We start from the raw sequence: 110,255 nt of genomic DNA, 5'->3' as shown, positions 1-110,255 counted from the left end.
ATTACCCTATTTCAATGCTTAAAAAAATTTAACGTAAAATATTATAAGAAAACTTTAAACAGAACTTCTTTTAGATATTTCTTTACTTGCAAACTTGGAAAAGTTAAATACAAAAAAAATAAAAATATTTGAAAACAATTTGTAAAGCATTTCTTTTAGATATTTTAATTTCTTAAAAACAGAGTAGAATTTAAAAAAAAGACAAAATTGTTTAAACAACTTTTTTATTATAGCTTTTCTTATTTCAATGCTTGAAAGAAATGGATTTCATAGAAGTTACAAAATCTGTAAGTAAACATTTTTAATGGATATTGCTTTATTTTAAATTAAATTAATTTTTTCATAGTCTTAGCAATACTTCATTAAAATTAGGTGTTATGTTAGGCAGTAAAATTTAGAAGTCGAGAAAATTCTTGTTCTGAATATTTTTTTCCATGTGTGTATTTTCTAGTAAAGAATAAATAAAATATACTGACTTTACGATTTTCGTTGAAATGGAAACAAAAAAAACTCTTATAATTATTGAGAATGGTTATTAGGGAAACAAACATCTTTATTGTTGAATTTGAATGGAAAAGTTTGTTATGAATAATTCAAATTATTATTCAATGTTATTCAAAAAAGAAAAAAACTTTGTCTATAGCATTTATTTTTTTTACTGACATTTTGCTGGAATAATTTCGTAAAAATAACCGAAATATTAAATATATAATAATTAATCATAAATATATAAATATGCAATTATAAATTTCAAAAATTTTAATTTCGTTTTATTCACCCGATTCTTTTTCACCCTTTCATGGAACCCTGAGATTTTGTGGGACACCTTAAGGGAAAGTCTGGTCTAACAAAACTCTCTAACAATAACCTAAATATTTTTAAGGATGAAGGGAATATAAATTATTTCCATTTAAGTGTAACATATTTTAAGTCTTTCTAAATCAATATGTTAATTACTCATGAAATTTTATAATATTTTGTGCAATAGTTGTAAATGTGTGCTTCGGAAAATCCTTTTATGCCTCTGCATTATAGCTGACATTTAATAGTGATGTCTCCAACTGCTTTATAAAAACCAGTTTGGCTTAATAATCAGGAACATATTTTTTACGATAAATGTGAAAAACATGATTCTGTATCTAAAGAAGCATATTTAAAAGCGTTTTCATTTTATTTATTGTATTTTAGCTCAGTTTTTAAATCCAAAATTACATATTTATCACCTTTATTAAAAAAAAAATCACTGTTAGGATTATTAATTTCAAACTGCGTAGTTGGCTTTCGCAATTTCTTCTGAAAAAATATATACACTTTTATCGGACTATTTTCATACTGCGTTATTTATCAAAAATTCAGTCAATTGCCATCGTTTTTTTTCTTCTTTGCAGCTTATTAGGTTTTGTATAATTAAAGGTACTTAAATATTTCCAACAAATTACGTCTAAGAAATTGGTCTTATTAGATTGGGAAAATGTCCAATGTCTTAAGTGAAGGAAATGATAAATTTTTCCATTTTCAAAAACATCTCTTAAATTTTTAATTTTCCCCAAAATTTGTAATTTTTCCATTAAATTTTTCCTTAATTTTTTGAAAAAGATACAGAAATAAATTAAGAAAAATATAAACAAATATCAATAAGATCGAAACCCGATAAATCAAATTTCCCTCTTCTTATAATTCAGCCTATTTAAATTTTTTTCCTTTTTTTAAATAAAGACTGCCGTTTAAAATTACGGAATCAACTGGGCATCAAAAGACTGAAATAAATTTAAACATCATTTAACCTGCTCTTCAAATATTAGAATTGCCCTCACGTTTACAGACATAAAGTAAAGCCCCGTTTCCTGTTTCGGTTCGCAATGTGGACAAAATGAGGTAAAATATTATCCCTGGTATGAGAGCATCTAAGTAAAATAAACTCCTACTCTGGGTTTTCCAGCTGTCAGAGAAATATCTTATACGCATGTGTATTTGGTGAATTTATCTCACTGAAACATTGCGTGAGTAAAATTTAAAGGGAGAGTTTGTGCAATATATAGTAATTCTTTAAGGCCACTTCCCTTGTTCAATAAAATATTACCGAGGAAAATAAATTCTTTAAATAAAAATATATTTCCCCTTCAGATGTATTGTTTCAATAGGCTTCCTTTATTTCCTTTCTTGACAATATTCATTAAAATATGTTTCATGATTGTGAAACACGTTATTAAACAGTTCATCGGAAATATTTCTACTCCTAATTACTGTTAATGAGTTGATCTAATTAAGTTTTTTTATTTTATTTATAAATCTTTACTTTGGATCTGTATTGGTCATAAAAATGTATATTAAATATTAGTTTAAGTTTGATGCATAGTGTCGGTAAGTTGAATTATAATACAGAACGATCAGTCCACTATAATACGATACGATCAGATATATCCACTATAATACGATACGATACAGTATAATACGATCAGTCCACTGCGGGACGAAAGAGAGGTTGAAGAATTAGAAACAGAATAGTACTGTGCATTCAGCTTGGTTACGATTAAAGTTTACATGTTGTACAAGGTAATTTTAAAAAGTGACCAAGCTGCAGGTAGTATAAAATAATTCTGTAGGTCATTTCTCCTTCACAATGAAGTATTACTAAGGTAAAGAAATCGTTCAAATAAATTTATATTTCCACTCATCAGTATTATTTCAACCCACTTCATTTATTTCTCTATCTAGTAGTATTTTCGCAAAACACTTAATTAGATAATGCAACAGAAATATAATTTTATTGCTTGTGATATTAAATATATTTTTCTAGTCAGGGTATACGATTTATAAATCTAGGCTTTTAATATCAAGTAGTTCGAAAATAACTGTAGAAACGTTCAGACATAGTATCAATTACTTGACCTTTAGTACTATGTTAATTCTATAACTTCAATAAAATAAAAAAAAATTTCTATGATTCCGTATCAGTTTAACAAAAGTAAAAACTCGATGATATGGTTCAGTTAAAATTGCAGTGAACTTCAACTTTATTATAGTTCAAAAAGCTCCAGTGCAGATGCATTGTTCTTTTTCTTAATTTGCTTTTAGATAAAATACTTATACTGTACCTTATACTTTTCCTCAGCAAATTGCACTAAACAATTTATTTTCATTCGTATTATTGCTGCACTGAAGAGCGAATACACCGTGGAACTAATTTTTCATTGCATTTATACAAGCTTAATTCGGATGGGGAGATTTTCGAATCTGTTCCGATAGCTACCATTTTTTAAATGATATTTTTAGTTCATTTTCTGCCAAATGTACAACTTTATAAACATTATATGTAATTAGGGGTCGCGTAAATGTGGAGACAAACTTCTGGGAGATTTAAAGAACATTATCAGGATAAAAATTGCATAGAAACTCATGCCCGGAAATGTCATCGTACGCGTCTAGGAATGCTTCTCTATTATGACCTGTTTCAGAAGCTCAAGAAGAAGCAGTTCATAATAGGGACGCACCCTTAACGGTGGTTGATGACATTTCTGGGCATGGGTGAATATGCAGTTTTAATTCTAATGATGTACCCTAAATCCCCCAGAAGTTGGTTTTTAAGTTGGAGGCAAAATAATAAATAAATAAAAAACTGATAAAAACATGAATTTTATTTAAAAATTTCAAAAACAAACTATTTAAAATAACATTTCTTGCTCTCAGAATTTCAAATTTCTCTCTTCTTCGCGCCGAAATCACTCCTTCGAATTTTTGTTTATCCTCAACAAAGCAGAAGAGTTCTTTTCATGAAACCATGCCTAAAATAAAACATAGAACATAAAAATTAAAACGGGGAATGAAGACTTTTCTTTCAGGAAAAACACTAAAGTATAGAAAGACATATTGGCAAATTGTAACACATTAAATAGTTTAATTCAGCTGTGGGCATCTGAAATCTTAAGCATTTACTGAGGGTACTAAGTGCTTTGAAATTTGCCCCATGTGTTCTCCTGAGCAGGTTTCATCATATAATATTTTTGCATACTTGGTGCGAGCAGTAGCATGCAGGTAATAGCCACCCATTGCTGGTTTTGGATTTTTTAGGATGCATAAAGTTATGTGCCTGATTTAGCCCTGCTTGTCTTTGCAAATGAGCAACAACAACTCAGTTAAAATGTGTGAAAGTTATAAGAATAAGATACTACTTCTAAAGTTTTCAAAACAAAATTTCTAAAATTTTAACAAACAATTCCGAGAGTTTAAAAAATGCTCCAAAAAACTGAACAATAAAGCCTTAATGAAGCAAAGAAGTCCAGGCATGCAAAAAATGATATATCATCATAATGCTCGTCTTATTTATTAAATATGATGTAGTAAAAAAATAGTATACATGGGATAAATGGGATAAAAAAAATAGTATACAATTCAATGAGCAGGTAATCCAATATTAGCGATAGAAGAAACTTTGGTGCATGATACGAAGCGTATGCAGTAAAGGATTACATATTTATCAAATGAACCAATATACTATAACAATTTTCTTTTATTAATTTCTTTTATTTTCGAATAATAAGCGCCTTTATTATTTATAAGACTGGCACAATATGACCACCATTCTAATGCTGCTTGGCGAATTTTAGTACTATTTTTGGAGATTGCTAAAACACGCTTTTAACTATTACATTCTGCCTAGCATATTATGAGTTATAGATCACTAAAGATTCACGTTTTTAAATCTTGTACTCAGTTATGTGATTTTTAAATACCAAACCTAACTAAAATTCTATAGTTTCCAAAAAAAGTTTAAAAAGAAACTTTTATATTCAGATTATACATGTGATCGAAAGAAATTCATAAAAAAATAAAATTATTTTTAAACTTACAACCACTGTTGAAACATGACCAGTTGTTGATTTCAACTAACTTTCGCTTTTATTTTTGTCTGTTTCTTGATTAAGATTTTTCAAAAAAGAATTCCTGTAAAAAAATTTGCAATGATAAGGATTTTGCGAAAAATGTTTTAAATAAAATAAGTTAAAATGATAGAGTAGAGTAATAACAAGACAGTTTCACCAGCCGTACAAGTATTGCAAACATTGACTTTCGAAAATTAGAATTGCGCAACCTGTTAATAACGTTTGCAGCTTTATTTCATGTTCTTAATTTAGTTGACAGTTGATAGCATTTAGAGTTTAATTAGTTAATGTGAAATAGTTAATCAGTGTATAGTAGAACTGATACGTTCACTCTTATCAAACAAAATTCGTGAGCTATAAAAGAAGAAAAAAAAACTTAATACATTCAAATTTTATACACATGCGTTATTAATTGAATTTTTAAATTGAAGCTCGGTAAGAGAGTTCGTTAATATAAGATTTCGGTAATTTCAGATAAACGAAATTTACGTATTCTAAATATTATCGTCCATAGTTAGAAATTTTAGAGGATATTTAAAAAATAATTTCATTCAAATGTGTTGCTAAATTTAATCTGGTGCTATTTTTTGCATTTTTTAAACATAATCGCACAATACTATGGTCAAACTTGAACTGAAATTCAAAACATTATCATAGTTCAAACTTGCACCGTACATTAAAGCTGTCAATAAAACCCTTCTAAGCTGAATTAATTTTCTTGAGAGTGTAATAATTTTAAGAAAAAAAATTCGTACAACAATAACAATATGACTTAATCAAATGATAGCGATTAAAACATTCAAAATGCGTAAGAAACGTAATTAGGATTCGTTAAATGGCTTTTTCAGTTTCAATGGATTTTTTGAAGTTGTTTTATTAATTTTGTATGAATAATAGCAATTTATGGAATATAAAACCTAAATTAGCCCTTTTATTGTCCTAGCATTAACAACGTTTAACAGTATCCAGCAACATCCTTACATTTTCAGTTTAATACCAACGACACCAACTGCATCGCGTAATGAGCAATCCTCTACTGAGGCAGCAACAACATGCCCGCCTGGGGAATGACCTATGTCATACAGCCATCTGAAGGGCAGACTTGTTGGCCACTCTTTCAGGGGCACCTTATTAGGTGGGCCAAGGCTGCTCCCACAGTAAGGACAGATAGTACAGAGAATGAAAGAACATCCATGCCTTACCCGCGATTCGAACCCAGAACCTTTCTGAAGCAAGGCCGGTTCCCTGCCCCTATACAGGCCGGCCGGCTATGTGGAATATTAACACGTGGCGTTTTATAGCACTTGAGTCATTCGATGTTCAATGTGGCTTCGTCAGACGTTTACTAGATGGATCTGTGTATCCATGCATTGTGTAGTGTATGGTAAAGTCATCCTTCAGAAGTAAACCTATAATAGCATTTTACACAGATAGATGGTGTTCGGTTGTGTTTAAAAATGATGAAAGTGAGGTCATGTAAGTAACGCCAGAAATTGTTTGGGGCCCGATCAAAACAGTCTACCATCCAATCGCATTCGTAAATTGTATTATGCGTTATGCGTCGTTTAAATATTAAATTAATGGCTGACTAACTAATTGAACACTACACGTCTTCCCCCAAAACATAGAGTAACATGAAACGGTTTACTCCATAGTTAAATTTTCCCGTAAGCGATTATAAGATTTATTATGATGATAAAATTATATTAAAACTTATAAACTTATTTTTATGAACGAAAGTATGAGTAACGTTAAAAATATGTGCATGCTTGTTATTATATTAATAAATACTTACGAAAAACATTTAAATGTGGTGTTACTGCTTTGTTGCTTATCTCAATCTGGGCCTTTTTAATTCACCTCTGTCATCCTTCATTTTCAGATGTTTTGACATAACATTCCATTCTTTGGGGTTTTCTGTACGGCTTAAGTAGAGAAAAATGTTGCATATTTTGGATTTCAAATGATGATAAAATGATGCTCCGAAGTTCTCCGGCTTTCTTCGAGTGATAATCGATATCGTCACCGCTCTATCACTGGTATTACAACTTCTATACCCTATGAAAATATATAAAAAATAATTCATTTCGTTTAAATCTTAATTCATTTTTACCATGTCATTTTAATGATTAGGTCGATTTAACTTTACTAAGTGAGTTTTAAGGAGTTTTTTTCTTATTCGAATTTCTGTTTTTATTGTTTACATTTGCTTTCATTTTCTTACGATTAAGAGTTTACTAAAATATTTATAAGTCTAATAATAAAATATTTACAGATATCGATTATCTTTAATATGTTTCTCAATATTTTAATTTATATTCAATGAAGTTTGCTTGAGAGATCAGACATAGAAAATTAGTATATTTTATTAACGGACATTGGGATACAAAAGGCAGAAAAAAATTGCTTAACGATTTTTTAAGAAAATATTTAATTTTCGTGTCGTAAGATTGAAAAATTAGCCCTCTCGCTTATATGCACCAATCTGCAAGGAACTACGCAGCTTATTTAGGTGGATCTAGTTGGTGCGATACAATTCCAGTTGTTTAATCGTATTAAGAGGAAGCAATTAATAAACGGTTATTCTCACAGTTAACAGTTGAATACCTTCTTATTTATGGTTATTTGACTATTTTGTTAGTATATGGTAAAAGAACAACTAAATAAAATGTTATTTAAATAATTTTTCAAAGAAACTTCTAACATTGTAACAATATTTTAAGTTTAATATCTTTCACCGATTTTTTTCTGTTCAGATATCTCAAAATACGCTACTATACATAACGTTTAGTTTGCTTAATCTCTTGCAATGGCGAAACAATCATCATAGCATAAGAAAAATATTTTTTTTTTTAAAAATGCTTTATCACTGAGAAAAAATCTATGTTTAAATCTACCAGAATATAGCAAAATTTACCAGTGTTTCTGGTTGTATGGAGAAACCAAAAACCTCGGTAATATTTACCGAAGAGCTTTTGTAATAATTTTGGTTTGATTAATTATATATTATGGTTTTATGACAAAGGATAAAGTTTTGTTAATATTGCAGGTTTTTTTTAATTTTATCATTATCTTAGATCATAACACAAAAAACATTTATTCGGTTAAATTTAAATTTCAGTTTTGTATTTTTTTATTAAATGCGTGGTAATAGGAACTGTAATTTAGAAAAACAGAATTTCCGGTGAACCATTACCACATGAACAGAAAACTTACCTAATGAATAGTTTAAGTACCGTATATTTTGGTGCAGATTACCAAAATTATGCTTATTTATTATTATTTTTTACACTATTATACAGTACGTTAATTTCGACGTGTAAAATTTCTTCACATAGTTTTGGCTTATTTAGTTAGTATTTACTTTAAAGAATTCAATTTTCTTAATATTGACAAAGCATTCAGCTTAAAACAATGTATAAGATGTAATTTTAATACTAAATCTGGAATGTTATCATCTCAGACAGAAGTCTTTCGAAAGTCTCGTGAAATGTAATTAAATTTAATACCTCTTCATTTAAAACATGAGCTTTGCACAAAACAGTTTCGAAAGATGAAGGTTTTCCATCCATTAGACTTTCATAGAGACATTCGGATGCAGATTTTGGAGTTAAATGGACGTATTCTATGAATAAAAAAAATACTTATAATTATTATAAAGTTGCAACCAATGGCAATTCTTTTAAACAACAAGCAGCATTTTGAAATAACATGCATGCTGTTCTCTTATAATCAGAATCACTATTCAAATAGAATAAAAAAATTTAAAATGCATGCATACATGTTAAAATAGAATCGACAAGAGCTTTTCAATGCATAGTTATAACCTAAATATGCATTAAGGCAAATATATATTTAACTATAAGCTTATGTTTGTTGAAGCAAATTTGAATTCAAATCAGTTTACAGGACTTATTAATATTTTCAAGATTCTAGATATCAATTTTGAGTTCAGGTTATCATATAACGTTATGATTTATTTGAGATTAAAATATCTTTTCTTTAAATAACAATGTCATATTACATGTTGGATTCGCATACCAAAATCCAGGGAGATATTACTCACTGTAACTTAATAAAAAATGCTCTGTAAATATTAGTTTAAAATTTAAAGAAATTCTTCAGAAGTTATAGTTGGAATACATTTAAAATATACTTTATTAATATTCCTGCAAGACCGAATTGACAATGCCAACTTGTAGCGTATTTGCATATTCAGATGACAATACCAATTAGATCCATTTTTGCCAGATCTAAATCTTGTAAATGATATAAAAAATCATATTGAAGTTATCTCATAGTTAATAATTACAGTTATTTTCCGAGACTCGTAATACTTTTTCTTGGTTTTTACATAATGTTTTACAAGTGCTAAATGATGTGTGATGTAGATGCTAATAACATATGCTATAGTTGCAAATAAGTACCGGTATTAACTGCTAAATTACTTTTCTCAAATAAAACGTAGAACTAAACATTTTTACGAACAATTTTTGTTTATGTTTTAATTCATTGTCAAAATTTATACATTAGAGTTCACAAATTATTTAAGAGAGGAATTACCAAGGGTATTATTTAATCAATCAAATAGTTTGTACAGAAAGCAAAGTAAGAAGTATAAAAACCGGTTTAATTATCTACTGTAACTAACATGTGTTTTAAATCATTGTTTTCTAATTTTCTCCTCTAATAAACTGGTTGTGAAGCTTTCATTTTTGTCTTACTAAGTTGTGATTTGCTAAATTCTGATAATGTTTCAACTTTTCGTCCTCTTTAATAATTATTCAAAAAAACTTTAAAATTGCTTAATGCGAAGGTAGTTTTAATAATTCTAATGCTACCCTCGAGTCTGTTATTCAAATGAAGCATGCATTACATCATTATAATAAAAAAAGTTAAATTTTAAATGCAAATAGATCTAATCAATATCATTGAACGAAAGGGAAAAAATACATTCATTGGAAGTTTTAAATTTCCTGTTTTTAGATGAAACTCTACCATAATACTTTTTTTACTTTTTAGATTGCAATTAAAATAATTGAATTCAAATGATAGAATTCAAATTCTTTAGCAATGAAAGGAGAAAAAAGGAAGAAAAGTCTAAGAGAATTTTAATGCAAGAAAAATATCAAAGGGACAAGTAAAGGGATGAAACAAACCAAAACGGGAAAATAACTGAAACATTATATAATGATGGTTTCCGAAAAAATGTACGATATATATATTTTAACAACCAACATTGAATAGGCGTATTCAGACGTCTTTCTTTATCTTATTAATCATGGTAATGGAAGAGAAACGGATTGTTTCACTGTTGCACAGTATAATGTATTTAAAGTTTCAGAAAAAAAATTGGCATCATGCCTGTTAAATGGAATTATTCATTAGGGTGTCTTTAAAGGTTTTCTTTTACAAAATATAAACAAGCAAAGTAAGTTCAGATTTTATGTATATTGAATTACACTGCGAAGAGTTTTCAAATTTATAGGAAAAAGTAGTTTGCTTCTGGTTTTATAATGAATGTTAGCTTCCTCTGCAGATTCAGTCACTTTTTATTTGTATCAAAAGATTTTGTATTTATAAGAACAATAAATTAGGCATACATTATTTGTAACTGCTTCGGGTAATTATCTTCATATTTCTATAATGAAAAAAAAACCTCATTAAAATTTTATATATATATATATATATATATATATATATATATATATATATATATATATATATATATATATATATATATATATATATATATATATATATAAATATATATATATATATATATATATATATATATATATATATATATATATATATATATAAAAGTTTTTATATATATTTCTATATATATATAAATAACAGGAAAAAAAACATTAAAGGTGACTTGAACCGTCACCTTTCGGAAAATTTTTGAACTAAAACCAGGGACTATGGGCATAGCGGAAAAAAAGTAATATGCCTTGCAGATAAATTTGCTACAAAGATTATTATTTTAGTTTTTGTCTTGCTTTACCTCTTTTACAGGAATAAATTTTTAAAAAAATGCCAGACTTATTTAAGGTAACCTTTTTATCGATTCCCTAATATTGCTTGCTTCTTTATCATTTGTTTACCTGTTGTTACTTCTCTGGTATGATATACATAAGGATTACCGTCTTCAAAAGCAGGTTTGGGTGGCTTTGGATTCCTGAAAAGTCAGAATTACTTCACATTAATGACTCAGAGACGCATACATACGATAAATGAAAAAAAAAATTATTGTAATTTCTGACCTCCTGCTTAGCAGCAGAACAAAGTTGCTAATACGCTAATTTTACAATAGGATAAAATTAACTTGTATGAATATTTCAAACAAAATCAAAAATATTTTATGTAAATAATAACAAAAACAAATTAGAATTTAAAAATGGTTAGTACGTAAAACTAACGGAGCTAATTTGCTAATACAATTTAAATGACGTCAATTTCAACAGAAAGTAGCAAAACTCTTTTTATTATATCAGGATTTTCCCAAGCGATGGATTTAACTGGGCCATTCAATATTCAACATAGAATATCAATGAACAATATGGAGGATAACTAGCTGTTGGTATTGATAATAGGAAAAGTGAAACTAAAACTGTAGCATTTGCTTACGCAGTAGTGTCTGCTTTCGAAAGAATTTATCTCGGGGAAATCCATGTTCATTCAAAACAATCTTCATCACATAATAAGTGTCAAACATTAGAAATTCAGTTAAACATCATTCAACCGAATACCCAACAGAGAATAGTAATGAGCAATTTGGTGAATAACTGCTAGCTGTTGGTATCATTGATCATCAGAATATACATATATTTGTTTCATATTTTTTTACCTAATGTATTTTTAAAATTATTTTGTACGATTTAAGCTATAAGCACTGTTTTTTATTCTTCTCTTCTTCGCGAAATTTTGTTAACTTTTAAAGTAGTATATCTATCTCTAAGACATTTTTAACTTTTGCCACACGCCGGTAAGTTTGTTTTCTACTTTCTTTTATTTCACACTCATTTTCAAATGCATTTTTACCGATATAGAAGCATTATAAAGAGTAGTTTTCATCTTAGGATAATTATTTTTTATTCAGAAATATCGCATTTATTATAAAGGATGTGTCCTGATGAAGACCTTTACATTTTCCCATTAAAAGTTTTAATATTTTATTTTATTGTTCGTCTTTGTGTTTATATAATAGAACATATATATATATATATATATTCCAAAACTACAGGAAAAGGCGTCATATCAGTGTAATGACTATGCGTCAAACATTAAAAACTAAATTAACTATTTTATATCACTCATCTATAGAGCAACAAACACTGTTCAGATATTGATAAAAGAGAAATATGACCATTTCGCAAGCTTTATAAAAATAGACATTATTGCAGATTCATAATAAGACCGCAATCCTTTGTTGTCTTAATATTTTGCTAATGATGAATTAGAAATTATAAAATAATATATCATAATTAAATTCACTATGAAAAAGTATTGTAACTTTTGGCATTTTGCGTGTTATATTATAACTAATATTACTTTTAAAATTGTTTATTCACTTTCTACTACTAGTTAACACTCTCCCTATATCTTGTTCAGATTTTCAATCGTTAATAAGATACCTTTAATTCACATCCACTCAAATTCAAATTTTTGTGAACTTGTGGTGGATGACACTTGATGTTAATACAGCTTTTTTCAACTATAAATTCATCAATTAAATAGCGATGAGCTAGAAACGAAATTGAATTTTTTGCTTGATTAAGCGTTTTAGTCATTGTTTTAAATTTAACAATAAGCTATTCAGTTTTTTACATATTTTAAAAATAACAGTGATAATTTCTAACTTATAGCTCTATTTGAACAACAAATTAGTTTATTGTGCACATTTAAATATTTAATTATTTTAAATTCGCTGTGTCAGATAAATTACGTGAATGTTATGTTTAATACTGTTTTTTTCCAAATATTATTCCATTAATTAAATTTATAATTTAATTAATATTAAATTAATGAGGAAAAACTGTAATTACTTAATACAATGTAACTAAAATTAAAAATTTATTTGATAATCTAAGTAGGAATTGACTTTAATTTTCTTTTTTATATTACTTGTTTTAAATGTAATATTAGTGTATTTAAATGTAATATTTAGTAGCTGAAACTTTTAGTTTTTATTTATCACTATCGGGTACTAGTTATTTTGTAATTTTAGCTGTATTGTCCGTGATTATTTTTTACCACTATATATGCTGATCATTAGTTATTTTTTACCTCTAGTTGGTCACTGGTAATATTTTTTATCACTAATTAAATCCGGGTAGACTATACTTGAGGGTGCCCCCGCCAAGTTGTGATCGCGATTGATCGCCAAGCTGGGCGATGTTGAAAACCAATCGTGATTCTGATTGGTTTAGATTTTAATCGTGATTCTGATTAGTTTAGAATTTAGCGTTGTTTTTAAATGAATTTTTAAATGTAATTTCAGAGATCCGTTAGTTCTACTTTCGATACCGGCTGGTAAGGTTATTTTTGCTTCTGGTACTAAAAATGAATGCTTTCAATAAGATAAATCTTAAGCTTCTGTACGATTTTAATAACAATGAAAAAAAAAACAGTGATTGACTGGTGTATGAATGAAGGCTTAATTAGTAATAGATATAAATGTTCTGTTTGTGGGTTACCACGGCGTTCCGGGCAAACAAGTATGGCGCCAAACATAAGTCACTAATTTCGCCAAGGGGCACCCTCAAGTATATTTTTCCCATGAATCCATTATCGGTTATTTCGTACTGCCATTAATACAGTCTACTAGTTATTTTATACCTACAATTTAAGTTGGTTATTAATTATTTTTGTATTGCTAATAAAGTCGACATTGATAATTATTTTTATCTATATTCATATTGCTAGTTGCTCGATAAGGGTATTTTTTCACTTCTAGTAGCCTGTTATTTTTTTAAGTTAATGATTTGTTGATCACTGGTTATTTGTTTGCTATTTTTATGGTGACTATTAGTTTTTAAATGACCAATAGTTGCCAATTAAATCTAAAACAAAACTTGGTACTCAAAACATTTTTCAATAATTTTAAATTTAATATTTATTAAAAATATTTTTTGCCATCCTTTATGAAAGTTAAAACTGCCAAACAATACGTAAAATCTATTTGAAGCTTATTTTAAAAGAGATTGCAAATCACGAAGTTTATGAAAAAGTAATAATGTAAGCCAGTCAATTAAATTGGTTCGGGGAAATACTTTTTTCAAGATTAATGACGCAGAAAAGATGAAGCCTTATCGATATTCTTTCAAAGGCTGAAGAAAAATATATGTAATTGCCATCTGATTTTTTTTTCTCCGAGGAATTGGAAAATTGCCATTATTTTTGTATTTTATTTTTAATTTAAACTCCTAGATTTATCTTCTTTATACTTCGAATGAAGTGAATAAAGAAATTTAAATAATTACATTTTCTCTTTTTGTTGCTGTGAGATATACCATTGCCATATTTAATTTGTTAAAAACTTGAAATTTCAGCTTATGTAAGGCTAAATAATAGCTTATAAAACTATGCGAGGTACATTAAATTTAATTAAAAGATATCAATTTTGCCGAAAATCGGAATAACGAAACAAAATTTTAGACAATTTTCCATTAAACGAAAGAAGAATATCATTATATTTCCCAAATTTTAGTCATGCATTGTATTCTTTTATGTTTATCTCTATGTTAATACGTATTTTAATGATAGAAAATAATATAATAGGACATAAAAAATCATTTATAATGCATGTTTAGTTTCTAGCACACATTTTTAAATATTAATTAAGAAATTTAATGTGCTTCATTTAGTATTCAAAAAATCCAACTTGATGATAAATATAAACGAACGTGTATTCAAAAATAATTAAAAACTATGTGCTTCTGAGGGCAATTTTATAATATATTTTAAAAGATATAAGCCACTGATTTTTTTTTTCATTTTTATTACATTTTTAAAAAATATTGTTTATGTTATTTACTTAGTGCTGATTCATAGTGCTGATTTCGGAATACTAATATTAATGGAATATTTAACAATACCAGTAAGTTATGGATAAAAAAATATTTGACTCACTTCTCAATCATTTCCTGCCCAGTACTTTGCACTAAAATAAGAAAAGCATGTATTTTCTTCATCTAAACTTCCAAACAAATAAAATCAAGTTTTGATAAATGTAAAAACATTACACAATGCTAACTAAGGGAGGACCATACAAAACGCTAATAGATTTCAAGGAAGATGGTGTTAACATCCGTAATATCATGATAAGAAAAATAATTTTTCTTGAAATAAAAAGTTCTTTCTTTTGCATTATGTTTACAAAAAAAGTGAAAAATATTGAGAATTGTGGGTAAAAAGTAAATGAGATAATTGAGTAATTTTATATAACGGTGAAAAGTTCTTGTAAAAAATCATTTTTGTCCACGATTTGAGATGGGAGGTTCAAATTAATCTAAAAATTATGACATAAATTATAAATAATATTGTAGAGATAATTTCATCGAAATGATTCCTAAAATTATTTAAATCATTTTCAATACATTACTCTACGATCTAGGGAAGAAATTATCTGTTTTCTTGAAAGATACGTTTTTTTTTCAGTATATTAAATAATATTTGTCAAAAATTATTATGTCTAATAATTAATAAGAAATGCATTAAATCTTTAGAATTTATTATCTCCAATGATATTTTAAAATTATTATAAATTTATAATATAATTTTAAAAAAAACCTGCGTTTTGCTATAATTTTAATACTGAAATGTATGTACTCATACCTTCTCTCGAAACATTCCTGGTTTTATTTCTAAACACGGCTACTACAGCAGCTATGGCGAGAAGTGCTAAGGTTCCTAAAGCAGCCAACGACACCAAAAGAACTGCACTTATGATGCTTTTATTTTCGTCTTCTGTAAGAAAATTATAACAATGAATTAATCGGAATTTTTAACAATGTATATCATACGCATGAAAATAATTTCTTTCTATTATTTTGATTTTGAATTTTTTAGAATTACAATTATATTTTGAAAAAAAGTATTAATTTCGGATTATTCAATGGGAGAGATATAAGTTCCTTTAACCACAAAAAAAAATTTATATTTAAAAAAGATAAGTAAGTATATAAAAATAACATGTAATACTAAATAAATAATATTAACGAAAACAGTTTTAATGTAAGAAACTGTTTTAAAACGACATTAGTTCCTCACCGCCTCTCCATAGCGCGAAGAAACACATTTTACCCTGCGCCTCTCGGCTTCTGTGGTATCTCTTTTTCTATTTTCATCATTTTTCTGTGTTGGTTTTTCCAGTTTTGTTTCACCTCTTTTTTTTTGCATTTTTCGTAGGCAATTTTACTTTTTTTTTTATTTCAAACCACCTTTGTTTCTTTTGATTCACGTCTGGCTAGTCTTGAAAATGGGTGCCTATTTTTAAGCGCTTGAAACATGTCGACTGTTATTTTCTTTTTCTATTTATATATTTTTAAATCGAATGAAGTTTTCAATCAGGTAATGCCAAATTTATTTTATTTTCATGCTATGCGAAATAAGGTTTCATAAATGCATATCCTTTTCATTATTCATTTATTATATTGTTGTTCGAAAATACATTGTTTTGACCATTCTAATTTCACAAATATTTTTATTAAATAACTTCATATTAGTAAAGGAACTATTAAATAAAAATTTTACAGTTAATTTAATATCAGTTTAATTAATTTCTTTTTTTTTGAAAATTATAAATGGTTTAAAAAAAGTCCTCAGTCTCGGAACTCACGTGACCTTTCCACAGAACAAACATGGATTCCGCTGAGCACCACTGCCGGCATAAAGTATGGGACAAACATTTTCAACTGCTAAAAATAAGTTTAAGATTTACCGTTATAAAATTTAAAAAAATAAATCAATCTAAACTTTCATTTTAATCAACATCATATTTTTTTAACATTCCACGAACTATGTGTTAAACACCTATTTACTCTAGGGATCGTAGAATAACCCGGATTTTTTTTTCTTGCAGCAACCTACAAAATACGTGATCTCGGAAAATAAATTTTCTTATGCTCTGTTTGTATTTTTTCTACCACATTCTCGATTTTCTTATCCTTTTTGCGGCTTACATCTGAGCTTCGCTCTACTTTGCATATGCAAATGTGGCTAACATATACTTCTAAATCTCCCTTGCTGTAGTGGCTGTTTTTGTTTACACTCGTTAAAAACTACACTGTCGTATTTTTATTTATTTTTGGGGGAAAAACTGTCAATTTAGAAATGCTCATTTTCTTAAAGATAGAAGAGTGTTAAAAAAAATTATGAAGTGAAAAAATAGTCATGTTATACCTACTAACTGATCTGGAAAACGGCATATTTGCCGACATTCCTTTTGCTTAAATCCTTTAATGGTATATAAACTTAAAAAAAAATTGCTTATTTCAAATAGGAAATGAAGCAAGGAAAGAATTTAGTTTAAAAAAATATAAATCTTGAAAACATTCTATTTGCTGAAATTTCTTTAGCTTAATGATGAAAATTTATTTTTAAAAAAAGACACGTATGTGTAATAGGTTGCGAAATAGGGAAAAATAGAGCTTTAAAATAGATTAAAAAAAATACAAATCACATGAAAAATTTAACAGATTTGAGATAAAGGATGAAAGATCGATTTTATATACAGTTTTAACAAACCAATCTAGATCATACGTGCCATATATATTTCATTTTAGCATTTATAAAGTTACTTGATGAATGTTAATGTTGTCTAAATGTGATTCGAAAAATATTGATGTATCAAAAATTAAGTATCATTTGCCGAAAATAAGGAATCTCTAAAAAAAATTTTATTTCTAATCAGTAATCATCTAAAAGCAATTTCTTAGAAATGAAGTATTATAAAATGTAATTAATTCATGACTCATTATGGTATAATAAAATGAAATGATATTAAAACTTAATAGATATTCCTAAGAGATCTGTATACTAAGTTATATACTTCACAACAAATGTAAAAGTACATTTGTTGCCAAAACTGATCCGTTCTCATTGATGTAACGCAATTTGATGTTAGATGTAATGCAAGAAGTTAAGATGTAACGTACTATGCTTTTCTGGATTCTTTCCCTGCTATTAATTAAGTTACATTTTAATATTAGGATTTTATGGTGCTCTTTCCTTAACAGCACTCCTCTAAAACTACAACTTTAATATGATAAGGCATCACATAGATTATTTTCAAAACAGAAAAAAAAATTAAATAATTCAAGGGATTAGTTAGTATTTTTCATTTTGACGCATTTTCATTTTTTCTAAAGAAAAACTTTTTAAATAACTCAAGGGAATAGTTAGTATTCTTAACTATGAGGCAATTTTTATTTTTTCAAAAGAAAACTTTTTTAAATTATCCGAGGGATTTTTTCATTTTGATCCATTTTATGATACATTTTAAACCAGTTTTCAGAAAAATAGATTTTCAAAACTGATGTCGTCCTATTTAGTTTATATATGCGCTATACTAAATAAAGTGATTACAATTTATAATTTCTCACAACAGGCTCTACATATTCATAAAACAAACATTTGTATCAAACTCTTCTCTACCAACTCTACCAATCATTTTTTTATTGATATTATCGAAATTTAAAAAAAATGTGGGAATCGTAAAAGATAAAATATAAAACTAATATTTTTCGTTTAGATAAAAATGCTGTTTAGTGAAATTAAGGCAGAATAAAAACCATTTTATCTTGTTTTCAGGTGCTTCAATTTTAGATACTACAATGTAAAAAATACCAGATCATATTATGGTAAAAAAATACCGGCGCTCTGGGCGTCGGTAATTTTTGCCGTAAAATCCATTTTTATTGCCAAAATACATTTTTCGAAACAAAAAATCTGATATACCTTGAATTTTACAGTAATAATTACCGTAAAATCACTCTAATATTACTGAATTTAAAAATTATGGTTGGATTATGGTTATTTTAAGGTGAAAATGAATTTCACTCTATAACGAATTTTACGGATAAAGTACCTAGAATGCCGGTAATTTATACCGGAATTTGATCCGGAATTATTCACACATGATAAAAGGAGCATTTCGAAATGCAACCGATTCAGAGATTTGTAATTATTATTATTGCTATTATTATTATTATTATTATTACTATTATCTGTACTTATTACGCTTCGAAAGAAACATTTGTATTTATCTGTTTCTTTCTCTTGCAGAAAACTGTTTCGACGTGATAACTTATAACAAATAATATTGACGCTATTAATTGTAAAAGCTTTATAAAATAAAAAATACAAATTACATTTCTTATGAAAAGCTATAAAGATTTAATTATTCTACTCTAGACAATTCAAATAAATGTGCATTTATTTCTTCTCCAAAGAATTGCGTCGTTACGATAAGTTTTAAAAAGTAACATTGAATCAGCTAGATGTAAGACAATGATTACGCTGTGAATTGTAAAATTTTGATCGCCGTTATCATTTGTAAAATTTATAAAAAAAAAAAAATTAAAAAATAAAAAATATATTAAAAAAAACAGATTTTATTACTTTTTGAAAAACTTTTAGAATATAATATTTTTCGTTCCAGATTTATAAAAGATTTAAAATTTAAATAAATGTATATTTACCTGTTTGTTTCTCTGCAGAGAATAGCGTAGACGCTGTCAGAGCCACTGATGAGCTGCGGCCTTTTGAGTTAGATGAATACACCACAATAATGAATGTTGTTCCCGGGGGAAGACCTCTCACTATGAAGCTGGGATAATCATTTGATGTGACGTTAGCAAGTAATTGCTCTCTCTTCATACTGTAGATTTCTAGATGAAAGGTCTGCTTCATTCCTCCGTCATCCCCCACTTCACACGATAAAGATAATGAGTTAAAGGACTGGTTTGTTATAGTACAGTTCTGTAGGGACTCTGGTGGACCTAATGAGAAAATTCATTTATTGTATAAAATTAAACGAAAAATATTAAAATGTTTTAAAATAGCAAGCTTTATAGTATTTAAGACATATACTCAATGAGTCGCGATGGCTCAGGGGACAGAGCGTTCACCTTCCATTGAAGTGAACAGGGTATAATCAAATTCAAAAATTTTATTATACCTAAGAGCATAGCATACAAACCATTAATAACATTTACTCTCAAGTCTTGTAATTTTTTCTACGTGTGTGGTTATAAAAAATATAATTTCGAAAACTAGAATTTACCCTAAGCAGTTGAAATATGAACGGAGAAATCATGAATTAAATTGTTTAAATACCGTATATTTTATATTTTGATTTTGGTTCTTGATTTGAATTATGGTTTTCGGTACCAGAAATACCATTACCATACAGTAGGATAGTTTTACTAGAACGTTTTTCTATGAATAAAGTAACGATAAATTCCTCACATTAAATATTTTTTTAAATGGTCTTTCTAATAGTTAACAGCCTTTCTTTGGTTAGTGCATTCATAACTGCTAATGAATTATGTTTATAAATTTGGAGTTCCACCAATAGAAAATCGATCAATCGTCTAGGGCAGGGGTTCCCAACCCTATGCCCGTGGGCACCATGGAGCCCGTCGATCGGTCTAGGTGCGCCCGTTGCTTCTGCCCTACGATAAAATATTTCAGTTTTCCATTTCCCCATTAAATGCTATGCAAATACATGCATAAGTACGCTAGCTCAGTAAAGGTAAATTACTTGATAGATTTCTAGATTTAATTGAAGAAATAAAAATTATCTTGCAGCCAAAAATCAAATCTTTTTAGATCTAAGAGATCCTCTTTGGCTAACAGATTTGTCTTTCATAACGGACATAACGGAAAAATTAAATAATTAAAGCTTGGAGGGAATGGACAAACATATAGCAAGAATGATAGGGGCTGTAAACTCGTTCAGAGCTAAGCTAGTTTTGTGGATATCGCATTTGAAAATGAAGTCTCTAGTGCATTTTCCATGCATGATCAATTTGAAAAGCGCTTTCAACAGTTTAATATCATCGAGATATTTGATCACATATTTTGTAAATCTTTTTACCAACCATAGTAGCAACACACATTTCAGAATTTCTCCAAGTAAGACGAGAAATGGAGATAGAAATTTAGGATCTTCAGAATGACATTATCCTCAAAACTATTATATCAGATGAGAAATTCTGGAATATAGTTGTCAGAAATGAATTTCATTCTTAAAAAGAGCAGCATATAAAATAAAGTAGTTTTTTGGTTCCACATACTTGTGTGAATCACTGCCTTCGACAATAAATATCATAAAATCAAAGTATAGATCCCGACTTGCAGATGAACACCTTGACGATTGCTTGCGAGCAGGAATTTCACCGTATTCTCCCAATTATGAAGAGCTGGCCAATGAAGCAATGCCAAAAGTCACATTGACTGTATTTTATATATTTTATAAATAATTTTTATACTTCGTATGGTTTGAAAAAGCAATTTAGTAATCATTTATTCTACACAAGAATATAAATACTAATTATATTCCTAAGTTAAATTAATTTTTAAAATTAAATTTTTTGTGCATTGTATGTAGTTTGCATTATTACCTATGTCTATCAACTATAAATTTATCTTAAAAAATAAATGGTGCCCGCCATTCGACCGCTATTCTGGTATTTGCTCTTAGATACAAAAAGGTTGGGAACCCCTGGTCCAGTGTTTTATAACCGAAAAAATTTGGGTACCGCTGGCCTAGAGTAGTAGCTGGTCTGGATAGTTGAATGGTTGTATGGATGTGTATGGATGGTTGGCTGAATGTAAACAATAACAAGCTTCCTAAAACCGGAAGAAATTTAGAAAACGTCCGATGTATCCTTCCGCTTTGGTTATGCTTGCAAGGTTGCATGTGAACAGGCTTTATATTCTAGGGAGCTTTGTTAATGAGATTTATGTTTAAATGTATGCGTAATTTTACCTTTCATAAGAGTATCCTGTAATTTATAAATTCTATCTGGCTGTGAGCCTAAACCAAATTGAAAAAAAATAGCATCACAACATTAACATATAAGATTTGCCTTTTATTAGAGTTGTTCCTTATCTGGCTATAATTATGTTGAATATCACCGCAAGTTATTTTTTGGGTTGCATCGAGGGCGTAATATGCTTCAGGAGTCTTCCAAATTTATATGTTGTTGGTTTCACTGAAATTTAAATTGAAAGAACGCGTTATATTGTAAACACTACGAGAATAATAATATTTGGTGGCTCTCTTCAAGCTTAGGTATTAAAATCAATCCGAAGTAGTAACTCGGAAGTCTTACGACGAATTTTAACCTATGCCGTTGGCTTCGAAATTGTGGAGCCATCATATCCGTGACTCAATAAGTCTACAGTCGGCTGTTGCGGGCATGATTGATCTATCATTGAATTATTCTAAAATAGATTTATTATATTTTCGTTTCAGGTTTGCACGTTTATATTCATGCTAAAAAAAAACATAGATTTTCGAATTACTTGAAGAGTACTTAAGTTTAAAATTTACATCTAAACTTAAATAACGTAAAGTACACAAATTAGGAAATTTATGAATCGTTATTTAAGTTTTATATCCGTCGTTGAACAGCCGACCCAATTTTTGAGTTTACGACCACATATGTTCAGCTCCGTTGCCTTGTGATTTTGAACCCAATCCAGACGACAAGGAAACTCCTGGATCAGTACCCCCAGGGGTTTTGATTTGTTATGGGAACATGGTGGATTTTGCAACTCGACATATTTAACGTGCATCAGTCACCATTTACTACACGGGGAGTCTTCGGCCAGCTAGGATCGAACCCATGAACTCTTGGACATGAGCCCAGTGCCCTACCAACCAGTCTATCCCGGCCTTTGGTATTTAAATTTAAATTACAATTCTTTAAATTAGTTTAACAAGTATAAGTTATATATTACGAAAAGTATTTAAACTATGATTTGTATTATATTTACCTGTAGGCACTATGTTAAAAACACAAGGTTCTCTCATATTTCCAACTGTGTTTTTGGCATAACAGTAAAGAGCACCGTAGTCCAATTTCGATTTTGGAACAAATTTGACAACACTTTTCAATTCTGAAGCACTCCTTTGAAAACTCCTTATTTCCTTAGTTTCTGAAAACGTATTGTTAAATATCCACCAAAACAAGACGTCTTGAGGATCAGATTCCACTGAGCAAGTCACATTTATTTGCTCGTTTTTCGCTACTCCATAATTCCGACGTTGACGATCGCTGCATGCAGGAGCATCTGAAAATTATTGAGAAATTTATTTTTACATAGTATTTAATTATATACAGGGATCGATATACAGATATCATGGCTCTAGGCACAAAGCCACTTATGGGCCACCTAGGTAGAATCGACAAGTGTCAGTTAACATACATGGTTTTTAATCACAATAATACAATAATTTTTTAGACAGCAATAAATTATAGAAAATTTTAAGCTTTAATTAGAAGTAAATTGTATAGAAATTTAAAATTTAATGTCACTAAACTGTGAAAAAATACTGGAATTTAATTGATAGAGTGAGAATTGTTGTTGAAAATTAAGAAAATTAATTAGGAAACATGATATCTGGACTAAGTACCTAGTAAAGTATAGATAGCATTTTACAAATGTTTTTGAAAGATTTATTATGAACTTCAAAAAGCACTATCTCTCAAGTTCACTTGAGCTAATAATAATTTTATCAAAACGGTTTATTAAGAAAAGTAAAAAGAAAAATTTGAGGGCCTTTACAAGTTAAAGGCTAAACTAGATGAAAAAGATAAATGTTTATTTGCAATTTGGCCTGGGGTATCTCACAAGCAGGGGGTCCAGGGCACATGCCCCGAATATCCTCCCGAAAATCAGTTCATGCTCCATATGAATTTTTATCAGAAAATCTCTTCTATTTTAAAACTGATTCTTGACTAAAATAGTTATGTACTAGGAATAAGGAATTGTTGAGTTACACAAGCCTAAAACTGAACTGAATAGTTCGTTAAAGAGTCGGTTTATTTTTCTCAAATGTGATTAAAACAATGTGAAAAATTCTCAAACTGTTATTGGTATTGTGGAGTTCTCAAAGGGTAGGAAGCAGGTCTAAACAAACATTAAACTATGACAGTTTAAATTTAATTTACTGTAAATCTTTAGGAGTAATATTATTATTCTGTCAAGTTACAATAATTAGCTTAAAGTAAAATTTCTCAATAAATATCTTAAATAATTATTTATTTTAAAAGAAAGAACCAATTTTGGACATCGACAAGTAAAAATGCTGATTAAATTAATTACAAATAAGTTAAAATCTGTAAAAATAGAGAGGGAAAAGTTAATTACATGCGTTTATTTAAACACATATAACCGAGTTTATCGTCACCAAAGATTCAGAAAATATCAATTTGCTCACTATAATTTCTCTGGTTCACAGATATTTCAATGGATTGTTATTTATTTCAAATGTAGTAGCTCATTTAGTGAGGAGATAGATTCTTTTAACATCAGATATATATATTCCAAATTACTCGCTGGTATATGAAATTGGTATTGGGATACATCATTTTAAGGTTATAAAAAGATATGGAAAAAATGATCATAAAGGAAAAAAGAATCTTCCAAGTATCAGCAATACTCAATTTATATTTCGCTATGAAGAAAAATTGAATCCGAGGCATATTTCTATTCTAATTGAATCACACTAAATAATCAAATATACAATTAATAATATTGCATTATTTTTTCCGCAACTGAAAACACTTATGTTTTTTTAAATTGTTTGTGTCATTCACTCCCTGAACAAATTGTATAAGAAAATTTTAATTTCCAGTTTTATGAAAATCTAAGGAGAAAGCGGATTAGCATAATGCAATTGAGCGCATAAAATTAATGATACCATGCTGACATATTCAATAACAGGCAATTAATATCTCTGTCGGTCAAACGCAAAATTCCAAGATAATTTATCTTAATAATCAGCTAAAGGTTTGATAAGCCTTTATAATTAAAATCTACTCACACTGAATTCTGAGCATAACTTCTTCACTTCGACCACGGCCTTGTGCATTTATAGCTTGACACTGATAGGTCCCTCTATGTCTCCGACTTACATTATGAAGTAGCAGTGAATGGTTACGTATATTAACGCCTTTAAGCGAATCATGAAGGAGGAGTCTTCCTTGAAATAGCCATTTAACTTCGGTAACTGGAGGATTTGCTTGGATGTTGCATTCGAAGTATACGTCACTTCCTTCTCGAATGTGCTCATACTGGACACTGGCTCCAAACACAAGTGACAGGTGGGGTGGATCTAGGAAAAGGAATTAAAGAAAGAATAGGTGAATGGAATTAAATAAAAAGTAATTATTAACACGCGATGGAAATTAAGAAATAAATTAAATAAAGGAAAGGATTTTACCATTTAAAGACTTTAATGAAATAAATTTTCCAAGGGATAACTTTATGAAGAAATGAAATCGTGACAGTTGTGAATTTCAGTCCCCTTTTAGCAATTTCTTATAAATTTAAAAAAATGTTAATTAAAAGCAATATTTATTTTTTTGTAATTTCTTAACTTAAAAAAATAATTATTTATTACGAGTGTCTATATTTGAAACATAGGAATTAAGCGAATAACAATATGAGAAAGATCTAATTTGAATTACGCGTTATCTTGTTTCATGTAAGCATAAATAACCTGGTATTTAAAAGCACTACTTATAGCCAAAATATTCTGCATAATTGTAATTTCCTCATAAAAATTAGTCGTAAGAAATATTTGAAAATTTAAAACTAGTTCCTCATGTTAGAAAACCTAAATAATTCATTAAATAAATAATCCCAAGACTGTTTGATTAGAAACATGTCGACTGTCATTTACTATTTATACTTTTTTGAACTGAAGGATGTTTTAAATCAAGTACTAAATAGTTAATGTTAAAAATGCTAACAATTATCAGTAGTTAATATTAAAACGATTAGCAAATGTTAGTAGTTATTATTTAAAAAAATAAACAGATTGCAATACTTGACAATATTAACAACTGTCCGATATGAATTTTAATAATGTGAGTAACTGAAAATAGTTAATGTTAACAATGTTAATAACAGCCAGTAATGAATGTTGACAACTAGTAAAGCATTCCCGCAAAAGCCCGTTGTGAGTCATGGAGTTAAAAAATTCGTGACCTACAGTGTGATAGTGGCACAGTGGTTAGCATTGCACCCAAGCCACCTATACGGTTTGGGCAATCTGGTACTCATCCATCTGAAACTGGATGGGCTTTAGGTCATTCCTGGGGAAAATTTTGACAACAATCAGTAGTTATTGTAATTATTGCTAAAAATATAATTAGTTAAAAATAACGATTCTAGCGAATATCGAAAGTTGTTATATTAAATATTTGGAATATTTCGTATTGAAACTCAATCAAGAAAAAAGGGAATGAAAACTGCTCCTCATTCTAAAAAGAGATTTAAAAATCTGTCAAAATAACATGTTTTTATGTTCCTTTTTTACCGGATATATCACAACTCGGAAAACATATAAAATTGCTGTGCTGAAATTTGAAAGAAATGCAAACATGAAATAAAATATAGATTTTTTTGGCTTTCGCACAGATTTCTATCGACGATTCCATTAAAAAAATCCCCGTTTTATTTCCAAAAAGTTTTCTTCTTCTGGATTCAAATTGTGATTTGGCTTGTATTACTCTAGAAATAAAACAAGAAATCCAAAAAAAAAAATATTTTGTAGGAAAATGTATTTTTTTCCTTTAAGACTTTCCATCATACACAAATTTATAATATTTAAAAACAGCTTTGTGGATTTTTTTAATAATACATTCATTTTTGAAGTTAATAATTTACAGTTTAACTATCCAAGATTTAAAATTCTCACAACGCAATTATTATTTTAATTTTTGACTTAAATTTATTTGTTTATTTTTAGTGCATATTTTGATTAATGATTCTCTTATTTCTAATCAATACCATTGCATCATGTTAAGTTTCGATAGTGAAAGTTCATATGCTCAAGATCGTATACTATTCATAATTCAAGTTCATAATTTATTTCCAATAAAATTCTAATTCTAATAAAATGCATATTTGTTTTACGAACTTATATCAAGAAATTAGAACTAATGATAATGATGCTATAAAATAATAAATGATATATTTATATAACATTTAGATCAGAGATTATATGGGGAAAAAATTCTACTAAAATTACCGTACTGTATGTCAATGGAATTCTTAGTAAAGAGAAACATAATTTTGGTAATCAAATTAATATATATGGTTTTTATAAACCATTTCTTTGGTAATTTTTTATTCATATGGTAACTGTTTACCGGAAATTCTAATTCTCAAAATTATTGTCCTTATTATCAAGCATTTAGTAGAAAATACAAATCTAAAATTGAAATTTAACCGAATAAAGGATTTTTATGCCATGCTCTATGAAATCATGATGAAATTGCCAAATTTCACAACATTTACTAAATTTTATCATGCATTATAACACTATATTTCATGGCAAATTTAACCGATATCATTAATATAATACTTTGGTAAAAATACCGAGCATTTTTATGTTCCCATGAAGCCAAAATCACTGTAAATTTAATTATATTATAGTAGTTTGGGATCATATTTTTTCCTCAGTGTAGTTTTCATAAAATTAAATAAATAAAAATAATAATAATAGTAAAGTTTATCATATTTTGGTAGTTTCGAAAAAAATTTTTCTCAGTGTAGTTTTCAAAAAATTATTGGAATTATCATAAATTTTTAGTTTTTCAAGAAAAAATAAAAAAACAAATTTTATACCTAATTTTTTTCGATTATTTTTTTAAACAAATTAAATGCACATTTATTTTTACGTTTTTCTAAAAATATAAGTATTATTTATTATGTTATAATAACATAAAATTTTCTCCTATGTTTTTTTATTTTCTTATAAAAATTTTCTCTTAAAAATTTTAAAAATTTCACATCATTTTTACACCATTCTATAAATGAAAAAAAAAACATTTTATAAAAAAACAATGATTGATTTTCCTTTAGGAAATATTCACTTACATAGTACATTGAGCGTCCAACTGTCTTGTAAGGCACTTTCTGGAAGTTTTGGATTTTGAGCTTCGCAAGTTAACTTTTTATTGTTGTCATCTCCACTGGGTACAAAACTCAGGGTACTCACTGAAATGCTACCAAATATATTTTGTATCGCTAAATGATCAACTCTTTCTAATCCCTTCCTCCAAGATATTCTTGCGGGTGGCCTGGAACCTTCACTTTGGCAACTCACCTCCACTCGTTCACCAGCCTTCAGTGTGGTGGGCACCGTGGTGATCTGTACACTCACAGGTTTCACTCGTTTAGGAAAAAGAATAAATTTTTGACTATGGTCAACATTTTCGACATGCAATCTCACGACATATGAAAATAATATTTATATAATGCACTCATAGGGTTTCAAGCATAAATTATAAATATAAATGAAATAACTTTTCCTAAAAAAGCATCTTTTGCTTCATGGCTGAAATGGAAGAAAGGCCATTATGTTCGAACATCACGCTCCTCGTCAAGAAAACTACACCAGACACCAAAATTTTTTCTACACTTAACACATCAGCTCTTCTTGATGCCTTTGAGACTTTTCACTTTCATATCAGTGTTTGTTCTTTTAATTAGTAGGGATTTAATTGGGTTGGGGTTAAGTAGGTAGTTTAATTAGTCTTTTAATTAGTAGTAATTCTAACATTTTTGTTAATTAGCAAAACTAATTTTTTTTATTGAAATGTTAACTAAGGTGTCCACTTACATATTCGGTTAATAATTTTTATTTGTTTAAACAAAATTACTTTGTTACAATATAATATTCTAATACCAAAAAAAGTACTTACGCTGCGTGAAAATATATTTTGTGATATAACTCTTTCAAAAGTACATAAAAATGGTTGCCAACAGGGATGTACTTGTAGATTTATTAAATACACCTTGTGCGCCACCTAGGAACCAAATCTAGAACCCGACACTCGAAATTTTTGCTCTGTTACAATCGTACCCTGTTACAATTGACCCCACTCTCCCCTACAGTGCTGACCAACCTCTCAATCGCTCCTGGAGCGGATTATGCCTTGAACTACATCCTCCGGCTACTGTGATTCTCCCTACCCTTATTAATTTATTTTATGTCTTATCATGGAAATAGTTCTCTGACTTTTTCTGGAATTTTTTTATTCCATCATTCACGTGTTTGCATTTTGACGAGGAGTATCTTGTTTGACAGCTTAAAACATATTACTCAATCTTCCATTTTTATCTAAAAAGCAAAATAAGATTTCTCTATTTCCAAACAAATAAAATCCTTCGACATTATTTTTTTGTTTTGATTAGGATCGTGACGTGTGTTACTACTTATCAATCTAGATGCAAATTTAGATCATTTATCCTGAGTGACTGAAAACGTTCTATTATTTTGTTAAAAATCATATTTTCTTTATCTACTTTTTCACAACCGTGGTAAAAAAAATTATTTTATGTCTTACAAAAAAAGTTTACTTTTTTTTCTTATTTTCATATTTTAAAAAGTCTTGTTTAATATTTATTAACTTGAGAATAGTTATATATCTGATTGTATGAATGAAAATTTATTTTTGTCTTTTTGAAAATGAGGCGATGATTTAAAGGACGATTTTTCCGTGTAAAATTACCCAACTTAAATAAATTTGATCGAAACTTGCGAACGAAATAAGATGGAATTTGTTTAATTAAGGACGATACAAATATTTTTCAAAAATTTCAAGCAGATTCGAAATTAAAAATATTAATTTGATAATTTTAATTATTTAGTTTCATATTTCCAAGCAAGCTAAGGGGGGGGGGTAAGGGTAAACTTTCCCACTTTTAAGAGGTATTTGATTTGCAAATAAAATAAATAGATAGATAGATAAAATTAAAAAAAAAAACAATAAAAAGCGTAAAATTTATTGAATTAAAGTTAGAAGTAATATCAAATACACAAGTAATAAAATTTGATATTTTTATTAAAAAAATATTATAAGTATGTATCACAAAAATGAACAAAATGATTACCGTAAAATATTTCAACTACTATTTTATAAATACTAAAAGTGGTTAAACTAAGTTCCAGTATGATGCAAAAAAATACATTTCAACTTTGACGTCAACTTACGCAGATTATTCTTGGAAAAAAAAAAGAAAATTCTTGAATATTTTATTGACCATGTATAATACCAAATATTAACTATTTTTTGTTCTATTTTGAAAAATAGAAGCAGTTTTATTGTCTGCTAAAATTCGGAACTCTTTTGGAAACTAAGAAAATTATCATTATTTCTTTTAGATAGTTGAAAAGAATAGTTATTCTGTAGTTCATTTCTGCGTTTCTATTTTCTTTCTTCACTGTCATACATTTGTGCTCAAAAGAAAGATCAAACATTTTGAAAAGAAAAAGAAAATAAACACCTAGATATATCTCACAAAAATATATTGACTTCTGGAGCTGACGTTTCTGTCCACAGACCTTTGACAAATGAATAAGGATACATTTTGGTTTTCAAACAAACCAAAAATGAGGTTGTGGTTTTCTCAGTTACAAAGTATCAGATTATTCTAAGATATAAAAAAAAACTAGAATAATCAATTGACCATGTAAAATAAAAAGGATTAAATCCTCAGTAAACGTTTAGCCTCCTAAAGATTATTATTATATATTTCTTTTTAGTTTTCGAAGTAAGATGTTCGTCCCATTTCCAAAGAAATATAAATCTTTTTAGCAAAAAAATAACAGACTTTTTAAAGAAGTAACAAAGGTTGAAAGTTCATATAGGTTTGCACAGATTCAATTTAATTTTTAATATAATAATCTAAATGCAAATATATATTTCAATTAATATTATTTTATTTGTTTATTCATGTCGCTTAACTAAACTTTTACTTTGAATTTATTTTGTGAAGTATTTTGTAAAAAGTATTTTTGTTTTGTAAGGCTTAAATCTTTTGCATAAAAACAGCGAAGCTACATTGTGAAAAATTTCTAATCAAATTGCGGTAGAAAGTACCGGCTTTTATATAGTCATGTTTTAAAGAATGAAATATCAAAAACTAATAAATAAAAAAAAGATCAATTCAGAGAAAAATCATAAAATAGATTTAAAAAAAATGTTGAACAACAATTAAAACTTCAATCATATTGTGGATAGTTAAATACGAGTTTAGAAACGCACTTGCTCCCTTTTTGGACACTTTAAAAATACCAAATGCCGGTACAACCTTCCTCGGATTTTAGGTCCCTAAAAAACGTCTATTTGTGGTACTATATTTTGCGATTTATGTTTAGAGTGAAATACCTAAATACGGCTCAATTGTACAAAATTTTATGTATTAGACTGATTATTGGTGATATATAAGGCGAATTTTAAAGTCAAACAGTTAAAGTCAATAACCTAACATAAATAAAATTATTTTTCACTACAATTGCTCATTACTGAGCCCTGACGTCTCAGGGAAGAGAGGCGTTGCCTGCAAAAGAAGTAGTCCTGGTTCGAATCCCAGCGATGGCTGGTCGAAACAAATACTGCATCTGACTCGCACCGTCCACTGCACTGACATAAAATATCCTATAGATGGATCATGGGCAAGAGTTTCCTTGCGTCAGTTTAACCGTTGGAGATTTTGGTGGTTTTCCTCTCCATGCAAGTGCGGGCTAGTTCTATCAGAAAGTCCTTTACGAAGGCAAGTCTCCCAAATGCTTGATTCTGGAGTTCCCTTATTTTCCGGATTGGGTTCAAAATTACTAGGCTACTGAGTTGAACATTAGTAGTCGTAAACTCAAAAATTAGGTCGGCTGTTTAACCCCTATACGATCGGTTAATTTTTAAGAAAACGGTCATAAAAGTGCCTATTTTTTTGGGCCTTTGTGTTTGCATTACGTATTTGATTAGTGCTAACATATGGTTTAAAGTAAACTAACTATCTACAATTACCTTAAAAATATCCTGGTACTGCCATCTGGTGTGTAAAATGTTAAATAAAATGTTTCCCGGGCAAATGAAATGAATTAGTTTTACTCTAATTGGCGCGTTATTACTGAGCACTCCAGCACGTCAATATCACGGGAGCGAGAAATAAAAGGCGAAACCTCACCCTGTCATTTTCACGGGAGCGAGAAGGAAGTGATTAACGACGGTTATAAAATTATATAAAATTGCTCATTACTTCTAACAAAATGTATGTCTTTGTTGACATTGATACTTACAATTTAAGTCGAGTGTGACAGACGTATAGAGTGGACCCGTAACGTTATTATTTGATGCTTGGCATGTTAGAACAGTTAATAAATCTTCTCTTCTAAGGCGATTAAAGCTTATTTCATTTTGAATAATACCTGATCCTTCTACAGTTAAGGAACCAGCAATAATTCGTGAACCTTTGCGCCATGTCAACACAGGCGTTGGATGACCTGAAATGGTAAAAAAAAAAAAAAAAAAAAAACTTTTGACAAAAATTTTTTGTGAAAAAAATGGAGATTTAGCAGCTGTAAAGCTGTCAAATATTCTAAGCATACATTTCGAACACGAATTATAAGTATACGCTTCGAACACAAATTCTTTATAATGAAAACTTTTTAAATGTCGTGTAATTTTATTAAGTGAATCTTCTATTACAGTCAAACTCATTTTTCGACATAGTGGATTTAGAATATACACTGCTTATAGAAGCAGATTTTTAAGGTTTATGGAAACAGATTTCTATGTTACATTGAAACAAAATTAAATTTCGCGGTTTAAGCAGCTTTCTTGATATACTTTTTGAATTGATTTTTATGAGATACTATAGTGGAATTCATCTTCAATCTATGAAAATAAACAAGATCTTTAATTACAGAAGGGTATATAGTTTTAATAGAGTTATAGTTGACAAGTTATAGTAGACAAAAACCAACAATTAATATTCGAAAATTAATCTTAAAGCATTAAAGGAGACATAAACGCTTTTGAAGTTTAATGAACTACTAGCAAGGAAGGTAACTTGCGCAACAAAGCCAGTTTGGTAACTTGATGAAAAAAGGAAATGTTTTTAATAATCGCTTTTCAATTTTATTTCACAGGCAATCAAACCAGTTTTGATAATTGTAGTCTCGTTTTAATGTAATTTTTCATTGGAGATCAATAGCTTTTCCTTTTTTTAAGGAAAATTTTAATTTGTGTATATATTGTGTCAAGAATTTTAAAAATATATTAGGGGAAGTTATTATAGAACACATTATGTACTGCAAAGTTGCTCAGTAAAATACATACCTCCTTTTGCTACACAAATCAAGGTCAAACTAAACCCTTCGGTAAAAGGACCAATTAATCCTGAATAAGTACTATTATCTTTTCCTTTTATGAAAATCTTCTTGACTGGCACTGAAAAAAAAAAGGATAGCGTTTGAAATATAATTTTAAATTGTAATTTGGAATCAGAATAAAATTACAACTATGTATGAACGAATAGTCTATTATATTGTAGTTTGTTTTATGTAAAAAATAAAAAACAAAATTCGAGGAAAATCTGATGGGTAAATATAAGTTTTTTTGTCCTTTTATCTTTTATCAGACAACATAAAATCGTTCAGCTTGGAAAACAATTATTTGCTACTGCTATGGTGAATCTTCTAAACGTTGGCGAGATATTCTAATTTAAAAGAATGGTGCTTAAGGAAACAATAATGAATTATATAATTCACAAATATAAAATACGAGTTTCCATTACTAAGCAAACAAATTAAACATTTCAGCATTTCACTACTTTGAATAAATATGCATAATCTCTCTAATCGGTGCAAAATTATTTCCTTAAAAATGTGGTTTTATTGATACTTAAATGAAAACAATAAGTACAGAAAATATTTGTTTTAATATTGTAAAAATACATAAATTAAAAAAACTATCGGCATAAAAAACTTATTATTTATGTATTAAATGAAAATAAATTACTATAAATGGGACATTTCAAAAATGCTTGAATTTTTGAGAAGTAGTTATTTAACAAATTCTTGGAGCTTTAAAATCTTAGTAATCCTAGAGAAAAACAGCAAGGAATATATAATAATTTCATGAAAAAAATTGATTTCAGAACATTTTTTTCGTACAAATAATTTAAAACCATTATTTAGTATACAGTTTATGTTAAAGCAATTATACTTCTGCTATGTACCTATTTAACAGCGCCATCTAGTGCAGTCAAGAACTAAGTGACGTTATTTAGACATATTTCCAATAAGAGATTACAATTCTCTTGAGGCATGCATCTGTGGCATGGAAAAATTGTAAATATTTTAGAAAAAAGTAATTTTTTTTCCGCCATAACCGTTACAGAAATAGCTTTATTCGAATTTTAATTTATATTCCTGCTTTTACTTTACTTTCTAAATTTCTACGGACACGGTAAAAAATTCTAGAAACTTTCAAGGTAAATGTATAACTGTAAAACGTATAGTCTCTAAAGATCTATTCGGTTTTTTTCAATAAATTACGCGAGGAAAATATTCTTAATTTAAACGTATATAGAGGATTATGATAGCTATCGTCATATTCACTGTGGCATAAGGAGGTTTTTAATGCAAATATAAATGCAGATTGCTGATTTTAAAGCCGTCCATGTTGTGCTAAGGTACATGACAAGGGTAAGTTTTAGCTTTTTGTAAGGGTACATAGTTTCAAATCCTCTATTTGGCAGTGGGGGCACTTACTCGTTCTATTGTTTTGACCAAAACGTTGCAGTAAAAGGATTTGCTACGATAGTTTTTAATACCTTAACAGTATACTTCGAATATTTTTCATTTGAAGGGTATTTTTAGCATGGCATTTCAAACATAAAATTTCTGTTTTCAAAGTACATTTTTATAAATTATATTCAGGTTTACCGATCTGCTATGACCATTTTTAAACTTAAAACTTAACGGTAATTGTTAAATTTTGCCACAAAAAGTACTACAAAAAGTGCTAGTACTATCACATTTTACCGTATTTCTAAACATAAAATTTCAATAATGTGTTTTACAGCGTATTATTTCTGATCGCATTATTTTTCCTCAATCTGTTTAGTGTACTTTTTTTCTACCATAAAACTTTATGGTAAATTTTGAATTTTGAGTGAAAAATAAAGGTACTTTGTTTGTCGGTGATTTTAATCATACATTTTCAGGAATATATTTCACTCACCTATAACATTCAGATTTACCAATCTGCTGAGAGTGCGACCTCTTTTGAAATCCACTCTGCATCTGTACTCCCCCGCATCATCTTCTTCGATAGGGTTGAGCCTTAAATGAGCCAGACTTCTCCTTGAAACGTTAAAATAAGCTCTTGAACCCAGAACTTTGCTGGAAAAATGTTTTGCTGTGTCCGCCGTTGGGGTACTTCGGGCATCGAGCGTGTATATTGGATTGGGTAGATCTAACCTATACCATAAAACTAAGGAGATTGTGTCGTCATTTGAGGGAGGGCTCAGGTTGCATGGTAGAGACACTGCAGCTCCTACAATGGCGTGAAGCTCTGGATACTCTAAGGGGAAATACAATTAAAACATAACTTTAGAAAACAATCAAATTTTTAAAAAGTCGTGGTTTTAAAATTCGATTTCATTGCAACTATTTGACCGACTTTGCCCAAATTTTGTAGTTTGATCATTTAAAATTACATTTTTGAAAATCAGGTGTAAAACTGTATACCTTACGATTCAAAATGTTTCGATTATTCTTAAATAAAACAAACCGAACTCAATATTATATACTAAAGGAAATAGCTTCGTATAAACAAAAATTTTTCAACTAGCTTAAAAAGTTCAGTAGATATGACGAAATTAGCGAAAAATAAAATTTGCACTAAGAGGGTGTAAACTTTCAACCGCTGTCCTTACCAAACTATTGGGACAATATTTCCCAGATTATAGTCTAGGTCGAAAACCTGAAATTGTCGAGAAAAAAAAGTATATGTTAATTCCGAGAAAGAACGTTTTTGCATCTGATTTCGTACCTTTACATATCGTCTGCACTAACTAATTAGCACAATTGAGGTCACCTCCTCGAACCATTAAGATCGAGTCCTAAAACGTAAAAGACCGAACATTAAATCAAAAGTTATTCAAGGTGGAAAAATTTTATTTTTTATTTTATTTATTTATTTGTTTACTTTTTTTGCGCTTTACCCACTATAAAAACTGTGGTGCATCCGAATATGTAGATGTTTATCTATCCAAATATTGTTTGTGAATAACGCAAAAAATTGCGTGACGCAATACTTTATCCAGGTTAACACCTAATCGAGAGTTCTTTTACGATTTGGTGAAATTCAAACCTAAACGCTTAAAATTGAATTACAACATAGTCTCGGACTCTCACGCAAGCGAGAATTATTTTCTCTTCTTAAAAAATTAATGTCGGTGTACTTCAAATATCGTCTGTTGATTGCTTACATTCGAATATAATTTGACGGGAATTTGTGGTTGTTTTCAATGCTGCGATACATTTACCGGAACGATAGCTAGCCGTTGAAATTTATTTTTATTTTTATATGAGTAAAAATTTATAAAGCAAATTTCTCATTAAGAAACTTTAACTCAAAAAGAACTTTACTGACTTATATGTGTAGCTTAGCTTTTTATAATTAAACATTTTAGTGCTATTGAATAACAAAAATGATGACAGCTACTTTACCGGTAGTAGTGTAAAAGAATTACCTTTCACTACGCCAGGAACTGTTCCTTGTCGTACATGACTTTGGTACAAAGTTGCTGCCTGAATTTTTGGTGTTAATAAACACTAAAACTTTTTATTCAGTGGCAACCAGCGGTTTCTTCAAGCGTCGCTATGAAATTTTATCCTAAGCTACTCGGTGAGCTCTATTATTTATGACCTGGCTAATCTTACGTATTAGAACTAGTACTTTCATTTCATGTGTACTTCCACGTTTATTATTAGTTATTGTGGGAAATTAAATTTTCAAATTATTCTATCAATAACTTTTTTTCATCTTAATTTACTAATTTAACAACCAATTTAGCGAGTTTGCAAATTTGTCTTGTCACCTATGTCAATAGTAAACTAGATTTATTTATTTGTTATTTGAACATATGTAAAATGTAAGCTAGATTTTATTTATTTGTTATTTAAGTATAAGTAAGTTGTAAGTTAGAATTTGTATCATCGGTTGCTATGGTGATATTATAGAACAAATTTTTTTGGGTTAAATGCAAGTGTTATGTTTCTTGTCAGAATAATTTTACTTTAGTAGAGATCTACAGAATATTGCACTTTCTGATAAAGTCTCTTAATATTTGTGGTGAACAAGGACGTGATTTTAAGACGAATTTATAATATAATGAATGGAACTCAAAAACATGGGTGGATAGTTTGAAGCTCTTTTACAGGATTAAGTAACCAAATTTTTAACTGAAATAAAATCTAGCTTACAACTTACATACATTCATATAATAAATAAATAAATCTGGCTTACTTTTAACAACATAATCAGTAAACTACGGTGAAACAGCCCAAGGATTTTGTTAGGACCAATGAATTAAATTCCGTCCTTTCTCATAAAACTCAAACGACAAAATAGCACAATAGAATTTACGGAAGGATTAATATATATTATAAAAAAAAATTTTGTATCCGATTTTGATTTTATTTCTATAGTAAAAATTAATTAGATCAAGCAACTTTTAAAAATGGATCTATTTTTTCAATGCTTTTATGAACTCCTATGGATTATTAAGCAAGGGTATATTGGTTATATTAATTTTAAATGTTTACACCCCAAACAAAACAGAAACTTCCATGAAAGGATATTCATTTTAAATGTTTACATCTCAAACAGAACAGAAACTTCCGTGCTACATGAATCATGAACTTTGTAATGTCCCGAAATTGAAGTTGCGTGACTACTCAAAATAAGATTTATGTCAAACATGATGTTCAAACTTTCAGAACAAAGATGGGAAATTTGTTAGTTGCTTTAATAAAGCATTTGTGGTAAGCTGTTATCAGAAAACAATCAATAATCAGTAAATTAAACTTATCATCAAGATAAACAACTGACTCAAAATATTGTTTATTCAATAAACTTGTTTGGGAATGATTATTTATGCCTCTTTTAAAAATTTAAATTTACATTATTCTAATTTTTTCACAAATTATCACAAATTATTTTATAAATTATAAATTTTTAAATTCTCAACTTAAAAATAACAATTTGAACCAGATTTTCTTAAACTAGGGGCCCCGATCCCTATTGGGATCGCGGTAACTGCAGCAGTGGTTGCGAAAAATCCTAGTTTTTTTTTTTATGTTTCTTTCGTTAATTATAATAATTTTGCTTTTATATCTTTTCGAAATGTACCTGAAAATAGATTTAAAAAAATCACAACACAGAACTAAAAAATGAAAATGTTTTGACACATTTTTGTTATTGTATTATATTTTTTAAATTTGTTACTTTTCAAACTATTACATTGTCTTAGAATTAAAAATTCCTACCAATTTTATCATTCAAAAAATCTCTGATAACTAGCTTAAATTTTAAATTCATGCTGTTGCATTTAACCATTTAATTTTATTTTATCTAAGAAGTCACGCAAAGTTAAAAAGCTAAATAATTGAACAATTGCCTGTTCTCCAAATAAATGATTTTTTCGTTGCAAAATAATTAATTTATTAATTGAACATTTTACTCAATTTTCATTTTAAAGAAAGAAGTTTAAATAATATAGATTGCAAAATTAAAAATTGTTAATTTCTAAATAAATTTATAGTAATTTACTTTCAATGAATCTAAAACATCTTTTAATTCACATTTCGGACGTAGATTTAAACCTGCATAGCTCACAGATTTTACTTATAATGAAATAATAAACTACAGTAAATGCATAAAGTTAATATTAATAAATGTAACGTACGGATGGTTTAGAGTCAAAGCTTTTAGGGTGTGATAATTCTATTGTGAATGTTAAATTTTATGATAAGCGAAAAAGAAATTAAATATGTTAATGCATTATAAAAATTTATAATTAGTGGCAATAAAATCATTCCTAATAAAATAAAAGCACCAGATTTCTCTTTAAAAATTCCATGAAATTGGTTTAACTTCAAAATTTAGCGAATGTATTTCCAAACTCATCAATGATCTAGAAAAATGCTTAAATGGGTAATTGTATTTTAGCAAACTACTAATGATTTGACCGAGTAATATTTAAACTTATAGTTCAGTAATGTTCAAGTGATATTTTAAGTTATTGTTATGATGACTTAAAATACCAGTAAATATATATTTCAAATTTATTTATTACATATTCATGAAATGTACAAACAATAAAATATTTTTAATGTAATTCTTAATGCAATCATTCAGACTATGTTAACGTACTACTTTAAGTAAAAAAAAATGGATTTGTAATTCTTTTCTCAGTTACTTATCAGTGAACTGTGCAAATTGAACTTTTAAAAATTTATATTTTTATTTTTTATTGGTGCTAAACTAATTGGTGCTATTGGAGCTAAACCAATAAATAGGCAATGTAATTTTGCTGAAAATCCAGTGATTGTTTTAAACATCAACTAAAAGGGTGATTATAATAACCATTTTCAGGAAATAAATTAGTAATTGGCTGTATGTTTTTTTTTAACATTCCAATACATGTAGAATTAAAGATGTATTAATTACTTAGCTAATACTTTTATTAAAATGACAACTTTAAAGTAAATACTTTGCTAAATTTTCAGCCAAAGCCATTTTGAAACTCCGAAATATGAGACAGCGATTAAATGTTTTCACTTTCAGTCAGAAGAAGCATAAGTAGGCATTTCCCTACAGTTAATTTCCCTTTTAATTATTCATCTTGTAATTTATTCTAGCGTAAAATCTGAATATAGTTGTCTTCTTAAATATATAGCATTGTCAAAAATTTATTAAGCGACGGAATTCTTTCATTTATTTAGATTACACACTCTTTGAATAGAAAGTTTGAATAGAATTTCCACGATGCATTGAAGTAATTAATATTATGCAAATGAATTTTAGAAGTAGAGTGCAAACTACAGATATTAAGAATATAAATTATTTCTGAACATATTTTTATTCAAAATATTCATTTTTTTTCTACTTCATGAAAAATGTATGTCTATTTAGTGACACAAAAATAAGCATTTACTTAAATACTCTATTATTTTGCATGATATAAAATCTTCATTAATAACTTTATTTTGACGCTCGATTATTTGCAAGCGAATATACATCTTTGTTTAAGAAGAATTACATTAGAATTTACAATACTTTAAAATTTAAGAGAAAATATATTGTGATATTGATTTTTGTTGTTATACATAGCAAAAATTGTGATTTTTCATTGTATACAATACCTTGCAAATTAATCAATTTGAGAAAATATTTAGATGAACGGAAGAGACAATTTTGGTAAAATTAACGTACTTTATGGTAATAGCTTTTCTGGTTACAAGAACAACAGCATAATTCTGGTTTCTAAAACTGAAATATACGGTATTTAAACCATTCATTTAGTAAATATTCCTCTCATACGTCAACATTTAATAAAATTTTTCGTTTGCTAAATAATAGTTTTTATTACCACGTGTACGTTACCAATATACAAAATTAAAAAGTAAATTTAACTAAATATATGGTTTCTATGTCATGCTCTATAGTATCGTAATAAAATTACTTAATTTTATCATATTTATCAAACTTTATCACGTATTTTAAAACTATATTCTATTGTTAATTTTACGAAAACAATTAGCGAAGTGCTTCTTTGAAAATTACCGAGTGATACATACAAGATAAATTTTACCAAATTCAAGAAGTTTTGACCATAAACCTTTTCTCATTGTATTATATTTTCATAATTGCTTTTATCTTGTACTGTAGTTTACACGTTTTGTGTAGATACTTCTATTTTTGATTGTGCGTTCATCATTCTGAGGTATTTTAAATTGCTACTGTGTATTTTGTCGATGCAATATCCTTTTGTAATTGCAAACATTTTATTGTACTTTTTGTTGTATTTTTGTACTGCTTATATAGTAGTGTTTGTAAAATATATTGTTGTAAATATGTTATATTGCTCATATTAAAATGATTGGGGTTAAATAAATGACATCATGAAGTATATTTACAATAATCAGAAATACTTTTTTTCCGTATGTAGAATATAGACTAAGTAAATTCAAACATAAAAATACATAATTAAAATTATATACATAAATAATAGCAATGAGTTTGCAGAAAAATACATTAGACAAGTACAAGATTATCCAATCAGTTTGATGTATTGTCCCTATCCTTAATTTACCAAATTGTTTCATTAAACTGCTAACGATCGTTTGCAAAATAGGAAATAAATTGAATTTACCCTATAACTGTCGATCTGCTGTTTTGTTTCTTGGTTATAAATGAAAAAAGTGAACTGGGCAGTGGAAGTTTGGGTCAACTGATATGATTTGCTGATATTTACAGCTATGAAAAGAAGTCTCAACGTAGTGCTGGTATTTAAAATACAATTAATGCTGTTAGAATACAGAGATATCGTTTAGATGTTAAATTTTTAAATTTATTATGTATGTTCATTTATACAAATATTTAATGCTAATTAGTTGTGTATTATTGGTTTTTAAAAGAATTAATTTCTAAATTATATTAGATTCAAACATATTGCAAAGACACATTATGCTCGATAAGTTGTAAATATATATCTGGAAATTTTACTTACCAGTAGTGTCTTCTAAACTATTAATGGGCTTAATTTTAATGCCTGGAATACCTGAAAAAATCATATTATATTTCTCTTAGTTGGTTAGGGATATTTAAAGGTGAATAACTATAAAATAGCTGATACATATATAGTAATACATAAAGGTGAAATGAAATGGGAACAAAACAAGGCATTTCTACAACTTATGAATAAGAAGTTCTCAATAAAATCCAAATCAATGTTTGATTCTTAAATGATTGAAATATGGAAAATCTTACCTCATGAAAGTGAGAGTCAATAATGAATTTGTTATTTAAACGCAAATTCAAGTGTACCGACTATTTCATCCCAAATATGGAATCAAAATGATCGAACAAATATGAATTTTTATCCACACACAGAAAAAACTGTAGAGTAATACCAATTCGAATTTTGTATTGATATAAAAACACATAAAATTGTGTGAATGATTACTTTAATTTGAATTTAAACTGAATCGAGCATTCTTACAAAATTCAAACAGATTTAGTTGAATCTTAACACAAATAATTCATAAAGTTTAAATCAATATGTTGCTCGTTGGCGAAGAAGGTTGTGATTTTCGGAACTCCCTAAATTTGATAAATAATTAATATATATTTTTAACTATTTAAATGAATTCTTACGTTAAATTATGGTAGGGTATGTTTGAAGTGGCTAAGAAATGCTTTTGTTTCCATAATAAAAGTGTAAAGGTGAAAATTATACAATTTCAATATGGTTGCCACGGTATTGATTTGTTTACATATAGTGCATATACATATAGTGGTCTGCTTATACATAGTACTCTTAAATAGGAATTCTTCTTGTTGGATTAAATTGGCATAGCCTACTAAATACCAAGTAAAATTTAAATTTTCTTTACTAATTGATAGAAAACATTGATTGCGGTTTATTATTTATCAAGCAATTTCAATATTTTTGTCTGAGCAGCTCAGGGGATGCAGCTTTCGCCTTCCGATGACGTGAACCGGGTAAGAATCCAAGCCATGGATGGGCGATACGAATTCCGAATCCGGTTTGCATCGACCACAGTTCTGACGGGAAATATCCTCAGAGGTAGACGGATCATGGGATAGGGTTCCGTCCCCTTACCATCAGACGAACCGTGGGAGGTTCTCGTAGTTTTCCCCTCCATGTAAGGCAAATGCGGGTTAGTTCCATCAAAAAGTCCTCCACGAGAGCGAATTTCTCCTAATACTTGATCCAGCAGTTCCCTTGTCTTCTGGATTGGGTTCAAAATTACAAATCTGCGGAATTAAATCTTAGTAGTCGTAAATCCAAAACTGGATCAGGGAAAAGAGTGCTCCAATCGCAATGAGTTGACCCAGGTTCAAACTCCAGCGATGGCTGGTCAAAACTAATGCGGCACCCGCTCGCACCGATAACAATGCTGACGTAAAATATCCTCAGTGGTAGACGGAACACGGGTTGGAATCCCCTAGCCGTTAAGCTACCTGTGGGAGGCTTTCGTGGTTTTCCTTTCCTTTTAAAGAAAATGCAGATTAGTTCCATCAAAAAGTTGCTCACGAAGACAAATTTCTCCCAATACTTGATCCTGGAGTTCCCTTGTCTTCTTCTGGATTGGTACCAAAATTTCTAGGCTGCAGAATTGAACATTAGTTGTCACAAACTAAATGATTAGGTCGGCTGTTCAATGACGGTTATAAAATAAAATAAAATCTTTTTGTAGGAATTGATTTGGAAAATTACTCATACAAACTGTATAAAATGCATGTATGTTTTCAATTGTAAAATAAGCATACTTACGTTCTCATAAGTTCCTTATATTCTCATAATATTCTCATATTTCAGTTCTCATAGTGTACGCTAAAACATAATGTTACTATCATAATGTATGCTAATGTATGCCCTACAGTGATCTATTTATTCTCAAAACTCTAAGATATAATAATGAGTTAGATACATAATTAATTGGGGGGGGGGGGAAAAGCATAGGCTTATACCACTTCCAACTCAAGTAAATAAAATTTAACACTTTCTGTAAATATCTTGAACGCAAATTATCATTTCGAAAACAAAGTATTTTAATAAGAATAAACCGTACTGAAACAGAATAACAATCTTTCTCGAACTTAGCAAACGAAAAAGTAAAAAAAAAGGGCTTCATTTATTTTTTTCCCCTTCTTTTCAAACAGCTGTGCTTTGACGCAGTACCTTCCGAAGTACTCATTTCACCGCTTCACGAAATTCCGTGCTTTTATAAAAAGAAAATATAACAAAAGAAAGAGTGACTGCCAAAAGTACTTTTATTAACTCTAGCTGAGAAAATTCTCGAACTTGTTTTAAACAAAGAGTTCCTTGGAGGTTCTTTTTTGTACCATGATATTAAAATTTTTGAAGTGAGATTTACAGGTGCTGAATACGCTAAAAGAAGGACTTGAAGCAAATACCCAAAATATAAGTGTGTACTGAAACTTTGTATTTGGAAGAAAAAGTAGCTAAATCGTTAATATATTCTTTAAAAAATCTTGGTTAAGCGCTAAGTTCCGAATTACGTTTAGCTTTTAAATATTATTAATTCTTAATATTTATATTTTAATTCCATGTGGCATCCAATTAATTTTAATAAACTAATTTTAATAATATCTTTAAGTATTCTGAGTTCAAATGTAAATACGCTTGAAAACTGTTAAATGAAGGTAGAATTTGAGGATAAAATGCATTTTATCTAAATTGCTGAATAAATTATGTTAACATGTGTTCAGAAGTTTTGCATAATAATGACAAGGGAACTTATACACAATCGAGAAAAAAGTATTTTTTTGATTTTATTTTATATTCGTCGTTGAGATTAAAAAGAGAACAATCTTTGCTTTTTGGTCAGAATTCAGCACCAAAAATGTCTATTGCCTAGAAACTTCGAGACATTTTTCTATTATCTACTAAAAAAACAGACTTCTCCGAGCATTGGCAATAGGTTATTTCGCTCTTTTTTATTGTCTTAAATCGGTTGCTTAGCAACTGAGTAGAATTAGGTATTACTCTCTTGAATTGTCTATGGTTATCTGAAATTACTCATTTGTGGTGGTGAAATAACCTGGCTGTTTTCTGGGCCTTCCACCAAATATATATGGCTTCCTATCTTACCCAATTTATGATCCAATCTTTCCGAAATTTTGTCTACAATCTTAATTTGAGAGTCAGGAATGTAAATATGCAAACAAAAATATGTTTATATAGAGAAAGTGCGCTTTCGGTCTGATTTTGTAATTTAATTAATAGTTAGCACTAATTAATTAGCATAGTTGAATTTACTAGTAGGAACCATTAAGATTTACACTTAGTATGTGAAAATCCGATCATTAGATTGAAAGTTATTCAGGGTGATATCGTTTTTCATTTTGCGAATCTGTGCACCTTTTTCCTTAGCTGCTACATTTTCAGGCTAATGACGCAAGGTTTCCAGGTTTGAGCTCTGCTGACTCCAACGAACAATTATTTTACCCTCCATATTCATTAGTAACCACGGACAACGAGCACCAACTCTCTCCCTTGTCGATAGATGGCAGCACTATTTCTTAAAGATTGTATTGATTTGACAAACAAATTGTATGAGTTTTTAACAACATCAAGGCAAGAATCGAAGTAAGTACTACGAGCATAACGTCAATTTACGATCAGTGTCCGCGTAGTTTAAAAGGAAATGAATTACAAGCAGATATATATTTTTATAGTCATGATAGTTTACGGGCATAAATTTATTTTTATGGTAAATAATTGGAGCACGTTTTGTCTGTCACTGACTGTAGTCTAGAGGCAAATGTATTAGAATGCAATATTAAGGACTATAGTTCATCTTTTACCATGATCAAACTATATAACTGAATTTTCCAACAAGAAATGAAATATCAAATAATATATTTGTCATAATTTAAATTTTTACTGAATAAGACATCTTCCAAACAATTTGAAAGTGACAGCTTGCACGACGTTTAGCTTATGACTTTAAAAAACGAAAGAAAAGCCTATAGACATATTACTAGAATTCAACGATCGAAAGCCATTAAGTGATCATTTCAAAGAGAGAGAAGCAATTTCTATATTCAGAATCCAAATCAACTTTGGCAAATCCACTTTACTGTTATTATCTCGAAATTGCAGAATACATCATGGAAAGTTGCATGGATGAAAACTAAATCTCTTTTGAAAAGACTGTCTGAATGAAATTCGGTCATTTTATATTCAAATCACATCCTCGCTCAGAAATTTAATTCGATTTCGATTTAGCAATTTCAAGATGAAAAATGATATGCCAAGGAGAGATTTCGTTCAAATAAATCAATCTGATAAATAGAGAGGAATTTTTCTTTAAAAAAAAATAAAGCAACTATAATCCAATACTGAATTATCATTAAGCTGGTTTGAATTATGTCTAATCTGTGTGACACAAGGTTCGATAAAAGGAATTAGTTAATAAATTTAATCACGTATTCTATGAAGCTGTTAATTTTCATTTTTATCTGATCATTTAAAGTTTGAATTTGAAAGGTTACATAATTAAAAAGAAGATTACCGCAAAGAATGTAATTTTCTGTTTAATGAATTGAAGGTCAAAAATGTTGTTTGTATTATCTCAAGAGTCAAAATGCTTGTCAATTCCATACAGTTCTTTATAAAGTGATTTTATTCAAAATAATTAAAGCAATTAAATACCAAAACCGAATTTTCATTTAGCTGGATTGCGGTTTCCAATCACTGCGACAGAAATTTTGATGTCCTTTACTGATTTAACCCACGTTGCAAATTTGTATTATTGCATTGCATGAAACCCAAAGAAAAGATCTCTTTTCAAAACGTTAAAGGTCAAAATAATTATAAGTACTTTAAATAAAGTGGTTCAAAAAAAGTTTTTCATACAGGCAAAAGCAGTTACTTAGGTTTTATAGGCAAAACTCATTAAAACTAGATGCAAGTCTCGCTATATTTTCGTAGCTACTAAATTAATGCGATTTGAGCTTTAAGTTTGTGACTGTGAACTACGTAATTTTTTTTCCAAAATTTTTTTTATCTCAGGCTTCATGTAATTCAATAATTAAACTAATCCTAAAAGAATGTACCTACTTGGGTAATAAATATTTTATTTTTTCGAATAAAAAATGAAACACAAAAAAACATAAACTATTTAAATTCAGTTAAGCAAATTGTTCAGCTACACATTGATTTAAATCTTAATGGAAATCTCACATTATCGATGGATCAAATAAATTAAGAGTTTTAGATTAGAATTTAAATTATACTACCATTCTAAGTTTAAAAAAAAATATTAACTAGTAATATTAACTAAAAAAATATTAAAAAGTTTCTTAATTACTATTAATGATAAGGAGAACCTATTTTAACGTAACTAATTTTCACAGCGTATGTTTTACAAAATATATAACAATCTGACCAGAATGTATGTTGTTCAGGGAATCGGCCTCGATCCAGGAAGATCACTGGTTCGAATCCCGCTTCGGGCATGATGGTATTTTATCTCTCTCTCCTATCTGTCGCTCTTGCGTTGTTTCAGCGACAATGATCCACCAACCTGGTTCCCACGAAAAAGTTATTATTGGTGAAGTTAATTGCTGTTAGGGTATAACTAGTTTTTTTTTTAATGACAAAATATATATATTTTTAAAATTTTGACGAAATTTGTGTCCTTAAAAAAGTGACGAAAGTTATTTCGTAATAGTTTAGCTCCGAGCACACATCAGGCAATGGTTACGTCAAAAACGAAAAATTTGGGTATCCATTTTTTACAATGTAGTATGCAGGTATTCAACTGGTGAGGATATGTTTATAAAATCACTTCAATTAAATTTTCAATTCTAAATTTGATTGAAAAAATGAGCAAAAAAACAACTCACAAATGTTTTATTTTAGAAAAAAAATGATAAAAGAACGATAATAGATTAAGGAATTTGAAAGCATCCGTTACATTATCCATATTTTATACTCAAAATTTATATACACACATTTTTTTTATCCCTTTCCAATACAGGGATACTTCTGATTTCAGACGCTAGTTTTTAGCATAAAGAAAAAGAAACCTGGTTTGTTTCTCTTGCATTTAGGTAATTCCATGTACTCTCTCGCAATCTAAATCCGATGGAATAAGCTAGAAAAAAAGTAAAGCCAGTATTATATACTAAACGAAGGAAGAAAAAAAAGGATAAAGAAGTCACCGGTACGATCTGTATCAGTTATGCAGCTTCAAAAACTCCCTTTTATTTATTTTATTTCCAATACCTGCAGCAGTTTGGAGAGAAAACTTGAACTTTGGACTCAGAAGAAGTACTCCACAAGAGAATATCGGAAGAAAGAAGATAATAGCGGAACAAAAAGTGACTCGAGTATCGATCGAATAGAGAAATAAATTGTAAAGTTCGAATATAAAAGACCGTAAGATTCAGAGTTTGAGACATCTCATTGTTAAAATCTGTTATTTATACTCAATGCAATCTGAAGAGGAGAATATTTCAGAAGGCTATCTTCTGTTTGGGAAATATTGACGCCTAGTTTCAAGAAAATACATTTTAAAGGAGATTATTTTTAATGATTTTAGTACAAATCAGAGAGGCAGCGTGTGTTTTATATAGATTTACAAGCATATAACTTTTTTTGCTGCTAAGAAAAATGAATGTGTTATGAAGTCTAAGAATATAAAAAAGTATCTGGCTAATTAAAGCATGAATAAAAAAAAACATATAACGAGATAAATTAAAAATAAAAGCACGAGATTTTGATGGAATATCAGAGAGTTGTTGATTTTTAAAAAGATTGTTTTTGATTTTGAGGTTTATACTAATCCGTTACGGGTACTTTAATTTGTTCATTTATGTGTGGATTTTAAATAAATGTGTTTTATTTTTTTTTGTAAATGAGAACTGTTTCTCAATATATCTTGATTCGTTACAGTGTTTATTAAAATAGCAAAAAATTTGATTTGGTTTGAGAATACTAATTGCTTTTTAAATTGCTTTTTAAATTCCTTTTTTAAAAGTAAAGAAAACTCTTAAAATCCAGGAGCAGCTCATATTCTCCTTTATTTCATTAACTAAGGGGTAACCCAAAAATTATCAATAATTTGAAAAACAATTTTTTTTTTAAAAAAATCTAAAGGAGATTAAAATTTTTAGTCTTTCTGCTTGATATTTAGGAAACGAAAAAATCATTTTCTGCTCTAATTGAAAAATAAATTATTTACGAAGTTCTCTAACAGTTAGCTCTCTTGAATGAAAACTGAGAACTCTCATGTGTCACACCATTACAACTGTAATTTTACATTTGCCTTAGCGTCATCAGATTTAGTCCTTGCTGCAAATAGAGCTCATTTTGAAATTAAATAAGCTATATTTGTTATTGTATACATTTAAGAATATTTCTTATTAATCAGCGCCATCTATTTGAGAATTTTATAACAAATTGCAAAATTTCGCGAGTTCTCCTTTCTCAAAACCATCAATTGGTTTCCTAAACAGAGCGCACTAAGTTCTATCATGCTATCATAGTCCATATGTCGGTTATTTTTGGGACTCTCGTTCTTTAATTTTTATAGTCTCAAAAGCATTTTATGGCCACCCAGGTGAAAAAACAATACATTAGTATTTTACAATATATAATATCCAATGAAAAAAAATTAAATGAAAAAAAGCATCCCCTTCTCTTACTTCCATTTTTTTTTTGACAAATTAATGATATAATTTCAAATAAAGCGAAGAATAGATATTAACAGTTAAAAAAAGTTATTAACAGTTAAAAAAAAGTTATTAACAGTTTAAAAAAAGTCATTAAGAGTTTAAAAAAAGTTATTAACAGTATGACGGAATAGAATTTGATTTTTTTTTAAATATTCAAAAATATGTCGGCTAGAAATTCAGTAATTAACCCTCAAATCCATTAAATTAGTAATAATTTTGTAGTAAATAATTTTGTTTGATTTTTTTTTCAATAGAAAGCGAGAATAATCAATCATTGAGGTTGAAGCTTTAGGTTTAACTTTTAATTTTTTCTATCTAGGATTTACCGTCCTAAGAGGGCATGAAACAGTACAGAGAACATGAAACAAAGTAAGAAAAAATGCAGTATGGTATACGCACTTTTAAGATCAATGTATATTTCATCTTTTTTAATCACTAAAGTCAATTAAAGATAAATATTTACGATCTAAATTTACTATCTTTCTATCCCCATTTTCTTTATTTTCAGCGTTCCTTAAAAACAGCTTTTGCTGATGAAATATACAATTTTGGAAAAAAAAACTGTATATCCTTATTAAGCTACTTTTAAATTGTTTATAAACATATGACACATCGGAAGAAGCGAGGTTAATGAAAGCTGCTAAAACTATTCATACTTTTTATATGAAAAAAGTAGAAACGAAATGACAGCAACTCATTAGAAACAACGAAAACAATTTTAATTAGAAAAAACACGCTATTTCCTTACAATATTGCTGTCTTATTTTATCGATTGTTTAAACTAATATTTAAGTAGTTCACCAAGATTGATTTTCTCTATTTATTTAGATTTAATAATGCTCCTAATGCTGAATTTGAAACCAAATTTTAGCATAGATTTTAATTATATTATCAATGCATATTTTGAATATACTGAACCATACTCTTTCCGTAACTAAAACCTAATAAACTAAATTAACTAAGCAAATTTAATAAACATGATTTAAAACATATAATAAATAGCAAAGGAAGAAAATAAAAATAAGTAGCCAAAGCATCTTGCATTTTTCTCTCTCTTTGTACAAAAGAGTTATTGAAGTGATATGACATAGTTATCAGATTTTTTTTAGTGATTACACAAACTAGCCATTAAATCATTCACTAAAATATTGATTCTCTCTGTTAATGTACATTTGTGGTTCCGATGGAGTTTAAAACCAATATGAGCGTAGCTTTTTTTAAAAAAGTATTAGTGATTATTTATGTTTGTTAAGGCTTTTTAACTAAAACCTTAAACACCAGAAATTCTATCAACACTAAACTATTTTAACGTTGTTTAAAAACTCATGTCAAATAACAAATAAAAGAAATAAAGATAAATATCCAAAACAAGTCACATTTTTTTCTTCTAATGCATGGAAAAAAAAACAATGATATGGCAGATTTCCAGATTCATTGTGACATATTAAAAAAAAACGAAGGCAATTTCACATGAAAAAAGGCATGTCATTTCCCGCAATATTGCTGTCAGATTTCAGCGATCGCTCAAACTAACCATTAAATCTTTCACTAAGATCGATTCTCTCAGTTTATGTATATTTAATAAAGCTAATAAAAGAGAGTACGTACAGAGATAAGAGAGAATCTATCAGCAGACCCAGTCTTTCTGCATGCCACTTTGGCTATTTCTTTCTTCTTTGTCGTCCCATGTAAGGGTCGATACGGATAGAACAATAGACGAATATTGTCTCAATTTTTTTGTGTCCTCATCATTATAATAGACAGGAGCAAAGATATATCTTTGATGTCAATAATGAATGAGAATTCTTTTTTATTCAGAGAAGATTATATTCAGATTCTATTAAAAAGGAAATTCACTATGGATGATGTGCAACAGATACAGTTATATAGTTTTATAAATTCATTTTGAAAAAAAAGATAAAAAATGATTGATTACTAATAAAAAGGAAACTATGCTTCATATCGATTTTGATAAATAAAACAGTTCTGATGGGCGATAACTTTATTGAAAAGTTTTAATTTAAGCATACAGGAAGTTCCCTACAGTTTTCTCTACGTAATTAACCATTTTTACAATTTTATTTTCAATCTGGCTAAAAAAAGTAAAAAAAAATAAGTTCTTTCAGAAGCTTGAGAATTTACAAAAACCGGATATAAATTCTTAGGAAGATTTATAAAGATATAAATATCTATTGAAATAATTGCCGCTTGGATGTGAAAAGAATTATTGTAACACTTTTTGCTGAAACATTTTATTAAAAGTTTTCTTATCAAAGTTTAAGGAAACCACCCAGAACAAAAATATTTAGTTTTTTTATTATTTGCATTGGAGAACAAATATTTCGTTCCAATTAGACAAATATTTGATTAGCCTAATTCGGATATGGGGACTTTAAATGTGAAATTAGTTTTGCATCTAATGCTGCAGATTTCTTTCAAATGGCATTTTCATTTTAAGTCATATTTTAGATCGAAATGTGCAAGTTTGTAAACTTTACATATATAACTAGGAGCAGCGTAAATGTCGCTACAAATTTCTAGGGGATTATTAGGATTAAAATTGCATAAGAATCCAAGCTTATAAATGTCGTCGTACGTGGCTAGGTGCGCTTTCCTATTATGACCTGTTCAAAAGCACACGAAGAATCAGCTCATTTTCTATGTACTGATTCTTCAATATGAAAGTACTTCCAGCGGTATATGACAACATTTCCTGGAATGTGTTCGTAGGCAATTTTATTCCTGATGACGTCCCCTAACTCGCCTGGAAGTTTGTAACAAAATATATGTAATATAAGTTTGTATATATAACAAAATATATGTTTGTAAGAAATATGTAGATGTAACTCCCAGTTACAGATAACGCATTCAAACTTGTTTATTTGACAAAATATAGACCAAAAATGTCATTTAAAACATTTTTAGCTTATACAGAGAAACCGACAACATATCTGAAATCAGCGAAGTAAAAATATCCCTTAAAATATCTTATTCAACAGAAAACAAATAAGCATTCGTTTCCCAGTATTATAATAGGCTATATAATCAAATTCAAAAAAGGCTATGTCTTTGTTAAACAGAGCACATGTTACACACTTTAGCTTGCTACACCATTAACTCTTGAAGTAAATCTTCCGTTAAGTTTTACAAAGAAATACTAAATAAATAAACAAAAATAATAATAGCTTTAGCTTGCATGATCCCAATTTCATATTTTATACAATTTCATAACTTTGATATTTTCTATGACGCTCGCAATACAATATAAAATCACAGAAATTCTTCAGATCAATAAACTCTTCTTTTACGTTTTTAAGCATAAATAAATGCATAGAGAAGAATAGATTTTTAAAGTTTCAAAGGAGGGAGAAAATTACCCTAGTTACACTTTTAGGCTTATTAAAAATCCTACATTAAACATGCGCTATTCGTAAACATCGTCCTTAACATTCGTAAGCATCGTCCAAAAACAAGTCCCGGCTTAAATTTTAAATAATATTAAATTAATTCGTAAATGTATACATAAAAATTCTATCATCTTGCATCAAGCATTTTATTAATTAATACCATCTGTAAGGATGTCTGATAAATTTTGCATACAAAATGAATAGTTACTGTTTATATGATAGAAGTCTGGTTATTTATGTTTCGATAACACCTTAACCCTACTCTTATTATGTAACATAAATATTGTTTTTGGTTTTTAAATATTACGTGTGATTAAAATCAATAAAAAATTAACCGAGAAGAAAAATTTTGATTAGTTTTTCAGATATTTTTATTTACAATTACCTTGTTGAAGATGATGTAAAATCTCTCATACCTAACATTTTTATCATTAAAAAAAGTAATATCTCTTATTATTTAATTAGTTGTTCATTAAATAATTTACTTTTAGTCTTTTTATTATGTTCCTCAACATCAAAAGAAAACAGATAAAATAAAATTTTCCTTTTTAATTAATACAATAACAGCATACTTCAACTACTTCTATTAATTAAATAAAAACGCGCTCAAGCCTGATATTTTCCCTTGACCGGACGTTATAGTACTGATGCACATTTAAATTGTTCTAAAGTTGAAAAGAAAGAAGTTTTTCTCGAAGTTATAAGGAAAAAAAATTGTTCTGTTCCATAAAAAAAATTATCGATAGTACTTAAGAAAATAAAATAATTTATTTTGTATAAATTATACTCTCCATAAAGTAGTAAAAAATAATAATAACGGAGAAGGAAACAATAAAAGCAAAGCAACAAAAGGTTTAATTAAAAAACGGCCAGTAAAATATTTTTAAATAAATATTCATAAATTCTCACTCCTAGAATATTTTGTGTTAATAGTACTTCACTATCTATTATACGTTTTGTTGCTGTATAATACATTTTATATATCATTGAATAAAAGTACAGAAAGTGTAATAATTTAAGTCGAATTAAAGTTCAATAAATTCTTTGTAGTCTAAGATCGTAAATATTTCTGATAATTCATATATTATACCAGATGTATTATTATACCTTATTAGATAAATTCTTATTCTTCTATTACTCTATCCAATTATTTTGCAAAATAAATATTTTATTATTTTGCGTTTTAAATATTTCAGTATTTGTGACATTAAGCTATTCTAACACTTTCTAAATTCTTATTCTTCAAGTATTTTATAAAAAAACTTTTTTCTCTCTTTTCACAATACCATGCAATAATATATAGTACATTTTGTCTAATTTTAATGGAAAATGCTGTAACTGTGTAAATATTTAGGAAATGTTTATGCAAGCATTAATGCATGCATTTCCTTAAAATGTTTTTTTTTCTTTTCAAAATCAATAACAGAGGCAGAAACATAAATCATTATTTTTCGTAGAAATACAACACAGTACAGCAAATAATAACAAAAATATTTTGAATATATTTCCACTTGACGGGGCATTTCAGTACAAATACATATTCAAGTTATTCAAAAATTCATTTTCTCTCAAAGAAGAAAAAGACAATTTCTATTTTTCTGCTCCGTGGGGAAGAAGATTTAATATTGTGAAAGGAAAATACATACGTTCTTGACAGTTTATGTCAAAATTCTATAAATTTGTCTCAAGGTGCTTTAACTTTGAGGATTTTAAGTTTTATAAATATAATGCTCTTTTCTTTTCAGTAGTTTTTTTTTTGGCTTTCTTTAGATTTTAAAATCATGTTTAATATCGACATTAGGTGTTTAATTCGTATGCGTAGTTTAGTTTTCTTTTTCTTCCAAAATAGAAATTATATGCAAACATATTATAAACTGGGCATTAGCAAAAAATCATAAATTAGCTAAAGTTACTAAATTTAAATTTCGATGTTGGAAATCAGTACCTTTTTTATGAAATATTTATTGCCGATGATTTCTTATAATTTTTTTGCGTAAAAAAGGTAGAAAAAATTTATTTTATTGGTCGTAAAGAATATTTTTCTATGAATTAAGGCTCTATACTTAATAACAGAGCTTATTTTATTCTTATATTGGCTGTCAAACGCGATTAATTCGTAATGTATCATATACTTCACTGGTCTATTTCCAGCAATATTGTTTGCCTTGAACTAAATTAAAAATATTGTTTAAAATATTAAAAGTATTTTCCAAAAATATTAAATAAAAAGTATTTTCCAAAAATATTAAAATATTGGTTATTAAACTGTTTTTCAAAAAATAATTTTATATTTTAAAGTAAATTGAGATCATTTTTCTTTTAATTTTTTCTTTGGACGTTTATTTACTTCAAAATAGCCAATACTATTAGATTTTGCATTTTCTAATAAAGATTAATTAAATATTAATTAACTTTAAATAAAAATTAAAAATTGAGAAGTTCTTTAACTGCAGTAAGCTTGTACATTTTTACATTTCTCTTAATTTTGAAATTATCCATTTTAAATTGTTTTTCCTTTGTCTAAGATTTCTTTAACTTTAAATATAATTCCAAAATATCTTACTTGTTCATATTTAGATTTCTCAGCATTTTTAAAAGCAACAAAAAATTCTATCTCTTTAATCTTCATTCCGTTATTTTTCTTTAATTTTGACAAATTTCTGCACATGAAAAATACTTATTTTGAAAATAGGTGACTCAAATGATATTTAAAAAAAAAAAAAAAAAAAAAAAAAAAAACAGTGCTTATTTTGCTAAAATTTATAATTTTTGGAAGATAATTTGTTATATTTACATCGAATTAAAAGTAGAATAAAATATTTTTTTTCTTCAAAACAATTGAATTTAATTATTCATATGAAAATGAAAGGAAAGTTCTAAAAATACATTCTAAGACATTTTACACAACTCAGCAAAGCCAGTTATTTATTTTGCGTGAAACCAACGAATATGTCTTTCTTTAATAATTGATTACCTAAGTAAACATAATGCTATTAAAGAGTCACCGTCAAATAAATCTGAGAGTGTTTCTGCATTCTTTAATAAGTCCAACAATTATATCGAAACCGACATTTAAGTAATAAATTATGTTACTTTAGGGTTTGCAAAATGACATAATTGGTCCAGCATGTCATTCTTGGTTTGAATACTAATTCTGATAAACACAGAAGTAAGAATGCAGATTGCGTAGAAGCTCTTATCAATTAGGCCCGTTTCTCCGTAATTACTATGAAGGGTTTTCAAGAGTAATTAGGGAAATGTAATTATTTTAAGAGACTGTTACAACTAACGGCAAATTGCATTCGCACTATTCAATAGTTACAGTATAGTAAGAAATAAAAGCTTTGAAAATGAAAATAAAAATGATTAGAATTGGAATATGAATCAATTAATTTAACAAACTTTTATACTACTGAAGCAAGTAACTTAATTCATTTATGTCTTTGAAAAAGAAAACGCCTTCACCAAGCTTTTTATAGAATATAAATGTTTTAAGCTAACTCTGATTGCCTGAAACTAATTAAAAATAAGTTACTTGTGTGTGCATAATAATTTATATTTTCTATATATGTTAATGCCAATGTATGTATATTAATCATTTAATAGTTTACCAGCCGTTTCTAAACATTAAACAGAACACCATATTCTATTCATTTAGGGTTGTAAATTTAACGTAAATTATTTTTAAGTCATGCAGCCAAAATTTCTTATGCTGTAAAACTTTTGTAATAAATTCCAAATATGCGTATAGTTGTTTTTTCTAATAGTTATAATATGCATATAAATATGTAAAAATATTTTATTAAATAAATTTTTATTAATTATATAATAATTGAATATCATAATTTCTATTCATTTCGAAACATTTGATTTTTAACGCATGTTATCTAACTAAGCTTTAATTACTACTAGCACACAAAATAGTTTATTAGTTAGTATTACGCAATATCTCCAGAAATAATAGTAATATATTTAATTATATTTATTGATAAATCTATTGAATTTTCTAGGTTTCAATTTAATTACCGTCAAAGGGATGCTCAGTGTTAAATTTCTAGTTAAAAATCAGTACTATAATACTATAATAATTTCCAAGCTGGAATAAGACCTAGAGAGTCGATTTTTTTTACTTAAATATATTTTTACTGCATTATCCTTTCAGATAAAAATCAAAAACTTGGATGGCAAAATTATATATGCAACCAGAGTTACTTTGTCCGCTTAAGTAGTCAATTTTTGAGAAACATTACTTGTGCAGAAAGTAAAAAAAAAAGAAAATAACACGGACACAGTTGGAAAAAAAACGTTAATTACTAGTTACTATTTTATAGTACGTGCAAGTTATGCTGTTAGCTTCTTGCTAAACAAAAGTTTAGTAGGTAATTATTATTAGCAAAATAATAATTATTAGCAAAAATAAGGAAAAAATAGATACATGTATAAAGTTACGTAATTTGATTACGCAAAATGAAAAATAACTTGAGAATCTTTTTTCAAGAAAGAATTGCCGTTTTCTTGGAATGAAACTTTAAAAACAATTTTTCATCATAATATTTTATTTGAATTTTTTTTTTTCTATAAGGCAATTTACTTTGAAGTTTGAGAATATTTGAGAAATAAAGCTAGAAGTATTAAAAAAAAAATAATGGAAAATTTATTTATTTTTGAAACTGTTTGTTTTGAAATGATTTTAATTTAATTTTGTAAGAAGCACACCACAAAAACATCAATGTGCTTCCAGATTATGAACTCTAGCATCAATTATTTAATTATTTAGATAGAATTCTGAACTGATTTTGTTCGGACATGGCAAGCATAGTCTTTAGTATAATCCGTCATCTTTTTCTTTTAACTGGCTTTTGATGATTTTATATCAAATAGCTATCTGTGTGACTTCATAGGGACTAGTATGATTAAGAAACCAGATTTGATTTTATTCATCTGATGTAAAAATTTTAACAGCAGCGTTTAAGGAGAACGCTGTATTACTCTGCAATTTTCATGATGTGTTAGCAGTTCTATTCGTTAATTATGTGTAATATTTAAAAATCAAATAATTAACTGAGAATTACTAAATTACATCTTTTATCTTTTAAATATATTTTATCTACAACAAATATGTATTTAATTTTAAAATAATGGTTAAAGCACCATGCAAAATAAGAGTAGTTGCGTTGTTCTAAAAAGTACATTCTATAATCTTTTCTTTTTTCTTCTTCTACACCTGCCTTCTGTTATGAGATACAAAATACACAGATAATAAAAAGTTTTAAGTAATGAATGTATATTAATTAATCCCTTAGGCAGTAAATGTTAGCCAACGTTACAGATTTTCACACTATATTTAGAAAGACGCCGTCTTTAAATAAGAAAAGAAATCTTAATAAGGGGTAAAAATGAAAGATAAACTCCTAGATAGTTCAAAAGTAAAGAAAGAAATATTTATATATGAGAAGGAGAGAAAACTTTTTATCCTCTTTGGGGAAAATGCCTCCATTACACTAATGAAAAATTGGCGAATTTTCTTGTGAAGAACAACAGATTTAAAGATAGTGGCTCACGAAGGTTGAGAAAAGAAATAAAAACGAAAAACAAAAATTGTAAGCAAACAGTTTACGGGGCACTTTGTTAAATAAACTGGTGTTATTCCTTGAAGAGTTTTGGAGGAAAACTATTTAATTAAATGGTTTGAAAAAAACTTATTTTTGATGACATATAAATGATCATTAATAGAATTATTAAGCGATTAACATTGGAAATCAGGTAGATAAACTCAAAACTATTTCATTCCTAGTCATTTTGATTTAGAACATTTGTCATTTTCTCTAAACTAAAAATGGATCTCAGTAATAAATTAACAGTAATAATATTATAAAAAAATACATATTATTAAAAATAAAATAAAATTTGCAGGAAAATATATTTTTTAACAAGATAATGGGTCAAGCTATGAAAAAATTTTGTATTAAAGTATACTAAAGGAATTTAACTGTAATGAATATCGTATCATTAAGAAAAAATTATTTCTTGGAAAAAGTCGACATTGCTATTTCGCTTTTCTTTTCAGAGATTTTCAATTTGTTTAAAATTATCAACTACACATTTTGTTGAATAGAACGCCACATTACAAAAAAAAAGTCAGAGTTGAATTCTATTTTTTGTGATGAAGCATTCTAAAAGAGCTTTCTATTGAAATAAATAAATTTGGCATCTTTAATAGTGATATAATAACCCGTTACTTAAAATAATATTTATTACCAATACCTGACCTTGTATAGAAAATTGCTTATCTAAAAACTAACTTATCAAATTCAGTGTTACAGTTTTTTTTTATGTGTTGGCTTTAGATTTAAAGTACTGTTCTAATCAACAAATAAACTGATGTGTTGGATGCACGTGTCTTATTACGAATATATTTCTTAATTCATACGATAAACTAGCTTTAAATAAACTCTATTAAATAAAAGTTATTCTAAATTTATATCATTTTGAATATTTCATTTTTTCTCATTTTGAAAATAAACTAAGATGCAGAATGTGCCAGGTTTGTTAAAGGCAAAATATCCAAATTCATTACTTTTAAAGATGCTGCGATTTAAAAATAAGACTACAATATTTAACCAGTTACAAGGACAATGTATGAGAAATATCAATAGCTATATGTAATCTAAAACTACACACTATTAATTAAACATTATTTTATTTTATAACAGTTATGTTCAACTCAACAGCCTCGCAATTTTGAAAGCATTTGGATAAACCAACCCTCGCAGAGGACTTTTTGATGGAAGATTACAGCATTTCTGTTACATGAAGAGGAAAACCACGAAACCCTCCTACAGTTAACCATGCGGCAAGGAGGTTCGAACCCAGTATCCGTCTACCACTGAGGATATTTTACATCAGCATTGTGGTCGGTGCACCCCGGGAAAAGATTACGTATCAACCAGCTACCGTTGGGATTCGAACATATGAACCTTCGGGATTCTTTCTATTGTAATAAGTGAAGAAAATAAAATTGCAGCATTTAGCCAGCTTGGCATGTTATATTGCCAAAAGCGTAGCTTTGTTTAATAGGCCCGGGGACAAACTTAGTTTTTACACCCCTTGCAAAATTAGGTAATTTTAGGTAATGTAAAAACTTAAACCTACAATAATTAGTTTTTTTAATAAAAAATTTACTTTAAATAGACCTTTATTACTTCATATAATGTTTTGTTAAGATAATAAAACACCATAACTTCATAAATTTTCACTCGATCAGGTTTAAAATTTAACTGTATATGCTATACCAATGTAGTTTTTATTACTCACTCAGATGTTTCTGATTGCGACTGTTTTTGTGATTGAATGTTGAACGTTTTTCTAAAGAAAAATTTTTCACTCAATGTGTCAACCAGTTGTTAAAAGCAAGGAAAAAAAACTACGTTCAAAGAAAACTACAGTATTAATAGACATCCTATTCAACTTTCAGGTAAATAAAAAAAAAACTTGACGAAATTATGGGGCCTGCAATTAGTAAATAAAACTAGAAAGAATTCAAAGATAAAAGCGTTTTACTCTGTATTTTATATTTTTATTATTTGTCATGACTTTGGCTCCCTATTACAGCAGCGTCCGGGAGCAGATGTCCCCTCTTGCCTCCCTACTGTATCCTAATTACTGGATGTCAGCATGCCCATTATGATGCTGAAATATGCATATATATATATATATATATATATATATATATATTATACTCCATATATATATATATATATATATATATATATATGGAGTATAATATGCATATTTCAGTAAGACAGTCACTATATATTGCGGGATTGATATCAATAGTCTGTGTGATTATTACTAATATAATTATTATATGCAGCCTAATTATCATACGTAGCCTGCCATCATATGTGGCCTAATCTTTTGATTTGGAAAACAATTTTCTTAAACTATTTCATTTCCAACTTTTCAAAGTAGAAACATTTATAAATATATAGCCCATTTTATAAAAATCATTTTCGTATTACGCTTAAAGCTTTTGGTATCCTTTTCAGATATTAAACTAAACCATATTATCATTAAAATTTATTGAGAGTATTGTGTCATTAAAGTAAAGAATGCTGTATTAGAGAAAATTTGCATAGCGTTAAGTCAACAGTAACGCTATCCAAGTTTTCTGCAATTTGTAAGAAACATTTCATGCATGCGCTACGGAGTTCAAGAACAGTTGTCGTCGGAATGTGAAAAGAGCGTAACGAATTGCAAAATACCTAAACTCTATTTTTACTATTAACGTTGTAGCAAATTTGAACGATATTATAGTTTTCAACACTCTCCAAATATCTAAATTAAAATATATTTTGTTTGAATGCATTTTTCAACACACAAGCCTAAATTGTCTTAAATGGCTAATAAGAAAATAAAATGCCATTATATAATGATAGTTGGTAGTTCATATTTTATGAACAACTTAGTTTAAAGTAACAATTTAATGTTTTTTTACGGATTAAACATAGCTTTTGAAAAATGATTTTAAAGTTTATTTCCTAAAAAATCCTTTAAAATTTTACTTAATAAAAGTTTCAAATTACAATGATTTTGAATTTAATGCGATTACATTTTCCTCAGAAATATCCTAATAAAAGTTTTAAAAATATTATAAATATATAAATTATACAAAATGCATTTCTGAACAAAAAAAGTAACATTTTATTTTTGAAAATAATATTATATGGATAGATTCTTTTTTTGAATGCAATTGCCTATGTAGGCAATTGCATTCAAAAAATGTATATTTTATAAAAAGTCAGAAATACTATAAATATAAGTATGCCTTGGAAATTTCAAATAAAAATATAATTCAAATATTTTTTCCAATAATACTTACACACAACTGTTCCCATAACAATAATGATATTCCTTCTCGCTTCCATTTTCCCAATTCTTCTTTGATCATAAGCGTGAATAGAAAAATGTACGTTTTCAGCACTGTAAATGAAGTTCCCGCTGTTCGTTATACCATTCTCATTTTTTTTTCGTAAGCTTCTTTCGCAATATTATTCTTCTGTAGATATGGTCTACTATCATCAGCTAGCAATGTCAGTAATGACAAATGAAAACATAAGGCAAAAACCATCAAATAGTGAACACGAATTGTGTTTTAGGCTGAAGATATTTCCATACAGTAACACAGTGTTTCAGTTATAGTAAAGCATTCTGAATTCTCACTCGGAATGAAAAATGATCCTACATTACAATAAATTGCTACAATGCAGCAGTTTTCTTTGGAAGTGCAGTTGTTGGAAATGTAATGATGGTATTTTATAAAAAAAAGTAGTTTGAAAAATGAAAGATCGTGCGAATTTTTACTGCCGTTTTTAGTGCTGCTTTAAATGCGTAGTTTAACGCTAAACCATTATATTAAAATTTAATACGGTGAAAATACACAGTAAAAAAATTCTGGATTAAATTACGGTAAAAATTACGGTGCTCAAGCTGCTGGTATTTTTAACCATCAAACCAATGTTTACCGGAAACTAACATGGTGCTAAAAAGTCGATATATCGTAATTTTTGCAGTGAAAATGCTTGTTTTAAAATAATACCTCCATAATTAATCAAGTTGAACCGTGTTCTCATTTAGGTTGCAATAAAGTATCGTGTAAAGTATATTCATCATACATAACCAAATTAGAGTATCATATTTGATAATCTACACTGAAGAAATTCCTAACCAAATTACGGTATAAAGAACTGGCAATTAGGGTGCATCTTCCTTAAAATCAATTTTCATTGTAAAATATTGCTTCGTAATTTTTACAGCAATAGTTATTTAATTCACGCGATTTTACGGTAATTATCACTGTAAAACTTACGTAGTTACAGATATAGGATTTTTCGTCTCGGAATACGTTGCGGTAAAAATTGATTTTATTATAATAATAACAACAGGCAAACTGAGTGAGGAACATTTTACGTGCACCGTAATTTGATCTGGCAACATAATTTAATACAACTCTCAATTTAGCGTAAAAAAACCTAATTGCAAAATATTTAAATTGTAGTCAAGTGTTTTCTTTTTTCTTTTTTTGTAAAATTTTGTATTTTAATTGTAAAATTTGTAAAATTATTTTTGTAAAATTTTATAATTAAAATTTTGTAATTAATTGATATTAAAATATCTAAAAAAATTCAAACTTACTGAAATTTAAGATTTTTAAAAAAAATAAAGACTATAAAAGTTTTTGAAAATTATTTTTTATTTTATTTAAACGGCTTAAAACTCCTGATGCACCACAAAGTATAGCAATAGGCTTACAGTTGTAAGTAGAAAACAAAAAGAAGAAAAATTTACAAATTTACATTAAAAACAAAATTCCGCAAGGCCGCAAGACTTTCAATACTTCTAACCAGTTCTGATAAGACAGGTGGCCAACAAATAGAAAGACGTCTCAAATCAGTCTTTAAATTCATTCGGGCACTCGCATACAGACTACAATGAAGAAGAATATGTTCAGCATCTTCATCAGCATCACCGCAAGCACAAATTCCACTGGTCTGCAGATGGAAACGAAATAAATATCTCTTAAAATTTCCATGGTTTGTTAAAATTTGGGTCAATTTAAAATCAGTTGCAAAGAACTTACATTGCAAACGGTGAAAAATGGATGGAAAGAACCTTTTCGTCCAAAGCGACCGAGGCGAAGCAAGAAATTCAGCATTCCAGTCCGCAATGATTTTATCTCTAGCGATGCGCTTCCAGTGAGAAGCTGGAACACGTAGCTTCCCTAGCCAATTGGTCTGCTCTTTCATTGCCCAAAATACCGCTATGACCACGAAAGTAAGAAAAATGAATAGTTACGTTTTCAAGAGCGTTCAAAATCGAGTGAATTTCCACCACAAGCTTCTCAGTAGAATTTGGTTTTCACTAAAAGAATTTTGTATCTACTTAACAACCAGGTTTATACACAAAAGTTCAGCCTGGAAAACAGTACTTTCATTATGTAGTCGGTGCTTTGCAGTAACCTTCTCTGTTCCATTTTCATAAATTACAAAAGCAAGACCAACCCTTCCATCAAGCTTACTACCATCCGTAAAGCAGATAGTTTTATATTCCCGAAAAACATTATTTACATAAGGAATAATTATAACAGGTCTCCTGCATGCTGTGTGGGGCAGACATGAAATAGGAAGTTTTCTGTCCAGGGTTAGACAATCGTTGTCTTTTATCTTCTCCTTTAATTCAAGATTATTTAAGATAATTAAATCAATAGGCGAAAGACCAGCAGAAGTGAACAAAGACACCAGAAAGAAGTGAACAAAGACCGCATCATAACTAACAGTTCTATATCCCCGAATAATACGTAGAAGAAGAATTCTTTGAGTTCTTCTAAGGATTCTAATATTTATCTTCTTTCTCAAAGAGTTTCCCCAAGATCCTGAAGCATATGAAATAAGTGGTACAATACCTTGATTATATATTTTATATATTAATTTAAGAACATCTGTTTTAACCCCATAAGTATTTGCTGAAATTCGCAATAGCAAGAGGAGATAATAGCAAGCAAGAGAGAAATAGCAATAGCAAGCAAGAAGAAGTTTTTCACTTTTACTGGATACATAAGATATGTGCTGCTTAAACTACAGTTTATTATCAACAATAACTCCCAAATACTTTATCGGCTTCACTTCTTCAATAGGTTCATTCCCAAGAGTCAACTGAATAACCCCATCCGGCATCGACTTTTTATGTATCATCATAACTTTAGAGCTATAATAATATGGATAAACTTTGTACAATATTAGGGTTGTAGCCAACATTTGAGCATTTCATATCAAACTGGACAATATCACGATTATTAATGATAACCATAATTATCAAATACGGTAATATCACGAACATTACGGACATCATAAGATATCGGAAATATATTTCATAAATTTATATGTAATAATTATTAAATATGATATAATTATCTGCGTTGCTAAGCTTTCTTTGGATAACGAAAATAATAACTAATGTAAAAATAATATTAAATAATTAAATAGGTATATTGTTGATTGGTGCATTGTTTAGTGAAATATCAGTAAATATCGGTATATTTTGTTCAGTACTTGGCGTTCAGAGCGTTAGGGACAACTTGAAAAAGCAGTCACCATGTGGTCCCAACAACCGGAAAATACCCAATTATTATTTGCTTGTAAATAATTGGGTAAATTACTATTGGTTTAATAACTGTGAATAATTGGTTAGTGATGAACGATGTTTTTGTTATATTGAAGCAGAATACGGAGCATATTTTGCACAACCTTTATAATGCATAAAGTTGAACCATATTTCTGCTCAAGTTAGGTGATAATATCGTGTAATTAAAAAAGTATGATAATATGAATGATCTCAACACCATAATAAAAAGGGATATTGCGAACTTGCTGTAACCAAATATGTTTAAACAAGCTGCAAAATTTATAAAAGTGCAGTTTGAAATTTGTATTTACAAAATATTTTAATTGAAGCACCATTTAAAGTATTAGGTTCAAATCAATTTGTCGAACTATTTTCATATTTCCAATTTTAAAAGATAAAAGATGAAAAAACTCTGTACATCCATTCAAATTCCCATCGTCACTGTTTTAAAAAAAATTTAATTAATATTCAAAATTACTATGCTAATAATATAATAAGTTAGTTGCTGCAGACGTAAACTCTATTTGTAAATTTTGAAAGTCTGAGATTATAAATGTTATGAAATATCTTTTCTAAGTATACAAAATTAGAAGGAAGCTTTATTTCGATATTATATATAATCATTGAATAAGATGAGTACTTGAACTAATGATATTTTCTCCAAATACTAACTCAGTGTTTCAATTAAATGAAAGTATTATGTGCTTCCCAATTCGAAGAAACTTCATGTTAGAATAAATAGTTTTATAACATTACAATAAATAGTTTCTTTGGAACAGTTTTCTCTGGAGTGCAGTTATTCGAAATTTAATGATTGTACACATCAGAAAATGAAAAATTATAAACTAATTTAATTATGAAATATTTAAAATAGGGGTCAAAATGTCATGTAATTTTGCTGCATCTAAAGTCATTTTTGAAATTTAAAAAAAAATATTTCTATTAGATTTAATGCGAAAAATTTCTAGGTTACACATAAACACATAATTTTTTTTTTGATTTTTCATTAAAAATTTGCAGTTTTATGCAAAAATGGGCACATTTTAATTTACAAAACTGTTTTTAAATTTGTTTTTATTTACCATCATGGTACACTATGCAATCATAATTAGTTATGTGAATCGAAGTTTCCGTCATAACTTTGGCTAGAACTTCACGAATTTCAGCCGCGTTACACCAAACCATTCAGTGAATATGTAGCTGTTTTCAATTTCAACTTCTTACTCTTGGATCTAGAAGACCAAAGAAAACCTGTTTGAAGAACAAGGTCGCATTCACCTTCAAGAATGATTCTTTTAAGCGAAACTAATCAGTATTTGGTCAAAATGGGGTTAGGAAAAAACCACGAAAACCTCTTGTGGCTAGCCCGATGTCAATGATTTCTAGCTTTCTCTTTTCTACCAAAGTATACTTTGCATCAGTACTGCAATCTCTGCTGGTGGGCAGCAAAATAAAGTTTAACTATCTATGTCAGAGGCTCGTTTGGATGTCGACTTAATTTGTCTACTCTGAGCCTCGCCGATTTTTATGAAAAAGGTGTCATTAGTTTCTCCAAATATATATCAGCATTCATCTATTCGTCTTAAAAAAATAATATTTTAAGTTTGCAAACACACACATCTAGATCATCAAGAGTGTTGATTTTCAATTTAAAAACAATAATCCGAAAAAAAAACAGAAAAAGTTTTGCTAATAGGTATTATTGATATCCTATTAATTACTGTTGTTTTAATATGCCCTATAGATACTAATATACGTATCACGATACCTACTGTAAGCTCTAGGGAAATAGATTTTTTGTAGCTTTCGAAATGAGATAAGAACCGGAGAAAATTGTAACTTTCGGTAATGTTTGACTATTGGGAGTTAGTTTCGAGCAATAGTATTAGGTTGAATAATACTGAAAATTGTTAATCTTCATTTTGAAATGACGAACTTCTAAAATCAACTTTTGTTTAATCTAATAACGTAAAGATATCAGGAAGAGAAACAAATAACAGTAAATAATAATGAACTGGCATTTTTTAAGTTAATCAATTGTTTTCGCATATTTTTTTCAATGTTTTTTTTTTTGCATGATTGATCATTACCGATTTATTGATTATTTAGCTTTATTTCAACCCACAAGAAAAAGGAGTGTTCAGCTAGAAACGATAGTAATAAACTGAAAAAGTTGCATAAGTGCAAAATGACATTTAGTATCTGCTTAATTTTGCTTTAAAAAAAACAAAAAACAAATTTATTACCAGGGCAATGTGTCTAAAACGCAAACTAATGCGAACCAGAAGTTAAAAAAATTTATATGAAGAATTAAGGGTTTTTTTTCCTTGCATTTTTTATTATCGATTCGTTAATTAAATTTCTTCTTAATGTATGGAAGTTGCTGTTTCAAATTTTTCATTTTCACCAATTTTTTTCTCCATGCGCATCAGAGTTCAATGCCAAATAAGTGATTTTGTAGGGTTGTTTATTGACTATTTATCACCAAGTCACTTCTTTGGTGGTTCTTCCAACCAAAACATACCTAAATACTAAAAAAGAAATGTCACTTAGCCGGCCCTTCCACTAAGCTCTTCATTTATTATCTAAGGTATTATATTATCAAATATTAACAAAATGTATTAAAATACAATAATGTTTTTTACGATAGAGTTTACGTAAGTTATCTTATTTTGAAAACATTTTTAAAATCCAATGATCTATGATAGGTTTTTTTAAATAATAATAAATAAGATTCCCAGATTCCCTGTAAAAAATCTTTTTAAATTATTAATTATTTCAAAACATTGTCTTACATTAGAATGCAAAGGAATTCTGTATTCTCTCTTCAGAAGAATAATTATTAACAATATAATAAACGGCTTTGTTAATAGCAAAATAAAAAGTTATGTAGTGCTGAGTTAATATTTTCATAACATTATTTATGTTTTGAGCTTGCTTTAAATATCATTTGCAACAAGTTACATGAAGCCTTACGAAGTATACAGATTTGATACTTTTGAAAATGTTTAAAAAACCTAAGAAAGGAAAATCATTTTCATAAGATTTTCTCCTTTAATGTAATAATATTTAATAATTTATCCTCTGAATTATATTAATTATATTATCAATTAAAAAAAATTCCAAATATTAATATACTGACTGTAATTTGATCTAAATATTTTATTATGCAATCATATTCATTACACTTGGATTTGCATACATTAAAATATACACTTGTATATAGTTATATTTTTTTATACATATTTATAGTCAGAGTCTTTTATACATGCTTATATAACATATATAAAATATATTGACATAAATTATTTTATATATTTAAGTAACTCACATGTATATAAATTATTCTTATATAGAAATTTCTTTTAAAGTCTGTGATATGCATTATAAAATTACCATTTCAGGAAAATAACATCGGTGAGAAATATACTTAGATAATAAATGTCATAGAACTATGTTCATATAGTATCAAAGAGTTTTATTTATAGTAAAGCATTCTGCATTCTCACTTTCGAAGAAAATTTATTTTTCAACTATATTCAATAACAAATGAAAACAACGAAATCTTCTGGTATATTTTTGACAACCTCAATTAAAACAGTGTCTTTAAATATATTTCTTATTAATATTTCCGAACAAAAACTCATATTCCGACCTTCTTTTCATAAGTCAATACACATTTAATACAACATTTATTGTTACTGAGGGTGAATTTTACTTATTTTGCATTTTTTCATGTAGGGAGTACATTAAGAATGTCTAAGGAAATATTTGTTTTTCATATAGAAATAAAAGGCTGAATATGGTAATCAAAACATTTGATTTTTGCTTAATACAAATATTCAGGGTAAACGGAGAGAGTTTTGTTTTTCGAACTAAACAATAGATTTCAAATCAATTCATCAATTTGTTTTTCTGAATTGATTCACACACAGATTCTGAAATTCAACAATTTTCACCGATTTAAATTTTAGTAGACATTAAGGAGATATCGCTAATTGAAGTTAGCTTCCGCATGCTCCCGTGCGTAAGTTTTAAAGTAATTGCGCATGAGACAGTGAAAAAAAATCACACTTACATAAGTGAAAATAAGAGATTTTGCAAAAATCCAGTAAAAACAAAAGTTAAAAACGCTAACGTAGTTTGACCACAAAATCAAAACAAACATTTACAAAGGACGTAGACAACCTCTTTAAAGCTGTGGCATACGATTCAAGATGCTTTTCTCCATGTGAAACTGCAATTCTGTGATCAGAAAAATTTCGTAGATTTTGAGGAATTCAGTGTTAAAGAATACAGCTTATTATTATTATTAATACTTAAAAAATATTAATGAACTTCTATTGATTATTTAACTCATTTTAACCAAATTGTGCAGTTGAAATGAATATAATTTGTAATTTAAAAATAGAGAAAATATATCTAGTTTCTTATGGAACTAGTTGAATTAGACAACCATAGACTTAAACTGAAAACAACATTTAACAGTTATAAACAGCGAGAATGTAGCTTTGTCTCTGCAGCGTAAATTTCCTAACATAACGTAAAGATACGCAGCATCTAAAATAAACACGAGCGTGAGCAGCTACTTCAATCTTAAGTACGGGAGAGTACCGAAGCTAACGTGAAAATGCGAAATCTCTCTACTTTTTTAATTCGAAAACGCAAAAATATGCTTGCTTTTGTTAAGAAATTGCAAAACTTTTAAATGATGCATGTTTCTCTGTGTTTTCTACATTTTTTTCGAGAATGCAAGACTGCTATATTGAAATATATATTGAAAATACTTTTTTAACCTTCCAAAGTTAAATTCCATTAATAATGCACGCGACTGCTAAAATTAATAAAACAGCATTTGTGTGTAAAATAAAAAAAATCTAAATTTAACATCATTTTCTTAAAGTTCAAAATTATTTAATAATAACCGTTGCAACTGAATTTTAATTATTCTTTTAGATAACTCAATCTGTAAAATATACCCCATAAAAATCACCGTCAACACAGAAAAGATATTTTTTGAGTCAGTAATATCAAAAATAATGTAAAAGAAAAATGTATTTCAGGAGAGAAAAATATCCCTCACTCAAAACCTAACTAACACGTCAGCATTCGAAGACTCAAGAGAGGTTTCATCTCTCCGCTATTATTAAATGCCTTGAGTGGTTAAAAAAGATGTGAGTTCTCATTCTATTTTCTCAAGAGCTTATTACAGAACAAGTCTATAAGTATAGTCTCTTTTTTTTCAATGCATTCTGATCTGTCTTACTAATAAAAATAAAAATCATAACAATCAAAATAACTATATATATATATATATATATATATATATATATATATATATATATATATATATATATATATATATATATATATATATATATATATATATATATATATATATATATATATATATATATATTACATTATTTTCTTGGAAGTTACTGCAATAATAATTTTTTTAATGAAAATTGTAAAGTAAAAACTAGTACGCACACAAGGTATTTAAAGCCCATATGTATGATGTGATGTACCTAAACAAGGTGTTCAAAATTTGATTGTCGGTTTTTTAATTATTTATAACAGCCAAACAGTTAATGTAAAAATAAAGTATTAAGGGAATCTGATGTAATAGAGAATGCATTTTTCTTCTCAGATTTCCTGGTTTTAGATCTAAAATTTTCAGACACATGGAATTGATAGTCTATTTAAAAATTTCTTCCGTTGCGTTTTGATGCATGAAGATTTTGTTCTCCGCTTAAAGTATGAAATTGTGATTAAATGTGAATATTTCAAAAATATCATTATAGCATTATGTAAATTTTTATATAATTTTCGAAAAGTAATATGCTTCATTTAGTTAATTGTCTTTGATTTACAGGTTTACCACGTGCCCTCTGATGACTCTTGGAAAAAACTTCTTTGTGTGAGAAACAAGAATTCTTTTTTCTAAAACTTAACTATTTTCCTATTATAAACTTGTTAAACGCGCCATTTTAATAAAAAAATTTGGATAATACGATTATTGCTCCATCTGCTGCAAAGAAAATATTGCATCTAATGTAAACTTAGAATAGTTAAAAACAAACTGAGAACAGCGTCCCCATAAAGTAGCTTATTTCATTTACGTATTTGGCTTCATTACGACGATTGCAATCACAATCGTAAGAAGGATATTGATTAAGCAACTACACCTATCGATCGTTATAGTTAAACCAGTGGGCCTCAATATATGATCAGTGTAGTAAAGGTAGTATCAAACCAGCTTGTTTGGTTTCTGAATGAAATTTTGTCTTGAATCATCTATTCTAATATTACAAATATTGTCTTTGAGAGTTAAAACTAACTAGATAGTTTAAAAAAATGTTTAAATTATGTTTAATGTATGTGTTATAGTAAAAATGAAATTTGAAAATTTCTGGATCTCATATTATAAAAGTTATTGAAACTGCCATTTTTTAATTATTGCTATTTTGCTATTTCTGTTACTTTAACAGTTATAGTTTTTTTCTGTAAGCTTTCATTTTCTTTGTTTCCCCATTAACCGTATTAGGAATTAGTGCAGAAAAAAATAGTCAACAGAATTCAAGAAAAAATACAAGATAACCAATGAAAGCCGTATTGCTTTACTAACCTAAAGATATTTCTTTAGAAAAGATGAAGAATAAGTTTAATCAAAATTTGCTTAAAAGTTACGTTTAATATTAAATAGTTACGCAAGGTATTGAGTATGGATTACAATTCCTATTGACACAAATTAAAAAGAAGTATTGTAGTAAAATCTCTTTAAATGCCACATTAAACACCGAAAGTATTTATAAATAGGCATTACTTTTGTTTTGTACACATTTGAAAACATGGAACGAAATATAAGGAAGAAAAGAGTAATTATTAGAATATTTAAAAATGTTAAAAAAAATTCCAAATTTTACAAACCAGAAAACGAAATAAGGACAAGGACATCAGCTGACAAGATTATATCTTCAAAAAAATAGTGCTTCCTTACATTGTGTTAATATAGTCAAGGCAAAATATATTAATACAATAGTGTGAAGAGCACCAAAAACATTACGGAATAGAACAAATTAAGCAAAGAAGCGAAAATCGGTTAACGAAAATAGAACAAACTATGCAAAAAGATCAGGACTCTCTCTATCTCTTCCTGGTGACAGGCAGACCAACACTTGCTTATGCCGACTGGCCAGTGGACACCTGAAAAGTCTCACATTTTCCGCCAATCAAAAGATGTTTCCTCTTTGCCCTAAATGCCAACAAAACCAGGCATCACCTGAGCATACCTTGAAATGTTTAGGGCTGGACTGGAACGACATTCATTCCTCTCCCCTTTTAGCTTCGGACTTCCTAAATGTCAATGATTTATTGATGGAATTAGCAACAACAACAGATCAAACTATTCAAAGAAATGAAAATCGGTTAAAGAAAAAAGAAAAAATTAAGCAAAAAATGCAAAATAAAACATATTAATCGAAAAATAGAAAATAAAAATTCGAGAAAATAAAGAATGGAACATAAAATATAACATATAAGGCTAGTAGCGAATTTATACGTACTTCCTCTTACCAGTATCTTTCAAAAATTATATATATATATATATATATATATATATATATATATATATATATATATATATATATATATATATATATATATATATATATATATATATATATATATATATATATATATATATATATATATATATATATATATAAACATAATAGTCATTTGCCAGGCATGATCAAAGCTATTTACAATTTTATACGAGCATTTCATTGTTTTTCAAACTATTCATTTATATAATTTAACATATATAATTATTGCAATTATATATATTATGCACATATATAATTATTGCAATTTGTATAATTTAACATATATAAATATAAGCAAATATTGTGTAAATAATGCATTTATTGTTTTGACAAAATGTTTACTGTTTTCCAAGCTTATTCCATATTTTAAAATATTTAGAATATGTCCCTTGACAAACAACTATTACAAGTAATGATACGTTAAGCCTCTCAGAACAGGAAATCGATATCCTTTTCCTGTTTTCTCCATTTTACAGTTTATTTTTCATTCTGCAAGTTCTAGTTTAAAAGTAATGTTTTCTAAGTATGTGTTTTATTTTACATACTCTATTTGACAAATACAAAGAAAAAAAAAGCATTATCTGCTACAAGAACTTTGTATCCGGAAGGACGAATGAAAATGAATTTATTATGTGAAGCGCTTGAATTTTTCTTCTATTTAAGTTAGCTATATTAGGATGTCAAAGCTGAACTATTAAAAAAATAGAAAAATAAAATAAGTTTTTAGAATAAAGCTAAATTGTTTTAGAAATATATAATAATTTGTTTCAGAAGAATAATAGCATATTTTATACATTTTTGATTTTTTTTAAATATATGTATTCCTGGAAAATTTTAAATTTATAAAAATAGCTTTTATAAAAAGTAGCTTTGGATTTAAAGTAATCTATTTTTGTTCTGTGCTTTATTTTACATACTCTGTTTGACAAATATTATTACAAATTGTTCATTTGTGTATGAAAAAAACACTATGCTTTTTTACTCAAAATGCTTAATGCAAATGTGTACAATTTTAAATTTTCGCAGTTTTACTAAAAGATGTACTGAAAATAAAAATAGAAGCATTAAATACCTAATTTCATTACCGGTAGCAGGATTTTTGTAGATTCTGACCTGTTTTTTTCTACTTATTGGCGAATTTGGCTTATGATTTCAGTAACTAATAAGTATTGTTTATTTTTATAAAGTTTACGTTATTTCCATTAAAAGTAAAATAATATAAAGATTGAGAATTAACATGTTTGATCAAAGAAAGCTGTGAACAAATTTTTATTAGTAGAAGTTGGTATTAGTTTATTTTAGCATTCGAAAAATTTATTTGTCTCAACATTGAAGTGGTCTTTAGACGAAAAAAAATAAGCATATTTATGTTTAACATAACCTCTGACCATCCAAGCTTCTTATTTACCTCGTAAACTAATCGCCAGACATTTCTTCCAAAATATATTTATTTTTAAAGATTTTCAAGTTGTAAGTTTAATTTTAAATTTTCATTTTGGGAAATACAATTTTAAATTTTTCGTTTTTGTATTTCTGAAATAATAGTATCATAATTTACTGGAATGAGAAAGCCATTGTCCAAGCTGATTGCTTGACACATAAAAGAATCATTAAAGATTTGTTTAAAATTAAATTTAGTTTTGAAATTTTCCAGTTAGTAAAATATTTAATTTAATTTAAATAGAAACACATATTGTAAACTAAGGATCTAGCACCACTTGCTCGTTATGATACCAGCTATTTAACTCACATATCCTCAAAGAGCTTACCTTACTCATTCATAAGATAATAAAACTATATACCGTTATTAATAACCTATTTACATATTAATGATGGTAAAACAGTTAATAATTTGCGGTAAAGTTAATAATTTTGGGCAATAAACAAGGTGGTCGAATGAAAATCGGAAATCAGCAGTTGTGTATTTAAAAGCAGGAAAATCGAGTCAAATATTTTGAAAAAAAATCGGAGACTCTCATCCTTTCTTTATTTAATAGCGTTTTGTATTTTAATGTCAAAATTTTCAGATAGCTTGTTAAATAGAAGTGGAAGTGAGTGTTAACTTATTTTTCCCCATTTAATTACTACCCACAAATGAAATTTAATTTTACACTCAAGGAAAGTTTATTTTTTCCACGTAACAAAAATAATATCAGACATGAAAGCTTTGAGTAATTATATAATTTCATATAAACACTACATGATGTGAATACCTTAATCTTGAATTCTAATACTGTTTTAAGTCCATGCCTGGTCGTAATTAACAGCCTTTATCTTTAAGTACGAGTTAGCAAAATATCTTGTTCGAAAACATTGAGCATGAGCACTCTTTTCTGATATCGATGTTAGTAAGTTATTCAAAGTCAGTTAAATATAAGATGACTCCGACGTATAGTAATTTGGCATGGTTGGCGGCACTTGGCGTAGCATGTTAAGTGAAAATGAGTGTGACTGTTCGTTTGGAAATGGCTGAGCAAAATTGAATGTTTTGAACTTTTGGCAATTAAATATGAATGATTTTCAGTCATGCACTTACATTGCGAATTCTCTGCATCAGGATAGAACATGAGTTTCATATTTCTCAATCTTTTTAATGAATAGTTATTTTGAGTAGAATAATGGATTATTTTGAAGGCGCTATACTTGTTTTAATGCTAAAACCATAAGCACAACATTTTATTTCATTATATATTTTGTTAAGAATATTTAATTAAAAGACGAGACAACAATGAAAAATTTTTTTTGAAAATATTTAAATTTGAATTTTTTTTTTGGCATTGCTTGATTAATTACAATTTTTATAAAGTTTAAAGAACTTTAAATCTCTTATACGAGGCTGAAAAGCTCTCAGCTAAAACTGTTTTGACAAGACAGAAAAGTCACATTTCAATCGCCAATTTGTTTTTATTTACCATGTTAATTTAGTCAATAAGACATACGTTTGCAACAATCACTACAGAGTATCCTGATGTCTTATTACATAATATTTTTAAATAATTTAGCCCTCAGAACAGAACGTTGAAGTTTTGGGCAGCATTGTACAAAAATTATTTCGCTGAATACTTTTGCCTGAATTCATAACATGGTTATAAACTGATTTTTGTCTGTTAAGAACAGATTATTAATGATTGCTGATGAGTAATGAACCAATAAACTTCTTAACTATCTGAAGAATGGTGATTCTTCTTTTTAAAAAAAAGAAATAAAGAAATAACAACTTCATAAATATGAAATAATATAACACTTTTTCAAATGGAAAGAATCACGTTTGATAACATATAGTAGACAATTGAATTTCACATCACACCTAATTAGAAAAGAAGAAGAAAATAAGGCAAGGATATATATTTCTTAGAAAACCCCTATATGAATAGCATACACGTCGACTTTTGGTGATATTTTCATCTTTTAGCCTTTATTAAAGGTCCTTAGAGGTTATTCAGTACGTGACATTCCCGACTGTTTATACAAGAATTTTATTATTCCGTCTCATCACAATGACGCCATCTAACAGATTTATTTTTCCCTATTTTCTCTCCTCCTGTTATTTTTCTTGCACATGAATATCAAAACCAAAAGGGACTTAATGAAAAGAAGACGAAAAGTTCAGGTATTACAGTTAGGTAATTTCATAAGAATAATTAAAATTGCCATAACAGTTAGCCCTTTCATGTTATCCTTTATTTCATAAATATATTGTTCTTAAAAACGCTAAAATATTCTTAGACATATTTAAATTTGAAGAAAAAGAATCTTTTGTTTCCGATTTAAAAGCACTATAAAAAATACATTGTAAAGATTTCCAGTTGCATAAAGCATCAGCATTTCTGGGGCATCATCCGTAAAAGACCGCTTTTAACGTAAAATATTACACCGTAAGTTTTATTGTTATACTTATTTAGTTAGAGTGATTCAGTAATTTTACGGTAATTATTTCTGCAAAAAAATAGAATTTGTCAAATTTTCTTTTTCGTAGCATATTCTGGTAAAAAACTATTCGTTAAAGATTGATTGAATTGAAATACCGGCACTCAGGATCCTTGTATGGCACCCTGAGTGTCCGTATTTTTTACCGTTATTTGAGACGGAATTTTCGACAGTGTAAAGCAGGGGTGTCAAACTCAAAAGCTAACTTGGGCCAAATAAACAATGCCTTTAGGTGGGCCACAAAAAAAAATCAGTGTTCATAGAAACAAATGTTTCTATTTTGAATAGTACACTGTAAAAAACATATATAAAGTAAAATTATTGTTTGATATTTGAGATCTCTTCTCTGCTACTATCTTTCGTATTTCGGGAGAAATTTGATATGCCGAGACTACTTTCAAAGTTGACCCGACGTGAGCGTTATTAATACGGTTTCGGACAGGAGATTTATTTCCATTCATAACAGAAAATAATTGCTCGCACTGATAAGTACTTCAAGCATGGAAATAATTTCATATGCGAATTTTCGAGTATTTTCAAAACTAGCAGGTAAATATTTGTAAAATTCAGGCACACTCGCTTCAATAAATTTTGCCTTCAAATTTGAGTCTCACTGAATCTCAATCACTTCCATTTGCATATTGCGGGGTATTGAGTCTATATTTATTGAGAAAATCGAAGAAAACAAACGAAATTTGTCTTTCAAAGAATTAAAATCTTTAAATCTTGTTTCAAATTCTGTTCTAATATTTGAAATTTTTTCTGTGTATTTTTGATACGATGCAGTATCCCTGGAATGGCAGGTGCCGCAAGCCAAATAGAATTTTACATTTTCGCCCGTACAATTTAAAATGATCCGTACAGTTTATAAATAAAGTATATTATAATTTTATATGCTAGTTTCCTTTCTAATTAACATTTCTTTGTTATTTTTTCCTTTGCGTCGGATATATTGATTGGGCCGCAAAAATGTTAATATCGGGCCACATGCGGTCCGCGGACAGCAAGTTTGGCACCCCTGGTGTACAGTATCATAAGCTGATCTCATGATAGGTTCTTATTGAAATTGAGTAATACATAAAAGGTTGCTTTCAATGCTTATTCACTAATTTTCTGCTCAAATAAGAATATTGTTAAAAGGAGTTTTAAGAAGATCTTTCGCCAAAAAAAATAAAAAATATAATGAAAGAAAGATAAGAGAATTTTCAAGAGTTCCATACGGGGACAAATATTTTAAAGAATTAAAAATGATTGAGCTTTTTTTTTTAAAAATAAAGTAGCCTACTACTAAAGTAGTACTATATTTTATGCCTAGATTACATTATGTAAAACCATTAAACCATTGTGCAGAATTTCAGATTGCAGATTTTCAAGAAACTAAATAATAAGTGTTTTATCGCAAAAAATACAAAAACATTTTTACGAAATCAAATTTAAGAAAATCAGTCAAAGTTCTATCTTCAAAAATACATCTCCTATATAACGCCTATGTACATTATTTCTTTTTAAGCTTAGATGGGTTCTTTTTTTTATAGAGAAATAAGAACAAAAGTCTTTTTCTCTGCAATTATATCTCAACTTTTTCTGGCACGTTTCGGCAAAAAAGGTCACTTTTCTCCATTGTTCTTTTCTTAAAAAACCTAATAATGCATCTGGAAATACGAGAAGTACTTTCTAAGGATAAGTTCTAACCCGCTTCTCAAGCCCCCGGGGGTCTTTTAAACCTTTATTTGAGAGGTCGAGTGGCATACCTTTATATATTTAAGCCTTCTTTTTTTTCAAAGAACATTTTCACTAATTTCTAGGAGCTTCTTTATAAGTCCCATTTGGAGAATAGGGAATAAAAAATAAATTTTCTCTTTTATTCGTATTCCCATTACATTCAAGTCAGAGCAGAGAGTACAATACACTCTTCTTTAAGATCAAGAAGTCAGGGGACCGAGAGAATTCACGGGAGAAACTTTAGAGCTAATGTAACATGGAAATAAAAGTTGGATATCCTGAACAAATAATGGAAAGTCATTGTAAAAATATTATACGGTGATTTATCACTATACATATGGATGAATTTGCTGCATATGATGACCTACGCAAATAAACCAAAGACGTAATATAACTTGATGAAAAACTACATTCGCTTTAAAAATATAAAAATCTGAAATAATAGTCAACAAGTTTCAAGCGCTCAAAAATGGATGCCTATTTTCAAGACTTGCCTGACGGGAATGAGTATATATATATATATATATATATATATATATATATATATATATATATATATATATATATATATATATATATATATATATATATATATATATATATATATATATATATATATATATATATTGGCTGTATTTCTTTTCCGCCGGTGGCAACGTTTGACTTGTTTTGTTTACGTTACTATTTCTCTTACACGGCGAATCGACCAATGATTGCCGCTAAAAATATCACATGCCAAATCTAGCAGAGATGGCTCAACATATGGCGCTTTTAAAAACGGAAACTGAAATAACCAGAGAGCATCAGCTGCGGCAATCTCATACTATTAAGATAAGCAGAAGTGAGTAGTCTTTGTCGATAGATCTCTATTTTAGTATTTTGTCGAAAGCGCTTTTTTTCACGAATTTATATATTACGAATTTATTTGACGATATTTGATTTAGATCACGAATTATACTATAGCACATTTCTAATAGGTTTAGCGAATTACATGTCATTTATTTGAATACAAATTTATTTTAATGACTTAGTATTTACTAAAAAGATGTAATTTCTTTAAAAAAAAAGAGTTTTTATATGGATTTAAATGCTTGTTTTGAATTCTTAGAATTTTGTGCATTTGCAATGTACCTAAGTTAGTAGCGAGCGAAGCGAGCTTGGTTTGCAAAGCAAACCATATAAGATTGCGTAGCAATTTTCGGGGGTTGACGAGCATTAGCGAGCAGGAGGCACAGCCCACTAGTATATATATATATATATATATATATATATATATATATATATATATATATATATATATATATATATATATATATATATATATATATATATATATATATATATATATATATATATATATATATATATATATATATATATATATATATATATATATATATATATATATATATATATATATATATATATATATATATATATATATATATATATATATATATATATATAGTTAGATGAACAATTTACGGCCAAATTCATATACATAATATGTCAACATAACGTGGATGAAAAACCTTATAAATCAACGTTGAAATCATGTTGATCAATCATGTTGAAAGCAACGATATTTTTACAAGAATTAAATTATTTTTTGGCGAAAATAAGAAAGGAAAGATTGATGGTAGAGAATCACATAAAGCAGTGCTACTTTGAAATCGATAGCAAGGAATAAATCAAAATATTGTTTTTATGAAATTTGAGTAGTTATTTGTGTTGTAAATATAGGCTTTAAATGCTATTCATGAGGAAAGAATTAGAAATAAATGTTAATTTTAAAAATTCGCAGTACTACGACTAATTTTAAGATATAAAATACATCAACGTATACTGCTGTAATTTGGGCGATACATAATGTTACATTATTATTAACATTTGCCCTTATCATTATCATTGTTTATTTGTAATTATTATTATTATTATTATGACTGTTATTATTATCTTATTGTAATTGGGACTATTATTTTTTTGTTGCCGCTATGTAGCCAGTAGGTATGTCTAATATTTTAATGTGAAATTGCAAATCATGTAACCCAGATAGAATATTATATTTTATTTATTAGATATGTAAATAGAACACTTATTTTAGAATATTTATTATTATGCTTTGAATAATTAAAATTATGTATTGTGCGGTCAACGTTTAACATATGTTTTATTACCCTTAAAATAATTGTCAAATTAAATAATTCCTAAAATTTAAAACTTTTATGCATACAATAGCTTCCATTTTTAAAAATATGTAATATAGGCTATTTAAAACTGCACTTCAAAAAGTTTTACTTTTAAAAACCTGCATTATGTAGTTCACTTCCCATATATTTTTTCCCTTCAAAATATGTGTAGTTTTAAATAAATTTTAAATTATTAATTCCATTGTTGCTTTGGCAATAATATCACAATTGCTTTATCAGCAATATTACTGGTGATACTCTTAAAAATGTTTTACTAATTGAACATTTGCTACGGAATATTCATCTTTATACTTCGAATAATGTTATTATTAAATATTTTGAAATAATTTACTATTCACGTATGTTTTTAATATCAAAATATCTGTTGCTTTAAATAAATAATAAAATATAAAATTATCATTTGAGATAACAGTAATACCACAACTGTTTACAAAAGTAACAAAACTACTTTCTGCTAGTATAGTCTCTAACTAGCATAGTCTCAAAAGTGATATGTAGCTTGAAATGTGTACAAGAGATGCTCGCTGGTTGTCAGTAGGACTCGAACTAAGGACCTCCGGGTTTGAAGAAGGATGCTCTAACAAATGTAGTTGTATACTCCAGTGCAGGGAGAGTTAGGAAGTTTTATGTAGTGGCTACCACAATAACACATCATTCATGACATATGGTGCAAAGAGTTACAATTTGGATAATATGGTCTCGATATCTTTGTAAAGAGATAGGTAATTTTAATTTCCCTTTTTGCTTATATCTCAAATCTTTCAAGCGAATGGATCATATGCTATTATGCGTCATTATGCGGTGACCGATATATAGAGCTTCCTTACTCTCTTTGGACTGGGATGCACAATTATGTTGTTTCGAGAATTCAACTATGATGGTTAGAGTATTCTACTATGAATCAGGAGATCCTTGGATCAAATCTTACTGCCAGCCAACAAACATCTCTTTCACGCATATCTCCCCCCACATTACTTCTGAGACTATGCATTTTGCTCGAAAATGAGCATATGCTTTTTCAATTTTGAATGCATGGGGTTTTCGAATTTGACTTTTGTTTGTTTCGGAGCTATTTTCACACTTGTTTGTACAATTTTGAGAAATCATCCATTCCAGTGAAGAATTTTTTTTTTTTTAATAAAATACCAAATTAAATTCACATTTGGAGCTGCAAGAATATCGCAGTTGCTATATCTGCAATGAATAACAAAGATACTTCCTCCAAAAAATTCACTAAAAATATAGTTATTGAAAGATATTTATTATAAATTACTTATTAAAATATATTTAAATATGTTTATTATAAAATATTTATTAAAATAATTTTTCTTATTAAATTTGGAAAAACCTTTCTTAAAAATTCTGCTTTGTGTCGCCTACTTATCGCATATGTTTTTACATTCGAAATATTTATTGTTTTAAATAAATACCGAAATATTAAATTCACTTTTAAGATAGCAAGAATACCGTAACTACTGTATATCCGCAAGAATAACAAAACAACTTCCTTCTTAAAGTTTCAAAGCAGCATTGGAGTTTGCGTCAAAGATATCCCTTTTTCCTTTCGATTTTATATTCAATAGGGGTAGAAAATACTTTTGTTTCAAGATGCCCTTTTATTCATGTTGATAAAAGAGTTCTAACAGGAGAAAATCCGATTTCAGCGGTTTCTGATTTTTTTTTCTTCTTTATTTCCAAGAAATCTCATTCTCCTTTTGGAGGGCCAATACATTATAGTCGTTGCTTGCTAAGGTAATAACTTTCCATGATTTATGTTAAAGTTGTGCAACGTTAGAGGGAATTTATTTATTTTTTTCTCTTTTACTCTAAATAATCCTTTTATGCATTCCTATTTCTGGGCTGGTATGCCTATTTCAACTTTTCAAGAAAATTTTCGGTTTTGTAAGATTGAAAGCTCTGAGAATACCAATCGCATTTTCAATTTCTTATTTATTGTGCTTCCGGGCATTCATAAATACAGTTATTGCTTCAAAAAGAGGAATTCTCTGCCATATGCTTTTCGAGAAATAAGGGGTAAAATAAACTGCGTCACTTTTCTGTGACGTCGGAAAATATAATAAGGGTATTCGCTTTCAGGTGAATTCAAAAATTTATTTTAATATGTTTTTGAGACAACCAATTTAAAAAAAAAAGAAATATTGGCTGACATCATATTTGTGAAGCAACAGTAAGCTTTTAAATTTATTTTTGCGTTATTTGTTTAGGAAATTAAAAGCTGCTAAGTGCAATGTGAAAAAAAATACTACGCGGATTATATTTGATTTATTTTTCGGTAGAGTGTTTCTTGGCTATAAGTCCAGGATTTATATGTCATATGTAAGTACTGTTTAACGCATCGTATCTGACATTAAATAATGCTCAGATAGAATCCAGTAATAAATAATTATTCCAGTGATGAGTGCTTTTTCCTAAAGTGCTGTTTGGCAATAGACCCATGACTCGTATGCCATATTTAAGCACTGTTTTAATATACTATATGGTATAAACTAGCACTCAGATTAAATTTAGTAATAAATAACTATCCCTGTGATGTGCGCCTCTTAAGCTTCATTTATAAAACACTATTCTACATAAATTTTATAATAAAAATCATAAAACATTACTCTAATAATGATTTGATCTGTTACAATAATTCTATGGTGTCTTGGTGACAGAGACACTAACTCATAAGCATACTTTCCTTTCTTTTAACAGAATAAAGCAATGAGCAAAATTTTCTGGGGAAGTTTAGTTGAAATGATTAAAAAAAATGATTAAATCGATCAAGAGTTTTAGCTACCTTAGACCAATTAATAAATAGATCATCTTCTCGAAAGCGTTTTAGGCTAAATTTTTTATTCCTCTCAAACGATGGATATTTTGCACATGAGAAAGGTTTGTTTCAAAACTTTTCCTAGTCCAAAACTTTTACATCTAGATCGTAATTCTAAATCTTTTGCAATTTTGCAAAGATAGGATACATAAAAATAAATTTACTTTCAGAAAGAACATTTTAAGAGAATCTGACTCACTCTCAAAAATGCTGTAAAATTTTTCTAGCTTAAATAAAAATTCTGTCTACCAAAGAGAATATTTTATTTCCATTCTCATATTGGTATGAGCAACAAACACTAAAATATACATCAATCACCGCAGAGAATTTTTAATCAATTGAGTGGCTTTAAAAAAGTGTTAAATTAAAACATAGTTCAACAATTTTGAACAATAGTATCATGCAATTAAGTTAGATTGCTGTGGTTGAGTGGCGTATAGAGATAAGTTATCCTTTCTAGAAGACTATTTAAAAATTTATTCGCTTCTTCATTCAAAAAGAAAATATTTTTTAAAGTTGTACAGGAATAAGTGAAAAAACCTGTCTGGCAGTAGAAATGTTTTATCCCGATCCCCTCGTTGGTGTAGGCTAGAAGAAATTATTGAGTCTTCACTGAGTTTGATCGATCATTACTTCTATTTTATGATAGGGGAAGTTCGAAAAGTCTAGTAAATTCTCAGAAATGTCAGTTTAATGTTAAAAAACAATACTGATACCAAGAACAGCAACATTGTGTAAAGTTTTTGAAGCCCTAAGAAAAAGTTAAATAGAAACAGAACTGAACCATAATATCAGCTCAAGAATCACGATACTGGGCTCATCTTGCCACCATATTAAACGGTTGCAACAAATTTACAGCTTTTAGTTAGTGTGTGCAAGCGCTATTTCAATTTCTTTTTCATTTTTATCTAATTTAAAATTAGTTTAGCCATATTGCTAAAAATAAGAGGAAATGAGTCTGAAGGAAAAGAAGTGAAAATATCTTTTTATCAGAAGCCATAGAGTTGAATAAACTGTCTTCATTTACACATGACGTCAGAAAATAAAAATCGAGTTTTCTTTACATTACGAACGATATTAAATTAAGACTTTAGATTTTAATATTCTGCGGAACTATTTTAAAATATAGAACGTATAATATGATCGCAAGCGCGATTTCAATCTCCTTTTTTACTTTTATATAATATAATATTAGTTTTGCTGTATTTCTAGAAAAGAAAAGGAAATGAGTCTGAAGGAGAAGAAGCGAAAAGATCTTTTTAACCGAAAACATAGAGTAGAATAAACTGCCTTCATACAGGACGTCAGTAAATAAAAATCGAGTTTTCTTTACATTACGAACGATATTAAATTAAGTCTTCAGATTTTAATAAATCGCGGAACTATTTAAAAAAATAGAACGTAGAATATGTAACATTTTCTGTTACTATATACCAAATAGGTCTATCTTACTATACAGGTTACAATTATCCGATAGGTCTTTACTGGATTGTTCTTTACATTGCAATATTTTGATATGTTTAAAACGACTAATCTAAGTCACACTTTTTTAATTGCTTATAAAATCTCAATAGTTTAGTTCAGATAATTCACTAAAAAACGTTTACAAATATATAAAACCGAATAATCCATTATGAAACTAAAAGTAATTATTATGAATATTAAATGCTCATTATGATAGGTTTATTAAGTTGACAAAGATTGAACTTCATATTGTAGAATAATTGTTAAAAACGCACTTTGTTTCTTAAAATATTCAATTAGATTTAAATTATGAAAAATACGCATCGACAAAGTAAGTAAACTTGAAAATATTCAAACGAAGCTAAGAAATATTTAAAAAAAAGTTATAGCATATGACAATGGAAGAAATTTGGAATAGTTGTATTGAATGTAGATAGAAGCGTTTTTCAAATCTATCACATTTTTAAATATCTCTCCGCAGAAACTCTTAGAAATTAGAAAGATATAAGTTTTTTTAAAAACTAATAAGTCAATTCTGATTTAGATTTTAATATTTTCAATCGTTCCAAAGCATATAAATTTCATCTTTTAATTTTCTTTTCCTAATTTCTCTTTTTTTCTAAAGCGTTTATGATCATTATATTGAGAATAGTATATAACTGACTTTCATTTTATTTTATTTAATAACCGTCGTTGAACAGCCGACCCAAATTTAGGTTTACGACTACTAATGTTCAACTCCGTTGCCTTGTAATTTTGATCCAATACAGAAAACAAGGAAACTCCAAGATCAGTACTCCCGGAGAAGATATATATAACTGTATTATGATATACTATCATTATTATTTTCTAATACATACTTAAATTTAAAATTATAAAGAAAAAAACTTCATCATATTAAAATTAAATGCCCGATAATGGAATGGAACTGATAAAGAATTTTTATGCAAAAAACGTTTTAATTCTTGTTACCAGCCGACCTATTTTTTCGTTCAATTTTGCATTTTTCATCGTATATTTTATTTAATTAATGATAATAATTTCCTTTGCTTTCTAACAAATATATGTCACTATTACATTTTCGTTTAAAATATTATTGTTCTAAGACAAGCAACTAAATTAAAAAATGAATTAAAATGTTTCCTGTTAATTTCTAAGATTTTTAAGAATTCTTGAAGATTTTAAAAATTATTTATAAAATAAAAAGGAAACTTTTGTGTATTATTGATAGGTTTTATAAATAAAAATTTTTTACAGCAATAAATATATATTCAAAAGGAAGTCAAACGTCTTAAATTCAATTAACCTGAAAATAGTAAGACATTAAAAAAAATTTTTAAGTAAAATTTTTAGCAGCTGTAAACCATTAATTACAAAATGAATAAAATAGCTTCCTTTTCCATGGAATCTTAAAATTATTTTTAATACGTTAAATCTTTAACATTTGCAGCCTAAAAAAATATATATTTATTACGCATTAAAAATGATTTCATTTAGTACATAAAGTACTGAAAAACAATCTTTAGTAACAGATTTTTGTGTTTAAATTGCTAGCATGGTGTAGGCCTTTTACAACTGGAGGTGTCCTCCATTTATGAAATTGATGACTAATTTGATTTGATGAGCAGGATAACATTAGTTATTATATTACGTGATACGCACTGCAATTCTTAGTCAGCACTTAAAATATAATTTAATAATATAATAATAAGATTACTAGCTATTAACAAATTGAAAACATATATTTTTATTATTATTTAAAGACAATTCTAATGCGAACTCAAAACATATATGTCATTCATAAAAATTTTTATTGAATAATCTGAAAAAAGTAAAAACAATAACAATGATGATAGACAGATAAATAAATAGTTTTTAAGATGATATTAAAGCATCTTGAGTTGTATGAGTAAAATACGTTCTAACAATGAAGTAATTATTATCTACTTTGTGTTTCCATTTTACTTTATTTGTTAATAGTTGTACAAAAAATTGAAATAACTAACCTAATTCTAAACATAAATTATTTAGTGTAATAGAAGACTTATTCCCTTAAAAGCATAAAACATTTCTCCTTATTTATAAGAGCTTTATTTTGTTTTCTAGGATAAGAGTCTCCAGATCACGTAAGGAAGCAATTGTTTTCAGGTGCTAACAGTTAACTTGATTTGCTCAAAGAAGCTTTAGCGGGTTTCCTAATGAGAATGTTTATGGAGGGTTTGTTAAAAAGAGAAACAAGAAGGATAAGAGCTTGTAGAAACTTCTAGAATTACTCTAGATAGCATAGCAAAAAAGAGCAATCTAGTTTATCTGGTGTCTTATACAAATTAATTTTACTTTCTTATCAGAAGTTCAGAATTAAATCTTAATTTTTGCATACGAATGAGGCATAGATTTTAATTTACTTTATGTATGTTTATGGAAGTAACGTTAAATTTATTAAAAAAATTAATTCTACTTATTAATAGCGTGTAGAAAAATTCCTAATAAAAAAATAAAATTAAAATTATGTAGTAAGGATCAATTAATACATAAAATATATCAGTCAGCTGAAAACGAAGAATTTGTGGAGTTTAACTTTCAACGTACTCCATTATCTATTAAATAGTGAGGTTTTGCAAAAATTAACGGTTTCCCTTAACTCTTTACGCCAACACTAGTTTTGATTCACAGCTATTGCGAGAAAGTTTTCCTCCAAATGGCTGTATCAGTAAGGAGTCGAAAATAAAGATAAGCGTTACGGGTAAAATAAAACGTACGCTTTGCAAACTCTCTAATAATGTTTAGAGGAACTAGATTATCCATCTAATCGCATTATTATTAATTTAAATCAGCAATATTTTCTATGAATATAACCAAATATTTATAATATTTATTGTAATTATTTGCAGAGTAATAGTTTAACGAATAGAAATTATTATGAATCTCATACTGATACGGTATTTGTTTTCCTAATTAGGTTCTCAGGTTCTGCTTAAAATGTTATAAAAATAATCATTCCTCTATTTTCTGAACATTTACAACAAAAAACACAAACAAAACAAAATTCGAACTTATACTTTTAAAAAAAAGAGATAAATGTAAGGCGAATTAAATTTACTCTTAATTCTGGTTTAGATTAGTTTTAAATTTATATGGAAAAAATACGAAATACTACTGTCATAACTATCAAATACCACAGGTTTTGCGCAAGGGATATTTAGCAAAATTATAGATCGTGACCCAGACGTGGATCACAGTGGATACTAGGTGAATTGCACTGTGTAAAATTCGGAATCAAATTACGGTAAAAAGTACCGTTTTACCATAAAATACTTTTTTACCGAAACGTGGTAAGAGTCAAAAATCTGATATACCGTAGTTTTTACAGCAATAATTACAGTAAAATCACTGAATCACTATAATTAAATCAATATTACTGTATAAATTACGATATTACATTTTTTGGTATAAATGGATTTCACGCACACAAAGAGATGGTTTTTATATCATAATTTGATCCAGAATTTTTAATAGTAGAGAGATTACCAACGCTTCGGAAAAAATATAAAGTATATACATTCCTTTTTTCATATATTTTGAATGATTTCCATGATATACATAAAAAGCATAAAATGAAAAAGAATGGATTTTTTTATGAATCTTATTGTTAAGTTTATGTGTACGTTAATATTTTATGGTTTATGAGGACTATCAGTATTAAGTTTATGAATCATATGATTAATTAATTTATGCTTTATAAATAAAATAATTTCTTATATTATGTTTCAATAAAGAAGAGCCGAACCTAAACAATTTAAGCTGCATTATTAAAAATAATATAAATATAAAATAGATCTCAAGCAGTTTTAAAGCATCGACCTATATCGTTTGCTGTCCAACAATGTTTCTATTTTAAAAGCTATGTTTCTTCACATTTGCATAAAAATTAACATTTAATAAGGAATTTATTAGAAAAATAGATCTTTATGTCACCAAGTATCAAGCTGCATATTGTGGGTTTAAACTGATACAGTTACAAAACAGCGCTATTCTCTTACTACACAATAATATATATTATTTTATGATCTCATTTTATAGTTTTATCGGCTTTATCTTCTTCAGAATTGAGTCGATTGTGGAAAAATTTGTTTTTTTCACGTTCTAGACAGAAAAAGATTTTCCTCCGTCCTCACAGAATCAACTCTTTTTCTGTAATAAGACTTATAAAATTGTTCCAAATTTTACTTCATGCAGAGCATAATGTATAGAATATTTCAAAGGATGCCATTATTTTAAATACCAAAGTTTTTCTTAAAACACTTTTGAGTAAATAACTAATCGCTAGTTTAAAGAAAGATTAGCTAAAAATATGATAATTAGCTGAAAATATGATAATAAATAAATTTCATAAATTTTGTTTGTATATAAAAAGGCATAACAAAGTACTTGTCATAAGTAAAATATATATTTGATTAGAGAATAGATTGTTACGAAGTTTTTTGTTTTATAAAGAAACTCTTTAAAAGTTTTAATAAAGTTAGAATATTAGAGAACTTGATAAATATTATTATGACATATGATAAAAGGCATATGACATATGATTAAAAGGATTTAAATTTCAAAGAAACTACTTGAAAGAATTAAAAATGCATGAGAAATCAATAAATTAATATAATTTACAAAAATAAACTTTTTTTAGTCAATACTATTAGCTTTATAATCTTATATATTAATATTGTATTTATTATACGTTTTCTTTATCAAAAACAGCGATCTCAACTTCATGAAATACAATTGGTTAAATGGTCTCAAATTTTTTTGAGAATTCCAAAGCGCTATTTTCTTTACTCTTAACCGATAGTTACTACGATGCTTTCAAATGATTATTTAAAAAAGAATTCTCAAACTATTAATCATAAATCTACTGGATAAGATGTAATAAAACATTTAAAAAAGAAAATAACTTTCGAAGAGTTCTTAAAAAGAAATTAAATATATACTTCTCTTATTTTTTATATAATCTTTTAAGATTTAGAATAAATAAATTTGAATTATTTTTAACACTTTTTTTTTGTAGATTTTGGTTAAATGGTCTCACTTTTTTTAAGAGTTCCAAAAAGTAATTTTCTTAACTCTTAACCGATGGTTACTACGATGCCTTCGAATGATTATTTAATAAAGAACTCTCAAACTATTAATCATAAATCTACTGGATAAGAAGTAATAAAACAATTAAAAAGGAAAATAGCTTCCGAAGAGTTCTTTAAAAGAAATTAAATATTCACTTCTCCCCTTTCTTATGTAAGCATTTAAGATTTAGAATAAATAAATGAAAATTTTGTAAAATTTTTTTTGTAAATGAATTAGTTGGGTATCAAATTTATCTCTGGATTTTATGAGCTAAGTATGTTTTTAAAATATGTATCCCTTCAGGAACAATATAGTTTTTTGTAATGTTATTGATGTAATGTAAAAATCAATTAAACATTTAATGGGCAAATGTGTAGAAACTAAAAAAACTTAGCGTCTTAAAACTTATGTCTTACTAAGTAATGTAAGTCTAAGTTGGATGGCGATAGAGGAGAGATGGCCAGTTTAATTATTCTCGATATTTCTTTTTTATTTATTAGAGGATATTCAGTTTTGCAGAAAGTAGTTTAACTTGTTTTTCAATATGGACAAAGAATTGCTTTTTGTGACAATAAAAAAGGATGAAAAATTTTCATGTTTATTTTATTTTGGGGTCAAATACCTTTTATAAATTAAGAATTCAGTCGTTTTTCAATGCTTATGTTATCTATTTTTCAATTGTACATATGTAGTCCAATCTTTGTTTCAGAGTAAAAAATAGATTACATAAATATCATTGTGAAGTAACACTAAAACTTCAGTGACTATCTCATCAACTTTAGGAGAGATGTTCACTTTTTATTAATACGTATTGACAAATCAGAAATCATAGAGTACTTAAGAAACTAAAAATAGATCGCAAAAGTGAGAAAATAAAGTATTTTTTGTAAATTAGTAAGTATTAGCAAATAAATACCAGTCAAATCAAATAAATATACGGCTGATTGTTTAAAATGGGTTATTTTGCATATTCTAACTTTCCATTTTCTTAGATAGTGATCTGATTTCTATATTAAGGAGAGATGGTAACTTCATATTTTAATTTGAAATTATATTTTTTTTTAATATTTTGTTCTCAATATTCCCTTCTTTTTTTGCACAGAATATGCTGAGAACATGTAGGAGAATTTAAAATATGCATAAGCATTGTTTGTTTCTCTATTCTTGGTACTTTTAATTCAATTAAAAAAATTATGGGTATCTATCCTAATGTTACTCTATATTTTTAACTTAGCTAAATATCTTAAGTTGTAAGTCAATTAAGAGAAGCATTTAAAAAGTATTTTCATAAACGGTACTCAAATTTTTTTTCGTTTTTCTTGTCCCTGTTATTAGATTTTAAAGAAATAAGGTGGTGTCAAATTTTAATGCAGAAAATGGGACAATTTTTCTTCACAAACGAGGTTAAGAGCAGAAAATTTTACAGTTATGCAATAATGAGATCAAATTCTAAATTTAGACTCTAAAATATTTATTCTAGATAAAATAAAATGAGTTAATTAAATTATTTCCTAAGCATTTATTAAAAATTTTATCCTTATTGTACAAATTTCTGAAGCAAATATTTTACACAAAAAAATTTATTGATATAATGATATAAAATTATGCAAAAACAGTATCCTTTATTCTTAAATTAAACTTTTTTTAAACATTTCATTTAACATAAACGAACCAACAGATTATTTATTATCCATCTAAAAAAATCAATATTCAATAAAATTTCAGATTTGTTTAAAATTTAATTTTACACAAATCTGAAAAATATCGGAAAATATTCAAATTAGCAATTAGTTTCATATCTTAAATAGTCCTTTAATATTTCCTTTTTACATTTACTTAAAATAATCATTACGGAAGAGCAAAAGAAAGAAACATTAAGCATAGTTGAAATTTTCAAGCAGCGTAATTAGCCTAATGAGTTTTCAGATTATTAATTATTTTGCAAAACGCATTAAAAGATAATTTAAGTTTTGTTGCACAGAAATATAAAGAAAAACTTTCAGCTATTTGAACAGCTTCCAATTTTCTTAGCTCTTAGCCTTAGTAGTCTTTAAAATACTGAAATTTATAACTATAAGATTATTTTACGGTTTAAATTATTTTAAAATTTGGTCTAATAATCTGGAAAGCTCATAAATGTTTTATATTAAAAATATTAAGTTTAAACCTTTCTTACATTTAATTTCAAATTTTTCGGAAATATGTTTAAATTTTTACAATAGGTAATTCAAACATCTGCTGCATTTGTGAAATGATTTGTATTGTAATGAATGACTGAGATATTAATAAAACAAAATTATTAAAACATTATAATATATAATTTTTATAATGCTATTTCTATAAATAATTAAAAGCTAAATACAAGTCTAATCTAAAAATAAGGAAAACATTAAATTTTTAAAGCAATTTTATTTTAAGCGAAACCATAATAACGTTGATAATGCTAATAGCAATTAATGATCTTAACTCATAACAATTATATTCAATTCATGTGTCTCCTGGATTGAAAAACATGCTATTTTCTTGAAGTTTTAAAAACTTTAAATAGAAAGAGGGTTTAAAATTAAAAATGCTTTCAAAAATTGAAAAATAATTAATTTAACTCGAAGAATATAACGCTTCAATTTCTTTTAAAATTTGATATTGCTCTTCTTTTTTAAAAATGACTTAGTTAAATAACATTGATATTTTAATCTAATTTAATTGACTTCAACGTTTCTATTTAAATAAGCAAAATAAAAAAATCTCATAGGTTTAAAATGTTTTAAATATCTAATTAGCTCATTATTTATCAAACATTAGAGTTGATAAATTGAATTCCTTTGTATAAAATAATCACGGTGACGCTTTAAATAAAATAAATTATGTTCTTTAAATTCAAAATCTGTTTTATCCCTATTTAATTAAAACAGATTGTTCCCAACAAAAATTTAATGGCTATAAAATACATTCAAATTAGGATTTTTTTACTAATTCAATTAAATAAATTAAAAGTTCCATTAATATAAATTGAAAATACGAGTAATGCTTACCTGCTTTTGCATTTGCTGTACAACAATTCCAACCACTCCAAAATATAAATAAAATAAAAAACATTCCAGTGAGCATTATGTTAGAGAACACCAAATATTTCCATTAAATTATTATTAAAAAGTCATAATTAATTCGTTGCTCAAAATTCATAAATTTGCCTTCATGTATGCGTAGAAAATTTCGCAGAAAGAAGTCGAAATTTTGTTTCAGTTTCTATGTAATTCGTATACTTTGTAATCAATATAAATGTAACTGATAATTTTATCCCATAGAAAAAATAAGAGTTTTATACAATAGTAAAAAATAATGATCAATGGTGATAAAAAGTTAAAAGATAAAAATCTATCATCGGGCTTAAAACGGAGAACCACAAGTTTCGCAATGTCAGAAGATGAGCACTGAATGGAAAGGATCTGTAGGTTGCTCGAATATCCAATATCATCCAACAGACGCCAATTTCCCGCAAAAATATCGCCAAGGATGAAACATTTCAGCCGATTTCGGCTCACTGATTGCATATCTCATTGCAATTCTCAAAGAGAAAGGGATTTAATTTGCCATACATTTGTAAACAGCTCAAGATATTTTGAATAATGTGTAACCTCATAGTAATCCTAAAATATGTATTTAAGAATAACCCATACTGCAGAGATTTCACCATAGAAGACATTTATTCATTTTAAATAAAAGCAGCTGTACTTTCCTAGAAAACACAGATTTCTCTCACAAATAAAATGCTTCGGCATAAATTCTAACCTGAAATGCATTAAATACATTATTTACATCAGAAATTTTATTTCTTCATCGAATACATCACATATTTAAAAAAAAATCAAAATTTATAACATTTTGCAAACATTCTCTTAGCTGTAAGTATTAACATTTAGCATATTTAATCAAAAATAAAAGAAGAAAATTGTTTTGATATACTTTGCATTTTCTTTTATTTCAATGATGTAATAGCTATTGTTACACGAAGAAATAAATTAAATAATTAATGCCAAGACATTTCTGTTTTAATATAAGAGCCTTATAAAATTAATCACATAATTTTATATATAAACCGAGATTCATTGTTTTGATTTTATGTGTATTTTTGAAGTAAAAATAAGATAAACAACTGAATGTGAACTTCATAAAAACAACTGTGATGTTTTACAATGATTTCTTAACATCATTGTATGAAATCCAGCAATTTATAAAATACTTCATTTTAAAATCAACCATCCAAAGTTTTACGCCCTACACTTCTGTCTTTATTTTTTAGTCACAATATTGTTTAATAAAAAAGAAATGTAAGGTGAATGAAGTGTAAGAAATATATATATATATATATATATATATATATATATATATATATATATATATATATATATATATATATATATATATATATATATATATATATATATATATATATATATATATATATATATATATATATATATATATATATATATATATATATAATATATATATATATATATATATATATATATATATATATATATATATATATATATATATAATATATATAATAAATATATATATATATATATATATATATATATATATATATATATATATATATATATATATATATATATATAGCACAATAAAAACAAAACCGAACTAAAAACGGAAACAAAAAGAAAACGGAAGGAAGGTAATAGTAGATAATATTGCAATTAATTGCTTTTAAAAAATTATTGTAAATATTTTTCTTCTCTTGTCATTATTTTTTATTTTTTCCTCAATTTTTTATCTTATTTTATGAGTTCTATATACTTGCAGCTTATGCGCAGTTAATAAAACTTATTAATTATTTTCGTTTTTCTCTTTGTTTTTATTGTGCTATATATATATATATATATATATATATATATATATATATATATATATATATATATATATATATATATATATATATATATATATATATATATATATATATATATATATATATATACGTATATATAGTTAAAAGAAGTTACTACCTCATAGGAAAACTAAAAGGATCAATATAACAGGATTAAACAGAGCCATTAGCATGAAATAGCATATTAAATATCACCTTATGAAAAGCAATGCAGAAAATAGAAACTTAACAATGAAAAAGGACAATCATTAAAAAGAAATTAAAGTGTATGCACTGCCCGACCGGGCAGTTTCTTTAAGGGGCATTACCATGCAGCCGGAATGGGACCAGTTTCAGCGGTTGGAACCATACCATGCATGTCTTCCCCAAGAAAAAAGAAACCAACAGCACGTGAGACGAATACCATACACCATCATCTTGAGAATGGAAGTGCATGGAATCCCCAGATGGAAATGGAATTTATCGGATGAATTAAAAAAATGCAGGTTTGAGTGCCAAACAAGTGTGTGGGTTCGAGTATACGCAGAAAAAGATAAACTAAAAATAACAAAAATAGAAAATTAACTCTATTAAAATTAAGTTATTTAACTAACTTTAATAAATCGATTGGAAATATTAACAGGTACCCGATTATGGCCTCTTTTTGTAGGGATCGTCAGGGGTATGGTTGTTTGCGTAATTCAAATACAATAGCTGAAACTATTCCTGCAATATCTTACATGACGAAGCTACCATCAATGCCTGAGCATCCACTTTAATTTCTTATTAATATTTATCCTTTTTTATAGTTAGGTTGCTTCTTCCTGTAGTGCTTTTCGCTAGGTGATATTTAGCATGTCATTTCGTGTTTTGGTTTTTGATTTGTTCCTGCTATGGCAATCCTTTTAGTTCCCTTATGAGGTAATAAATTACTTTATTTCTTCGTAAAATACTTTTCTTCAAATTTTCTTCCAGATGAGTCATTTACAGTTTGGCACTGTCGCAACTTGGAATTTCATACTTTTCCTGTTTTATTATCAATATATATATATATATATATATATATATATATATATATATATATATATATATATATATATATATATATATATATATATATATATATATATATATATATATATATATATATATATATCATGTTTGAAATAATAAAATAATTAAAAATAAATATTTAAATATCAGCAGCACATGTTTCATAAGAATATTCATAGGGAGATATAGTCATTGACGCTATACTTTTAAATGAAAAAGATTCAGGCAATGAAAATAACTATTTGGACAAAGAGTTTTTCTTTTTAATGAGAATGCTTTTAAGTTTAAAAAGCTTGTAACATTTTTTTACCTCGATCAATAAGACTACACTCTCATTCTTTAATAATAAGTTTTAATCAATATGCACTTAGTCAATTAGTGACTTTGAAATTCGCTCCTTGAATTCTTCTGCGAGCGGATAACGATTTTCAATCTGCTTTTCCCTGGACATACTTATTGTCTATTAGTCAATTTCTAAAGTGACGCGTGATATTAGGTATCCTGGTAGTAGAATATTGCTTACTCAACAAATTACTAACGTAAACACACGATACAGACGAAAATTAGGAAGAAAAAATAGAGCAGAAAATTTCAGATAAATTACAACTAAAATACTTTTTATCCAAGAGGGTAAAGGAAATAAGCTTGAACTACATAATCAAACAATGAAAGGGGAATAAAAATTAGGCAAAAAGTGAAAAATGAAGTGAATAACAAGTATAATCAGGTGACTCTCAGTTGTTGCAGCATTTTGAAGTTGAAAGAAAATATAATACCAGACATTTGAAATTAATAGGATGCTAGAAAGTTCATTAACTAAATTTTTAGACATTTGTTTTTAAAATATGAAATGATTCCAAGAAATCCTGGTCTTTGATTGAGAAGTAAATAATAGATTTAGCAGAAGAGAAACTCAAACATATAATGCTATGAAGAGTAATGGAAAATCACTCATTATCCAGATTTAAAAATGCTCTTCGAAATCTTTTCTCGTTTGTCCAATATACGCAAGATCACATTTACGAAAAATCTCGAAACTACCCTCACTACCAATTTGGCAAATATGTCATTCATGAATATTTTACAAACATTTTCTTTGAAAGCTTATCAAAAACAAAAGTAAATAGTCTATGTAAGTTTTAGAAACATTTATGAAAGACGCATGCATTTTTTTTCATTGAATAGTAAAAACCGCAGCTATTTTCTATTGAATCGAAACAGTTTTACGTTTCACTTAAAATGAAAATGCGTTCAGAAATAAAATGAATGGACGTTGATTGAAATCTTTCCAAGTTGGTAAAGCTGCGCCATTCGTAAATCATTTCTCGTACAAAACAAAGGTTAATATTCCGAAACAACATTACATTGTGACATGGTTTATGGATATTACATTTGGAGCTACAGACAATAGAACACAACACAAAGAAAAAGGATAAAAATGGAGCATTTTTCCTGTGGTGAATTTTTCTATGGAAGTGGAAAAAAAAACTAGCAGTTTTCAGAACAGCTTGTAATATTATTGAAGGAAAAGCGAGAGAAGGAAGAAAAGTTTCCATAGGAACGTTTTTCATTTTAATTTGTACGCTTCAAGATGGAAGATATACTTTCTTTTATTGCTAAATTTCTTTGAAACCTTATGTGGGAGAAGCCATTCATCAATTAAATGAATCGATGCAGTTCTGATATTTTAAAATAAAAATCTCTTTTGTTCAAGATCTATGTGTATATTTATCGCCATTAATTTTATTGATTTAAATAATAGTTATTTTAGTTCTCTAATTATTTATAATAAACTTATTGAATCTACTTAAATATCTGTTGGGAACTTTCATCGTTTTTTTTTTCACTTTTAAGTATTACTCAATATAGATGTGAAAGTATTACTCAATATAGATATATTACTTTTTTAATAATTGAAATGCTAAATTCTTTAAACATTATTTGAGAGAGATCAATATTAAATTAAATGAATTTGATATAATTCTGATATTGTGATGTAAATGTTGGTTTTGTTCTCATTAATGTTACTGATTTATGCAAATACTTCAATATATTATTATAAAAAGATTTATTGAACCTATTGATGTATATATTCATTGGGAACGTTTCACATTTTAAAAGTTATTCATTTTTCACTTTTTTACGTTTTTCATTTTCAAATTTTTATTGCTGTGTATGGTGATTTTTTTTAAACTTAATGTTTGGAACGCTATTAATCAATTAAATAAAATGATAGATTATTGATATAGCAAAATAAAAGTCTGTTCTGAGATCTAGATGTATATTTATATCCATTAATTTCAATGATTAAGAAAGATAAGATTATCTTGTTAATAATATTAATTAACTAATTATTAATGAAGAATCTTTTGAGTATATTTTTGTATACACTATTGGGAAAGTGTTTCATTTTTATTTTGCTAGAAATGCTTGTTTTTTTTTAAAAAAAAAGCTATGCTAGGAAAGTTATTAATTATTAAAATGATTATGTGCATTAAATGCTGTTTGCTGAAGTCTATTTTGTGGGATATCAAATTGTATGACATCTAAAAATTGGGCATTAATTTTAATTTTATTGATTTGAATATTTGTTTTTATATTTTCTAATTATTTATAAATAATTTATATAATAAATATAATACGATTTTTAATGTAATATGGAAAATACAGGGTGATTCTGGGTATCACTACCACACAGATAAAGTTCTAATGGAAGAAAGGCACATCATAAGGAGTAAGAATTTCAAGAGAACGCATGCCTGAAAATGTCAGCGTAAGCCGCTTGGGGCGCTAACCTATTTTTAGCTCTGGTTCTGAGTGCTCCTTTGAACAGGTACTTCTTCATGCAACTTATACTAATTTCACGATTATTTAATTTTTCCAATAATTATTGATGAAAATGACGTTTAAAAGGGTTCAGTATTTAATCTTAATTTAAAGATTTAAATATTAATTGAATAAAATTTCTAAATCTTTATCTTATAATAAAAATCTGACACTGCACTACTTTAAATGGTATTTTTTTAAATAATTATTAGAACACGCGAAATTAAAAAAAATAGATAAATACAAGCATCTGTCCCAGTTTCAATAATTTGTTCTAATGTAATTTTAAAACTACTATGTGTAATCATGGCAAATTTTTAGGCCAGAGGGTGCGTTTCTTGTTTTTCAATGTCGCCATCTATGGCCACGAATACAACTACAGCCACACACACGTCAAAATCCGTTTTATAGGGAGGACTCGTTCATGCTTCAATCATTCTTCCAGGTCGTAATTTTGATCTGAATTAGAGAATGATTAATCTCCAATTCAGCACCTCAGAGGTATTTGTTATGAGAACTTGAAGTACTTTGTAACCCCAGCAGATTTAACTTGCATCAAACTACATTTCATACACAGGGACTCCTCGGCCGACGGGATTCGAACTCACAATCTCGCGAACACGAGCCCAGCGTACTTTTCCGGCCCTTTATGTAGTTATTAATCTTAATGATGTAATTAATTTTGTGCAAACGAAGTTTAAAATTTTAATATTTATTGACCCAAATACTTTTATCACGTTATTTGCTAATTCAGATTGATTATTATTAATCACCTATCGATAAATAATACATTTAGGAAAAAATTAAGTTAGAAAGGTAAAACCTATATGAAAAATATATTCAATATTTGCTTAACAGGAAAAGTTTGACGAAACTGAAAATCATTTAAAAAAAAGAAGAAAAAAACTTTTTGAACAAGTAATATTTGCACGAGTAAAATGTTACAGATGCAATGTTCACCTAATAGCATTTCATTATTATTGGATATCAAGCTAAAGTTAATATTTTAATAGGTTCAAAACATAACATATAATTAGAGACTTTTTTAAACAAAGAAATTGAACACATAGTTTAAAATTTTTATTTCCAAATTAATTTTCAGAATTTATTCTCAACGAATACTTTTTGTGCAATTTCAAAACAAATATTGAATTTTGTTTTACAAAAATATTTTGTTAAATTACTTTTTTTTCTTTTTTTCTTCTTTTTTGTGACTGTGGAAATTTTTTACATCAAAAACAAATTAAACTAGAAAAGTATTACTTTAAAGACTTTAATTACTCAGGAAAACCTAACTTAATTGGCATAAATCGTAATTAATTCTAACGTAAGCAATTGTAATTTTAAACAAACCTTTAAGGCAAAGATACATTTAAACAATATTTTTAACAGAGTATCATTGAAGAAGAATTATTCTAATATTTATTTGTATTAAATATTTTCAGAACTAAAGAACTAAAATTATTCTTAAAAATCCTTTTCTGGAGTATGTATTTCAAAAATTAATATCGAGTGCTTCTCTAAACAGGTACTTTAAAAAAACATTTTCTAATTAATCGATAATGGAAACTGTCACTTTGTACCCGGACGGATATAAATACGATAATTAAATATCGCATAAAAATCGTTGTCACACAGTTAAGGTATTTCACCGCCATTAGTTTGTAGGAATAATTACTTCCAATAACAAGTTGAGAGTTTACAATTATTTTTATTTTATAGCAGAAAATTAATTGAAATTTATTGATTACCTTTCCACTGCAAACAAGATTTGAAGTAATAATTTAAAAAAATAATAAGTGCTAGAACCATTATTAGACTGATAACTGAAGAAATAAAAATAACACTTTTCTTTTGATTGAATTAATAAAATTGCTTTATTGATGTTGCTTTCCAAAGTACTCAAGTTTGAAAAGTTATTCTGGAATGTAATATCAATAAAATAATGATTTCAGTTTGAAGGGCTTCGCTTGTCTAATTAATTTTTGCTTGGTTAAAATAGTTATTTTGTTCAGTAAATCAATAAGACGCTTTAATTATTATTTACTACTTAGCTTTTCTAACCATGTTTTAACTACTGTGTGTCCAAAGCACAAGTAATGATAATGTAAAACTTAATGTGCCAAATAAAAAAGGAAATTTTATAATTTGTCTCAGAAAAATTATTATAAATTAATAGTATATAAATATTTACGTGTATTATTTTATGTTTTATAGTTAGAAAAGTAAGAAATATTGTTTTGACTTGTATTTACATGAAATAACGTGAAAATTATTCAATGTAGACTAATCAAGAATTTTATTTCCTAATAAGAGGGTGATAAAACTTGTAGGCATATCTGAAAGTATTTGATATATTACATGAATTCTAACAGTTTTTAAGAATACTGAAGTAATTGTAAAAGTAAGAATAAGCTTTGAAGCCATTATTTCACTCGTAACCATAAAAATTATATATTTTTAATTTTAGGAATAAAATTGCTTTATTGATGAGTTGATTTCAGTAAAAAAGATGTAAAATTTGTTCGATATAGCATGCTTTTCAAGTAAAAAAAAATATAGCTAAATTAATTACTTATTAAGTATAATTTAATATAACTTATTACATATTAAAATATAATTCATGATTTTAACTGAAAAAAAACTAATTAAAAAGGAAATATAAATATATTTCTCATCTCAAAATTGAAGAATGGTTCTAAAATGTATTATGTATACAGTAAAACCTGTTTTTGTTTGGTGGATAGGGACCGCATAAGAGAAATCGTACAAAAAATATTCGAAAATTTTATAAAAACTAACATATAATAAACAACTAACTTTGTACGATATACTACCTATTTTTTTTTATGCGGTGGATAGAGACCGCGTAAAAAAGTCGGACTTAGAAAATACATCAATGATTTATGAAATAGATGAGAGAATGCTTTCAATTAAATTAAATAATTAAATTAGACCTAAAGAAATTATTAAAAAATTTATTTCTTCATTGTACATATACATGGGGAAGTTTTCAAATTATACATTAAATAATTTGCTGCTACTCGCCGTAATCCAAAACGCGCATCTTCTTGTGATGATATGGTTGAAAATCGCTTTCGTCGCTTGAAGATAGGATTTGAATTGATTTGTTTTTGGTACCATAAAGTCAGTGATCAGTTTTTGTGACGACGTTCGACTGGTCAAGGAGACCACGTTATCAGAGTTCTCCCACAGCATGTATATGTACATTGATAGTAAACATTAAACTGGTGCTAACTCCGCTAAGATTCAGATACCGCATAAAAATAAATCGCACAAAAAAAGTCGCACAAAAATAAAATCGCACAAAACCAATCGCACAAAAACAAAATCGCATAAAAAGGACAGCGCAGAAACAGGTTTTACTGTACAATAAAAATTTAATTTGAATTGTTGTGTTTGATGATTTATTTTATTTTTGTTTTGTTTAGTAAGTTCAGTTATGTAGTAGTGTGATGAATTTAATTTTATTTCAAGGTAATATTATACTGGATAATTTAAAGGAGTTGGCTATAAATAATTTTAGAAAATAAATATTTATTTAAGAAGAAAATATAAAATAGAAGAGAGAAAGAAACATGAATTGCTTGTTTTGTACATAATTTTAGCCACGGATTTGCCCAAAATGGATTTGCACATGGAAAAATTATTCAAATTAACAGAGAAAATTTAGTAATATATATATATATATATATATATATATATATATATATATATATATATATATATATATATATATATATATATATATATATATATATATATATATATATATATATATATATATATATATATATATATATATATATATATATATAATATATATAGATAGATGGATAGATAGATAAATAGATAGATAATAATTTGAAAAACTTACTGCATAAAAGCTACAAAATAGCTTGTAAGTTATATGAGAATTTCATTAAAACCTAAATGCTTTATTTTATAAGTTATTTGTTTCGCTGAAAAATTAAAACGTAATCGAGTTAAAACCGGTAATAATTTGTTTATAGAGCAGCAATGTTCAAAGGTTGAAAACTTAAAAGATTTAATGACTGATTTTTCAGAATTTATTTTCAATCTTATTTTTCGGTTTTATTTTTAGATTATTTTATGGACTTCAAACATAATTTTAAATTTCGTGGTATACAATAAAAATGAAAAACAAATGATGCAAGCAATCTGGAATTCTTAGAGTGTCCCTCACAACAGTATTTTGTAGCATTTATCCGTCAAACAAAATTTATCAAAAGATAAATGGAAAAGGAATTTGATCAATGTATAAATCAATGAAAAAAGAAATTGCCTTCGCAGACCAACAAAAATATCTCAAAATAATTTGCGAATAGCAAAAAAAATCAAATTATTTAACAGTACAGTTAAATGCATTACTTATTTTTAGAGTACATGAAGTTTTCTAGATCATTGATAATAAAAATACAACAATTATTATATTAAACACACCTTCATTCTATTTTGTATGCAATTAATCCTAATTTAATTAGCCATCTGCGCTGGTGAAGATACTGGCCACTTTCTCATTTGTCGAAAATTTCAGAGTAACAATAATTTATCTCAAAATTCTAGATACCAAATACCATTTAAATATTCATTTATTTTTTGTTTATAAAAGCCTTAAAATGTCAAAACAATAAAACAAATAATCTCAAATCACCTGGAGTTAGCCTTCATAAACATCATCTTTGTTGAACATCATATCAATTAGTATTTAATTATTTTATGCATTTCCATTCATTTTTCTAGACCATTTTTTAATAAAAATATATATAACTACGTGTGTCTTCCTTATACAATGCATATAATATATTCCAATTCAAATAGGTATATATGTGGAAAGGAAATTCACAGTTACAACGAATCGTTAGAGCATAATAACCTTGACTAAGAATGCTGTTCTATTGACTCTAATGCATTAGCGTTAGTTCGGTACCGTCAGTTGATCGTACCGCAAATGATCAGCTGCACGCGAGTTACCCAGAAAATCAAGAAGAGAAAACCGATATTGGAAAAGAAATCAGAATATCATTAGGTAATTAAACTTCCGTAAACAGTGTCTGTGACAGGATATACTAAAGATAAGGAATTTTATAAAATTCCAGTGAAAATTATTAGGGAAAAAAAATAATCGCTAATATTTTGCTCAGTAATAAATAATTTTTTTTATGAAACTCGACAATTGTTTTTAAAAAAAAAAGCATTTTAATTCTGATATTAATATTTGATGTCGAGGTAATAAAAAGAATTTGTTACTACTGGAATTTACTTCTGAATTTACTGATAAGTTGAATTTACTACTCGCTTTGTAGTTATGTTTTGTATTTTATGTTTGTATTTTACTTACATTTTTTTTTCTTTCCTTTGCTTGATTTGTTTCATTTCGTATTTTTTTACATACCTAATATGTTCTATTTCAGTTTCAATTTTTTTGAGTTCTCCTCATTGATAGTTTTTACTGAGGTTACATCAATACAATATTAGAAAGCACTTTAATATTGTATTATTATAATAAAGATTAACGAAAAAAGAAGATGAAAAACCATTAAAATAAAATATTTTTTTAAGAAAAATATATAAATTAAGAAAAATATAAGTTAATAAATATTAAACAGACAAATGAATAAATTTATTAATCAAAATATAAATTAATATAAATTAAAGTAAATTTGTAAAAAAAATATTTTATTTTAATGGTTTTTCTTTTTTTTTTCATTAATGTTAATTATTTTCCATGTTTTCTCTGTAATTTAACTCATTTTACGAGTTCTAAATGAACAGTAAATAGAACTTATACTAGATACTACTGAAACTAAACTTATGCTAAGATAATAGCAAAGATTCAATCTGCAGCAAAAATGTGCAACAATAGAATTTTACCCTTCTCATATTGCGTTCGAAATAAATGGCACGAAAATGAGTGAAAATGGGTGATTGATTGAACCCCCCCCCCTCCCATAAAAATTTACTAACAATAAAAAAATTAAAACAACAAGACAATCCTTAAAAGGATATAAAAGGGATAATTAATAAAAAATAAGTAAAAAAAACGGAGAAGTGGGACTTGTTTTTGTGGTTATAATAGTTTGGATGGAAAAAGTAGTTATATCTTTTCGTTGTTAATACGCCAGTATTTTAATTATTAATCAAGTATTTTTTGTAGTTTATTTTTAATTTCTTATTAATTATTTTTTAAATTATTTTAATTATTTTATTTCTATAATATGCAAAGATGCAGATGTAAATATATATATATATATATATATATATATATATATATATATATATATATATATATATATATATATATATATATATATATATATATATATATATATATATATATAAGTTCAAAATGAAGAATAAAACAAAGAAAAATTAAAGACATATGAAAAAAAAGGGGGTGGGAAGTAATAAGTAAAAAATAACAAACAACATTTTATTTAAAAAAAAAAAAAAAAAAAAAAAAAAAAGTGAAATGTTAATTAAAAAACCGGAGAAAATAAAAAACCGGAAAAAAAAAAAAGATATAATCTTTTCTTCAGCCCACACGATTATATCCGCAAAACAGAGTGCTTTCTGATATTGTATCAATAAAGCCAAAGCAAAATATATTAATACAATAGTGTGAGGAGCACTCAAAAAATTTTTTATAAAATAACTACATAAAAATAGATCATAAAAAGTAAATATAACATGTAAAAACAGATAATAAAATAAAATAAAAAGAAAAAATAAAATAAAAAGAAAAAACATTAAAAAGGGGGGACTATAAAGCGAGTAGCAAAATCATAACAACTTACATGGACGGTTATTATTCAAGAATGATTTAAAAATGTTTTCGCAGAAAGATTGCCAGATTACAAAATATGAAAACAAAAGATGAAAACAAAAGCGCAAATCGAGTGTAACAAAAGGGTTTTAAAGTGTCATTCTTACTGCACTGCCGAAGTGATTTGTTATTCTGAGTTTTGATTTGTTAGTTACCAAGGATGGGCCCGAAATGGATGTGCACAAGGTAATATTATACTGGATAATTTTAAAAATTGATCATAAATAGTTTTAGAAGATAGATGTTTATTTAAGAAAAAATTACTTACTTGATACTTATTGTTTTTCTTAACTTTCTTTGTATTTTCTTGTATTTATTTATTTATTATATATATATATATATATATATATATATATATATATATATATATATATATATATATATATATATATATATATTCATCTGAGAATGCTTCTGTTGTACTTACGACTGCAAGACGAGAATTGACGGACTTTAAACGTGGAATAGCAGTTGACGTACAGGACATTCCATTTCGGAACAGTGAGGGAATTACGGAGTTAGGGATCTATAGGCTCAGGAGGTTGCCGAGAATACCTAATTTAAGGCGTAACCACCCACCATAGGCAATGTATTCACCGAGCACCTTTACTTGCTGATCAAGACCGCTGACGTGTGCGGACCACTAACGTGTGCCAGTTTTAACAAACAGTAAATATTTCGTGAAATCAATGCGGGATGACGTGAAATGAATCAGCCCGTTAGGACAGTGCTGCAAAATTTGGCTGTAATCTTATACGGCAACAGAAGACCTACTTCAGAAAAATTCTATGAATATTGACAATGTACTATGAGACAAATACGAAAAACGAGGAAAACGATTTATTTAATAAAAACAGCTATTTGAACTTTTAATTTTTTTAAATTTAAAACTAATAATTTTCTAAATAGTATTAAGAACATTTTTAAGTTCAAACTGTGCTCAACATTTTTAAACCTTAATCGATAAGTCTGCATTCTTAGCCTTTAATAATAAGTTTCAATCAATATGCACTTAGACAATTAGTGGTTTAAAATTTTTTTTCTTCGCCTATGAACGGATAATGATTATTCCAACTACTTTTCAGCAAACATCACTTAAAATCTATTAGCCATTTTCGGAAATGACACATATTATATTCTTGGTTTTAAATATTTCTTAACCTACAGATCATTATTTTAAAATGCATAATAAGGAGAAAGGTTTTGCGTTTTACGTAAAATAACAATAAAATATTAAAAAGTATTTTTATTTTTATATTTGTTATGATTAAGAATTGAATATCGATAAAAATTCTTGAAATTAGGGAATGTTTTGGAAGGTATTTCGCGATAAAAAAAGGCAATAGTCTTATTACCTTAAACTTGAAAAGTTTTAGATAAAAAATTCTTTTCAATATCTTGCTGGACTTTGAAATAGACAAATAGTACTAATTAATGGAAAGACGGCAGTGTCTTCCAGCACTTATTGTGTTGTTCAGTACTTTAAAAATTAATTAATTCATGAATGGATTCATAGTTTAATATTATAATTCTTTTTTCGATTTCTTATTTTACTGTTTGGGTGTCAACTAGGCGCTTAAATATTTATTCTTATAACCAAAATAACTATTTTTGGATTTTGCCAAAATATGGAGAAATTTCTCCGTTCTCGAAATCTGCAGCAAGCTTTTAGTAATAAATTATAATGTTATATACATCTGCTATAAATGTGTTAATTTTATATAAGGTTGGCACTTTATTTAAGCAGCACTAAAGCTGTGCACATCGGGCTATTGACGGTGGTCTGGGAAACATCCCTGAGGATGATCCGAAGACATGCCATTGCAATTTTGATCCTCTGCAGAGGGGCACCGCTGTTTCGGTAACCCGTCGACCTGCGCGTGAAGTTGAACACTTAACGGTAGAATAGTTTAACGAGGACCGATTCCACGCACCCTCGGTCTCTACGCAACATGATCATGTTGGTCACACACCCGCTTATTGATGCTTGACTTCGGTGTTCCACTGGAAACAGAGTCTTTACGATCAGCCCACAGTGGGACCTCTTATGTAATGAGCTAACTGGAAAAAAGAAAGTTAGGCACAAGAATTATGCCCAAAGATTATGTGAAGAGCTTCATGCTTAGAAACTGTCATCGCAGCTGAAATAAGAAACCAGTGGAACAATGTGCTAGCATATATTAAAACGTATTCTCGTAAAAGAAAATAAATGTAAGACAAAATTTTCTTGTAAAGGAAATCATGCCGTATTGGAGAAATCATGACGTTTTGTGGCCAGCACTTGTTTAAAAAAGAATGCGGTATTTAAAAGCTCTGAAAAAAATAAAATAAATGAAGCTATTGTCTTAAATTTTCAGTTTCATTAATAAAAAAACAGTATTTAGTTCTTTTTATAATCTATAATCCATAATTGTTATCATTTATGAAGTTTTGAAAATTAATTATCTGAACTACGAAAATCTACGACTATGAGAAACTCAGACATTTTCGTTACCTGCTCTGAAAAAAATATTCTCATAAAAGATCTTTAAGAATTTTTCTTTACGACATTTTTATTTTTATTTCAGATCTACATTCCGGAAATCTGGAACAGTCTGCAGTAGCCATTCCAAATTTATAGATACATAAAAATTTTCATTAGGACATACTTTTTTATAAAGACGTTTTTTTTTTATTAGGACCTATACTTGTAATTAGGACATATTGGACTCCACCGACCACACTGTAAACGTAAAATATCCTCAATAATAGCAGTTCATGAGTTAGAATTCCCTTGCCTTCCAAGAAATTTGCATTCCTTTCATTTCCTTGCAACGCAAATGCGGGTTAAGTCCTTAAGAAGTTCTCAACAAGGCCTGGTTAGTGAATCAGAAATTCCCTTGTCATCTGGGTTGCCGTCCGGGAAGTTTTCCTGATTTTCCTTTCCTTTGTAACACTTATGCGGGAATTTTTTTAAGGAAAAAGTTCTCAACAAAGGATAGTTTGTCCCAATTATTGATCCAGAAACTTCTTTGTCATCTGGGTTGTTTTAAAAATTTGAAGTCTACGTAGTTGATCATTAATAGTCGTAAACTCAGAATTAGGTCGAATGTTCAACAATGGGTATAAAATCTAAAAATCTACGCTTTTTTCAGGGTCTGGCAATTCTGTTCTCATTTATCCATTAGAATTTCTTTTTTTGCATTTTTATACTATTACTTTTGGTTCACAACCAGTATCCCTTTATATATATATATATATATATAATTATATATATATATATATATATTTATATATATATATATATATATATATATATATATATATATATATATATATATATATATATATATATATATATATATATATATATATATAATTATATATATATATATATATATATATATATATATATATATATATATATATATATATATATATATATATATATATATATATATATATATATATATATATATATATATATATATATATATATATATATATATATATATATATATATATATATATATAATATTTCTTAACTGTATTACATCTTTGTAAAAAGTTTACCGAAAGAAATCCTCTTTCATACATTTATACCGAGGGTGTTCCATTACATTGATTGAAAAAAAATAATAAAACTAATTTTTTTTTATTGTTTTCGTTTGTCTCTTAAACCAAAGACAGCTATGATATATTACTAAAATTTATCTTTTAAAACTGGCAAAATCTATTTTAGAAATTTAGGGAATAGCAATTGGTATAAATATCTTTAAATGGAATTTTATGGAGTATATGTCAATAATTTATAAAAACTATTCAATCATCTGTCAAATATATAGCTCCCAAAGTGTAAACGAAAATCTTTTTATATTTTCATTACGATAAGAGCGCTATAATAAATATAGTGCTTTTCAAAGTGTATATATTGTGACTGTTGGATTTTAGATCTTCAATCATCCGAAAAACCTTCTTTTTTTTTGTTTTTTTTTTTTGTTGAAAAGATAAATGTGTAGATAAAAAAAATACAAGGAAATATAAAACAAAATTTGTTTACACTGCAATATAGGGGAGAGTGGGGTCAATTGTAACAGAGCAAAAATTTCGAGTGTTGGGTTCTAGATTTGGTTCCTAGGTGGCGCACAAGGTGTATTTAATAAATCTACATGTACACCCCTGCTGGAAGCCATGTTTATGTACTTTTGAAAGCGTTACATCACAAAAGATATTTTCACGCTACGTAAGTACTTTTTTTGGTATTAGAATATTATATTATAACAAAGTAATTTTGTTTAAACAAATAAAAATTACTAACAGAATATGTAAATGGACACCTTAATTAGCATTTTATTAAAAAAAATTAGTTTTGTAATTAACTAGCATTGTTTTTAACAAATGAAGCTGAAATAGCTTCTTGGGGACGATTGTAACAATAAGTAAAGAGACGATTGCAACAGCTGATAAATAATCTTATGTTTACAAACCATTACTTAACTCTTTAAGAACCACCGATGGTTTCCTATATCATTTATATTATGTTGCACTTGCATTATTTTATTTGTCACCTTTCTCAGCAAAAATTAAAATTTTTAGCCCCTTAAAGTTAAAAGTTTTAGGTCTCTGCTCATTATTATTTTTACTCCCAAAATATCATTACTATTTTGATCGATAAAAAATATATCACAACTATGATAATATGTATAATTAACTATGT

General features: G+C 27.5%; 1 protein-coding gene across 1 annotated transcript; it reads right to left on the bottom strand.

Annotated features, from left to right (window-relative positions):
• Window positions 1-3,615: 3,615 nt before the first annotated feature.
• Window positions 3,616-93,360, bottom strand: LOC107454996 (adhesion molecule nephrin). The gene is made up of 16 exons (XM_016072376.4): window positions 92,954-93,360; window positions 41,730-41,780; window positions 35,171-35,512; window positions 33,263-33,373; window positions 32,221-32,424; window positions 28,017-28,310; window positions 24,952-25,242; window positions 22,899-23,195; window positions 19,592-19,891; window positions 15,726-15,857; window positions 15,021-15,051; window positions 10,994-11,067; window positions 8,390-8,505; window positions 6,676-6,938; window positions 4,848-4,941; window positions 3,616-3,782 (listed from the first exon to the last, which is right to left on the bottom strand). Exons 1-14 carry the CDS (start codon window positions 93,027-93,029, stop codon window positions 6,903-6,905), a joined length of 2,355 nt encoding a protein of 784 aa, XP_015927862.1. The 5' UTR covers window positions 93,030-93,360; the 3' UTR covers window positions 3,616-3,782; window positions 4,848-4,941; window positions 6,676-6,902.
• Window positions 93,361-110,255: the final 16,895 nt, after the last annotated feature.

Source organism: Parasteatoda tepidariorum, chromosome 3 (genome assembly GCF_982258835.1).
Source record: "Parasteatoda tepidariorum strain Cologne lab strain chromosome 3, Ptep-v5.0, whole genome shotgun sequence".
In the NCBI taxonomy this organism is placed as follows: Eukaryota; Metazoa; Arthropoda; class Arachnida; order Araneae; family Theridiidae; genus Parasteatoda; species Parasteatoda tepidariorum.
Note: the sequence above shows the minus strand (reverse complement) of the source record. Positions and strands in the feature narration are given on the sequence as shown.

What these genes read in the sequence shown, in the direction of transcription:
- LOC107454996 (XM_016072376.4), bottom strand. Translation starts at nt 93,029, where the DNA reads ATGCTCACTGGAATGTTTTTTATTTTATTTATATTTTGGAGTGGTTGG. An exon ending in TTTTAACATAGTGCCTACAG is followed by an intron (nt 19,892 to 22,898) that starts GTAAATATAATA and finishes TTTTCTCATTAG; the next exon opens with GTCCACCAGAGTCCCTACAG. An exon ending in GGGCAGGAAATGATTGAGAA is followed by an intron (nt 11,068 to 15,020) that starts GTGAGTCAAATA and finishes CTGACTTTTCAG; the next exon opens with GAATCCAAAGCCACCCAAAC.